Source organism: Synchiropus splendidus, chromosome 2, assembly GCF_027744825.2.
Source record: "Synchiropus splendidus isolate RoL2022-P1 chromosome 2, RoL_Sspl_1.0, whole genome shotgun sequence".
NCBI lineage: Eukaryota > Metazoa > Chordata > Actinopteri > Syngnathiformes > Callionymidae > Synchiropus > Synchiropus splendidus.
The window spans coordinates 17444619-17588014 of record NC_071335.1 but is presented as its reverse complement, the minus strand read 5'-3'; the positions used below and the strand labels follow the sequence as shown (position 1 = coordinate 17588014).

Sequence of the window (143396 nt, the reverse complement as noted above, 5' to 3'; positions counted from 1 at the left end):
ATCTGAAGTAAATCTGAAGCAAGTTTCCTCATCCTAAAATAAGTATTTTTCAAACATACTGCATGAAGATTTTCTGTCTATAATAGAAAAAAAAGACTAGGTTACGCTTAAGATAAGATGTTAGTGAAAATAGAAATAAGAAATTCAAGATCACAATAAAATAAATTATCTAACACTTGTATATCTACGTTTCTTTTATCTTGTTAAAAACCATATAATTTGCAGTTTACAATTTTTCATGATGCATTTTCAGAACTTCTCATTTTAAGCCTTGAATCATGGACTCCACAGCTGCTTCTTGCATTTAGTTTGGCTAGTATTCGTGTGTGCTCAATAGTCTGGAAATGCTGGTACTTTCTAAACCAATAAAACAATCTCTGTTATTGGCTCTGGTACTGAGGTCCATTCAACAATGCGTCTGGGTTGCAGAAGAAGACAGCAAGAGGCTTGCCACTCGCTTACATATCACTTGAAGTGTTCCCAGCATGCTGCAATGAAAGATCTCAGTGGGGACTAACAGCCGAGCAAGATTGAGATTTTATTTGCTTTGTAGACGACAATGTAAACATCTGTTCCTAGTCAACAATTGCTGAAAATTGCATCAAATTACAATCATCGCTTTTTCAGTATTCCAGCTAACAGGCAGACAAACAAGCGTGACACAAACAAAACCTACATGACGGACTTTTTAAATGCCAGTCCATGAATTGTTTGATTTCTTCTCTTTCTCTCGTCACGTCTATGAAATGTCAGCAGCGACTTTTAAAGACTGGCTGTTGGTAAAGTGCCGCCGCCGTTGACTTTGAGGTAATGACATAAACAGCGTTTTAAACGCAACGGCTCTCCCGCAGGGGGAGGGTGGTGTTTATGTAAATGAGGGGAAATGCAGTGTGAAACCAGTCAAGTTTTATGGTCTGGACGACTGATGCTGCAACATTGTCTGACAACAACAAGCGCACCCATCAGAACTCCTCCGATTAGCTGGTTTGTTCACGTTAAAGGGAGAAATCGGTGAGAGAAGAGACAACGCCCCAGTGTAATATAAGCAAAAAAACAAGAATTGTATATGTAGCAAATACAAGCGTACGGAGGAAAGCTTTGAATTTGACATTTTTAAAGCCTATGGCTTCAGGTTATGCATATGCTATGGCATAAAAATCACCCGCTTTACTATATTAGTTTGGTGGCACACTATATGTTGAATGCTATTGCTGTCAGTCAAGCTGTCTCCCCAGTCACATTAGAAAAAAAGAGGCAGTCTGCTGGGGGGGAGGGTCTAAAGTTGGGGGAGAGTCAACATGGCGGCATACCCCCCCCCCCGAATGGAAATTAAAAGCAAAAAAATCCCCAGGTTCTTTGTCTTGCTGATGAATTTTCCCTGAAGTTCTGAAGGCTGCCTTTTTTATCAGCACAGGACACAAAAGTCCACTTTCCCAACATGGGAGTGAGGATGGGTTGGTTATATTTAGACGTAAAAGGTAAATCAGTCGCTGTCGTCGCTGAAGTCGTGTTTGCCGTGAATGTAGTTATGAGTGAGAATGTGTTGGAGGCACACACATGCACACTGACACATTCAAGGCGCCACAATATCATGATAGATAAAGCAGTAAAAGACTGAACCTTAAATCCACTGGGATGCACATGTCAAAGGTGACGTATGTGCGGGATACACCCCTGGAGTCTGGGAAGGCTCTGACCAACAGCACATTGCACATTTGAGGCTGCAGTGCTGAATCTCAACCAGGGTCTTAAGAGGCACATGATCCCCAGCCCTACTTGGCCATCTCTTCCTCCTCTCTTGTCAGGAGGAAGCAGAGCCCTGGGCTACATGTGTTAAGCAGATGTTTGGGATTTGCAGGGAACATCAAGGTTAAGAGGAGCAAAACCGGAGGCAGATCCGCTACCTGTGTAAGTATTAATGTGCTAGTCTCAAGAGAGCAGCAGGTTATTTACATACAGTACATCGGTGAATAGGGAGAGCAAAGCAACGCCTTGACTGAGATACAAACCACCCTCCATGTTCTGGTCTTAACAACCTCAAGCGCTTTTTATATACCAGCAAGTCTTTCGGGAATGGTAAGTAATTAACACATGAAAAGCATGGGTGGAAAGTGGGCAGGTCTTTTATCCACATGTGGTGCATATCCCTTATCTATACATGAATATAGCACACAGAAAACTGCCTATGAAGATAAAACTTCAGTAGCACAGGCAGGTTTTCACTGACGTACACCTTTAAATGTACGACTCTGAACACAAATATGTACGCAACACTTTTCGCTCCCATTTTCCCCATGAACTCTTGTGAGGAGGAGTGGGCAATTACATTTCCACAGGGGCCACATTATGTACTGCGATTGTTGCAAAGGGCTGTTATTGCCACAAGAAAGACGGTGTGAAGAGAAAGAGCCTTGGTGTGATGAGGAAACGTATAACACTGGATTCTTGGCAGATATAGTGGCTGGTGTGAGGGACATGTGCCTCCTGCTGTGTCACACAACTATGATTCCAGAGTCGATTGTGACTTGCTGAACTTTGGCCCGAACTGGAAGGTGGTCATCTTACAGGGAGTGTGTACAGGTTCAAAATGTTATCAACAAATATGCCACTATCAAGGCATCAGAGTCAAGACTTTTGCCTTGGATGTTGAAACTGAAGTCATCCTTCCAAGTTGCATGGGCAGTCAGATGTTCCCCTCCTGTGTGTATACAGCACCTAATGTGGCTTTGGGCTTCATCTCCAAGAAGGTGGAGGTCAACTGTGCCAAAACGCATGATCTGTTGAGGTCCGCCCACCTGGTCGGGGATGTTGTGGAAGGCAATGCATTCTTCATTTGACAGCCTAATTCGTCAACATGACCTGAGTCCAGGAATCTCGACTTGTGAAGGGGCACTAGCAGACATCTTGGGAGTGAACATGTGTTGCCTTTTCATCTGCCTGTCTGCAACATCTGCACCCTGCTCACTCACATATGGCCATCAACGCTGTCTGTCACATGCACAGCAAACATTCAGAGCAATGAGTGAACAACGCCTCTGTCCAGTCAAATACAAGGACAAACTACGACCAGGTCGAGACCCCAAAGAGTACAACCAGCATGACTCAGTGGTCTCAGGAGATCCTAGAGGAGAAGGTGCTGAAGGTGAGACTCTGGAATTGTGCCATTCCAGTTGGTCTGCACTTCTTCAGTTGGATGCGCTGCCAAATCCAGAGTTCATGAGCCACAGCTCTGGTGGGTATTCCTGCAGTAAGCAAGCCAAGTACACACGCCCTCAAAACATGCAGCATCTGTGGCATCGTTGCATGATACAACTGCATAATTTATATTTTACTGCGGCCAGCCCCAGGAGGGTGAGATCTTTGGGTTCCACTCATAAAAACAAGAGGTTCATTGTTTAAAAATATTGCACCTATTTTCATGAAATGTTTCTGAATAATCCCACTCACATATATGTTTTGTTTCTGAACAAAAATATTCAATTTACTCTCAGCAGACCTTGCTCTGCAGATACTATATATCGCATCTTCAGAAATGTAATTGTAATCCTCGGGTGTTGGATTTCACATGAATGTTTTATTTCCCCATGCACACTCTGTGTGGTAGTATGTGAGCTTACAAGAGCATCTGCACCATCACCAGAGACACAACTCCCACCATGTGGAAACATGAAGAGAGCGCAGAGCTTAAGGAGGAACCTGAGCACCGACACCAGCTATGTTTTGCTAACAATGCGCATTGTTTACATTCAATCCCGATAATAAACAAAATAAAATCATTACTTGTCTGAGGTTGGGTGGCAGGAGAAGAGAGACCCAGATGTCCCTCTCCCCAGAAACCTTTTCTGTGTTCCCAAGACAACTGAAGACATAATCTCTCCAGCCTGGACCTGCTCCCAGACATGCCCAGGACACCTCACTAGGGGGAGGGCCAGGACTTGGTGTGGAGGGCCAGGACTTTTATTTTCAGCAGCTTGTGGATGGATAATCTTGTTTTTTTAATCGACCTGCACGGATTGGGCCATTTAAAGAGAACTCCAGGGGTCTGGTGGCCTGAAGATCCAATCGCTGCTCTGAAAATTTGGTTCTCGTGGCTTCATCACGCTGCAATGTTCAGCTTTCGCTAGATCTGTTTGCACTTAAGTGGGAAGTGGCTGGGATGAGGATTGCCACCTCTCAATCAGAGGCCATGGTTCTCCACCAGAAAAAGATGGATGGCCACTTGAGAGAAGGACCGAGTCCTTCTCTCAAGTGGAGAACTTTAAGTATCTTGGGCTCTTGTTCTCACGTGAGTGGGTTAGGGAGTGCTCTACCACTACAGTGTGTTAAAGAGAACTGAGCCAAAAGTCATAGCTCTCCGTCCACAGATCAGTCTCTGTCCCGACCCTCACCTATGGTCATGAACTGGGGGTCATGAGGGAAAGCATGAGATTTCGGACTGAAGCGGTTGAAATGAGTTTCCTCTGACTGGTGGCAGGCTTGTCCCTTAGAGATCGAGTGAGGAGTCCTGTCACTCGGGAGAGACTCGGAATAGAGTCGCTGCTTATGAGCTCATGAGACTGAGTGTGAAACAACATAAATTACAGTCATGTGTATGAAGAGGATTAGATGCACATGTATGGGCAATAATTCTCTCCTGCTAGCACTTTCACATCTCACCCAAACATTCAGAATCAATATGCAAACACAGTATGCATGAGTATAAACATCTCACTGGTTTTTCCCCTCTCTCTGCATAATCTGACTGAGGGCTCATAAATCTACCGATAGTACGCAAAACATTCTTCAAGTGCACCAGAATGAATTCTTGTATCACCGCAACAAGATGCTCATCTATTTCTCCTTCATTTTTTTTTTGGAAGGGGAATCAAAAAAACAATCAACCTATAAGAGAGTGCCGTTCGAATGCCAGACACATCGGGAATCAGGCACTTGTCCCAGCTGTTTGTCTGCACTCGTGTGAAACTGAGACAAACAAACAGTGAGAGCTGCTTGGTCTCCGAATGGAACACATCCATCACTATCCAGCACTTCCAGGAAAACAATCTGATGCGAGGTGAGCGCTCGCATGTGTGGGCCTGTGTATTCCGAGGTGCAGATAGCGGCGCACTGCGATAATGTGGTTTTCACCATGACAGAATATTTTATATATACATTGTACTTTATAATTAAGTGTGCATTATCATCACTAAGGCGACACCTACAACCCATTGGTCACATATGGTTTAGCCACTTCCCTGGAGGTTGAGGTTTGCAGCAAGAGGAAGCCACATGTTTTGACCTGAGTTACCAGGTCCCACTGTTGAAGCACAGCCAAACTCGGCGCTGATGATGTCAGTGCAAAAAATGAACAGTAAAGTCTCCGTAATTTAGAAAAAAAAACTTGCAGGGACAAAGCAGAAACTATTTGGACAAAAGTACAGCAGAAAAACAATGAGTACGATGTGAGAGTGCACTGCCAGGTGGAGCCCTAGCAGGGCTACATCAGTGATATGTTTCCATGCTGGTAGCATGTTTCAGTGCTCTAAGTGAGAGAGGGCACTCAGCAGAAGCAGCAGACTTCCACCACTGAGACAAGCTGGTCATGGAGCCCGGAGACATTATTTATTCATCAGGTTATTTGCTTACTTGTCTAACAGTCGCACTCATACGGGTGAGTGTTTCTCAGTGTAGGCTTTGTTAACTGCCGCCTGTCGGCTGCTTTTTATTTTCTGCCATAACCTTTGAAAACTCACTACACAGCCAAGTGCTTGTTCCTTCCAACGACATATTGGATTTGTTGTGTTGATGCCTTTTCTTTGAGTATTTTTTGAGGTTGTTGGACGCAAACTTCAGATCACACACCGATAGTTCCAGAGCAGTGAGGGGACACGACACCACACAAGGGGCGTCTTCAGACTCCAGTCATGCTCGGTGGTCACAGCCAAACACAAGTTTAACCCTTTTAATACAAAAGCCCATTTTCTCGAAGATGAACTTGAATCTCATTGAAATTCATTCGTCCCCTGCTGGTGTAGATTTAGGTTGTGACCAGCCTCAAACTAGAAACAGGAGCAGCCCCATCCTTGAGCACAACAATTGAGGAGGCCAGAGGTGGGTAGTAAAGAACCCACTAGGTTCAGGATCAGTAGCTGATTTTCCTTGAGATTCTCTGCACACCCTGAAGGATGGTTCAATGCTCGGCGAGCAACCTTGGAATGTCTTGTTTCCCTCAGTCTGTAAGCAGTCAGTAATCAATTGAAGGTGAGTGAATGAATGGATGATTGACAAAGATGGCAATTCTAACTGTTATTTATCGCCTAGCTGAAGCAAAGACATTGATGCATTACCTCCACGATGGTTTTCAGACGTGTCAGAACAACAACAATGTTCTGAACATACAGTTTCTGCGAGGACTAAAGGCATTTCTCCTCAAAAGATCCGCCTGTGACCACCAGCTTTAGCTCCCTCCTGCATTGACAGACGTGTTTTTTTTCCAACCACAAACACATTATCTGGGCCTCTAAGGTAAGAGTTTTGGGGAGACAGAGGAATACAGGTTTGAGGGGGATTGAGAATGAGTTATCATCATAAATATCAGCAGCCTTTGGGCAACAGGAAGCAGCAAGAGATTAAAAGAGAGCAAACAATAGAAGTAGGTGGTGCAGAGACTGGGAACAGTGGGATTAGAATTCCAGTGATAAATCCTTTCTTCCTTCCCAGGGGCTGACAAGACAACCTAACTCCCTGAGCCCTCTACACACCCCTCCACACGACTGTCTCCCCTCTCATCACCCTCTCCTGGATCCTGGGGAAAAGTTCAATCTTTGCATTTTCATTGCCTGCACCAACCGCGTCTCATGAAAGTTTCATCCACGCCTCTCTCACACCGTCTCATTCTTTCCTCTCTCTTTTAGCCTCTCCAGCATATGCATCCAACACCCCATCCAGGCCCCAGGTGAGGAATGATGATGAGAAAGCGCCAGGGAACCCACAGAGAGTTGCCACGTTTGTGTGGATGTGGCGGCGCTCCGGGCTGAATGATGGCGCATGGCGAAGCTTTCATATCTGAGCCACATAGCCCAGAGTGAAAAATACAATTCTTTTGCTTTGAGCCTTTTTTGTTTCGATAATGCAGAGATATCATAGGGAGAGCGCCTCTTCTAGGTCGATGCCACTGGCGTATTCTCTGGAGACGTTATGACAAATACGACCTTTCAGATGGAAGCAAGGCTTTCTATGTCACCTCCCTGTAAACATGGTAAACAACAAGCATTGATTGCTGTATTATCCTCAAACAATGCATGACAAACACACACACACGTTCAGGGCTCCTGCAGTCAAATTGCCTGGGTCAACACCACACGGTAGGAGACTGTCACGACGGAAGGCGCGTGTGTTGTTGTGTGGCTCGTGCGGGCTACAATAGCGGTGGAATGAAAAGCACAGAATTTAATTAATGTGAATGTAGCTCGGCAGTCGAGTGGTCGGTGGAGCCACCGCGCAGCAAGACAATTCGACATGAGGCTTCTTCACGTCTGTGTTTCGCTCTCCTCTTGCTTGCATGGGTCTGCTCCTTTCCACTGAGAGAACAGACAGTGTGGCAACATGTCTAAGGTGAACGAATAAATTGAATGCCAGTGAATAGCTCTGTCAACGCCTGAGGAGATTTAGGTCTTTATTTGGTAGGTGAACGCACAGTGTTCATTCGACTTTACTAAAGATCATGACTTTACCTCGGAGTGCAAAATGACTGTGATGCAATTTGATTCCGATTTTGAGAAGAGATGCTAACTAACGCTTAGCAGTAATTTTAGCTGTGGACAATGTGGCGGATTTACGTTACCGTGCACAAGGAACCCACACGCACAAAAACAGTTTTTCACCAGTGTCTAGACTACTGCTGATGTTAAGCCTCTACTTGTTGCAGAGCATCGTACAGGTAGTGTGCGTCAAAAAAGGCAAGAGGGCGGGGCTGCCTTTTTTTTTTCTTGACAATGTGCAACGAACGTCCAGGACTTCAAACAAATCAGATTTCGAACAAAAATCCAGAACTCTAACGCCCTTGAAAAAAGCCAGAAAAAACATAACGTGTGCGGACCAATCAGCTGACCCACGACGTGCTTTGTTATTGTGTATAACGCAGCCTCTGTATGCAGACGTGTCCCGTTAGCTACATTTACTGACTGTTTTTTCTTCATATTGAGGTGTAAAACCTTTCCTGTCTCCACACTGGACCGTGGTAGAGTGTCACAGGGGAGGTGCTCGCTCTCCACACCACTCCAGGGTTTGATGTCCTGTTGTGGGCTGGAGCTGGGACAGGGATGAGGCGAGTCTGGGACAGAGCGTGACTTGGTTTATGACTTTGTCACAGCCAAACTGCACAGAAGCGCACATTCAGAGCTGGACACGCACCGGGCACCTCTTCACTTCTGGAGAGACGTCACTCACTCGGCAACCCTTCCCACATGCAGCGGCCACACACATAGAGGAACAGCGCACCTGCAGCAGACACTCTACATTCACTCCTACTAAAGACTATTTTAAGGCTTGGAACGCATTATTTCTTTTTCCATTCATTGTCATGGGAAAAATCGATTCAGATTTCTAACAAATCGCTTCTCGAATGGCCGTCTGGAACGGATTGTGGTCGAGAACTGAGGTACTGCTGTATACATTTTTTTTAAAGTGGCCATGGAACTGTGTTCATTTGATCTACTGGGAACATTAGGGTGAATTACTTGAGGTATATATCGTAAAAAGAGTGACGATGTATGAATGGGTGAGCATGCATTTTGCCAATGGTAAGGCAGAGACCAGTTGTCTGTCAAACTATGTGAGAGGGCTGCCTTCAAAGACGATGAAATCGATCGATGAAAAAAGGTGCCCATTCCAACATCTGTGAATCGACAGAGGTTATCGTCAAATCCAGCAGTGGAACTGTAGACCACAGTTAGATTATCGGTTCTGACAACTGACCGCAGAACCACATGTTAGCGCTGAAAACGTTTATTACAGTTCACTTCTCTTGCCATTAACAGCTATTTCCGTGGCTGAAATGTGCACATATTTTTGATCACTTCGGCTGTTAAATAGGGTCTTTCAAACAAAAGCTTTCCAGCAACCAAGGAAGGAAAATAAAGAGAAGAGAAAAGGAAAAATGACAGCTATTGTACTGTACTTTATTGTATTTTATTTATTTAACTAAACAATTCTTTGAACAAAAATTCAGGAAACTAAACAGACGCAGGGCGACAAATAGGAATTAAGAGGTGATTATTAGACTCCATAGACTCGTCTACTTTCTTACAATCTTTCTCATTCCATTTCACCCATTGATAAATTCACAGGGCAAGAGTAAATATATTTGATTGATTCACGTTCTCCTTTTACAGCCTAGTAGCACAATCCCCCCTTATAATCCAAGGGCTGCGCTGCCTCCAGAGTCTTCCTCCGTTTCACCATCAGTCGCTGGTGTATTTTCAGCCACAGTTGACTGAAGCACTTTCTGATCTCACGCAAGGCGAGCAGCAGGAAGGGAGGGGGGGGGAATCAAAGCAGCTCCAATTCCCAATCATTTCAGCCCTCATTTAGAGCAGATATTGATAAGCAATGATGTGGATGCCAATTTCAGCTGAACTCCATCTCCTGCAGCCAGACCAAGAGGCACCCACAGAGAGCTTAGACGATGGCGGAAAACGGGGTTAGAGATGGCTCAAGATACAGAGAGAAATGCAGTAGCGGGGAATATGATGAGTACATAGATATGGAGGAAATGAAACGGCTCAAGACATCAAGGGTGAGAGAGGCGGCGAAAAGAAACAGAAAGGGTGAGGCCACTGGAGAGAGAGAGATAACTGGGATGAAATGAGTCCATCCAAAAATGATAGCGATGGATTAGTGTGTCTTAAGCTACCTGTGCTGGGGTCTGAAACTGTTAGGACTAAACACATTTTCAGTCACAGAATTCTGTGATCCAGGGCTGGGTGGTAAATTGAGAATAAATACATAAATAAATAAATAAATGAAACATTGCTGTGTCAGTTTCAACTAAATAAATAGGGTTTAACACAAACATAAGAGTGGACCTACAGTGACATAACATTGTGACAGTGACAGACATAGGCATTTTAAATTTTAGTGGGAGTTGTGACCATATCAAGTTTGTGAGCTGCTGTACTGAAGGGCACTTTTCTAGTGTCCTACAAGCACTATATAACAGGAGGCCCTTTCTCTTAAAACACAATGATTTATCATTTATAGACGACATGTTATGGTGCACTTTGAACTCTCAACCGATCTCTCAGTTTAGTCGGCTGGGAAAACACCAATTGCCACCATTTATGGTTGGTCTTTTTTGCGACCGTCTAAGCTGCAGAATCTTTTCCCTGTATTTTTCCTGACTCCTGATTCAGATCCCATATTTGTGCTTGAAGACCATCCTGTATTGAGATATTCACAGATGATTCCTTTAATTTCATGCTTGGTTCCTGCTCCAGCATGTGGCGTCAACTGTGGAACCATATTTCCACTATTTGTAATGACGTCGTGGGAGACCGTGGAAACATACCAAGGATGATCAGCGAAAGCACCTGAGCACAAAATTTGAGCTTCATGATAAAGACCATGTGCAGGACAGGAGACTTGGCTCCCTTTATGTATGAAGTTGGACCTGCCCGTTTCAAATGATGTTATGGTCACTGACTATATACTTCCTTTACGTTGGTATTGCTTTTCACAGTATACCCACCAGGGGGAGCAGTTCATTCAGAGTCAAAAGTCATTGACAATGACAAACTCCAAAACAAACATGGCGACTTTGGAAGCAGTATTGATTATGTACCTCTTACACAAAAGACGAAATGCAGGAAGCGTTAAATATATCGTGACTTTTTTTTTTTGTCTTCATCGTGTCGCAATAGAACCTCATATCAGGTAGTAAACAGCAACACTGCCCCCCATGGTTTCCTGTGGTACTGCTCTGTCGGGTCTATATCTGAGGGCTTTATAGAAATATGCAGAAATACAAACCAAATGAAGGCTGAGCACAGACAGAAGGCTCCATCCAAATGAGAATCCATCTCTGGAAACAATTCCTCTCAAATACTCTGGTCAGAGTGAAAACTCTGGAGGGAAAAACTGTAGTTGCCCGTTTGCATATACAGTAAACTGAGCAACACAGAGGACGGCAGGCAGTGGACGTCACATGCCACCAGAACTTTCACTTGTGTCAAAGGTGCGTCCGCCATTGATTCCTTCAGAGTCGCAACAGAATTACTGTTGACGCAAGCCCTATTTGTTTGTTTACATTTGCAAATATAGATGCTCCACTATATGGAGAAGCAGAGACGGGTTGCTGTTGTTGGTATTTTCGCTTCAGCTTCTTGTTACACTGCCACCTACAGTTTTGAAATGCCCTGGCAGCAGACACACATGGGTTGGTGTTAAATGCATTGTTTTCCGTACGTTCACACAATTATTTTTGACAACGGCAAGGGTGAAACGTCTGTTCCTGAAGATGGCCGACTGACCGAGTCAGCTGGAGACTAGCAGTGATCGGGAACAGGTGTGGAACTTAGAGACACTGGTCAAGTAACATGAGCAAACAGAATGAGACTATAAAACAAGAGCTGACAGGAAGTAACTGTGACAAGTTATGTAGTGATGTAAGTGTGATTTTTTTTGTCTGTTTTATTATAGGGCCTCTATTGTTTTCTTGTCTTCCTCCGGTGTTCTGAGTCAGAGTCCCTGGTGAAGAAAGGAATGTATTTCCATCTTTGGAAACCAGCTCCAGAAATACGCCTGACAATTAGCTACAAATAATTCAAATGGTGACAGACAATGGACTCAGTTGGATGCTCAATAATGTATATTTTGCTGGGTTATTATTCACCGTTTACTTTTATAGCATCATCTCGTCACCACGCAGCTAAAGAACGGATGGGATGTTTTGAATGGCGCTCACACACCGAGCCGTCCTGGGACAACTCTCCTTGTACTGGCTCCTCTGCAGGCTCCTGCGCCTGTTCTGACATTTGTTCCGAGGATGTGGATGCGAGGCAAGTGGGAGGTGCTGGAAGAGGAACGGCCGGGACTAGGATGTCTATAATTACATATTGATTTTCTCGGGGGCTGTTGTTCAGCCAGCAATGTGAAAGTGTAGAATAAATCACACGGCCTCTATGATAGCCAAGTATTTATTCTTTTTAATTCTGTTTATTGTGGTTTTGATTCATGCCCTACAACTCCAGCTATGCCTCAGCGCTCCTGACCCTGAATGTCTGTTGTGTGTGTGTTTACACAAACGGCAGAGAAATGTTCAGTGAACTCTATGACAACATTCTGGTGTAATAACAATGAAATGAAATGTGTCAGGTTGCATGCCAGATACAAAGTTCCATCCTAACATAAAAAATAAAATCTCAAAATCCCCCTTTTTTAGCCAACACAGACTACAGCCATTTTCAGCTAAATGTCAAGCACCTAAAACTTCACAGCACACCACCTGTCCACCCTTCCTCTGTTCATTCCAGCTACTTTGAGGTCACTTGGGCTTGTGCAAGCTACATCAGGCGCTTGAGACACTCCAGTCAATTTAAAGCTCCAATTGAAGCCCGCAGGAGCTCAGAGGGAAAAGAGCCATGGGGTTGGCTTAAGCTCAAATCACCACCACTGTACAGCTTTGCTTGCTATTTAGGATTTAAAAACACTGGTGCTTGCCAAACATCATCACACTTGATGCGGCTATTTTTCCAGTTGGGTGGCAACAAAATAATTATATCTGATTTGAGCTGAAAAATCACTTCACAATGCTGTGTATAGAGGAAACATTTGTTTAACTACTCATCAATAACAGAGAGTCTGGAGACAAATCAGTTATATATATAAAAAAGATTATCCAAAGAAAAGTGCTCTCATGAAGCCCCCAACAAAACTCAACAACTAGGAAGTATCAGGGTTTATGGCTCCTTGATGGGAGCAGGATCTTGAGGAGCACTTCCGTTCAAAATTTGTCAGACCCCTTGTAAACTGGTTCACTTGAAAGACCTGCTCAAAAGACCCAAACACACATCCCTAGTTTAGGAGCAATGTGTCGACGTAAAAATCTTTGCTGCGCCACATCAAGAGAAGCCTGTTGCAGTGATACTTGGACCTGGTAAAGAGAGATTGACTTGGTATCCCCCCCAATGAGCCGGAGGAGAGTGAAATCTGAACCTCAAACTTCAGCCGAGAACTACTTTAAATGTTTTGATAAATTAATGGGTGGATAAAATGACGAAACATTAGTGACCTGTCCAAGCCATTATTGCCTCTGGTGTCAGCGGGTTTGAAAGTTATAGAGCCACCATGAAACTGCAGACCCTCTGAATGATCATCTCTTATTCAGCTCGATTCTTGTATAAAAGAGCCAGAATACACACAGTTTATCAGGTGACAGTGTTTACTATAATCTGCCGCATGATGCAGGAGAGCTTTCCGGATGTTTCAGTGAAGATCTGCATTTTATTGCTCTTGTCTCTTTGAAGTGTAGAAATAGAGGATGAAGAAAACACGAAGAAATTTTTCTTTCGGCTGACTCCAGTCTGACATTTTCTCTTCTCTCCCTCACTCTCTTTCAACTCAAAGGCGGCTGTCTGCGGCACAAGCCGCCGCGATATCCGAACAGTAAGTAAATGTCAGTCCGAGCTTTAGCTGAGGGGGGATCTTGGCAGGTGGAAGTGACATTTCATTTAGATGAGTAAATGTTTTGTTATTGTAGATATGCGTGCCGTGCAATATTTAAATGTATGTTTGGAGTAATACTGAGTGCTGCTCGTATGAATTTAGGAGACTCTCTTCTGTGTCATCCTCCATGATGGAGAGGACTGAGGTGATGGTAAGCAGCTGGGGGTTACGGGATATTTTTACTCTCACGGTCAACCACAGGCCAACGTTACTTCACACCAGCACCGGAGTGTGTGGCAACATCGAGTGTGCGAGAGGAGGAGTCAGCTTGGATGACCTCAGTCAGCGAGACACATCTACAGGATGATGGCAGGCGGACACACAATCTCAGCTGCTTACAAGGTGTGCAAAGGTGATAAGGCGTATTAGGGTTCTATCAGACTAGAGTTGCAGATCAATATTCAGGTTGAAACTCCTGGTGCGGCTTGTGAGATCAGCTACCTTCCCTTATCACGCTCTAGTGGCACAGCTGGCAGCTGTTCTTGATGGTTCCTAGAGGACTTCAACCAATATTTTCAATCTCACTGCAGATCACTACATCATCAGCAAACATGATGGTTCACCTCATCTGTCAGTCCCTCCACAACCAAGGCAAACAAGAGGTGGCGCCGATAATAATAATAACAATAGTAATAATGCTGGGTTTTTTTTTCTCTTGCAGGGAAAAAGGGCTGTAGCTCAAGCACCACTAGGGGTCTACCTGCGCACGTCCCGACGTCCAAACCACTGTCTGTTCTCCTCATCTCTCTGCTTATTGCATAGTTTCTTTGCTTCCATCCTTTTCTTGATTCTCTCCTGGACCTCATCACTCCACCGCCAAGTCTCCTCATCATCCGTCCTCTTGTCAGAAGACACAGCTCAAGCTGCCTTTGCTGTTTCCCTCATCACTTCTGCTGTAGGTCCCCACTGCACTGGCAGCTCTTCCTGGCTACCCAGAGCCTCTCTGATCTCTGAACAACATTCTTCCTTCCACAACTTCCACCATTTAATCTTGGGTTCTGACTTCGCTTCTTCCTAGTCACTAGTGTCCTTCGACAGATCACTGGCCTATGCTGCCTGGCAACACTCTCTTCTTACCATGTCCCTCTCTCTCGCTCTCTCCTGGAAATATATGTTCACCACTCCCATCTTCATCCTCTCAGCAAAATCTATCACCATCTGTCCCTCAGTGTAACTTTCCCTGATTCCATACCTGCCCAAACAAGTCCTCCCCTCCCTTCAACCTGGCCATTGAAGCCGGCTTCTGACACCATTGGTTGCCTCCAGAGAACGCCCTCCATCACCTCTCCTCTAGTTTGCTATAGAATTCCTCCTTCTCCTCCTGCTCACGTTCTACCTAGGCACCAACTTTGCACAAATAGCTTACATTATAAGCTGCACTACAAGTCAATATCTCAATCCAAATTGACTTCTAGCAAGAAAATATACCTGGCTGTAGAAACTTTTCTACCTACTCAGAGCTTGCATTCCTTGTTGGCTGGATTTATAGCTCCCCCCATGGTATCTATGGTAACCTCACTCTCACCTGACAGCGGTCTGGATTTAGTTGTGTTTTTCCACTAATGCACGCTTGACAGCTCCAAATGCGCTCAAAGAATAAACTCAAAGTGGAAACAGTCACAGGATTGCTCACTAAAAGCACCCCAGCTCTCCTAAAGGCCAAGAAGCTTGTGTAACACACTTCAGTTGACACATTCACGCTGCAGCTTCAGCGACAAGCATTGCTCTCGAACGTGAAGTGAATTCATTTGCACAAAAATAATCCAATAATGCAGCTAAATGACTCTTGTTATTTCCAACTCACATGGCTTTTTGGTTCTGTGGGCAGAATGAGTTTGTCTAGAGGAATCAAAACAAATACCAGAGCCTTCAACAAACCAGAGGAAAGTAACCTCCAGTCATCTCTAAAAATTCCTGTTGTTCTTCAGCATCCATTGAGTTACAACATTTTGACAAGTCAGTTCATTGAAAAGAAGTGACACTTGGATGATTTAGAGGGGACATTGTTGGAAGATGAAAGGCAGCTTAAGTCACACACATCAAAGGTGTATTGATGGGAAGGTGTCGTGGAAACTTGGTATCATTAAGATTCAGATTTTTTTAAACTTTTTACTGAGTAAATGACACTTCAAATAGCGGGGGCACTTTCTGCCACAAACAGAGCATTTATCTCAGCTAAACTCAAACACAGGAAGGGAAAATGGCCTTTTGCAGACCTATAGGTGCTTTGCCTTAGCTGCAGCTGGGTCCTTCCCTGACAGCACAGCTGGGTTGTTTGGTTGGTTCTCAACTCCGTCCCCTGCTCCTGAGTAGAGTGTTCTTCCTGTGTTTGGATCGACTTCTGCATTGCGACCTGGACTCTGTTTTTGAGCTGTTACATTACTGAACATCTATATACCTTTGGGTTCCATTCTCACTTGGATTGTAAAGAAGTCTGAACAGTGCGTGATCATATCTATTTCACCACCAACCAAGAAAGAAATCACTTTCCCATCTTCCAGACTAACTTGACATTTGCAGTCTTCACCTGTCAGAAACAGCCTGTCAGTGGCAAAACATGAAACACTGCCCTCCTTAGGTTGATCTGGTTTTTGGTGCTTGTAAATGTAAAATGACTTGGCCAGCCAGAGTTCAGAACGACACGCAGAGATTCTTCACCGCCATTTGCAATATTTCATCACTCGAGATTAGTGCTCTCAAACCAGAAGCTCAGCCCAACATTTGTTGAATCTCCTGATAACATGGAGCCAATGAACACACCTGGTTATAATAATAGTCATGATGCGCCAATGAGGTTTCACGAAACAGTGTCCTGACTTTCAGAAGCCACCAGATGGCACTGTCCGCTGTAAAATGTTTGCACTTGAACAACTCATTCAATGAAACCTCACAGCATTTCCAAACCCAGGTGGCTTCTGAAAATTAGGACACTGTTTCATCAACCCTGCAACACTGTCTCATGATACCTCATGTACGTAACACAGACAGAAAATAACAAGACGACGATCAGAGCGAAATGTTCCCGAGCACATCCATGTCACGGAACAGCAACAAGACACAGAATGTGCTGAGACTTCCAGCAAGGTGATCAGCGGTCATGACTCTCCTCCAGCCCACAGTCCCCTCTCACAGCCGTGATATTGACTAGACTCCAATCTTCCGCGGAGCACCGCATTGATTTGTAATTGCAGAGGAATGAGCATGAGTAATATTGTTGCAGGTAATCAAACAAGAAATGTTGTATTGATTTAGCGATATTTTCTTCCCGGGCCGGTAACAGTAGTTATTCAAACATCACCGCCATCACGGAAGCCTGATAATCAGCCTCAGTTTACATTTGGCCTCACTGCATTCATTCAGCCTTGTGCTCACGCTTGCCCTTTCTACTTTGATGGAGGGATTCATTTGTCTTGTTTTGTCCAAAACGCTCAGCAGAGGGAGTAATATTCACCTCCCCAAAGTACATGTCACTGACAGCGAACACTGAATCAAATATCTCCGCTCGAAATCATCCACATCAGAAACAATGATCTCTTCGCTGAAGCAACTGTGATGACGAAAATAATTTGTTTTATTTAAGCAAACCTTCCTCTTATTCGGAGACCATGGTCCATCAAGTAGAGTGGCCATTCCAGTTTGGAAGAGCGATCCCTGTCAAGGTGGAAGAGTTTGAGCATCTTGGGCTCTTGCTCATGAGTGAGGAGAAGCTGGTGTGTAAGCAAAATAGACAGATATATTCTGTAGATATGATGCTCTGCCTCATTGAGAGAAGAAACTTGAGGTGACCTGGGACAACCCTGGAAGAAGCTTGCTGAACACCCCTCGGTTGAGATGCTCCTGGAAGGAGACTGTGTGCCTCTCAGTTGCCCTGGGAACCACTTTGTATCGCTGAGAAGAGCTGGGGGAAGTTTCCAGGGAGAGGAGAGAGTAGAGAGGGCAACACAAAGGACATTGGAGAGTGTTGTCCTGTCATGAATATCAGGATATGAGCTATAATGTCAGTGGGATCATCTCATGAAAGGTAAGTCATCTGCAGGGTTTCTGCTTTTGCTGTAATGATGTGGATGGCACAGGGATTTGAACGTGTTGCACTGCAGGTATTTGTACTTGTTAGGCAGCAGAGTGACATTTCCACCGTTACAGGTATGGGTGATCCATTTTATTTAAATGAGTCAATGGTAATGTGATGAATATTCACTGGCACGGGCCCCATGGGCTCCCATGACCCACCATTACTCTCCCTCTGGTCTCTGAGGAACCCTCATTGCTCTGTCTTCCACTCCTTCCTCTTCTATAGTGAAGCGCCACTCATGTGAATCTGGGACCTTGAGCTGTCCACATCCAGACGGTGCTGCTTGCATGTCAGTCTTTTGTGCAGAAGTGTTTTGTCATAGTTAGTCCTATGCTCTGGAGGTACTTCATTGACTCTGTCAGATGATGGGCTACAGCGTCGGTTGTGTTAGATGTCTCAGCAGAACTGTCACGACCCCAATTCAATCTGATATTTGTAAAATTCATTTTCAAACCGGACTTGACAACTTCGACAGAAGTCCACCGCGGGTTAGTCACACATTCATTTTGATGTAGTTATGACATTTCTCCAGATGCACCACGATTTACTCTTGGATGTGCTAACCAAAACACCTATGATGATGGATAACAAACACATTGTGGGCATGGATGGAAAATTATTTTAAAAAGCTCCACGGTAGAAGACCACAAATACACTTTGTCTTCATCAGCAGGTCGAGTCAGTTCAGTGCCAACACCCTTTTTTCTAGGTTGGAAATGGGTGGATTGTCTAGCACCGATGGCTACAGGGTTGTGATGGGTCGATAATGTTTCATGAAACAGTGTCCTGATTTTCAGAGGCCACCAGATGGCACTGTCTTCTGTTTGAACTTGAACAACTAATGTAATGAAACCTCACATCATTTCTAAATCAAGAGCGCCATCTAGTAGCCTCTGAAAATTAGTACACTGTTGGACAATACCGTTTCACGATGCCTCACTACTACAGGGTATGTCAGGTTTCTATAGCAACGAGTTGTGTGGATTAAAAAGACTCTCTCACTAGTGACAGAGAAGCTTGGTCATCCTGGAAAGACTCTGACCAGATTTCTTGCACCTTCTGAGACAGTGAAACTAGTAAATGGGAAGAAAAAAGAAAAAAAACACCAGAACGCATGATGGTTCTCACGTCACCAAACACAGAAATATAACTCAAAACGTCTTGCAGCGGTATCAGTTTGCTTAGGAGCAACGGGTTATGAGGGCACTTGGCCCGGCGATGAATCGGAGGAGCTGCTCATCCACTGCGTTCAGTGTATCGTCCTCGGCCGCGGCTAAAAATTGCTGCACAGAGGGAAATACTGGGGAAAAGAACAAAAACAGATTGTGTTTTAAAACTTCCTGTCTCCAACTGACATTTCAATTAAATTGCCATCAGACGTGCCAGAGAAATTGTTGGCTTCATGTCAAGCCATGACAGTTTGATTTTATAATTCCATGAAAGTTTTCTCTTGCTTTCTCATGCCGCAGTGAAACAAGAGAAGTTGCAGACAGGTTTCACTGACAGAAAAACAATGAGCATGAAACACAATGTCTTTAAACCGGTGTTAATGTGACCATCATGACAAAATGGAATTAAAGTGATTTCCAATGCAAGTGTCAATGCTATATATATATATATATATATATATATATACATTACTAAGATCAAAGTCTGTACGTCAGTTTTCTCAAGAAAAGACGTGAGAGTAATGGTGTGTGTTCATGTGACGCCTGTGTGCTAGAAGAGGACTTTATTTTCAGAGCCCACTGAAGTCAACTCAGTTCTGTGAGGCGAGCTGATGGCAGCCTTCCTATTCAGCACCGCAGCATGTGCCATCCCGGACTTCGACTGTGTGCCTTTGTTGCTCTCATAAAGACATGCATCTGATGTATCATTAGAACACAATCACTCAATGTGATGCCATGAACTGCCCAGAGTGTTGCCTTTTTTCTCGCCATTCGTCTTCATAACATCGAGCATTAAAGTGAGCAAACGCTGGCAATGTTCTTTCTGTCGAGCTATTAGCCTCTCCAACCTCCATTTTTTTTGTTGAACGTGCTTCACATTTCCTCCACTTTAATGGCGAGCTTTTTGTTAGCGGCACTGTTTCTGCCTACATTTGTCTGCTCCTTCCGCACTGCTGTCGTGATTCAAAAACATCATTTGACATGTTGATATATGCCGCTGATGTCCTTGAGAAACAAACAACGACGATCCAGGGGATGGTGTGAGACACATGGGCGTATCATTGATAGCGGCAGCCTGCTATCAATCTCCCAAACAGATGGCCTATCAGATGTTTGGCTTCGTCCTTGACACGTCTACTGGACTGTAGAGAGGTGACCTGCGCAGTAAAGATGATGGTCGGTATTTAACACTCTTCAAAGCTTTTGGACGTGAGAAAACTATCCTCCCTCCTCACACTTTTCAACTTCATCCTTGCTGAAAACTTGATATCAATCTCCTTGACCTATATCAGCGCACTACTGAGTCCAGTGGCTGCATTGGCTGCATCCAAAGATCTGAGCAACGTGGCAACTAATGGAACCCAGCATGAGATGTCAATGCACATGAAGCTTTAATCCCATTGTTCAAGTCTGTCTTTGCAGCCTGGTGTTGGAACTGTCCTGTCAGTCCACGTCACAGCTGAACATCTGCAATGGTGTCATTTCCTCCTTCATCAAATGGAAGTCACTTTTGCCTCCATTGGTGGCAGCCGTCTGATGTTTGTGTGGGCTCGGATGGAATAAACATCTCATTAATATTAATCCCTCCAGCCTCATGAAATGGCAGTTAAATTATTCCACCAATATATATTCAGACAGTGAGGTCCTTCTTTGTTCAGTTTGAAGGACTGTGGCTAAAATGGCTTGGGGGGATGAACCGTGTCCTTCAGAGAGGTGCAAGTGTTCCCCTCATTTACTATGTTGGACATCGATCCAGACTAAAGCATATTCTCTCAGGGGACATTGTTGTTTCTGGAAGACAAAAAAACAAGCAAAAACAAAACAAGTCAGGTGTTTTGAACAGCAGGACATATCGAGGCTGAAGATGCTAATGGGTCATGGTCCTTCACCTCTGACTCTGTCAGTCTTCCTGAGAGGTGATGGTCAAGCCAGTCGGGACAGAGGAGCACAGGCAGGGTCCATTTACATCAGGTTATGTTGAGAGAGAAAAAAAAATACACAGTATTATGCAGCATTGGGGAGATTAATGGAGGTGGAAAAAGAAGGGACCTTTTAGAAGGTCAGCTGGGTATTTGAGGTCTGGGAGCGGTAGAATGGAAAACAAGAGGACTGACGTGGTGGAAGTTGCGAGTCAGGTTTGAGCGATTTGTTTGAGGAAGTTGTTCTGGATGCAATGGTTCAGTGGATGACGGGTCTGACCAGTGGCGTTAGAGTCGGACATTGTTCAACAGTGAATGGTCATATAAAAATATTGATGAAGATCAAGTGGGTCTGATGTCGTCTCTAGATAAGGGACAACATTGCAAAATACGTAGTGGGTGTGGGTAAATTTGGGGACTTGTTTTTTCCAGGTGAATTCCACGACTGCTTTGTCTTTTTGATGGTACTTTCCTGTTTACATTTGAAAACAGTGGGAACACAGGAGCAAATGGGAAGCGAAATGATCCCTGCGGAGATGGTTGACACTTGTCCTTGGTTCATTTTCGTCATTTCAGCCATTTTTTTCAACACTCTTCATCTTTTGTGGAGGAGAACAGGCTTATATGCTTAGTGGCACCAGTTGAACATCCCGCTGCCAGACGACTGTTCAGCATCTCTGCAGCTGAAGACCTTGTTTACCAGCGCTTAGTAGCTGCACTAAACATGAGCAAAACTGAATTTGAATTCAGTTTTACACATATGTTGCGTTCCATTTCAACTAATATATGATCATTTTATACTGCATATTTATTCATAGTTCCTCAGCCTTGTCGCGACTCTATGAAATTTGAAATAACTAGCACAGATCCTCACATGGTTGTAACTGTGTGACGTCAAGCTCATAAAGCGATGCTAAAAAAATCACGTGTTCACTGCTTTTGGACCAATTGTAGACATAAAAAAGAGTGATGTTTGCGTGAGTGGAACTGTAAGAAACAGTGTGTCAAATGTTTCAGAGAAGTGAGCCATTGGATTCAAGTTTGGACGAGTGGTGACAACGATTTTGAATTTGGATAATAGTACGGTTAGCACTGTTGTTTTCCAACTGGAAACCTGAGTGATGGATCTTCATATGGAGTTCTCCACTGGTGACTCAGAATCCAATCGTTCCTGAACGTCAGAAATCCCATTACAATCTAATCATCCCTTAAAGGCACTCATGTCATGTAATCCCCTTGTCAGCCTCAAACACTTCCCTCCATGACAGCGTCACAGAATCACTTATGGGAAGACGACGATGAGCGTAATCCTGACGGCGGCGGAGCGCGGATTGATCCCAACACCGGGTGCGATGGACCTTGTTCTTACGCGACCATCATGTGTCATATCCGCTCTTCACAGTGGGTTGAGATAAACATAGATACCATCATTACGTCAATCTTTTTCTGAGGAATGTCTTCAGTGGTCGCCAGCTTTAGTATATAATCGGTGCTTGTGTCTGATCCTCTTGTCTTGCTTCCATCCGTAATACCTAGGTTCTGTATTATAATGTTGCAGTGCATAAATAGCAGCGTGTATTCCCTCAGTTTATTTTGTTGGAAATTACAGTGATTAAGCTTTAGCCTGCTGCTGGTTTCCAAATACTGTATTTGAGAAGCAATACTTTTCGGACAACCTTAAATTACGAAAGGACCCTGCAAATGGATGTTTTAAAGGCATTTAATAGTACACAAGAAACATTATTTTGGATAAATAAATGAACATTGTACATGAATATTGACTCGGAATTTGATGACCTCATGCTAAATACATAGATGTCAGTGCAGTGCAGATGCATTGTCTTTTTTAGTTGAACAGATTGTTGCAAAAAGTAGCTCAATAGGTGGCGCTAAGTTGGTTGTTTTCCTGTCACCAGGGAGATCGGTACAAATAGTTGCGATAGGTCCAGCATTCGGACGGCTGTTTGACTGTGTACATGTGTACTTATTAGGTGTGAAATGACTCATACAATGTGATGGTGACAGATAGAAATATGAATAGTGTTGCAGATGGAGGCACCAGGCGAAAGCAAAGGAAGACGATGACCAATGAGGTTTCATGGATACGGTGCATGAAGAGGATAGGTGTAACTAAGGACGATGAGGGTGCTGGACTTGCTGTGATAGCAAGCTGACAGTTTAGAGTCACTGTATCAATGAGCCGCTGTCTACCTGTGGACAGTGGAAAGAAATCAGAGTGCACTCAAAATTCCACCGGTGACTTTCATCCGCAGTTGGAAACAGGACTTCAAAGGCATTTTAGAAAAACAGATTTCAAGATGACTCTTCTTGATGGAACCAGAAGCCAGATGCGATGAGTAAACCAGCAACAGAGGGTGGCCACTGAGTCACAGTTCACACGTGCGGCTCATGACAAGCAGTTTTTGGTTGAGCTCCAGTTGAGCTGAGAAGAAACAATGGGCTAACAACGCTTCATGAAACAGTGTTGTTTTTGAGAGCTCAGCAGGTGGCGCTCTTAATGTGAGAAATCGAATGGGTTCCCAGTCATGGGAATTCTGTGTCGCGCCTCCAGTGTCACATTTCAAACTCAGAGTTACATCAGCAACACACACAGCGCAGCCAAATAAGCCGACGTGCGTCTAAGATGAGCGTATATTAGCCTGCACTTCTCCACCGTCATGAAATACGTCCTCGACAATTACTGTTGGGATAAATCAGGAGCACTCCCACCCAGAGATTTAATAAAGAATGAAGGAGCGGTGCATTGCTTACCCTACTGTGGCAGTTTTAATCTGATGCTCCTGATCATTTTTGCAGATGATAAATGGCTGGATATGATGAGACGTCTGGGTATTTGAATTTTCTTGAGTGAGCATCGGTGTAGCGACCAGCAAGAAATAATAAAAAAAGAGCATAAAGTGATTATAAAACAGCGAAATAAAATATAATATATAATGTATAGCAAGTCTGGGTAAAGTCTGTCTATCACAACACAACAAACTGGAAGCTTTGACTGTCACATGAGGGGAAGACATTAATGCTAATGCAGTTTATTGGATGTACAAAAAAAAAGAAATAGATTTTTAAATGTATTTACTTATTTAATTGTATGTGTTCTGATGTATCTTTATATACAGGCAGTGACTTGTAAACATTTTACATGCACAGCCACACATGCAGCAGCAGTTGAGTTTTCAAGGCGGCTCTTCCTCCTGTCTCCGTCTTAAGCACTTATTCCTTCTTGATCCTATTGAATCTCACCCCTCCTGCTTGTTCCTCCACCTCTCCAGCTTCTAGTCCTAATAGTTATAACTCGGTCCATCATATTCTCAAAGTACTAAGGAGTGATGAGACTTCATGAAACAGTGTCATTATTTCCAAAGGCCACCAGATGGCGCTGTCTGCTGTAAAATGTTTGGATTTGAACAAGTATTTCAATGAAACCACACATCTTTTCTAAGCCAAGAGCACCATCTAGAGGCCTCTGAAAACTAGGACACTGTTTCATGAACCCTGCAATGCTGTTTCATGATACCTCATCATAGCATTCAGAGCCACAGGAAAATATTTGCAGTACACACCCGGCAACTAGGCAGCTTCAACACGTCTCAGTGACTGTCAGTCACATGGGACCTGGCATGGCAAGCCTCTTGTGTTGCGTCATTAACTCAACATTTGTTTGTCTACAGTCACTTACCCACAAACAGATTCACCCATCACTTCATTATGTCGACAGGAAGTGCCTAATATGGTGTTGACACGCTGACAGGGAAATGGAAATGAGCAACGCTCAGACTCCCGGTGGCTGAAAACTAATAATAAGTTGTTGCTAATTAGTCAACGGGGGAGGAAAAAACCTCGCGTTTCACAAGCTGCGTCAGCGATGCTGCTTTCTAACTGACCATTTTTAGGCAAGTAATAAGGAGGAACGGAGGAAATGGATTGTGGATGTTTGTTGTTCTGGCTTGTCTTTTTAGCTGACGCCATGATTATAGTTATTACAATTACAGCAGCCTTTTTTTCCCCCTGGAGCCTCGGAATCTGTTTTCAGGAGCCTCTTTTGAGTTCGGCTCCCTCACCGTCCTTTAAGACTTGCCTTATTTCTACAGCTACAGCACATCTTACGATGAACGTGCCCACAGCGTATGGTGCCATGATCGACAGTCACTTGTGAAACTAAGGCCCAGTCCCATCTCTCACTCTTAACACTAGCACTTGGTTTGGAGAGTCCTCCACGAAGAAGTTTCCTCCGACGACAAAGTGAGAAGCTATTGCCGTTGGGACAGCACTTCTTGACGTTACGCCTTACTTGCATCACTGATCCGGATCCGTATCATTGTATCAGCGCTGATAATCGATTTCATTTTAATTTTTTTCTTATTTTGTTTGGTGAACCAACGGAGGAGAAATGGGCACAGCTGAAGCTTTGCCACTATTTTGCGGGGGTGAATCTGTTGGAGCAGACAAAATGCGGCCCTTTGACTGTATTTATGTGGCCCTCCTGGAGTCACAGTAAAACTATAAAACTGAGATTGTCTCTGACTTTTTTGAGCATTGTTTTTTTTGCTGCTGTTTTCTGCAACTGAAACATGGATCATTTTCTTGTTTGATTATTTTTTTTAATTGTTCTTTTCCGTCTGACTATTTTAGGAGTACGAGTAACATCCGACTTACGACCGGGATCAGCTCCGACCAACCGGTCGTAAGTCGGATCGGACATAAGTTGAATGCCGTTCATAATAGGTAACGCGAGGGTTATAGGTTCTACTGTAGTGATAGATGGCTGTGTGAGAGTGAGATGCTGGGATACTGCGCTGCCGTAACTGTCGTACGCATTGCCTGGCTGCTGCGTGCTGCAGTGACAGACATTGAATAAAAAAATAAAAAATGCATCTGCTGGCCGTGGTCGTAACTACGGGTGGACGTAAGTCAAGCAGGTCGTAAGTGGAGTCGGATGTTACTTGTATTTCTTGTCCCGTAAAATACATCAGAATTGATTGTAGATTTTGGAACGTATTAGACTCATCGAGAATCTTTAAATGGAATGTGGTTTAAATTAAATAAAACACAACAAACCAACATTTTCTGTGCATTTGTAATTCCATAAACACATGATGTCATCGCTTGATTTTTATATTCAAATTTCTTTGGGTTTGACGGTCCCTCAACAGTCGGAATCTATAACCTGGTCCCTTAGGAAATGGAATGGTCCACCTCTGTGTTAGAGGTATGTCGACGTTAACGCTAGCCTGAATATTGTTTGTTAAGAAGAAATAACAACATAGTCATCAATGTTGTACTGTGCATTGTGTCGAAGAGGCAGAACATGATACGAGGACATGTAATTGAGTGTTAGGGTGAGAACTGGGTCAGGCCCAACATGTTTGGTGGGGTAGTGGTTGATAGTGGTAGCATCTTCTGGCCGCCTCTTTGGTGTTTAAGGACCTAAAACTCTTCATAAATCATTGTTTTCAGGGAGGAAAACCTATGGTTTGGTGCGAGGACAGGCTGAAATCGATAGAAGTTTCTCTGAATCTCCGACTCCGTGTAAAGTTTGGTTACAGGTGTGAGCAAATAGCGGGTCAAGCTTTCAGGGACCGTCTACTGATCCAGACTGTCGGATCGGACTGTCCCTATTCTCTAGTTATGACTTCATTGTTATGACTTCATTTGAAGGCACTTAAGTTTGCTATAATGTCATACTTTCCCTTACACAACACCCACGAGTTATAAGGGAATACAGTAACAGACATCAATGTTCCTTAAGATTTACCCAAATGTAACCAAATAAAGAAAGCGTTAGGGGGTTAAAGTCTTACGGCGCATTATTTAAACACCTGTTTGGTCTGTAGAATAATGACAACTATTGCTCCTACACGTGGCTCCCATTTGGTCTCGGTCTTGTTTTTTTTGGGGGGGGGGGTGAGGTGTGGGTGGGGGGACTACTGACAGAGGCAAACAGCTGCAGCAGTGTTCGGTGGGCAGAGATATAAATACGTATAGGCAACCTGCTGTGCAGCAAGTGCCATGATGCGACAAGTGCATGAATATAGATGTGTGTGTGTGTGTGTGTGTGTGTGTGAGTTGGATTCAGCGAGCAGGCTGTGAGTGGGCTGTGTGAAGTCCCACCACAGAGGGGGGTTTGGGATGAGACAGGAAGAGCTGCTGATGGCAGCAAGCAACAGATTTGGACTGAATTTGTCTGTCAGAAATGCTCTGATGTGTCTTGACAGGGTTTTGGTAATTGAGAGAATTATTAATGACTTTGTGTGTCCGAGGTCCCTAAAGCAACAACCACACCGGCTGCAGCCATGCGACGCTGACTACTGACCGTCTGCAGTTTTTGTGTCCATCATCTCAAAGTTAGTGAAACTGAACCCATGCTCAACCTGTGGACAGTGACACGCTCCTCTGTGTCTCATGTCACGAGAAACATCTGCCTGGCTTCCCTGGTACAGAGCTACATCAAGGCTAGCATCAAGCATTGAACCATAAAAAAAAAAAAAAATTAAAAAATCGTTGAATGAAACCAAAAACCTATAGTGCCAAGAGCGACTGAGCTCTGAAAAATAGGACACTGTTTTATGAAACCTGATTGAACCACATTTTTTAGCTTGAGAAGGATTTAAATTTAACACTCACAATCTGTAAATCCACTTCTTAATGTTGCGCCCATTCATTTTTGACCGCTTAAATGTCTAAAAAATGTCTAAATAAAACCTTTTTGAAGTGCTATGCATAGTAATACCAATGCTATGCTACTGCTATGCTGCTGCGTAGCAATGATGTATACGCTACAGACACTCTTGTTTGTATTCCAATGAAGCCCAGGTGGTTAAGAGTTTGTTTGTCTGCTCCACAGTGGTGGTGTAGAAGGTGCTCCTCATTGGAAACACCAGAGAAAAGGTATGTGATCGTGAGGAGATAAAGCAAATGTTTTTAATTTGGTAAAACGTTTGCTTTTTGTTATGTTTTTTTTATGGGTGCAACTCCACAGCTGTGGATATTATTTTGGGTCAGAGTGTTTCTCCTTGGAAGTAAGCGTTGCTTCATGCTTAAAAATTCAATAAATTAAAATTAAGAAGGGACTTCAGGGTGTTTGTCAATAACAGCCACGTCATATCAGCCTGCTGGCGCTGTCCAAGGTGCTGAAGAGGGAAGCTGTTCCAGCAGCATCAGATGTTTTCACTTAAATCATCCCCAAACTCATGATAGATGGTAGGTTATATATTTATCTTTATTAAAATGAAACTCAGCTGTAATGAAACGTCATGAAGTCATGTTTCATGGTTACAAGACAGTGGGATGATTTTGCCATCCATGCTTCTTCACACAATCGGAGCTCCCTGAAGCCTCACTACCCCCTGCTTTATTGCTCTGTTCCAAAAATAAGATAGGAGGCATTGTGACATGTGCTCAGAGAGAAAACAAAACAGAGGCAAATCCATTTCATTTCAAAACCATTATGGCTTACCCTGGCTTTTCTTTGGCATGTTCTCGGTCTGAAAAAGTCCCTGTACACGCTCATGCTGGAACCTGGAGAAAAGAGTTCATTCTATGAAAAAAGAATGGATTATTTGGGTCCTTACCAAACTATTACAATGATTTTCTGAGCAAATCTTAACATCAATCTGAGATGTACCTGTCCACTGGTCAGTCAGTGACTTTGTATCCTTGTATATCTTCTTCACAGACACAGTTTGGCAAGTAAATGGTTTTGGGTTCAATTCCTACATTAAGCTGCCCAGTGTTTGAAGTGTCTGTGGAGTTTGTGTGCTATTTTAGTTTGCGTGTATTTTTTTCTTTTTTTAATGAGCAAAATATTCAGATGTTATCCACAGTTCAGCTTCACTAACCACAAGCGCCTCCTTTCTTCCCACAACTTCTGGCATTGTTCTCCTTGATTTGTAATAACTTTTGGAAGTCGATAAAATTCCGATGTTTTTCACGATCGGAACGATTCGTACAGCCCAAAACAAGATAGTAATTCACCATATATTCCAGGAAATGTACCGTTCTGTGTTGAGCAGTGAGTATCTCCAGCATGACAGCTTCCAGGTTTGATGACGCGCCATGAAAACCCTCTGTAGGTAGTGATTCTCTCAAAAAGTTTCCCTTCTCTTCCACCTCTATGAAGCTTTTGACTGCTGCTCAGAGATTCCCTGCTGTGGTCATGTGTCTTCAAAATCCTTAAAATCATTTAACTCTCCTGTGGATGTACCTTCTCGGCCAGAGCAGTGTCAGGTATCACACAACTAAGAATATCATAATGGTCAACTTGTTTACATTTGGTTTTGGAAGGCAGGTATGTTGGTAGCACTGCAATGTCTACATAAAAACTGGTGTTGTCTACACTGCTGTCGATATTTGTGACTGTCAGTAGCATCATGGTTCTGCCAGACTTGTTTCTCGTTCGCATCTTCTCTTCGCCGTCTCACAACAGACTCCACCCTTGTCAAAGGTCCATTCACTCTCAAACACTGAGCAGATGCAGTAAACACACACGTTCTGCACAGCTTGATTCAATTGGTGCAGCGCTAAACATGGCGTCACCCTCCAATTCTGAAGCAGCGACATGAGTACAAGGTCTGGTTTTTGCATTTAAAAGATTAAAACTCTGACCCCCGGGGCCTTTCAGGTCACAAGATTAAGCCCCTGACTATGTGTAATACTGTGGACTGACCAGTGTGTGTCCTTCCAGAACCTTCCAGAATTGAGGGTTTCATTTTTGTATTTTATTTTAAATAAGCCACATTTAATGTAAGACAGCTTCCATAGAGTTTGATGGGAAAGAGGAGTCAAATATATTCCTTTCTTATTTCCCCCTCGATCGGCAGAGAAATAATTGTTGTTTCATTGAAATCTTTTTTTTTTTTTTGCTGTGTTGGAGGAGGCAGAGCGATGCAGGTTTATCAGCAGGTAAATATTTTAAATGAGTCCAGTTTGCTTCAGACATGTTGCACCAAATTGTTTATCGACCCATAACACAGCAACGGAAGTGCCTGATTAATGATGTTATTAAGGAGGGAGGGGGAGGCGGCGAGAAGATGACAGTCCATTTCCGTGACTGACTGAAGACAAGTTTCGCTATACGTTGTAATATAGTTTCTCATTGAAATTTCCTCACAAGGTAACATGGTTGCTGGTGTGTTGGCCTGCAGATAGAGGCTTTGGTCGAGTTTGTTCATTGCTACTGTAGTAATACTTGAGAAAAAAGAGGATTCATGAGGCTTTTCTATTGGTGGATTTGTTTGGGAAAAGATGTTTTGGTCAAGGACACGGCTGGGAGGAAGCGGTTCACAAGAGTGTTCGCCTTGTTGCGGGGATATGACGCTAACAAAGACCAACAGTCCTGTCTAAAAACTAAAGATCGAAACTGTGGTCTGTCATCAACGAAAAACAAAGATTGCTCTCCATTAGAAGGATTACTTTCAGTTTCCTTTCCCCAGTAGTATTGCAAACAGTCACACGATAACAGCGCCATATGACGCTGTTATAGTGACTCAACAAAGGTGCCATCAAGTTGCACCGAGAAAACCTTGAGGATCAGAATGCTTCTCCTCATGGATTCAATAAGAAACTAGTCACAGAGGCAAGAATATCACACTCATTTGGGCCTCTTACCATCTTCTTTCTAGCACTAACCAGTGATAAGTGTGGAAGTCTATGGTAAATCTAGTGTAGCGTGGTTCTCCTTCTCTGCCATGGATACAGCTTCATCATGACAATACCTGTTGATCCAAAACATCCTCACTCCAATGGCGTAATATATGGACTTTAAGCGAGGATGGACTTTTGCGTCCCACTCTGACGCTAAAGGTAGTCATTGGAATGAAAACGTGTAGTGTCCCAGGCAGGGCGAGGGCGTCGCACACAAGGAACAGATGTTTGGACGCTCTCTTCACTGAATAACATTACATTTCAGTTGCAAACCATAGCCCCTTACGTGGCTCTCCTCCGTGACTGAAACGCCTGTCCATTGTGGGGGCTTTAAATTGCAAGTGACAAAAGGAGCTTCCTTTGGCCTCAGCATAGGACACAAAAGTCCACTTTCCCAGCCTGAAACACTCTTGTTGCCACATTTATTTGATCGCATGTTCATGACAGCGAAACTTTTTGTTGCATAATTGTGTCTTTTTTCTTTTTTTGTACTGAATGGATTAGAAGAGTGACAAGAATATATGTATTTTTTCCAAACTCTTTACAAAGTAAATTTTTGTTTTTGCACGTCCACAGGAAGACACTCAGCTATACCCATCGATTCCCCCATGACTGCTTAGTAGATACCGTAAGACGTGGACGCTCCGTCTGAGGAAAGCAATCTACACATCGAATTGAAGATTAGAAACGAAATCCCTGCGCTGCCCACGAGTTCCCGCCAGCCATCCGTCTCCCCTCCCTGGTCGGGAAGTTCCATCAGATCAGGGTAACCTTCAGACAAGAGGCTGCCAGCTGCCTGACACAATTGTCACTCACATCAGCCAGAGAACAAATGGCCTGGTTCCAGCGTGTGTCTGCTCTGGCTGTAAGTGAGACGGAGTGAAGAAGCTCAACAGATGATTTGCCATGCCTCAATACTCCCGCGACGGATCCAAGAGAAAAATGGACTAATCAGCGTCTCCAGTGGAGGAATCTCCCCCAATTTGTTTGGAGGCTAACAGGCATCAGTTAATGAGCTGAAGCAGCACGTCCTCCACTCGCTCTCCGCCTGCTGTTCCACTTGTGAAGAAACAACGTGCCCTCCTCCAGACAAACGGCCCTGGTCTGAGTGGCTTCACACATTGAATGAAGCCAACCATGTATCCATGATAAAGAATGTGACTCTGACATAGCATTATAACCTCAAGCATGTATGTCTGTCATGAGGAGCGCCTTCGCTCCTCCCACGCCACAGAGCACATCATACTTCCCTTCTGCCCGTCATCTCATGAGACACAGCTACGCCACTTTATGATCCGATCTCTTCAGTTTCTCTGTCTCCTCTCATGTTGGCTGGTTCACCCATTCCTATTGTGGACTCCTTCTGCTTCCTGGGAACCACCTTCACTGAGGACCTCAAATGGGAGCCAACCATCAGGTCCCTCATCAGGAAGGTCCAGCAGAGAATGTTCTTCCTGAGGCAGCTACGCAAACTCCGACTGCCGACGAAGTTGCTGGTGGAGTTCTACACGGCCATCATCCAGTCCATCCTCACCTCCTCCATCACTGTCTGGTACAACAGCGCCACCTCCAGGCACAAGAGCAGACTGCAGCACATTGTACGTTCTGCTGAGAAGGTGATTGGTTGCAGCCTGCCACCTCTTCAGGACCTGTATGTCTCCAGGACCCAGAGACGTGCAGGTCGGATCAGAGCCGACCCTTCTCACCCTGGTCATGGACTGTTTGTTCCTCTTCCCTCTGGCAGGAGGCTACGGTCCATCCAGACCAGAACCTCCCATCACAGGAACAACGTCTTCCCCTCGGCCTTCAGACTTTTCTTTTCTTTTCTTTTCTTTTTTGTCAGCACTTTATTCCAAAACACTTTCCTAGTTGGTGGGCTCCCCACTGACCATGGCAATAAATTTGATTCTGATTCTGATTCTGATTCATTCCACTGTCCGGTGTTCTTTACAGTGAACAATTTATTTAAAGGATTTTCCTAAGTCAATATAAGATGCTGGTTAACTGAACCAAGGTAGTAATGAGGGAAAGAAGCCTCAGGTAACAAAGTCAGGGGTGAAAATCTGTCCCACAGTGAAAGAAAGAACCTCTCTGTTAATGCCAGACAATGTCTGCGAGGAAACAGAAGCAGTCCTGCAGAAGAGGCTCTTCACTGTTTTGATCTCTGCGCCCACCTTTCCCAGAACAAATGGCCCATTCAAGTAATAGAACTGACTCATTACTCGTGATTTCATTTGTGTTCAATAACGACATTTAATCTACTTACACAGAAACAAACCAAAACCCTCTGAAATGACATGAAACCACGTGATCAACACAAAGATATTTATTTGTCATGGAAAAGTACAACCAGCTCCAAGTCATATTGATCAAATTAAAAAAAACACTTGACACAAACTGTTGACAAAAAATGTACGTCATGAATAAAATTCAAAACAAAATACATATAATAAAGGTATGTGTATATTTATGTACAATATATTTATTTTCAAAATAACAAGTAGAAGTAAAGTATGAAGAAAGTATTGCCATAAACTTTTGTAAATAATTTTAAGAACTGCTTCAGTTTTTACTGTTGGCTGAAGCATCACTTTCTCGTTTTTATTTTCAAGATCTTCTCCATAGTTGTTAACCATCACAGATTTGCAGCTGTCAAGTCAATTCAGTGACACACTACTGCCACCATACGTGGCTGATGTGTTAAAACTGAGCGTCTCGCGGCCCTCACGGCCCAGAAGTGTAAAACAAAAAAACTTTTAACTGCCCTCTAGGAGGCGCTCTCAGCCCAACCATGGACCCCGGCCCAATGATTAAGAGTCACTGCTGCAGAATACAAAACAGAGACCAAGGGGGGTGAAGAAGAGAGTGAAGGCATGAGGGCATCTCACACTCGGTGATTCCAGACTGTCCAGTATGTTTATACAATAGCCAGCCAGTCGTTCAGCCAGTCGTTCAATTTTGTGCGAAATAAAGACAGAATTTCGAGGCGCAAAAGCTTCATAGATCAACAAGCAGGTGGTGAGTCTGTTTGCGTTTTCACATTTTTTTTTTTGTAGGAGTTTGCATAAATCACTCCCTAAATGTTCCCTCCTTCAACTGATCATGTTTCATGAACAATTTCCACCTTATATTTTCTACTATCTGACCAAGCAGCATTGAAATCCAGACCCGAGTGCTAAGAAACTCACAGCTCATCAGGGTTCACCGAGGATCTTCTGCCTTCAACGCTTGTTTACACGTGTCATAGAGGGCTGCAGCACAGGGGGCCACAAGTTCAAGCCTGCAGGGAGCGACAGCCATCACATCATGAGGAGGACACCGCTTTGTTGCCGCCGCACACTGATGCTTAGCTAAGAGCCGGAGAAGAAGCTGGTAGAGAGAACATGAGTCGTTGCCACAGTCACAACTCTTCTCTGTTTATAGGACCGGTTTGTGTAGGACTGTGTCTAAGAGAAAGTAAGTCGAAAAAGAGGGCTGTTTAGAGGTGATGAAGTCCTCCAGAGGTTTTGGGCCATTAAAGCTCCAAATGAGGAAACGCCCATCCTCGTGTGACCGATTAGAGAAATCCGCTCTTCCCCATTCCCTAATGACCCGCATCTCTGCAGCCGCACCACCCAGCACCGCGAGTGTGGAAAAGCTCCGATGACTTTCAAACAAAAATCGCCAACAACCTATCAGCCTAAATCGTCTCAGCTCCATCTTTGCTAAAGACTACGATGGAGCTGGTTGAACCTCCATGTTGTTTCGGGTTTTACTGAACGCCCGGAAACACTGAGCTGGACGATAATAAATTAAATAAATGGAAAATAAATTGGGTATTAATGTATAGAAAATTATTCAAAAAAACAAAATAAACATGACACAAATGTAGAGAAAAGGAAACACGTCAGCACAACAAGACACAGAGACAACAACAAAAAAAAAGGAAGGGAACGTGATTCATGATAGAAATGACCACTGGGGAAGTCAGAGCAACTTGTTCAACCTGTGATATTCCTAACCCGCTCAGGTACCTGGACACACAGGCGCTCACTAACAACCACATCAGCCGTCACTTGGAGACTCATTAAGCTGACAGGCCTTGGCCTCAGAGGGCAGGACGAGACGTCGCTGCCCTCTCAGTCCTGTCACCGCGTGATGGATCTCTCCACCGCCGGCTGCCAGGCTGCCACTCAAGTCCGCCTTCCAGTGGGCATCCTTCAGCAGGGAACACTTACGAAGCAGATGCTGCATCAGCTTTATAAACATTCCTGTTCATGGTTCGACTCAATTATCCCTGCGACGCTGTCAGAATACCGAGACACAAACTGGTCATCCATTAACCTCCGTCCGTTTTGTGGGTGGACACCGGCGCGTCACCTGCGCAGCCGATCCCGGACCAGGATGCTTGAAGCTAGTGGGCGCAATCCAACAACGGATGGATGAAATCTATAGCTTGCTGACCTCAGCTCAACATCCCCGCGGGCAACACGGTGGGTGGTGCGCGCTGCAGGACATGGACGTCGCAGCGTGAGACGTGACGAGAGTGACAGCACAGACACACCACCTCTGGTGAAGAAGAGATGGTGTGATGGGAAGTGGAGCCATGCTGGCTGGAGGAGGGTCAGCTGGAGAGAGGGTGAGATGTCTGAAGTGATGAGAGCACTCTGCAGGAGCAGCTTGCCAGTGGAGTAACAAGCATGAGCCAATGATCTATGAGTACGTTCAGGGCACGTGAGGTGGTGAGCAAACTCGTGGTCTGCAGAGCCAGAATGGAGCCTGGTCCCACTGCCTTGCTTCTTCTGTCTTGAGGTGGAAATAGACATCTCATTTAAGGCATGACTGGGGGGCGGCCGAGGCTAAACGCTTGGTGAGCGATGGTGGGATCAAGTCATTTAAAAGTGAAAAAGACAACATTGCTCTGGGTTCCATTGTCACCTAGGTGACCCTCATTCACAAAGTAGGAGTGGCTGCTCAAGGGCTTGGAATAGAGACCAGTAGTGTTGCGTTTGTCAAGAAGAATTGTGAAATAGTGTTGTTAACAAACCATTATCGTGAGGAAAGGCAACGTAAATGCTGTAAGAATAAATCTAACTTGTGTAATAATGCAATATTGCTGGGGGACATAAGCAAGGCACACAAAAATAAAAACTGTGATAAAATATGAACCAAAATTAGGTAAGACATGCATTTCATCACAGGTTACCACTTTCCACTTGCGTTATTATGAATTAGAAAACACACCTGTGGCGCCAGCATCAGCAACTTCTATAACAGATAGAAAACCAGCAGCCTGACGCAAAGATAAGGACGGTGGATGGTGTTATGCTGGGTGATCCTGCTTCCCTGCCGAGTCCCTCCTGGGTGCGTGCACACCTCACTGGTCTGGATGTCTCTTCTGAACGGTTCTTTGACAGGAACGGCTCCATGAATCCCGTCCGTAGATGATCGTGGCCAGTAGGGCACCAACTTAGGAGATGCTTGTCTGTGATGTAAGTGCTGTCTGTGGTCCTTTTTGTTATTTTCTGAAATCCAAACATTTATATATGCTTTCCTCTGCTGCGTCCCTGTGCATGACGTCATGTACGGGGCACCTCAGGTTCACCACTGAAGCTGCTAGCGACACGGACGTAAGCAACGGTGGAGTGAGGAGAGAGGTGCGTGTTTCTACCTGAAGATACGGTACATGCTTTGAATAGGTGTCTGCTGCCGAAGACAGTTTGAACCCTACATGGCCCTTGGATGCGCAGGAATGATTGTTTAGAGAAGGAAAAAACAGGTGTTGAAAGGACGGACTCAAAACCATATAAGACACCAGAGTCGCTGCAGCGATCATTTGAGTGCAGCTACTGCCTGCAGGTGGCCAACGGGGGACGTGATACACATACAGCAAGCTTTGTACACCCGTGTCTTACAGTGGACAGGGGCTTCTTCAGAAACACGCGGGACACTTCCTGCTTTTTTTTTTAGATAAATTGTTATTTATCACTTGCATGCATGTTTCTATTAATAACAAGTTACATAATTTATTCATTTTGTAGCCGAGCTGTTCTGAGAGGCGGAATATTTAGAAGAACTCAAGATAGCTTCGTGGTACACCGGCATAGAACGCTGCCGCTCGCTTTATTGACCGTCCCCTTGAGAGCCCCATGTTTCCGTTACACCTTCAAAATAAAACAGAGCCACACAGTCACAGGAACGAATATCAAATATAACTTCTTACAATTGGTTCATCTGTAGAATATGAGCTATACATTCATGCAGCTGAGAATGTGCTGGAAAAAAAACCTTTTTTTTTTTTACCTTAGATATCAAAACAACATCAAAATTACCACAGAAGTTGTGTTTAGGCAGCTGCTAAATGTAACTTGCAAAATAACTCATTTTTAAGTCACTTTTTAAAGGGAGTACTCGGTAGTCAGATTACTTTTTCAATGTAACATGAAGAGGCTTCCGGAGCTCTCAGTTGAACATGGTGGCCAACAGAGATCAGAGGTGGAGCTCATGTTGGGGCACCTTTCGTAGCACGGACGACCAAGTAACCAGCGTGAACAAATGCAGAGTTGGAATGTGAATGACCTCTTGGCGTGACTGAGGATTTATTAGAGCAAAGACGGAGTGAGTGTTTGTCCTCGGATGTACAGGATGCTAATTGATGACACACCCGGAGGCCATTCTTCTGTCGGACAGAAACGCTGTGAGCAGCTGTTTTCTGGTCGAACAACAGTTTCTGTATTTTCGTTGTAAATTAAAACACCCACAGAGGAGAGTGCGTGTGCTGTGGGAAGATAAACGGTTGCACGTGGTTGTGTATTCCGCTCTCACTCTCAGCTCACGGCCAGAATTGCAACGCCGTGTTTGTTCACTCACTTCAGTGACCCGGCAGGTAAAGTTGAAAATAGACGTATTCCGAGGGATTGTTGGGTATTCTTCTCTGCAGAGGCTCCGATGGGGTGAAGGCGGGGGGTGGGGGGTCCCGGGAGTTGAGCAGACAGTAGCCGGGTTATTTGGTTCTCCGCTCCCCTCCGGCTCCCCGGAGCTGAGAGAGACTTATTTACAGTGGAGAAGAGGAGCAGCACGGGAGCAGAAATAAATAAACCAGATGATGATGTCAGGACACGGCGTCGCCGAAGGTTTGACGTCGCTGATGAGCCTGACCCGAGTTTGCAAGGGAACTAATCTGTGATATCACCTGCTGTTGTGTTTGTCTGGAATCAAAACCCAGAGAAAACACAGATTGCATTTCACGTGGACGAGGCTAAACGCAAAAATATCATGAAGATCCAAAGTGGTGATGTCTCACTTGCAGCTCAGCTGTTGAACACCCAGCTTCAGTCACCGACGTCCTGACCGAAAGTTCCTTTTATCTGGGAGCTCATTCGCATGTTACATTTTTCATGATCACCGTCTGTGTGTTAGATGGGAACTCTGCTGTACCTGTGCTTCCCCCTGTGTTCCACCAGAGGCGTCTTTCACTGGCCAGCACTGTCATGCGGTGCCTTCTATTTATCCTCCGGCAGCAGACACTCACAACATTCACTTGTCAGAGTATTAAAATCGTAGCCCTCATCTGCTCCGTTCACACATTAACCTTGCCGATCAATCCGAACTCCGTGTGGCGAATGGTTGGATGGAGGGAATCCAGAGCCAGGTTCGGTACCTTGTTTTAATCTGTGTTTTGGGTTTAATGTCTCTTGGGTTTAAGCTGCAGTATTCTTTCCACAAAAGCGATCTTGTTTGCTTTTGTTCAGGGATGTTTTTTGCTACACAATGGCCAGAGTTCCCACCACTCTGAATTTGAAGTTCTATCACACCACACACCTCTAGCGATGCCTGAACACATAAACAGTTTTCTACAAAGTTACACATTGTTGCTTTAAGGCTGGCGACGCACCGGCTCAAGTACCATTTCGGCTAGTTTTGGGCCGCAACTTTCTTGGCCGTGGATTTTGCTTTACTGTGTAAACTGTTGTACCCTACGCTGGAATAGCTTCCTCCCGTCACACTGCACCTGTAGCTGAAGTGAAACCACATCCTTTCACCGAGCTGCCTTGTGATTGGTTAAAATTTCCAACCAGGAGATGCACTGAGGTTTATTTATTTTGAATAGATCACTGAAAGCATTAAATAATTTCATTTTAGAATGGAATTATCAAAATATTTTCCACCAAATGCAGCTTAACCGTTTTACAAAAAGATAGTTCAACCAACAAAAGTGGTCATTTATTTTGTCATGTATTGTCATCACAGGTGACTTGGTGGTTCTCACATTGGTTGACAGACAAGGCCGAGTCATGTGGTCTGAAGGACGTTTAGAACTGACATATCAACACAACTAAATGTCTCAAAAAATGAGCAAAAATGAGCAGAGCAGTGAAAACCCAGATGAACGAGGAAATGTTTTCCGACCCTAATATATAGTCCTCCTTCATCCATCCTCCGTGGGCCGTTAAATATTCATAAATACCACTTATCACAGCAAAATGTCATTACAGCAGAGTGCGTGAATGAAGTTTAGTCAGGCCTGTACTTGGCTTTAATGACTAGTTGTGCATTAATCGATACTGGAGCCCTGCAGGTCCAGTGCTTAGCATTCAAGGCTCATCTTATCACTGTTCCATTGAAAAGGTCTTGGCATATAAAAGGCTCTTGGCTGAGTCTTCTTCTCGGATGTCAGCACTCACGCCGCTGTCTGTGGGCCTCCTCCACCGTGACTTTGCTCAAGGACTCTGACAACTTCAGTGAGCAACTTCTCCAACTCATCCGCGCGCAAGTCACCGCTCTGATGGTCTCTGCTTCACGTGTGTCACTCCTCCTCCTCCTCCTCCGCTGGTCAGGCTCCGCTGGCTGTACAGATGACACTGTGTATAGACTACGGCGGCAGTGGATCGGAACCTAGATGATGGATGTGAGCGGAGATATGAGACAAAGCCGGATGGATAGAGAAAGCGAAGGTCTCAAAGCCTGTCGGCCTTTTCATTACCGTCGTGTCTGTGCTTTTATCTGCCGACGACAATCTCTTTAAGCCAACAGGACAGACCTCAGTGAACGGTGTGTGAGCATGACAGGCCGAGCAAGTCAAGAATGGCGGGGTCATACAAGACTCTGACACGAATGATGGCAGAAGCCATTGTCAAAGCCCAGTAGACATCGTACTGGAAACATTTATCGGTTCTGAACTGTGCCGTTAAATGCTCAAGTACTAAGATAGCACAGACCACCTCAGACCTAAAGCAGCTGTGTGTCAGATGAGAGTATTTGCTTTTGGCGGCACCACAGGTAAATGAGTGTAATAGCAGGGTGTCGTAAAGCTGGGTCTCCGGTCCCGCCCCCAACCCCACGTTTGTGTTAGAACGTGAGCAAGTCATTTTCACTGGCAATCTATTCATTGAAAAACTATTTTCACCATACACGAAGTATATCAATACCGTTTTAGCACTGCAGTTCATCTGTTTCGCTGCAAACATATACCACACTTATATACAAACAACAAGCATAGAAACATTTGTTCAATGATTTGGCAACACAACAGAGACAGCAGTGAACACAAAAGTGACTGACAAGTCGAGTAGAAACATCGCCACTTCAGGATAAGATGAAAAGAATTTTGTAGCTCTCACTTATTGCCAGGCTGTAAATGCATCTCCTACATTGACACTTGTCCGGGATCTTCCTCTGTCATTCCATTCTTCTGCCATGATGTGAACAAAGGAACTCAGCTTGCTGCATAGGGCGCGGTGGGGGTGGAGTTGGGGCTGTGATGAGAGAGCTGGAGAGTCTGACTCCGGGATTTTGGACTGTTCAAAATGAAACCTGTCATCTCAGAAAATATGAAAACGATCTATTTATGTGTCACTGTTACGCATTGTTGCTTTAAGGCTGGAGCGGGTGGTGACACACTGGTCAAGTTTGTCAAGTTTGTTTGGAACACCGACGCATGCTCTTCCACGCTGTTCGTGTGTTTGTTCATGGTGCAAACATGCGCCAACACCACACTCAGGATGCTTCAGAGATTGCGCCAGGCGGGGAGTGGGTGGGTGTGCGAAGAGACTTCGGATGCTCTCTTCACCGAATCATATTGGGTGTCATCCGTTGCTATTTATAACCCTTTATGTGGCTCACCTCCGTGACTGAAACACACGACTGTTTGATGGGCTTTAAATAGCCGCTGACACGTTGTTAAATATTGAACGAAAGGAGCTTTTTTTGTCTTTTTTGTGTGTGTCGTAGTTCAATTGAAAACCTAATGCGTCAACAAGTAGCGCTGGAGGCTGCCTTTCTTGTCAGTATAGGACGCAGAACTCCACTTTCCCAACGTCAACGGGTTACGGCACGAGTGAGGATGGGCTGCTGTTCGATGCAGGAGTGTAACTGGACAGTAGAGGTCTAGAACTTGCTTGCATAGATGGCACAGAAGTTCTGCTCAGGAGCTTGACTCACCTCCGCCACTATGTTGCAAGCTTTCTGGCTTCTCCTGTGTCGCTGGAATATGACGTCACACTGCATTGCTGCTCTCTGAGAGTTGAACCGCATTGAAATCAAATAAAAAACAAGGCGCGATAATTGCGCTCAAGAAGCAGCTTGAATGAGATTCTGCGCTCTCCGTTCACACAATGGTCAATATGGATATGAAACAGCGCGAAAGGAAGAGAAATAACTGTATGAGCGTTGTCCATGTAGTTTAACATGATGGATTAAAACGCTGCTTTGGAAACTCACTAGAGAAATTGTCTTCAAAGCTGCTCACTTTTGCATCTCAAGAGGACCTTTGCATTCGTACTTGTAGAGAAGGAAGCGACACTTTTAAGTCTGTTCCTTCCCGTACTGCAGTTGAACTTGAGCAGGAAAATAAAAACGCTGTCATTCAGAAGAGACTCAGAGTAGAACCCGTCCTCTGCTTTAAGGGAGCAGGGAACATCTCAGTCTGTACTTACCAATGAAACTGAAGCAGTAGATGGAGAAAGTAAACGGCCATCTTGTTTTTGTAATTTAAAACAGAATCTATTCCGGCTACTTGAAAACACTGTGTGTAACATGACGTGTACGGGAACCTCATGGTTACAGCGCCGCCGCTCCAAACCGCAGGGATGATATTCAACGTGGTGACCGAATCCGTCTCCTGATGAATCTGTCAGAGGTGAAACTTTAAGCACCGTGACTCTCTCTTATTACATCGGCGAGGGCAGCTTCACCTCATCCTCAAACGTGGACAGCAAGTCTGGTTTCATAACAGGGTGACATGACACACCTCTAAAACCTCTCCTCAGTCTGCGTGCTGTCACCACACATGCAGGTTTTGACAGCTGCTGTGAGCTGCTGGTGGATTTGGTTACGCACCCCTCCGGCCTCCGTCCATTTCCCTCTCATTACTGATGAATATTTAATTCAGAAGCGCGTCTGCGCTTTCTCTTTCTGGCTCCGGAACTGCTCCTCCATGACTCGTGAGTCTGCCTGGTGCGCGGCTCCCTGAAAATCCCATAAAAAGTGTGGCTACTGCTGTGAGACTGAGTGAATACCAGAGGTGAGGAGAGCTGGCTGCAGTCTAGCAGTTTAATATCAGGCTGCTGTTGGCTCACAAAAACAACATCCACAGATGCACGATAAACAACCTTTTAAAATTCATTCATACGGAACACGTTTCTGCTCACAATTTACAATGTAAACATCATCAGGAACAGCGATTTTGGTCAGAGCTACTGAGACCTAGAGACTTTTCTCATGGAGGTTCAGGGTTTTTCACACTGTGATAAATACAGCGATGGTGGTGGAGTCAGGCCTGCAGACTCTTCATCTCCTCTCCAGTCTGTGGCCAGGATCGGGTTTGAGTTAGGGCTGTGTATTGGCTGGTATTTGGCGATGCGATATACGTCCCGATACAGGAGTGACGATATATCGCGAGACATTGCAATATGCCACGTGGTGACAAAAGCCATTATCGCATGGGGAAAATGCCTTCATACAGCTGAGAAGCAGAAACATTCATAAATTTTATCTTTAAAAATGGATCTGGCGTGCTTAAAACATTGATATATTGCATGGTCAGGCATCATAATAGTTGGATCTATCCATATTTTCTAACACCCCAAGAGTGGATAAACATGAACCTCCTTTTCTTCACCTCCGAACTGTTCCTTTGTGTTAGGTGGCGTGTTTTTTTGGAAATTTTGTCACTCTGGAGAATGCCTTATTTGAATAGCTAAAATCCATTTCTGGTTTGAATGGCTGGAGAAAGAGGGGTCTGACAGTCATGAGGAGAAAAACAAAAAGCAATTCAGGCTTCAGTTATGTTAAACTTCATATAGCATCATCGTGATTGTGTAGCCACAGTTCAAAGCCGATGCATTGAAGTCTGCTTCTGCTTCTTTTGACTTGAGGAACTAAAATTCAAGTTTAGTGCTACACTGCCCCCTATAGGCTTTTCTTATGACATGAAAAACTTGTGACTGATACTCTCCCACTTCAGCATTAGAGTCCATATATGTTGCATATTAAATCACAGATTTGTGGCAAAGGCAGTAACACATTATCATTTTATTTATGTTGTTCAATAAAATCAATCTCACCGTGATTTATTAAAAAAAACAGAAATTCAATCCCAATATTCACATCTATAGCTCATTGTTACGAATAAATTAGTTGGTATCAGTTCCACCTCACCACACTCCCTGAAGGCGTCAGATCAGTCCGACTCACACACCATCATCTCAGGCAGAGACGCGCGGCTCTGATGTCCCGATTCTCCACCATGGTTGTGTGTGGTTAAAACATGTGGGGTGCATTTAAATGTCTAAACTAGAGACTCACTTCTACTTTAATATTTAAACTTGTGGCAAAAAAAAGAAATATACTTTTTCTTTCCAAAATCAAAGCAAAACCTTCAGTAGATAAATTACAAAGGTAGAAAAATGGCTCATCTCAACACAGACAATGACAATGTGTCCGTGGGACAACACAGAAAATGTCCATCGCTCATTGTTAGTCTTGTGGGGCCGAACAGTTTGTCAGCACCTTCAAACCCGAATGGGTCAAGTCGGTTTAAGTGCAGGGCGTCGCTGTTCTTCAGGTGCGTCTGGCCTTTGGTCGCTTCGCCTGACGTTTGGCTTCATCTGCTGTGGCGTTGTCGGCGGTGGCTTGACTCATGCTCCTCACACCCTGGACACGACTCACCAGCTGCAGCACCAACGGGAGGACCTGTGGGACCACATGCGGTCGACATCGATCAGCTTCCCATTTTCCCACGGGTCAATAAAAAGCAAACTTCTCCAACACTCCAACCTTTTCATGGTTGTACGCTGCCAGCAGCAGCAGTAGAGTGAGAGGTAGAGCCACATAAGAACCCTGGGCCACATCCTGGTCAGGCACTTTGCGCTGAGAGGACACACACAAGGAATGTTGAGCTTCAAATCCAACCACTGTGGCGTTTGACATGTGCCCTTACTGTGGGGTTGAAGGTCAAGGTAACGTGCTTGTGGTAGCCAGAGGAGGTGAAGGAGACCTGAGGCAGCGTGAAGTCGTACTGGGAGCGGGACAGTGAGGAGTGGAGCATCAACACGTAGCTCTGCAGAGCAGAAGGAGATGGTCAGGCTTCGGTGACTATTATTATGACAGACACCATCCACAGGTGGGAACAGGAAACATGAGCTTTAGGACACACAGGCGCACAGCACCAATACACATGCTGTCAGTGACCATCAGAATACACATTTGATTTCAAGCTTGGGCAGTTTAAACAGCGTCAACTGTGTTGCTGTGCAGTATGGCACCCATGTCTGAAATAAGAGAATGTTTTTATTAGCAGTGGACCAAGAAACTCTAGAAAAAAATATTGTGAGTCAGGTAGAATCATGGACCGGATGTGGTTTGAGTTTGAAAAGGACGACATTTATACAGCGCTCCCACGTGAGACCTGTGTGTGTGTGTGTGTGTGTGTGTGTGTGTGTGTGTGTGTGTGTGTGTGTGTGTGTGTGTGTGTGTGTGTGTGTGTGTGTGTGTGTGTGTCAACAACCAGCGGGTGAAACTCCCATCAAAACTGATCCACATCATGAGCCATTACTTCAAATTACATCAGCGCTGATCGTATACAAAAAAAACTAAAATAAAAACGCACCAAGAGACGCTGAGTTACGTAAAAATGATGGCAATTTTTCATCCAATCCAAATGCAGCATGAAGTGTTGTAGTTCAGACCATCTAACCAAAGTCGAGAGCAGGACCGAAGCATAAAGAGACAAAGTGTAATAGCCACACTTTGAGTGCCAGTGATCGAGTTTAGACTGAGACCAGTGAGGGGGTGAAACCGAGACACCCAAAGTGAATACTGTACATAACAAACTACAAGTTTGTTCCAACAATAGCATTTCAGTTGTTGAAAAAAATGACTAGTATTTCTTTTGCAGTTGGAAATAAATGTGTGTGTTTGCATGAATATTAGACCTACCACAGGTTTTAATGCATCTATCACATTGAGACACACGGTTTTCTCTCTTGCAAAGGTGAGGCTTGACTGTGCTTTACATCACTAGGCTGGGATTTGTTTACCCTCGTCTCCATCCTCCTCTGCAGGAGTCCCTCTGGAGAGAACAACGCTTCTTCCCATGTAGTGCAACACAACATCTGGAATGTTTGAAACAATTGCTATGACTTGTGGTAGACAATACCACATTGTGCTGCAGTTCACTATGGCCAGTGATACCATATGGTTTGGTGATCCGTGAGATTTTTTTTGTCCCAGGTTACACCAGGGGGCTTTTAGTTTGTCAGTGATACATCAGGAAGCTGTGTGGCACCCACTCACAGGAGGAGACAGTGAGTGAAAGGATCGACCACTGACACCACATCAGGGACCCCAAAGTCGCTCTATAAAAACTAACCCAATAGGAACAGAGCTTCAGAGGAACGCAGGAGTGGTTTAGACGCTCACACTCTCTATGGAAGGCTGTGTATAAGGTTGGTCGTGGCTTCACGTCCGTGCGACTTCAATCGGCTGGTGAGTCACCTACCTCTCCATCTCTGTCCAGCGGAGGGAAATGGAAGAAGAGAGACTGGCCGAGTGAAACGCTGTTGATGGGGTTGTCCAGGTTGTCACTCTTGTACAGCTTCACCTGAATACAGAGAAGACAGTTGACGTCAGAAAGCATCAGTCAATGACATCATTGGAAAGAGTTTTGAATGTGTATTGCTGGAACACGAGGACGCGATCGGTACCGAAATTGTTGGAAGATGTTCCGGGGAGGTCACGACGTTCCCGCTGAGGTCAAACTGGTTGATTTGTCGGAAGGCGATGATGTTGACGCCGTCGATGTCACTGTGGTCCACCTGAGCAGAAAGCAAGTCAAAAGTCATGAGTGAAGAAACATTAAAAAAAATCCCAGAACGCTTCACATGATGAAATAAAAGGATTAAAGGGGATGAAGTCTGAGATTAGGGTGGTGCTCTTTCACAATAGTAGAGAAACTCAGACAATGGAAGGAAAAGGCTCTTTTTTTGGGGAGAAGGAAAGTCTCAGGCGATGCAGCAGCTGATAAATCACAATCACACGGTTCCCACAGTTATTTCTGCCGCTCAATTATAAAAGGTTTTTCATGTAGCTGCCGAGTTGAGACATCAAGATAACTTAAATAAACCCCGTCATCAAAAGTTTTAATGCTTGAAAGTAGTTTGGTGTCAAATTCCCTCTTGAACCTGCCAGCAAATCTGACTGAGATCCATTAGCAGGAGATCTGAGGGGGAATTCACCTTTCATCCGTTTCATTTAATCCAATATGCAATGCATAAAGTCGGAGGAAAAAAAAAAGTCCTTACGATCAAGGGATAAGAACTATTGTTAGCAAGTGTGTGTGAAGCTCTGACTAATTTGTTGTTGGCAGTGAGGAGTGCAAGAACAGGAAGTAGCAGCTCATGTTTCACAGATACAGAGAAAGGAGGCGATGAAATAATCTGTTCTTCAAACAGAGGCAGACAACTGAGATCACGTTCACACCTCGATAGCTTTTTGCTGTGGAAGCGCCCGCTCTATGTGGTCGTTGCCCTCGGCCCGCAGCTGGATCAGATACTTGCAGCCGGGCTGTCAAGGAGAAAGAGGTGAAAAAATAAACCTGTGGGTTTCGATCGATGCAAAGACAGCGAACCACTTTTTAATCGAGCCAATGACCCAGCACAAAAAGTAAACATCCCTCCATGTTGTACTGGACGCATCACACTCTGGGCAGCGATAAGTTTGACACACCTTTCGTTGCATTCCAACAGGTCCAAAACTTATGCTTTAACAGCTACTTTCTCTCATTCTCACCAGCAAACCACGCAGGCGGAATCTGCCTTCTTCATCGGTGACAGTGTCCTCGCTGTAGATGCTACACTCCGCCTGACCCACCGCCTCCACAGCCACATCTCTCTCCGCATCCCCGCTCAGAGACTGCACCATTCCGTAGCAGCTTGAGACCAGATGAACATTCAGACACAAGTACAAACAACAGGGTGGAGAAGGTGGCATCGACAGGAAAAACCTTTACCTGTATGCTGTTTTGATACCAGTAATATCGATGCTCAGATTCTGACCCTCTTCGACGGAGATCATCTGAGACGGCGGGTCGAAGCGGAACTCCTTCATCATTGGTTTGAAGTAGTACTGACCAGGACTCTGGAAAATGAAAGCAGTGATTAATGTGAGGGAAAAACAAAGAGGCAACAGAGAGACTCTTCCATACCAGGTTATTGAAGGTCAGAAGGCCGGTGTCCTGAGTCAGCAGGTTGGAGCGAAAGCGGCCACCACTTAGAGACAACAGCACGCCAGACAGGGGGAGACCATCCTCTGATTTTATCTGCACAGGATCGGACAAAACAGATACGGTTGTTTGGGAAGGAAGAGAGGACAAAGGGTAGAAACATCTACATGCTGAAATACAGAACATTCAATAACAACTTGAAATAGTATCACAGACAACAGTCAATGGTTGTTGTTTACAATACACTTGACTGTTTTTTGTGTTTGTTTTTTTTTTTGCTGTATGAAGTGATGTATCCAAGATGAATCCAAGTTGGATACTTCTTTAAGACTCTCAAATGATCATTACACTTTCCATCTCTTATTTTTGTACAGCCAAATGTATCATTTGACAATTCTCCAAAATCACACTGATGTACAGGTATTGTACTTACAATCCCTTTGTATATAAGAACAGTAGAATTTGAATCACATTAAAGAGCCTCATTGCCTTTCAATTGACAGTGAAAGTCTGTGTTTTGGTGAAGTGGGGAAAAATGAGCCCCCTCGGTGCAATAAAAACAAATCTACACCAGACTCAGCAGGAGGTGTATAGTGGAGTACAGGGTAATAACAAGTCAACAGTGTTTTTATTCCTTCCAAGTGCACCAACTTCTGAATCACCCAGGGCCTTCAGCCTGGTGCTACACTACACTACAACGTCTCACAACAGTGACCATAAAGAAATCCAAAAATCAAATGTGACAGCAGACGGCGGCAGCGGTGCTGCAGTCACACATTCGCTAATGGCCTGAATCCCATTTAAAGCTGAGGGAAAAATAATCCCATTCCCAAAGGGCTTTAGAAAAAGCTGCACGTCAGTTGTTAAGCATTTCAGAAGGGACTTGGTGAATTTAAAGACCAAAATGGCATGAGATTTAAAACAAAGCACTCAACTTCAGGTTCTTTCCAGACAGCATACTGGATAATTTAAGTCCCTTAAAACCATCAAGGAATTGTGTGTTGCGTTTAGCAAAAAGATTAAACTTTTAAGAGCATAGATGATGCAAACAAACACAAGTTAAAGAGACAGTGTCTTGTGTACCTTAAAGGTGACACCTGCCAAAGCAAATGCCTTAAAGTCGCCCTCAGATCCCTCCACAGGACTGAGAACGAAGCCTTCTTTGTTGGCACTGATGTCATACTGCCTGTCACTGTGGAGGGGACCAACACTAGGAAATTTGGAGGAAAAAAAAGATCAGGGGTTACATTGAATTCAGTCAAAAACTGGCAACAGCCAATCAGAAACCATACCTGTAAGCGCCCTGCTCATTGGTGACCACTGTGACAAGAGTCTCTGCAGCACCTTTCTCTGAGATGGAGATCTCCACACCCTGGAGCTGTGGGGACACTATGCCCTCGAGAAAGAGACCGGCGCGACCCACGATGTCCACCACACGGCCTGGACATGACTCTGTTGAGAGTAAGAGAGCGGAAATGTTGAGAACAACCCTGCTTCATGTCAGGGACGACTGAGTGTTCACGGCTGGACCTCCAGTTATTGTAGCTTCGACCTCAGGAGGGTAGAACAGGAGCTCTTTGGAGGACGGAGTCACTGTTATCTTCTCTCCAGCTCTGAGAAATCAACACATATTTACAACATTTCATCTCACTGTAATCCAATAGTAACAAAAAACTGACACTAGAGCTGTGAAATATTGATACAATTCAAAACATTATTTTCTAAACTCTTGTTTTTATCCAGACATAACAAACAAATACGTTTTATGTATTTAACAATATATCCAATAACTTCAGAAGTAATGACTCCAGAAGTCTTTAGATCAATGCAGTTTGGTAAGATAAATATAAGCAATGATACTCAGCAGTCCTGCCACTACTTAACTTTATATCAACAAAATAAAACGGTCAGCACATTAGTCTACCAGTTAGAGCTTATGTCTGTTAACAAGTGCTTGCATTGCATCTCGATCTGTCCCACTCCCACAGTACTTCAGTTTAGCAAGTACGATGAACATGAGAAAAGCTGACCTGGCCCAGTAGGAGAACTCGTAGTGAAAGGGCCCAACCAGTTCATCCGGCTTCTCAAAAACCAGCGTGCTGTCGTCTCTTGTGCCGCCATCTTCTTCAGCAGCTCTCCGCTCTCGTTCTTTGCGCCGCAGTTCGATCTCCGCCAGCTGCTGCTCGTTTCTTTGCTCTTCCTGGCTCCGTAGAGGTCCGAGAACCAGCGCCGGCTCGCTCTCGATTGACGACCTGAACCGGAGGAAACACTCTTTGTTCGACATCAAAAGATAAGGAGACGACTGCCGGGATATTTAACCACAAAAACATCCCTTTCAGTAATCCTGGATTGTTGTTCTATTAATCTTTAAAAAGCTACACTTCTTGAAAATACTTTACATACATGATTTTGTGTGCAAATTTCAGGTGGTTTTTCAAGCGTATACGTCCTTCAACCTATTCACTTCAATAGGTCTGTGGTTGACCGGTCGTGAGATTCATTTTTAGCTTGTCCACACATAAATTACTTTAGTGCACTGCAGCCATGAAACATCATGATCACAGAATCATGGTGAAGCTGACTTCACTTCACAAGAGTTCACTCTGGTTATGTTTCCGGGCTGAAACACACCACAGTTGTGTATCTCCACTCCAGTGTCTTACTTAATGGTGACAGTGACGTCCATGATTTTATCGGTGGTGATGAGGCCAGTCATGCGATGCCGTACGGCAGTGAGAGTGAGGATGCTTGGCGCCGAGCTGTAACACATCATTGAAAACATCACTTGACTGAGTGTGCACAAGGAAGCACTGAACAGAAAGGTTTTTGTTCTGCTTACGTGTCGTAGATGTAGAAATCCTGTTCAAACTGGTGGCAGGAGCGCGGTGTGACTTTGTAGAAACCTGCACAAGCCATTCAGCAGCTCATACCAATATTGTATTAAATCCATGCAAACCTGACATGTTGCACCCACCACTGCTTCTTTTTTTAATACAAAAACCAGTCATCTATAAGCATGGAAATCATCTCACCAGGCTTCGAGAGGCAAAAGCGGTTCACTCCCTTTGAGAGATTGTAGACGCCCACGTTTTCAGGTTTGCTGCCATCTTGGAAAAACTCCTGCATGAAAACCAAACTTGGAATCAAACATCTTCGAAAATTCGCTTCAAGGCTGTACATGGGTTGTTACTGACCAGTGTGATGGCATGTGATAGGGAGCAACGCAGGATATAGCCAATCTGTCTCAACTCCAATCCCAAAACATCAGAGTCCACAACCTCCACCTCCATGGATTTATGCTTCCAGCACCACTCATCGTGTGAGATGCTCACTAGTGACAAAAAAAGCAAGTTATAAAAACATACAAAGCCAAGCAAACAAACGGTGCTTGCAAACAACAAAGCATACAGTGTAAATGTATGAAAATATTTTACAGGAAGCAACACATGTAAAGGAAGTGGAATATCAAAATACCAGAGAACATTTCCATGCAATTGATTATAGGTCACTGAAAACGTAATCTTCAAAAACCTGCCAATTGAATTTTTTACAACGTGGCAGCACCTTTGTATTTTCCAGGCAGAACATTGTCGAAGGAGAAGTTGAGAATGTCTCCATTGCTGGACAGACTGACTGTCCTCCGCTCTCCCTGGCGACTCACTGGTTGCAGCACAACTGAGAGGTCATCACACGACGCTAGGATTTAATAAGAGAACAAGTTAGTCAAAAGCCACATTCATGTGTTAATATAATCATGTCAATATTGAACCCGTATTTCTCAGAGTTTGTGAGTTAGAACTTAAAAAAGTACCGAGGCAGAAGACTTTCCCGGAAACAGAAGCCATGAATTGTGTGAACAGCAGGTCAGTCAGGGGTCGTTCCACCACTGAGATGTCCAAGGTCTCAGGAAGCAAGGCCAGTCCAGCTTTCACGTCCACATCCGGCAGAGACACCTAGAGACACACAGGTCCATTAGTTTCTTCTTCACACCCAGAATCTCACACTGCATTCTCAAGAAGTGTTCAGATCTATTAATCTTACATGCACAGTATAGTCCCCAGGTTTTGTCTGGAAGCAGAAGGCCCCCTGTGGGTCTGACTCAATCGTGCGTCCTGAGTTCTTGTCCTTTCCCTGGTGGGTCAGAGTCACTTTGTAGCGACCCTGCTGCTTCATGCCCTCAGGGAGGTGGCTGATGGAGATTTGTCCACACACACTGAACCTGTTTGAAAACAATAACATGAACAGCTTCAGTTCCACTGACAAATAGACACAGAAAAGAAAGAAAAATAAGAAGCCCCAGTCACCCTGCTGTGATGATGTCAGGAAGCTGTGGGGTGTTTGGGGCAATTTTCACTGTGACTGGCTCAAAGAACATGAGGTCCTTGTTGACGCGGATGGTGTAGGCACCTGCCGTCATGTTCTCCAAGCGAAAGGATCCATCATCTTTGCTGATCACTGGAGAGTAGGACACAAGCATGAGATGTGTTACACAAGAGTACTACAGAACCATGGGGTTTAACAACTTAACAAGCCAAATCTCATAATGTGTAGTTTCCTGGAGTCACACAGGAGAAATAGTGAAGGCTTTAGTCTTGTCCAACTGGCATCAATGTGTGCTGCTCAAAAGAAAACCTTTCAATGACATTAAAGATGGAGTGGCAAAATGTTGATGTACATCTCAGAAATGTCTCGGTTATAGAGCTAAGACAGCCATATGTTTCACAGCAACCAACAGCAGTTTCAATCCTATAAAATGAATAGGTTTATGTCATGGAGGCTGAATTACCTTTGATCTGATTGTTAATCGAAACAGTGGCATCAGAGACGCCTTCCCCATCCACAGTGTTGAGAACTCGACCAGTCACAGAGAAGCCCATGACCCGAAAGATGGGCTTGGGATAAAGTCAACAGAGGAAAAGTCAACTGTGTGTACAGTATAGCAGACAGAAGGTAAAAGGGTGATTCACTACCTGCAAGTTCAGACTATTGTGCTCCACCTTGAAATCCAACTTGGCAGGAGCAACATCAAACGTGATTCTCTCACCCCGGTAGAAAGGCACCTGACAATAAAGCATGTCAGTTTCTCTCCTTTGGAAATATTTTTTATATGGGAGAAAAAGGGAACATACAACAGTGTACTCGCCACTGGCCAGTGAGGGAAAGACAAAGGTGCCATCTTCTCCTGAGAGTGAGCTGCACAGGTAGTGTAAGGAACTGTCCCCAGGGTCGGCCCCTTCCACAGGGGACGTGTTACAGCCACTGACAAACTGTAGTGGGGAAAAAAAAAGCACCACACATTTTTTAGACTTACAAATTGGCAAAGTTAGAAATGCAGTTTGCAACTTCAATCCTGTGTCCAGGTACGTTGGCCGCACTTTAATTACCTCTCTCTTCACAGAGGCTGAATACAGCAGGAAGGTGACCTCTTTCATGGGCTCTCCGTCACTGCTGACTTCCCCGTATACATCATAGCCCCCAATCAGCAGTTGGTCAGCAGCTGCAGCGTTAGTATTGGATACATGCACCGAGGTTTTGCTCTGTGAATACAAAGCACAGTGAAGGTCACAATGATCGTTCAACATGGAAATAAGGTAGAACATTCCTTCTTTCCTTTTGTTTGAAATTTAGCATAAGACTGTCCTGCAACTATTGATCAGCAACTTAGCCTCGGTTTGGATTTATATTTCAAAGGAGCGATGTTCTGAATTTAGAAACTGGTCATACATTTAAAACGTGGAAAATTGCATTGAATTGGACGTACAAATAAGCGCCTCAGATAAATCATTTTAACACACGATAAGAGTAAGTTATTAATCACATTGTACTATAACCATCCAGTCAATCGACTGCTGAGCACAGGCTAGAATTGTGATACGTGACTTTAAACTTTATTTTTTTTTATCCAGTAAAGGTGATAAGAAAAATGCCAGAAAACAATAAATAACTACCTTGTCCAGGGTCCAGGAAGGATGAGAAGCTATGATGTCATAGATACCAGGAAGGACTTTGGAGAATGTGAATCTGTTGGGATAAAACAACACAAATATTTTCAGAAAAGGGTCACTCAAAAACATCTGACAAACAAATCAGCTCCTTTTCGAAGACTATAATTTAGGAGCCGCACACGAGGGTCATAGACTTAGACTAGACTTTATTGGCCCCTTTGGGATGACTCCCTCCAGGAAATTTACATTTCCAACAGCAATAGAGGCAACAAAGGGCATGCAGTCAGGAAGAGCATCACACAGAGAATAAAAAATAAATAAATAAAATAATCATAATAACATAAAATTAAATTAAAATCCAGGCAAGAATGCATGTAACATTTGTGTGCATTGTAATAACAATATATAACAAGCAGGTACAAAACAAACCAATGCTGCTGGGGACACAAACTGAGTAAAATGAAGGCAAAATGAAAGTGAGAACCTACAGGAGGCAGTACACGATACTGTAACATCAACTTACTTTCCCCCAGGGTGAGTTGAGACACTCTGAATTGCATCGCCTGTTCCTTTGGGGCTCAGTTTGACCTCAACTCCCGCTGGCCCAAGAAGGTGGCCCTTGCTAAGAACCTGCATCACATAAAATATGAATAGTTTTACAATAAAAACAATAGGTTTAACATGTTCTTCTCAATCATTTCATAAATACACACAGACTGCACAAACTACGCTTGTTTCGGAGAAACACTCTCCGGTTTGAGTTTGAACCATCCAGACATAAGAGTGTTGACACATATATATTTGACACTTACCGTTCCAGACACTGAGAACCCAGTGAAAACAAAGTTGATGTCTTTTTCTTTGGTACAGATGTCAGTGATACCATCGATGTGCACATCAACACTAGTGGGTTCTGAAAAATGTAAAAAAAAAAAGAGATTTAATGAGGTATTCATGTCTGATGCAACAAGAATCTGTCGCCATTTTGTTCTTACCAAAGCTCCAACCAACAGGAGGTTCAATCTTGACCACGAAATCACCCTGAACAGTAGAAAAGTAGTAGTAGTTTAAAAAAAAAAATATATATATATTTTTTAGATGATCATGACATACTACACATACCTTATCATATAGAGGGATCATAAAGTAGCCGTTGATTGGGGCACATTCCGTCTGATATTTTAAGGATCCTTGCTTTGTGTACAATTTGATCTGTGAAGAGAAGAACAAATTAACAAGTCAAACATTTTCCAAATATTTACCGGTGTATATGAACAATAATTTAAGTATCCATTATGATATGGATTAAGGAAACAGCACTTCAAAAAAGAGCTCTATAAGTGGGAGGATTCGGCCCTTAACAGATAATAGAATGTAGTAATAGAAAGTTGGATACGACATAAAAGAACCTTGGTTTACATGACTGCCTTGTTCTTGAGTTTCAAAACTCACAACGTTTATGATGTGCTATCTCCAAACACCATTCGACCCTGTGCCCGATGCTGTCTCTGCCATACAATTCAAAAAAGCACCAATAGCTGAGACTTGAAATTAGCAACGTATAACCTTATTATTAATGGGGAGGACGTAAGCTAAAACCCGATTATAACAAGTGCCGTTGAGTAAGTAAAACCCTTACTAATTCCTGTCAAACTAACACCGCCGTTTATAATCGTATTTCGCGGAACAAGCTCGCCGCTAGCTCGACAGCTAAAAAGCTAACTCACCTCGATCAATGAGTAGTTTATTTCCACGTCAGATTTCACAAATCCTCCACACGCCACCACTATGTCATCGGACGACGCAGTCAGAAACTGAGAGTAAATGATACAGAAGAGAAACCACAGAGAACCGGCGTCTGCTCGAATAGTAAGGCTCGGCATTTTGGATGACAGTCGGATCCTTGGCTGAGCCGAGCAACTGCACGCTGCTTCCGCTCCCTGCCGATTTCCTGACAGAAAAGCTATTGATGGCGAGGAGCAGCGACCTCTGCCGATCGGGAGTGGCAGAAAAAAATTGACATGAATAAAACGCTTCCTCAAAACCCTTCTTCACCTTCTTCTGCCGCTTATCCGGAGTCGGGACGCGGACTCACTCGAGAACAAGACCCCGAGATACTTAAACTCCACCACTTGGGGCAAGAACTCTCCACCGACCCGGAGAGAGCAAACCACCTTATACCGGTCGAGAACCATGGCCTCAGACTTGGAGGTGCTGATCCTCATCCCGACCACTTCACACTCGGCTGCAAACCGCCATAGCGCATGCTGAAGGTCCCGGTTCGATGAGGCCAGCAGAACAACATCATCCACAAATAGCAGAGATGAAATTCTGTGGTTCCCTAAAAACCCATCAACAGTAATTCAGTGTTGTGAGGTTGTTATTAAAAAAAAAAAAAAAGTTAAATAAAAAGATGAGCGCAGTGAGATTCATTTAGAAGACCAATGAACTTCAAAGACTTTTCCTCTAGAGCACTCAGGACGACAGCCATGGTCAGGAATGGATATGGTTAAAAGGCTTAGGTTTAAAGAATGGAGTTTGAAGAACAATGCCTTTTACTCTTCACTGGATCAATTAAAGAAGTGAGAAACTAGAGGGAGCTCAGACTAATCAATAAAGGAGAACTTTTAAATTACACAGCCAACAAGAGAATTTATTTTTCTTTTCAGAACAACAGAATACGAAAACATTAAGTATATTACATAAAGCATGATCCATCCCCTGAACCTATTTAGTCATAGACAGTAATAGAAGTTAAAAACCCATAGGAAACACGAGAGCGGACAACTGAAAAAAAAAAGGCATTTAAAGTGCATATATGTCAGAAAGTACAGTACAGTGTGGATAAAAGAGTAAGTCCTTCTCAGAAGGAAATAATGATAGCCATTGAAAGTAAACGTTTTGGTCCTTAAACCCTGCAACAACACTATCAGTGATTGTCTAAAAAGTAATGGAATCTGTCGTAATTTTTCTGCAGCCTTCTTGTCCAAACCAGTGTCAGTTCTTCGGTGTGAAACGCGTCAGACGTGAGTGGAGGAGTCTGGCGGTGGGTGAGCAAGGAACACTGAATCATCAGTGAAGTTGTTGGCGAAGCTGGTGTGGTAGCTGGGGCTGCTTCTGCTGGTGCGGACCTGAGGCTTGAAACCAGGGGACCGGACCGGTGACAACCGCTGAGCTTGGCACAACTTCTGGATCAGGAAATGCTTGTCCTTGCCCTCCTAGATATGAAAATAAACAGACAGAGGAGACCATTATTGATGGAATTGGGCAGAAGGATTGAGGGACACATGCCAACAAACCATCGCTAGTTGTTCTCTCAGTTGGTTTATAACTTTCTTGTGAGCACCAGCCAGGGCTATCATGTAGAACATGGCTAAACTGTGGGGAGCAGGGATGGAGATCAGACCATTACCTTTGCTCTTGTTAAGACTTGCAAAACAGCCAGCTTTACCAAGTGACAACAAAGAGGGACACCGCAAAAGCCTCCGAGGAGAGTGCATAGAGGAAACCCTGGACTCCACTGGGTAACTCTTCAATGGTCCTTGGCAGAACCTCCCACGAGGTCGTGTAGTTAACAAAAGGTCCGCAGGCCTGAGAGCAGTTGATTCTGTTTGAAAACAAAAGTCAGCAAACATGTGTCTTGCTTCAAACCAACAGTAAGGCAAGAGTTGTCACTTACTGTGCGATGCTGACTATAACCGGCACGCTGGCGAGAATCAGGCCGATCAGCAGCACTCCCAGGAAGAAGAAGTTGGAGCTGGAGGCCCTGAAAGGACGAGTGGCTGGACGACAGTTGTTCACCAGTGAAACCTGGAGCACAAGAATAGAAATCACTTCAGGGGCTGCTGGTTTGTTGTGGTGTCAGGGTTTGAAGTGAAGGATGAAGTGAAAGCAATTGGAAAACATCAACCGTGACACTGTAGAGCCTCAAAAAACATAATGGAAACTATAGAGTACAATTTCAGTGGCATATTTTTCTTCCTAACATTATTGCAGAGCTCTCACTCATGATGTTTTAACATTATGACTAGGGTTGGGATTCGATTAAAAAACAATTAATCTAGTTTATTCGTTTTTATATCACCTTATTTAAACTAAAGCTCTTTTAATGTCTTGAAAATATTTGCATAAGAATTTCATTGAGAGTAGTGGAAACCTTGGCCATTGTGTAGCGAAAAAAATCCCTGAACAAAAGCAAACAGATGCTTTTGTTTGCTTTTGTTCAGGGATTCCTCCATGTTTGTTGTTGTTGTTATCATCCGAGTTGCCATGTGTCTTGTGCATCAGTGGGCCAGGAATTCCTGCACTTATAAAGGTTCCCTGTTGTCTGGAGAGCAAACTGTTAATTTATTTTTATTTTGTTAATGATAACATAAACACTGACGCATAACTATCAATTTTATCCAAGCCGTAACCCATGTTTGCAATTCAAGGTCATGACTCAGGAGGTCCACGGTTGGGAGATATTTCCGTCGTTTTTATATATACAAATCACACCTTAGTATACGACGCAGGACCAGTGAAATTTTGAAAAAATAACTGTGTCTAATAATCCTGAAAATATGTTATCAATTACGCTCATGAAACAGAAACACAACTGGATGTGTTGTGTGCAACAACATTATGAAGTACGGTGCAGCACTGTGCAGGAAAACATGCAAGTGAATGGTCACGTTCACCTTTTTGATGTAGAAGACAAAGAAGTACTTGATGGTGCAGATAGCTGGCAGCATTGGTGAGTAGAAGGTGCCTATCCAGCAGATGGTCTGACCGTAGACGATCTCGAGAACATTCTGAGGAATGGCAAACTCCTGCTGACCCCACCACTTGGCCAGGCCACAGTCGCAGTACTTCACTATCAACCTGAGGAATCAACATTTCCGCTGCGTCATCCTCCGCCGTGAGACATGACGTGATCTTGACACTCACTTGCGCGGAAATTCCACAAATATGGTCGTGGCGACGACGATGATGAAATCAAAGATGGTGAGTTTGTACATTTCCTGGCCGACGCGTGTTTCCCAACACTGGAGAGGAGAAGACAGAGGGCTTCTGGTGATGACGCAGGTCACAACCACTGCTGCAGCTGAGTCAGTTGTAGTGCCACTTACTGAGTAGAGCAGGTGGTTGTAGCCACAGACGCACGGCTCTGTTTTGCATTTGGTGATCTGAGACCAGAGAGACAAGAGCAACACCGCAATACTGCTCAGTCGCATGAAGACACACCTGGGAAAATGGATGGAAGAAACAAGAACAAATGACTATTATAACAAACGTTTTCACCATCCATCCATCCATTTTAGAGGCTTCCAGGGACTTAATATTCGTCCGTTTCCCACAAGATCAAATGTGAGCGAGTAAGTTACATATTAAAGTCAATGTGTCTCCTCATTCAAAGGTGACACTTCATGAAAACAGTTGAGCAGGAGTCATCTGAATTGTAATAAACCACAGTTAAAAAAAGAAAAAAACATTCATGAGTACATCTTACCTGATCAGAGTGAAACGGATCTCGAAGACGGGCGAGTAGTCTTCGTAGTTGATGATAACAGAGACGAACAGAGGTGTGACAAAGTTGGCCAGCGTGATCACAATCGACGGCAGATATTCGCAGATGAGGTCAACAATGAAATTCACCTGAGGACAAAGAAAAGATGCAGAGATTTGTGCTCATAGTGGTCATCGATACAACTTTAAAATGGAAAACTGAGAGCAGGTTGTTTTCTACCTTGGCATTTTTCAGCTGAGCTTCCTGGGAGAAGATAGTGGCCAAATAGATGGCGTAAAAACATCCAGCCAAGAGGCCGATGACAAAAATATTAAGGAAGAATCGGATCAGGTAAATGCGACACTTCTCTTTGCGAGTGCGATCTGCAATCTTCTGCTTGATCCTTTCCTCCTCCAAATCCGTCTAGGGATGACAAAGCCACAGGAAGCGCACTCAAGTTAAACATGCAGAGTGAGTTCAAATCACATCTCTAAAATGCTGCATTTGTCCCACTGACCCGGAGCTCGTAGAGGAGGCTACTTCTCTTCAGCCGGGCAGCGTTCGGGTTGGTGATGCAGAAGTCCCAGCCAGCAAAGATCTTGTTGCAAAAGCTCTGAAAGCGGTCTTCATCCTGGATTAAGTTGCGTTTAAATCCGGAGGCAGACCTTGAATTGAGTGTTTTTAATCAACGAGTGTTCAAATGACCACTTTTATGAACTTCATTTCAATACCTTTTGACAATCCAGAAGAGACTGAGGAACAGATATGCTACCGTCACCAGCAGGTAGGCCAGTGGTAAGTTGTAGGACATGTTTGGGAAGTGGACTTTGTGAGCCCTATAGTAGCCATAAAATAAATATGTCTGCTCCAAAAAGCCCTGTAGATAAACAAAGGGAAAGTGGGTGTGAGACTCAAACGTTCAATGATGAAGATGTGGTTAATTCGAAAGGTACATACTCCACCAGAGAGAAGATCTGTGATGTGTTCATGAAAGAGGACAAGACCTCGACGAGCGCTGCCTGAGTACACGCTACAAATGCCACCTGAGAACAAAAGATTTAAAAAGCTTTGTAAAGGCATCACATACTGGTTTCACATCTGCTAAATATTCAGACTGCATTTTTGCTTTATTGTTAACTGAATCATCAGCATGTGCATGGTGTTGGTTGTCTGGACTGGTGACCTGACCAGGGTGTCCCCTGCCTCTCACCCCAAGTAGCAGGAACAGGCTTCAAGCCCCTAGTCCACTTTTAGTATCTTAAATTCCTTATAGAAAATAATATTTGTGAGTGAAATTAAAACATTTTCAGTAGTCTTTCATAGACACAAATCCATTTCCAGAAGAATGTTTAATAATGTAGGTTTGAAAACGTACACACATATTTTGAAACAGAGAGCCCTGGTGTCTTGCACCAAAAAGGTTTTTAGGAATGTCCTCTTTAATTGAAAATGTAACTAGATTTTTTGTTATCTTTACGTGGGTGAGCATTGGAAAGAAATTCACAATACATCACCGATCATGACATTCGGCTCATTGATGACACAATAGTGTCACGGTTCAATAATATTACAAAACAATGCCTTACACAGAAGAGGATGAAGGAATGAAATGCTTTTAACTACTGAGAGCACAAAAATGATTTGTTCCAAATCGGCTAAAATAAAAACAAATTAATTAAAAAAAAGAAAGACGAAATATGGATATTATACTAGAGGTCAATGTATAACTATATATTGATTATTTTTTCACATATCTAATATTTTTTGGGGAAACCTATACACTGGCTGCTGTGCTCATACTGCTGTGTTATGGCTTCACAGATTAGGAAACTTCAAGTTCAACTTATAATGGAATCTGTCTTTGAAGGAGCCGGCCCCAAGATAGGATTGAAATTGAGTGGATTGTAGATCTCACCATCATTTATGTTATATGTGATGTTCCCCGAAGCATGGGGGGCGATGATGATGGGCAGCATGACAAAGCCAAACATCAAAGTGAAGATGATCAAATTAAGCATGACCAGGAAACGCAGGAATGAAAAATAAGACAGAATTCCCGTTCCAAACATCCCTGTAGAAACAAAAAGCATCGTCAGTTCAAAGCAAAAATGAAGAAACCTGCTGGTTCAGACCTTCAATGAGATGGATATCTCCTCTCCAGAGCTCGATCGAGCTCACCCACTCCTGAGCATCATCCTTGAGTCTTCGGAGATACCTGCGAGAGTTCCTTCTCCACTGTCTCCAACTGCTTAGCTCTTTAGCTTCTTCCTGACGCTGTGTCCTACAGACAGTAAGAGATCTCTAAATATCCCTTTCGAAAATGAAAACCACCAACATTTCAGAATCAGCAAAGCGTTTCCTACTTGTTCCTCCTTTTCTGAGCCATGGTCTTGGCAAGTTCCCTGATCGGACGCTCGCCGTCCATCGGTTTCTCGGCATGTCTGTTTGTGAAGGTGCTCACAGTCCATTTGCCACTACCGTGGGAGCTTAGCCGAGCCCTGGAGCTGCTTCTTCTCTTCGAGGCACCTGATGATGACTTCCTACGGTACAGCAGAGACTGGTAGCTGGGCAGCTGGTCCAGCAGCGGGTTACTGGTGACCCTTCCGCTACGGTCAGTGTAGAACACTACAAAGCATGTATGAAAAATTAAAGCACATTGTCATTGCATTCTAAGGTTAATCAATTCTTTTTTTTTTCCACGTCAATTTACAGAATATAAATAAATAAATATGGAGACACAGGACAACAAGGAAAAATGGTATGCTAACTAATATTATATTGTAGAAAAATAGAGCAACTTTATTTGTTTATCCGAAGTTGTTGTCGTTTTATCAGATACACCACAACTTAAAATTGGACCTTTAAACATGTTTTAATTCCAAGAAACTACTCCTCGTCATGAATTAAATGAAAAAAAAGAACCTATTAAAATTGAAGTTTTGGAGCTCAAGTTTGTCTTTGGACAAAAGACGCAACATCTACACTCATAAGGAGCACTTCCATGTAACACTGCAGAAATGTTTTACGTTGTTATGCTGGTGGAATAATCGCTCATCACGTCAGTTTTGTCGTGAATTGTCAGGTGTGGCAACAAAAAAGTCGCGATGTATAAGTTTGTGTTAGCATTAGCCGGATAGCAGCGGTCTGCGGGTTGTCAACCGTCTACCATTGAATTCTCTTCAGAGACTAAGCAATGCCGGGGATATTGAATAAACTCGGGCTCACCTGAGTCGACCTCCATTATTTCCGTTCCGTCAGCAACGACACCTTTGTATGTTTTGTTCTGTAAAGACAGTTTGCGAAATAGTTGCGCTGCTGCCAGTTGTCAGGAAAGGGCGCACCGCACTTCCTGTTTGAGGAGCGAGTCCCGTCGTTTTTCACGCATTCTTTCAGTCGTTCTCGAAGTGAAGTGAAATATTACGTCGCTTTTATAAAGAGTTTATTACAGGGAGGGAGTTGTCACACTGTTCAAAATTGTGATGGATTAATTTCTACTGCGGTCATTTAATTTTGTTTTGCATAAAAACATCACATGAAAACATCATTCCAGTGAAATAATAATAATAATAATAATCATTATTATTATATACAATCAGAATATTATGGTAGTGGTAGTAGTAGGACTAGTATTGTAAATATTAGTTGTATTATTTCATGCCATTTCATGCATATGCCAAGTCATTTCCAGCGTTGATAGAATATTACAATTATAACACAATATTGCTTGCATTGAAAAAAAAAAAATAATTGTTGAATTGAAGAGCCTGACTCACCTTAAAGTAAATAATGATAAGTAAACACATAAAAATTGGATTCGCATTTCTAAATGGCCTACATTATTATCAGTTTTACTGACAAGTGGACTTTTACCTCTGTGACTTAGGCACGTTCACTTCCTGGTAACGGGCAGTTTCTCATCTGACCTGAGTGATGGTTGAGCTCCGACTGACTCTGGAGAAGGGACAGTAGCTCTTGAATAGTTCTTTGACTACTCGCTTTTTCTCTTTCTTTTTCTCCAGGTAAGAAGGCATCCAATTCTTCAGTCTATTTGAATTTTATCATATCAGTTATCTGATTTATACAAGCATATTTATGTGTCATTGTAGCTGAAGTAGATGATCGTATCTTATTTTGTGGGTCGTGTGGTAGAAACCAAATACACATCAGGAATTATTGATGAATAAGATGGGGGCACCAGGTAGAATTACCTATTGAAGACAACATGGGTCAGAGCACAACACACAACGTTGAATTTGTCAACAATTTGTCTTCAGTTTTAGGTTGCTACTGATGTTGGGAGTGTTGAGAAACATTGACCATCAACTGTTTTTGCTATGAACAGCTGCGAACAGTTGCCAGGATCTCCATAGAAATAATTGACACGACTGAAGACGCTCATGTCAAGATACAGCAACGGAGGGGTTTTTAATCCAGCCTACCATGACAGCGAAACTTTGGAGCTTGACAGGTCAGTGCAGTACTGTTATTCAACTGGCTCTGCTGTGAAAGATACTTGAATTATCTCGCAGTTCTGAGAAGTTGGGATGTGACCGAATTATAGCACAGTCATTGTAGAGGAAGGATGTTGCACACTGCAAAACTATAACACAAAAACAGTAATAATAATAGTGTTGTTATTATTATTGTTTTTGTGTTGTTATTAATAATGATTTTCTATTTGACTGTCGATAAATTATGCAAATGTATTCAAAGCTTGTCAGTTTGGATGAAAATTTCAACAAGAGTTAGACTGAAATGAGTCATTTTCTTCTTCAAATCTCTGTGGGAACAGCTGTGTATTGAAGCTGGATTGAGGGCTAGTTGATCCACTGTACATTTCAATACCTCAAAGTATGCCAACCTTCAACACAGCTGCACAGCTTGTTTTCCTTCTCCTCCTCTCAGTCTGAGGCCGTGGTTAATAAGCTTTGTGGGCTCTCCAGGTCCAACAGAGGACGGCATCACACGAACCCATATGCTGGAGAAGATCCAGCCAGGTGGAATCATGGTGCCGCAGCTCATCACTACCCGACTGGTCAAAGCACCAACGATGGGTCAGCTCGGGTCCCGTGGGGTGGATGGCAAGAGGAGAGCTGGCGGGGCAGGGAGAGCATCCCCATGGGGCTCCTCTCTACACGCCCCGAGAGCCCGGGATTTCAGCATGACTTCAGTGAGACAACGTCAACTTTGGGATTTCACAAGCAGGAACACTCCAGCATACATGTGTCTCTCCCATCGCTCCTCAGGCCACAGCACATTCCAGATCAACTCCAGCAGCCAGTATGATGGATTCTCATCCACTCGACTTCCTTTGGCATCGACAGGTAATGACTTTATTGCAGTAACCTGGGGTTTCCTTCAGTCATTTGAAATCTGAAATGCTGCACCAGAGTTTTTTTTTTTTTGACCAAGGTGACCTGGTTTTATGGATCAAATATTGCCGCTAGCAAACATTGTAAATTGTGCGGGAAACAACCAGTAAGTTCACTTAATATGGAAGGAGTCACTGATTAACAAAGAACACATTGAAGATAAGACACTTTAAAGAGACAAGATGGCTGTTTTGTGGATTGTTTTCATTACTTGTTATGATCCTGATTCAAACAGCAACACATGGTTTGACAACTTCGGAATCAGATTCTGAATTTGCTTTTCAGATTGTTCCAAATGAGTTTGAAATAGTTTAGTGAAATGAATGTCTAAATATTATGGAAAATATGGAACAAATGTGGGAATGTTGTAGTCTTTGGCCTATCAGAATTGGGGTGCTACTGTATGCGACAAGCAAGGTCCTTGTTGTTGTTGTTGTTGTTGCGGATGCGGAGCTGAGATGAGTGACAGGATGAATCTCAGAACAGGTTTGGTTGCATACAGTGAAGGGCAGGCGGAAGGTTTAATAACTTATTCAGCTTCTTAATGCACCAGCAGGACACATGACGATGAGATGGCGGGGCGCTGGAATGCGAAGGATGGGCATGTTTCCTGACGCAGATCCTGCTCACGCGGCGTTCACAGAGGAAGCCATCAGAAGCGAGATGGAAAACGGTAACAAGGTTAGAGTGACTTCTGTAACGGCAGCTGATAAAAGACTGTTGTGTCATTGCGACAGAGGAGCAGGACCTGGTTAAAGAACTTGTCGGCCTGTCAACAAGCGAGAGAGTCAGTGCCATTCGGAACCTCCCCATGACCTTCGAGGAGAAGAAACACATACGGTGGGTTTCGGCTGAGAGTTCTTCCTCTTCGTCGCCCTAGTTAAATATTGTTGAGAGCAATAAAGAGAGAGGGAGTATGTGGTGATGCAATCTGTCACCTGTGTAGCGTCCAGGGGTGGGCAATTCAATTTCATATATATATATATATATATATATATATATATATATAAAACATAACTAAAAAAAACATGTAAATATAAGAAATAAATTCACTTTTTTAGTATGTTAAATAGCTTTTCATTAGCTATCGATTTCTTTGGTTGTTGAGCACTGATCTCATGGGGCCACATTGTGGCCCCCGTGCCACGCTTTTCCCACCTCTGGTCTAGACCATGTCGAACGTCTCTTCCTTTAAACAGGCACCAGGTGTTGGCTTTCAAGTCCTCCAAGCGGGAATTCACGTGTTTCTCTGACTGCACAGAAAACATATCACTAGTAAGCCTCCTCCCCCTCCTTCACCTCATATTAATGTCCCGTCTAAAACCTCACGTTTGGTCCCTGCAGTCTCTCCGCAGGTGTGATTACTCTCTGAGGTCAGCCAGACAGAGCATGGAGCTGTGGCAGGGAACGTTTAAGGAAATCGGAGGCCGATTTGGGACAAGCGTCCTCTCCTACTTCCTTTTCCTCAAGTGGTTGCTGTTGCTCAACATTATCTCCTTCCTGGTCAACTTTGGCTTCATCACCATCCCACTGCTTGTTTATGATCACACGCCCAATGTACCTTCAAACCTCAACTTCAGAGGACTGGAGATCCTCACTGGAGCTGTAAGAGAAGTTCTCAATCCAAGACCTTTGTGTCATCAACAAAATAACTCCCACTGAGGAATAGATTTCAAAGATTTTTTTAGGATTTTCACCCTAACTTTCAGACTTTTACTGCATGAAAATCTTGTGATCGTATTGGCAGGGTTACTTCAACTACACCGTGATGTACTACGGTGGCTACAGCAATGAAACACTTTCTGGTACGGTGGAATACGACATGCAGCTGGCTTATTTTTTCACCATCTGTGTGTACATGGTGCTGTGTGGGATCACGCTCATCTACAGGTCAGTTTGCTTAGGAATTAATACAGGCAGACATTGTGCTCATATTAATAGTAATAATAATAAAAACAACACATTATAATAATAATCAGTATTGTGTTGTTTTTCCAAAAAGCATGGCGAGCTCTTTCAAGACGAACTACGTTCTAGTGGGCACCGTTTCAAACAGCGCCTGGCAGCTTCTGTGCAGCTGGGATTTCAGCTTGACCAATGAGAGAGCAGTAAGACTGCGGAGGAGCAACCTTCGTGTCCAGCTAAAGGTGAGTCTTTTTCAGTCATCAAATATATTGAAAGGATTTCATTTAGATAGTTGCACCTTGCTGAATTACTTTCACCAGCGACGCAAACAGCGTCTGAACAAGAGGATACACGACCTAACAGATACACGGTATGGAAGGTATTTAAAGCTGCAGATACAATTCCAGATTATTGTCAGCTGAGCGTGTTTTTCAACTTCTGACATTCCTTTCAATCTACTGGTCCTGTTCACATGCCCCGTCCTGAGGTTTACAACTTGGTGACCTCAGGATCCCGCTCCAAATCTTTTTACTAGGGGAGATCGATTCTGACTGTGGATGTTAGCAGTCAAATCTGAAGCCAAACGGGTGAGGATCAGCTTGTTTAAATCGGAAGCCACGATTCCGATGTCGAGTCCTGTCCTAGAGGTGGCATCCTTCACCAGGTGTTAAAGTATCTTGGGGTCGCAGAAGAGGGAAGGATGGAGGGAAGGAATTGAGAGATCTTCAGACTGTATCATTCTGTGACGCTGAAAACAGAGCTAAGCTAGAAGGACAAGATCTCAATGAGGTGAGGAATTCCCTCAGATGATGGAGGAGGCTACTGGGGAGAGGAAAGTCTGGGCATCTTTGCTTCTGCTGCTGTGCCCTTCAAGAAGCTAAAGACAATGGATGGATGGAAAATCTTTTAGAGTAGGCTTATTACAGTATATAGCATATACTGTAATAATGACTGCCGTGAGAGACGAGTCACCTTAATGTGATGGGAAAACTATGAAATATATATACATATACATATATGTGGTTGGACTGTAATGAGTTCCTGGTCCACTGATCCCATTGACACTTGGCAGCTAGGATGGTAACAACAACAACAAACATGGAGGAATCCCTGAACAAAAGCAAATAAAAGCATCTGTTTGCTTTTGTTCAGGGATGTTTTTCACTACAATATATATATTAAAAAATAATGTCGTCCTCCATCCCCTCAGGAATCTTTGTCAGAAAAAGCCCAGCGGAATCAGTTGACCAACAAAGAGAAGCTCAAACACTACGGGATTCATCTGGGCTCGTGGCTCCTCTCCACGGGTCTGGCGGTGGGCTGCGCTGCCAGTGTCTACTTCCTGTGCCAATTTGAAGGCGGGGTGAGCAGACGTTCCAGTACTCCTCTAAACAACCTTTTGTTTGAATGTGTTGCAGTAATGCTGTACGTCACATTTCTGCATACCACGTGTTGGTATCTTTATGGTGGAGTCGATAAATGCTGTTACGTATCTACTTCTTTTATGTTCCAGTAACTATATAACTATATATGGCCCTTATCTTTACGCTTTATATGACTGCATTTTCATTATTCATTAATTTTCAGCGGACCACTGACGACGAAAACTGGACCCTGATTCAGGAGGCAGAGACTCTTCTTGTTCCCTTTGTGGTGTCACTGATCAACCTGGTCATCCCACTCTTCTACTCCCTCTTCAACAAGTTCGAGTGCTACTCCAGCCAGAGGCGTCAGATCTACGCCCTGGTGCTCAGGTATGACGATGACTCAATCTTTTTTTTATGCATCGCTTGAGCGTTCTAGAGCCAGGGTCTAAAATTCAAGACTTCAGTTCTCCACTGACGTCTCACAGACCCACAGTTGATGCACACCTTTCTAATCTATAAGCCATAAGTCATAAAACTAACCCTTTACTCCTGGTCCAGGAACGTCATACTCAAGATGTTCGTCCTGGGCATTCTATGCCACTATTGGATGCATGTGGTTGCACAGAATTTCTCAGTAAGTTTGCTTGCGCCATTCTCATGACCAGCTGAGACTGATCCTTGTTTCTCACTCCACAGTGTTGGGAGTCCATGGTGGGACAAGCTTTGTACCGTCTGGTCATATTCGACTTTTTGTTTCTAATGTTGGGCTCCTTCTTTGGAGAGTTTCTCAGCAAGTGAGTCACAAACACTCATTGCCATGAACTTGCCTGTAGCCATGAACTCATATTCAACGTTTATACACTGCAGTGTGATCGGGACCAGAGTCTTCCCTCGTCTGGGGGTTCCCGAATTTGACGTGGCGAGAAACGTTCTAGAGCTCACCTATTCCCAAACTCTTGCCTGGTAAGATAATCCACTCAGATATGGATAGCAATAGGCTTTTGGTATCTAGTAGAATCCAGCCTAGAAAAAAAGTTTGCATATCGGGATTGCCCCACCTGGGGAAGCTTCTTAAGTCCAGCCTGGTCTGGAAATTCTTTTTTTTATTTCCGACGCTTCGATGCTTAGCTGTGGACCATTTCAGGGATCATTCAAAGATGATGAAACATCACCGCGTCATCTCCAAAAAGCAAAGATCAGAGGAGCAGCAGACCGAAAACCCTTGCTGTAACAAGTTATTCGGACCCATTGCAGTATTGTGAAACGAAAATATTATTATTCAATAATGGAATGCTTTGTCTATGAAATTTGAAAATAAGTAACAGCTTCACAAATCCGTCAAAAGATTTGTGGATCCAGAAGTCAGTCTGGACAAACACCAAAATTTAAGCATCAATGTGTTCCTTCCTCGACGTGTTTACTTCCTGTATATATCGGTCAGTAGTTTCTTGTGGACCACTTTTCCAAGATCAGGAAATACTCTTTAAAAAATTACAGCTTTATTGGTCTACGTTTTCATGGAAATAATAAAAATAATTGACTTTACAAAATCTGCAAAATAAAAACGTAACAAAAATGATTTGTAAAAACTTCAAAGTAATTTTTTTAATATGTTACATTATTCAAAAACAAAGTCACAATTTATTTACTCTGAAAATAACTTGATATTCCTACTGCATTTGTATACGTGAATATTCAGATCAGAAACGTCATTATTGACATTCCTGTAATTGTTTTTCCAGGATTGGAATTTATTTCTCTCCACTGCTTCCTGCCATCCAGATCCTTAAGTACTTCCTCCTGTTCTACCTGAAGAAGGTAAAAGGTCACTCAGCCCTGGTCAGAGTTCTGTTTGACAGTAAACCATCGATCCATTGTGTGGACACAGCGCCATCAGCAGATACAAAGCTACCAGTGTGTGACCTCGCCTCATTCTCTCGGCTCGGGTTCCCTTATTTGTGCTGCTGGCTCAATAATTAAAATCCATTCATCACACTGACCCGGGGCTTTCTTTAGTCTTATGGAAAATACAGGAGCAGGATTATGTGCTGAGCTCTTCGGTTGCATCGCAGCAGGCACGACCTGTCACTCACAGAGAAATGAATTCATTGAATGAATGAATGGATTTATCAAGTTGCTTGTGTCCATACGTTGTGTGCAGGTCAGTCTGACACGCAACTGTCAACCTCCGCGGCGTTCAGGCAGGGCAGCTCAGATGAAGACCATCTTCATCGCCCTGCTCTTCTTCCCTTTCTTTGTGGGAGCACTGTCTGTGGTGGGCTACACTTCCTGGAGGTGAGACGGAGACACTGCACGTACGAGCGCCTCACAACTGTCACGCATTGTCAGACTCAGGTTTGATACCACTTACTTGTAGGCTACTTGTCATAGGAGACCCCTCATAGTATGATATGATAGGAGCTCTGTACTTTGACAGTAGGAAAAAATGGAAATTTAAAAGTTTAATAATAAGAAATAAACAATGAGTGAAAATATAGGGGAAATAAACTGAAATAAAATGTACACATGTCTAAATTAAACGTTAAAATCGTTTAATTTTTTCACATTTATTCCCAAATTTCTATCCTTCCACACACTAAAGAGACAGGAGTGCCATAATTCATATACCTGTATATATATATTTATATATCTTAATGTATTTCTGTTGCTATTAGTCATTAGAATCATGAACTCTAGGAGCAACAGCGCCATCTGTTGACATAAAATTGAATAAGTGTTTTGAATCAAAATAAACTTCACTTATTAAGTGTAATTTTTTTTATGCGCATGACATACATACAATAGGTATTTCAGCTCCGAGTAGCATTAGGAATAGTATTAAATAATCCTACTTAATACTTAATAATTTATTGGAAACACACCTCCTTGTGGGATCATTTTTCTCTGTGAGACATTTTTTTCCAGTCCCCAGGAGGTCAAGCCTTAATGTGAGGATGAAGACTTTAAGATAACTGGGTCATGATACTTCGATTTAAGTTTGGTTGAGAGTGCTGGTTAAGGTTAGCCGATTGTTTTGGATGGTTAGGTTTATGGGGAGAGGCTGCGGTTGTTGGTCACTGAAGAGTGTGACCTCTGATGGAAACTTCCTTTCCACACCTTTCCTCGCAGTTTGATCCCGTCCCAACAGTGCGGTCCGTTCCGTGGCCTCAACAACACCTTCAGCGTGGTGGGTCACTGGATCGACGATCTGGAGGGCGTTATTGAGTCGGAGTGGGTGGTGTGGATTTACAAGAACGTCATCAAAAGCGAAATCTTCTATTTCCTGTGTACACTCATTATATTGTAAGTGGCCGGTCTCCTCAATTATGTTTCTTTTTCTTTATTTTTTTTTTATATTTTTAGGGCAACATTTTAAAAATACACCACTTCTTGAACATTTTTTTTTTAAACTTTACAACTATATTCAGTATTCAGTATTCAGAGTTATGTAATGGTACTAGCATGTCGTAACTTTCTCTTTCCTTCCTGTGACTAATTTCACATGATGTTCCAAAATATTTTGTTTATTTTTATCATATTACAAAGCTTCCGTCATTTTATTTTCATCTCATATTTAACTACTCACCATCCCTTGGGCTGAAAATCTGACGTCCAAAACATCAACAAAATTCTGATGACAAAGCAAAAAAAAAAAAAAAAAAGCATTTTTAATAGCAAATATGATGTTGATGGCGCAGCAATGCTCGGCTGAAATTCCCAAAGCTATAAAAGCAAAATCACAAAAGGGCTCAAGTTGCATAATTGGGTGGAAGAAAATCCGCTTGCATCATTGTTATATCTGTGTTTACGTGTTTCCCTGGCTGTGTTTCCTGTCATGTTCTCTTCCCCCAGGGTGGTCATTTATATCTTCTGGCAGGTCACTCAGGGCCGTAAGCAGCTTATCAGCCTCCTGAGACAACAGATTGTTAACGTGAGTGTGGATAAATACCCCACGTGTGTTATTTTATGCTTATTTAAGCCCCGGTGGATTCTAATGTTGGAACACATCTGCTTTTGTATTTCTCATTTTGGACTCAGGAGGGGAAGGACAAGTCGTTCTTACTGGAGAAGTTGAGAAACATGCAACAATCTCAACCAGACCCCAAGCCCAAACAGAAGAAACAGAGGGTCGGTTGCTCTCAAATCCTTAATCTGAATGGTGAACGCTCATGTTTCCTCTCACTTCAGCATCATAAACGTCAAGACGATCCCTCATCGAGCGGACAGTCGAACTCCAACGCTGTGGTCCAAGGTTTATTTGCCCGCCAACAGCTCGAGGAAGAGGAGAGGAGCAGCCACGGAGGCGTGCCGGTTCCTTCAGACCTGAGCCCATCCAGTGCCCTGGCACAAGCCTTGGCAGCCAGACAGAGAGCCACGAGCCAAAACCAGTTTGCAGATCCTGAGATGGCTTTGGGTTCAGCAGGGTACACAGTCACGCAGGTCAGACACAGAGAGGAGGACGTCTCTGGATCCTCGGTGTCCAGCGTGATGATGCAGGTGATGCAGGCCAGGCAGAGAGTGGAGGAAGAGGACGGGATGCAGTGGGTGTCTGACCCGGCCCACACAAGCTCCAGCGCTCTCATACAGGCCATGCTCGCCCGGCAGCAGGCCCAGAACGAGTTCGATGATGGATATTAAACTGGCTGGAATGTGAAAACACAAACTTCCATACAACGCCACCTTGTTTCCTCCATATTTTTTGGACCTAAAATTGTGTCTTATAACAGCCGTCTGGTCATTTGATGTGTTTTGATTCATTCAACTGTGTTTATTTATGAACTTGGTAAGTGAGACTTTCGTGGCAATTTAGGGATCAGGACCACTGAAGCCATCTTTTTGGAAGGTCTCCAGGACGCCTCCGAGAATCTTTGTGTCATACGTGGCCTGGGAGCTGCTCCGTTTGGATGGATACCTCAATGAAACAGCACTCAAAAAAAGGAAGATAACGTTGAAAAACATTGCAGTGGAAAATGTGCCAACATGTGTGTCATGCAAGACTGTCATGTTTTCTTTCCTTCTTATTAAAAACGCTGTTATGTAATTCACTCTCACGACAGTCCGTTTCTCATGAGGGATTAGACAGTCCCTAAAGCAGAAGCACTGCCCTCCTCTGGTGAAAACATACACCTCATTTTTAATGCCTGACTTTTTTTATGTTTAATAATTCCTACATATGTCTCAGTTTGTTTGGTGTTATGATACTGTGGATACATATATTTATTCAACCTCATAAACGCTTCATTCAATACATTGAATTATTTCTGAGAAAATAAATAGATACTTGGGCGGATATATTTATGTGGATAAACATTGCTGAAGTAAAGTTGTCAGTTTTCAGTAAATTATTTTTCCCTCCACAACTTCTCCTACTTATAAATCACCTCAGCTCACCCTGGTCCAGCCTCTTGCACTATCCCACTCTTATGCTATCGCAATCTAGAATCCAATTTTGGATTTCCTCCGCTTCCTCTGATGCTCTCTCCCCCGGCATATTGGGATGATGACGTCATCAGGGGCTGCTTCTGCCAGTCTGACCCACAAACCTTTTTGCATTAGCTCGTAACTTCAGCTCACATCTTCCTCATGAGTAAAGCCTTCACCTCTTCCTGAAACTATTGCCAACCATCTCCTGGCCGCCATCCTTTCCTTCCTAAGAACGGCCATCACCACCAACGTTACACACCTTTTTATTTGTGTGTACTTTCACTGTCATTCTGGTTTGTTTGGAGACTGAATAATAACACCTCAGGTCAGGCGACTAAGAGAGTGAAGACAGGGTTGAAGGAGCCAAGATGACTGGCTTCACGGTAACATCATTAAAGATGGTGGCACTTGAGGATCTTCCACAAACAATCTCTTTTATACAGCAAAAAAGATGGGCCAGAATGAAGGATTCAAGCACAGCCAGCATCAGTGCCAAGTGCCTGTGTGTTAAGAACACTCCAGAGAGAAACCGTCTCTGAGCGTTCAGCCTGGAACTAAACCAATAAATTCTGAATTTAAAGAGTTCATGGACTTGAAAGTAAAATGTACTGAAAGAAGAGAGCGTGGTAAATTGTTGTCATGAGGCGAGAGAGACACCAAAACCTGAGAGTATAAAATAAATCCAAATGATAATGAAGCTTAACTAGATTTTAAAGTTTTTAATGTTGCTACGACAACAGAAATTTGCAGGATGCCGGAGTTTGTTCTCGGGAAGAAAAACAACAAGATTTTCTGCAAAAACTTTCCACCTTCTCCAAACCTCCATTAACTTTCATTAAATTAATGCTGCAGGCTTAAGATCAGTTTCCTCTTAAGGCAGTTGGCTGTTTCCTTTCTCACAAGTCGGGTTAGCGCTTCAGTGCCAGAGCAAAATATTTTGGTTTTTGTCTCGAATTGTTTAAGTGCCAGTCTTCGTTGGTTCATTGGTTCAATCCGGCTGCTGTCAGACCCTTACATCTTAAAAAGCATATGGTTGACAATATTCAGATTTATTTTCACATTTTAAACAGTTGAAATCAATCTTCTCTCCGCTGATGTTGTGTAAACTGAAGTAAGGCAGCGTTTAAGTTCTCACATGGCTCAAACATTGTGCCCTGACGTTACATCTTAAGTTAAACTCCCACCAGTTTGGATGGGGAACTACTCTAACATTTGTCCCAGAGAGGAGAGTGAACAAACAGCCTCTCTCAGCATTGCTCCTCCCCCAAAGACTCACGAATGTCATTTAAGTCCATGGAGTCGCCTGGTATCGGAGTCCTCCTTCCGCTTTTCAGGGACTGACTGGAATAGACCTCCACCGCTTTAGAAATGGAGTGCACCGAATGGTCCCTGAAGTATCCGAAAGCCTCGCGGGCACGCTCCTCTCGGATGCTTTGCTCAAAAGTCTTGCGTTTGTGCCGGAATTCAATGACAGTCTTGGTGTAGGAGTTGAGGGTGGTGACCGATGCGCCCATGCAGCAGGTGAAGGAAGCCCAGGCCATGCTGAGGATGGACCGAAAGTTCAGGTGAGTCCTTGAAATGCATGTATCTGTATTCATTGTGAGGATTTTCATTTGTCACCTAAGGGGCCTTCTCATGTGACACCCCACACACAGGTACACATCAGCTCAGACAAATCTTTGGCATGTTGAAACTATCAAGCTGAGCAACACCTTCCCTGCAAACTTTTCTTTTAGGACAGACAATGAGTCTTGCAAGAGAAAGAGGACCACAAAGGATTATTCCAACAAATAGTTGCAGGAAGATTCTAAAATCCCTTTCATTTCAACATAATTGCAGTTTGTCTATCTTTCCATCCATCCCTATAGCCATCCATCCATCCATGCATCCATTCCATTCAACCATCTATCATTCATGTATCCATCTATTAAGCTATCCCTCATCCATCCTTCATCCATCTATCTATCCATCATCTGTCATTTATATAGTTATCATCCATCCATCCATCCATCATCCAGAGTCCCGCAGAACTCTTCTCCGAGTCTTAGATGGCAATAGACGTATCCCCAGGCTAAACTAAAGACCAAACTCTGGGACTGCCCCAGGGCCACCACCCAGCTAGATGTGCACAGAGTCCCTCATTCAGGAGGCGTCCTAAAAACGTGTCAGTGCTACCTCCACTTCCCAGGTGACACAGCTTCTCACCTTATCGCTTATGGAGAGCCACAGCCACAGAGAAAACCCAGTTACCTGCAGTCAGCCTCAACCCAATGTTTGTGACCATAGATGAGAGAAGGAACGCAGATCAACCCATACATTTGGTTTGTGGCTCAGCTCTTTCTACAAAACCACAGATGTATTATTAATATATTATTATACATTTGCCAGGAATTGTTTTAGAAGTCAGTTCATGTCACTGAAAGATATCATTCCTGCATTTTTTCAGTCTTGGAGCCTTGAGGGTTTGGTTGCATTTATTTTAAGGTGGTCAAAACAAGAGTGCTTGGAAACATACAAAGCTTTCCTTGGGAGTCACTTAGCTTGGTTTATTGATGTCTAAGAGCCAACACTTTGAACATCAACAGGACACAAGTGCATCCTGGGAGTCGCAGGTGGCCTGTGTTTGGTTCAATGACAATGATGACGGCAATGTAATTTTATTGCCATCAATATTCATGACCATATTAATTCATATTTGTTCAGTTTTGCCACCACTAAGATGTGTAAGATGTTTATTACATGTGTTTTGTGCTTAATATGTAATTACATTTTGTACTTTTAGCAAGTGAGTCTTCAAAAAATTTTGTGAAAAATAAAATAAAATAATCATAGTTAGTTGCTCTGATCTACCGGTAAATGAAAGCCATTGCTTTTATGCATATTTCAGAACAGTGAGATGAAGATTTAAAAGAGGAGGGAGGAAGGTTAAAGTGAGTCAAATCCACACAGCCTCAAGAGACGGTCGACACCCTTTAGCCTTGTTTGAACGACCTGTGACATTTGATTCCCTTGTTTCCATTACAAAAAACTGACCATGAATTGACTACAATAAAGTACTTTTTGACACTTCTTTGCTCAAATTTGTGCCACTTGTCTTTGAGCGTCTAGTGAGGTCAGAAAATCTAATCATCCTCTCGTGTTCTCGCCGCGTCACCAACGCACCCAAAAGGTCAAGAAATGTTTAACCTGGGAGATGAATTTTCCATGTTCTGCGCATATTGTAAGAATGAAATATTATCCGGTTATGCAATCCCAATCACGCCTGTATTGAGGATTTGAACATTAAAGCCTAATCCTGCCTGACATGAAAGCTTTGGCTTTTTTCATTAGTGGGACGGTGACGCTGGACCGAGGTGAGAGGAACACCGCACAAGCTGTGTGGACATGAATCACCATGATCCAGGAAATCGCTTCTGATAGCTGATACGATGACGCACCAGAAGGACCAGCCGTAGTCCCAGTTGTACGGCCTCCAGTCAGGCGGACCCAGACTGACGGTGACCTGGAAGACCTGCGTGTACATCACATGAGCCACCATGCCGAGGAGACCTGCAAAACAGAAGCCTGGAAACTTAGCAACTACTGACTAGTTCGAGCAACAGGAAAATGCCATTTATATATTCTATTGTAATGCACCTTCCGAAACAAACTGAAATAAAGGACAAATATTCGATCAGGCTCTTGATCCACTGGAGAAGATAAATATGAATACATACGACTGAAATACCATGATCCCACTGGGACCTCTGATAATCTGAATGACTAGAAGTTGCTCTCTGACCTGTAATTCACATAACATACCTGACCCGTAACCCTATTCCAAATCCATCTGCTCATACATGGGGTCATCACAGCCTGCTGTACTTCTACTACTGGCTTATATGCATGGATGATAACTACGACTCAGTGGGTGGATGATGTTACGGCAAAACAAATTTAATAAAAGACATTCATTCAGTTCTCTATGTTTTTCAGCAGTGGGAGGAAACCAGAGTGAGAGGAGAAATTGTTTTCACCGGGAATCAAACCGGCAACCTCACAAGTTCGATTTACTCTCTGCCACTATCATGATGTTTGAAATCTAAAATACAAGTCTACTACAAAGTACAAACAACAAACTGCAACTCATTATTAGGTTGGGAGCTGGTCCGGCCAAACACACCTGAGAGGACAGTGAACACCGCGGCGAAGGCATTGAGCTTGAGTCCATCGATGACGTTGCTGGAGTGGACCAGCTCCAGACACATGAGGCTGAAGCCCACCACCAGGAGAACGATGTAGAGCATCTCTGACACCAGCGAGAGCCACAGCATCCCTGCACACATGAATGCTTCCTGGTTAGTTTGTGCCCATAAAGCAACTCATAAAGCAGCGCATCAATTTTCCACACTATTCCACCATCAGCACAGACTACTCCAAAGATTTGCTGTGGCTGTTTTGTTTTGTTCACACCTGGATACCTTACATATGGAGAGCTAGTAACTGAGAATGAGAAATGATGTGGTTTTGGATTCATTGTTATACCATGATTTACACACCTTTCTCTGAAGCTGGCGCCAAATCGATGAAGCTTCTGCATCTCTCACCTGGGAAAAAAAAACATCAAAATGAAAAATCAAACAATGTATATACACTTCACAGAAATGCATGGCCAAATAGTGAGAATTATTAATTTCATAAAGTACACTATACTTTTGTAGTTAATTATTCAACATTACAGCATCATAGTCAAACTTTTTTTATTCTTCTTATTGTCAATGCTAATGCTAATAATCGGGTTAGCATGGGGGCGGAACTTGAAAACACAGTCAAAGTTGCTGGAAGTGGCACTTATTTAGCTGGAAATATAAACGTCAACAGAGGGCGGTTTAGACCTGTTTTAGGAGTAAACCTTTCTCCGAGCACACACTGTATCTCTGTGTTAGCGATATGCAGGGTTAGCGCTTGAGCTCATATTTTCCCTCCAGGTTTTGAGTTTGATGTACATGGTTATGAGTAACACAGTTATGTATTTACAGTTATGACTGATGTCCCATTGATTTCACAATAAAAGTGAAGGTAGGAAACATAATGGTGTAGCCAACTCCAGGAGGGGGCGCTCCGATTGACCAAGGCAGAGCGTGATTCTGAATCCGACCAAACAATATCTGAAGCTCGAGCCAGGTGGTCACTCATTGTTGTGAGACGCAAAACATATTTATCGACGTTTCCTGGACCAGACAGGATAGTAACCCTCTGGCCTCTGCACGCACTCAGGAATTCCCAGCATTCCCGTTTCTAAATCCGAACGAACAGGATGTCAAATCTGAAACATTTGACCTGAGGAGGCAGCTTTTTTTGGACCCCGGACATGAAAATCAACAGATGGTCTCAGCAATATCGCGCAACATCTGGTTTAATCCCATTGAATGAGGTACTTTTTACAGAAGCTCAATCCCTCGGCTACATATTTCTCCTCGGATGTCAAACCCGCGCTGGCGTCTTGTGGAATTGTGTACGTTGGCTATTGCACTCCGGGGTGTTGCAGATCGATATTGCCCTGCTCTGGGGTCCAGCCGGGTGCAGCCACTGGTTTGTTGTAAGCGAAGCGTGTTAATAAGGTGGAGCATGGCAACAGCTGCTTTGAGGAAAAACTCATCAAGGCTGCTGTTGCGTAATCCTTATTAACACAAGCTGCCTGCATCACTTGATGAGAACGGCGTGTGCGAGCAATTTCTTCAGCTGTAATCTCAATGACATTTCTATTCTCCATCAGCACAACATTCTATATCGTCTTATAGGAATAAATAGCAGCTGGCATGATCCACATTCCACCGCCAAAATAATACACCCATCTACGTCGACACTGTCCCGGCAGCAACAGTGACCTTGACCTGACCCCGCGGAATTGAGCGTCTCCATTAAGTCTCGGGCTTGACTTGGACCCCCTCTTGACCTCAGGGCACTAAAGCGCCACCCTGGATGGATTCCTTCCTCATGCACGTTTGTGATCTGACAAATCTCCGCGGCTGTTTTCATTCCTCTTAAGCTGTGAAGCAATCACGCACTGACACGGTCCGGTCCAGGGCTGAGATGTCCCGACCTGATCCTGGCAGTTTCATTATTTTAGACAACTTTTCAAACACTCTGAGCGCTACAGTCAAATACAATAGAACACGTTCAGCTGCAGGATCAGAACACATGGATGAAAAGCAACCGGTCTGTATCTTCTACTGCACTGCACATTATATGTACTGCATAGTGGGAAAGTAATGCCTGGTATATAAGTGTAGAGACGTGCACAACTGATGACTTTAAAGGGTCAATTCATCAACAGGAATTTAGATCTTGAGACCAGAGCTGGTGTCTCTACTAACAAACATGTAAAGCAATAGATCATGACAGATTAGTATTTATTTTAGGGATTCAAGTACCATAGAATGTTGTCCTTAATGCTGACATTGATACACACTATTTGAATTACTGCATTTCAAATAAATGTACAATATTTGACATTCATATTTTATATTGTTTGGATTTTTAAGGATGCAATATAGTTATTTGTTAACAGTTACATACATACATATGTACTGTATATATATAAATATATATATATATATAATCTGCTCACATAAATGGGATGAGGCTGTCGTCAAACTGTATATACACAACAATAACGCATTTCTGTGTGACTGTTAAAAAGCATCACATCTTCATGTCAACAGTAATCTAACTCACGTCCGTTTTACTCTTCCTTGTTGCATGTGATGGGAGTTTGCTGCAGCGTATTGCAAAAAGCTTAACTGCGACTTCCAGTATTAGAGTCGACTGGTGAAGATTAATGATCCCAAAATATTTCCTTTTGCCTGGCCAATGCCGAGAAATGGGTCATCGCAGGACTCCAGTGGACTTTTGGATTCTTCAAGTTGCAGTCAGATACGATGGCTTGTTCTTGAATTATGAGTATGTTTCATAATCCTTTTTCATTTTATTTTTGTGTATCATTTATTTTTGGAGTGGAGTGGAGAATTAATTTTTTTTTTGCCTCTTCTTGTTCATTTTTCTGTAAATTGGTTCAAGTTTTCATTTGATTAATTTATAAAAAGAAGAATTGTTTTTTTGGCATGTTATGCTCTGAATGATTTTTTTTTCTTCTCTGAAACATCACAATGAAAAAAAAAAAATCCCTCAAACGCTGAAAAGAAAACAGTATGCACAAATAATTTATAATTATATTTAATATATGAATTGAAATATTTCACCCATTTGTATAATGTATGGTTAGTCCATGAAGTATTCTCTTCTTTTTCAGAACAGAAATTGAAAAAATTTAATCATATTTTTGTCCTGTAAACGCACCGAAAATCACACAAAACATTCCATTTTATCTGCCTTTTTTTCGTTTTAAATTGATTTATTTCAGTTACTTCAATTATTTTGCGGTAGTTAGCAAAAGCTGATTAGAAAATACAGATAATATTTATGCCTATGAATTTAAATGGAATTATTTTCACAGATCTTTTCTCCCACGGTCCATAAGTTTTTGTATCATGACCCAAAATGTGACTGAGGACCAGAGGTTTGTTGACATAGCTAAAACAATAAATAAAGAAGAAAAAAAAAGTAATAGCTCAAAAGGTCCGTCTCACTTTCATCGTGGATGTTTTCCTCACAGGAGAACCAGATCCCCGTGTGGAACTGTCTGAAGAGGAAGCGGTCGTCCCCGGTCTCCCAGCTGTAGACCACCTTGTTGGGGTCCGTCTCGTTGACCCCGTAGTCGATGCACTGATGCGTCCTCAGCTTGCTGCATTTTGGTTTGGGGACCCTCTGCGTACCTACACACCAGTAGGTGGTGATGAACGCGGTGACGGAAAATATCAGAGCGAAGAAGTTCAAACCCACCGACAGGAGGGTCCTGCATCGGCGGGATGTGTTCATGGTCCGCGGAAAAGAAGAACGAAAAAGTTCATCAGAAGTCAAGTCCCAAACGCATCAGGTGGAAGGAAGTGTTCCATTTGGCGCAGCGCGCTCTCCAAAACCGTCCACTGAGGCGCATCATCATCTCAGCGCGGACACATCTGTCTGCCAACGCGTCACATTTGCATCATTAGAGCCTTTTGACACGCAGGCACGGGAGGGTGCAGCCCAGCGCCTGTCACGTTGTCTGAGGATTTGACGCTGCTGGCACCAAGTGTCTTGTGACGCACGGGATGATTCCGCTCGTGAGACGAGGGCGATGCTGCCACTACGGTGACCGAGGCCAGTGCGCGTCTGATCGGACGCGTTAGGTTGTCAAAAACACACGCACACGAACTGACACGCGCACGCAACGCACCTTCTGATGGTCACGGTCATTTTTAGTACATCGACATTTATGTGGTCGACTGTAGTAATACCGTTTTCTATATCAATTCTATTTTGCTAAAAGAAATAAAAACAGACTGACAGTTAAAAATAGGCTCGATACCTGTGTGTTTTTAACTCTGGGAGGAAACTGGAGTGCCTAGAGAGGCAAGCCTCACAAGCACGGGGAACACGGAGAAGTCGTTGTGTGATGGTTTGGTTAATAATAATAATAATAATAATAATAATAATAGTAATTATTATTATTATTATTATTATTATTGTTGTTGTTGTTGTTATTATTATAATATTCTGTCCAGGTCAGTGGAGAGTTCTTGCCCCAAGTGGTGGAGTTTAAGTATCTCGGGGTCTTGTTCTCGAGTGAGGGAAAAGGGGAGTGTGAGATTGATAGACGGGTTGGTGCTGTATCGGACCGTCGTGGTGAAGAGGGAGCTGAGTCACAAGACGAAGCTCTCGATTTACTGATCGATCTACGTTCCCATCCTCACCTATGGTCACGAGCTTTGGGTGATGACCGAAAGGATGAGATCGCGGATACAAGCGGCTGAGATGAGTTTCCTCCGCAGGGTGGCTGGGCGCACCCTTAGAGATGAGGTGAGGAGTTCGGTCATCCAGGAGGAGCTCGGGGTGGAGCCGCTGCTCCTCCACACAGAGAGGAACCAGCCTAGGTGGCTCGGGCATCTGATCCGGATGCCCCCTGGACGCCTCCCTGGGGAGGTGTTCCGGGCATGTCCTACCGGGAGGAGACTCCAGGGGAGACCCAGGACTCGCTGAAGAGATGATGTCTCCGGTCTGGCCTGGGAACGCCTCGGGATCCCCCGGGAAGAGCTGGAGGAGGTTTGATCGGGAAGTTTGGGCTTCCTTGCTCCGAATGCTGCCTCTGCGACCCGACCCCAGATAAGCAGCAGAAGAAGGAAGGATATGGATACATTGAATTTCAAAAGTTGCTGAAAACTTGCAACTGACATTAACATAGTTGAGATGAAACAACATTTAAAATCAATATTCAGTTGTCAGTAAGTTTTGCTTGAGTGACAGGTGGAACCGCTGCAGAGGAAGAGATGACTTTTACTTTCGGTCTAATTCCTGCCGATTGCGTCATCGCAGTGTTTGTTGTTTTAATTATTTTTAAACTTTTTAAGCTTCCAGGAAGCCACAGATCATTAGACAAAAGTCACAGAGCCGACCTTCAAATGCAATCAGTTTAATTAAACGTCTGATGTAATGTCTCTTCTCTGTGTGTGTGAGTGAGTCTGTGTGTGTTCGGTCACACACATGGCCTCGCACACACACACACACACAGATCCAAGATCCAAGACCACCTTTAAGATGACTGTGAAAAGCTTAGTAGCAGATTATAAAATGAGCTTATGAACATCCAGCATCAGCTCAAGTTCAACAGTGAAGGTCGAGGTTTAAAGGTCGAAGGTTGAAGTCAGTCAGCGACACTGATTCTGATGACATTTACATGCTGGATACAGGGTTTTACTGTCATGCAAGTTGCCGTGCACGGAGGACAAGACAGGATTTTCTCTGCAGCTGCGTTCACGATGGAAGATTGTCCTCTGTTTTTTTGCCTTTCCTGAGCAGCAGCAAAATGACCCACACAGTTACCGTGTTTTGGCTCGGTGAATTCATGTTATTTTGACCCTCTGTGAAGGACGGTTCCACCTGGTGCTTCAGTCGTGCCACAATCTTATTGAGCAGCGCGTCAGAGCAGATGGTCACGGTTACTACTTATGACGTGCATCGTGATGCTGACGCTGGCGGTCCTCCTCAATAACAACAAACATACTCAGTCTATTGCTGAGATTAGTTCTTCCTCTCTGAAAGGCTCTGGTGATGGAGAAATATGCTCTGATCCAGCTCTTGTAGTTTCAGCAGAGAGGAACTCTCAGCACAAAGATTCTCAGCTGCAGGAAGGAAACACTTGGTGCAAGAACCTCGGTCACCATTTCGCTTGTGTCCAGCCCTGGACAGACCCAGAACCTTTGGATTAGCTGACTCAGTCTTTTCCCACTTAGCTTTTGTGATGCTGTTACTTTAGCTGTTTGTCTCTCACATGAGTCTGAACTTCTCCTCATGCCATGATAACATATCACAATATCACGGTCTTACTTGTGGCTGAAAAAGTCCATTCAGGAGTCAAGGAAATATGAATAGAAATGGAATCTGATATCACTTTCTGTTTCAATTCTTAGGGCTAAATTCAGCTTAGCTTACATTAGCATTCAGCGTGAAGCCATACAAGAGGTAACTAATCTTGAAGACAAACAAAAGACAAGTTGAACACTACCTCCAACACACTTGGGGTCCACCTCCAACCCAGCTAGCCCACACAGGCCCTCTTATAAGCCCACCAAGCCCAAGGTTAAGCAATATGGGTCCCACAATTCATTGGCGACCGGTTGTTAATTGTCCACCTCCAGCCCTCTCCCAGCCAGCCCACCTTCATCCCACCCCCAGCCCTGTCCCAGCCAGCCCACCTTCATACCAACTTCATCCCACCTCCAGCCCTCTTCCAGCCAGCCCACCTTCATCCCACCCCCAGCCCTCTCCCAGCCAGCCCACCTTCATCCCACCCCCAGCCCTGTCCCAGCCAGCCCACCTTCATACCAACTTCATCCCACCTCCAGCCCTCTTCCAGCCAGCCCACCTTCATACCAACTTCATCCCACCTCCAGCCAGCCTACCTTCATCCCACCTCCAGCCCTCTTCCAGGCAGCGTACCTTCATCCCAACTTTATCCCACCTCCAGCCGTCTCCCAGCCAGCCCACCTTCATCCCAACTTCATCCCACCTCCAGCCGTCTCCCAGCCAGCCCACCTTCATGCCAACTTCATCCCACCTCCAGCCCTCTCCCAGCCAGCCCACCTTCATCCCACCTCCAGCCATCTTCCAGCCAGTCCACCTTCATCCCAACTCCAGCCATCTTCCAGCCAGTCCACCTTCATACCAACTTCATCCCAATTCCAGCCCACTTCCAGCCAGCCCACCTTCATACCAACTTCATCCCACCTCCAGCCATCTCCCAGCCAGCCCACCTTCATCCCACCTTCATCCCACCTCCAGCCCACTTCCAGCCAGTCCACCTTCATACCAACTTCATCCCAACTCCAGCCCACTTCCAGCCAGCCCACCTTCATCCCACCTCCAGCCATCTTCCAGCCAGTCCACCTTCATACCAACTTCATCCCAACTCCAGCCCACTTCCAGCCAGCCCACCTTCATCCCACCTCCAGCCCACCTCCAGCCATCTTCCAGCCAGCCCACCTTCATCCCACCTTCATCCCACCTCCAGCCCACTTCCAGCCAGCCCACCTTCATACCAACTTCATCCCAACTCCAGCCCACTTCCAGCCAGCCCACCTTCATCCCACCTCCAGCCATCTTCCAGCCAGTCCACCTTCATACCAACTTCATCCCAACTCCAGCCCACTTCCAGCCAGCCCACCTTCATCCCACCTCCAGCCCACCTCCAGCCATCTTCCAGCCAGCCCACCTTCATCCCACCTCCAGCCCACTTCCAGCCAACCCACCTTCATCCCAACTTCATCCCACCTCCAGCCATCTTCCAGCCAGCCCACCTTCATCCCACCTCCAGCCATCTTCCAGCCAGCCCACCTTCATACCAACTTCATCCCACTTCCTGCCAGCCCACCTTCATACCAACTTCATCCCAACTCCAGCCCACTTCCAGCCAGCCCACCTTCATCCCAACTTCATCCCACCTCCAGCCATCTTCCAGCCAGTCCACCTTCATACCAACTTCATCCCACCTCCAGCCATCTTCCAGCCAGTCCACCTTCATACCAACTTCATCCCACCTCCAGCCATCTTCCAGCCAGCCAACCTTCATACCAACTTCATCCCACCTCTAGCCCACCGCCAGTCCACCTTCATCCAAAATTCAGAACACCAACATCCCACCTCCAGCCCTCTTCCAGCCCACATTAAGACCACCAACAGCCCACCAGCATCCCACCTCCATCCATTTATTAAAGCAGATTCATAAAAAATACACATAGGATGGTGGGAGGACATTCCCAGCATGCATCTGAACAGAGAGTACATCCGTCTCTTTAGTTTGCTGAACTGCTGCATTAAAGCATTGTCTTGCTATAGTGACCTTCCGAAGATAGTTTTTATCAACATCCGCTTCACACTAGAAGTTGAACTGTTGGCTGACCAAGTCATTTTCAGATCATGCGACCATGGATTCTGGGTAGATGTGGGATGGCTGGGAGCCCATGTTTGGTCTCATGATCCACAGCTCCCCTGCTGTTCTGAATAAAGTTTGGTGATATGCATTCTGTTGTGATCTCAGTATGGCCCTCAGAAACTGTCACTGGTTATAGATGTTAAACAGATTAAGACAAACTTCAGCATGGTCCTTCTGTTGCCGTTCTGCCTGGCTGTCCATTCACCAGCTCCAGAGTAGGGCTAATCTCTCCATACATTAAACATATCCCGTCATTCACAAAAATAAATTCACAACTTCAGTCCCTCACACTGTTGACTTCTCTTGTCCTACACCACGAATACAACGCTGAACGCTGAAAACGAGTGGGTTACGTAAACAAGCCAAGACATATTCAGCATGGCAATCTTACATAAGTTTCCCGGGACAAGAGCCAGCATGGATTTCACTGACAGACAGAGGAGACCTGATCCTCTGAGATAAGACAACACATTTCCTGACAGCTATGCCAAAGCCAAGCCTCACACGATCACCATGACTGACATGTATATAGAATTGTAATGTTCTTTTGTTCAGCAGCAACATGAGGTATAGTGGCGGGGATTAAAACACAGCCTGGGATTAGGATGCTGTGCTTTATTAACATGTTGTGAGGCAACATAGCAAAAATGCATCCCAGTATTGTATAAGGATCATTTTTGAAGCGATTACCGGCCATGTATTTTCTTATTTACTACCTTTTTCCTTGCTGGCATATGTGGATTAAGTGCAACGCTGGACAGCTAAGCTTTTGATAGCCGCGGGCTTCATTTTTGCCGGAGTGACGACTTCCACTTAAGAGTAGAATTCTCTGCAAAACGGATAGCTCCGAAGGATTAGTCCCTATAATCGTTGCTTCACTGATCCTCGAAATCATACTGTCTGGGTGTTTGGAAATCTGCTTACAGTGACAGGAGATGGTGTGTGAGTGGTTTTTCGATTGTGTGTAGAGTGTGGTGTGGGGGTAAGGGGGTGGGGGGCGGTCACTGAAAGTGCGTCAGTCACCACTTTTCTGGGAGCACAGTTCAGGGCGTTTGACCCTCTAGGGGCCACTTCAGAAGACACAACGTTGCCATGAAAAATGCCACATCACGATGTCAACTCTTCAATGACCTGGACTGCATTTAACTTTAGCTGTGTTCCATACATTACTGCATGCAGTATTCAAGTACTTTCTCATGATGTTTGAACCTGCAAAATTTGACTTAAAAATAAACAAAAGCCAGACACATCCAGCCATATTAAAAGGGTTTCCTACGGTACTTTCCACATTATATGAAACGTCACGTTAGAACGATCAAACCACGCACAAAATGTTCCTTTTCAACGAAACTGCGCATCATGGGGTCGATGATACGACAACTTTTTAATCGAGATAAATAAGCATGGTTTTGGAGATATATATATATAAATAAAAATATATTATTAATATATAAAAAAATTGTTTTCTTCTGTAAAATGTTTTTATATATTAATAATATATTTTATATATATATAATTTAAAAAATATATATATATATTTTTTCTTCTCTAAAAGAAATTTTAACATTCGATATGACTTGATAAATCCCCAAATTTCATTTCGATGCAAGCAACAAATGGTGAAGCTGAGGTGTTGACAATAAAAGCCCACAAACAAGCTTAAGAACTGAGCCTGCCTGATGAGACTTTTAATACAGTGGCGGGAAATGAAGGCCAGTGACCCAAATAATGACCGTGTCGTACAGCAGAACCAAACCAAATCTGGTCAACACAAACCATGTGTGAGGATGAGGAACAGCTGTGGGTGCCTGATCTTGCTCGTGTTTGAAGGAGACAGACCTGTTTTTTTTTTCTCCAGCAGGCAGTTGGATGACGTGTGACTTGTACATATGTCAGTCTTCCAATATTCCACACACATATGGGGTCAAGCTATTGTCACTTGAGGACACAGATGCCCTCTCTATATGCACAGAACCTAAAGACACTGCTTTTTCCGACATTAAAAGTTCGATTCCCCGAGGTCAAGTCTGGTGCAGAGACAACACCCAGATGGCACCCAACAGCAGGAAGATGACTAAATCTGTGAAGTGAAAACATTCCGCCACACTGATTGAATTTGCATCCTTTTTCTAAGAATTTTCTAGGAACCAATTGTACTCCAGTTGCTTGGATGTTGCCAAGTTCAATGTCCAGAAGCATGAATGGAGACCCACAGTCAGAAGGTGTGTGTTTGCGTGATACCATGGCTATTTATTAAAGAGAAACTCTTCCACTTTAGACAAAGTTAACATTCGTATTCATCTTATTTAACAGCAACTGTTGCAGTTGATCCACACTTCAGGACAAACACAATCGACTTTGTTAATCTTACTGCATGTCAGAGGGTCGTGTCGTGGGAACCATTTTGTATAAATAATAAGTTACGAACTGAGCTGAAATGTCACTTGATTTCACTGATTGTTAAAAGGTGTTTTTTTTGTTGTCTAGTTCCAATGAGATGTTTGATGACGGAGCGGTAAAATCAAGCACATCGAAAAGACACGCTGGGTTTGACTTGATTACAAAAACAAGGGAAATGTTGTTGGATCCCAGTGGCAGGAGAGGAATGTCACGAGACTTGTGGTGGAATCTATCCGTCTACGCAGAACTGGACACGGCCAGTTTCTTCAGGTGGTCCATGAAGACCTGCAGGCTGACGTCGTCTGTGAGGATGGGGGCTCCCGTCTCCTGCGGATTTCGCAGAGAAAGAAGAAACCATAAAAGCCAAGTTCACTTTAAATTCAACTGCAGGTCAGAGTTTGGTTCAAATCAGACAAGAGATTTCCTTTTCCTAATCCTATGCATTTCCTTTGTACTCAAATACTGTGTGGGATTTTGGGGATTTGGGGATAATCTGACAACTTTCATCTTCTATTTAGTTCACTAATCTGAAAACAAATTGATTATCAGGATTCCCAGAAAACATTCAATTGTCCTTCAGTAACAAAATATCAGTGTTGTTTACTTTTCCACTTGAAAAAACTGAACATTCTACAGAGAGTGTACATCCATCCATCAGCCTTGTCCTCATCCCAGCAGAGGCAGCAACATAACAGAGACCCAGACCTCCCTCTGTTCCACTTCCTCTCCTCCTCCAACTTTTAAGTGGATTCGGGAGCATCGGCAGGCCAACTGTAATCCCTCCAGTGTGTCTTGATTCTGCCCCAGGGCTTCCATCCAATAGGAGATGCTCGGCACACTGCACTAGGGAGATGAGGTGCCAAAGTTGCCTCAAATGGCTTCTCTCGCGACACACAAGCTGGGGGTTTACTCTCAGTCACTCCCAACTAGTCCTAGTGGACCTTGTGGAGGAGACTTGCCTCCGCCATCTTTATTTTGGTCACCAGTGTCAAGATGATAGCAGGGTGTTGGAATATAAGCCAGTCTGTCGGTTACTTTTGAAGCAACTATCCTGTCAGGATCTGTCCTTACAACATTCATGAAATACCTCAGATGTTTCTTATGTATAGCAGTTCAGTTTTGTAGTTTACCGAATGGACACCAAGTCAAGAGTCAAGTTACTGGGTCAGTTTAATAGAGGTGAACGATTGGCGTTCCACTTTTTTTTTTTTATTTTATGTCACGAGACCGACACAAACTCCCTTTGACTAGTGATGGGTAGATGAGGTATCATGAAACAGTATTGCAGGGTTGAGGTAACAGTGCCACCAGATGGCACTCTTGGTTAAGAAATGATGTGAGGTACCATTGAACTTGTTGTTCTAATGTAAACGTTATTCAGCAGACAGTGCCATCTGGTGGCCTCTTAAAATCAGGACATGTCTCATGAAACCTCAGAAACCCTTCAATACTGTTTCATCTACCCATCATTACCTCTGACCACCCTCTGGTTCTCGAGCACTGAAAACCATGCAGACCACAACATCTAAAAAAAAAAGACACCGTCCAGGTGACCAAGCCTAAAATTCTCCTGACTGAGGGTGTAAACAAACTGTCCATTAATGGAACAGACAGCTGTACAACTCCTCCTGGTAAAGGGGAGAGTTACACATGGATCCCGGCCTTCAGGGCCTTTTATTTCAATAATTTACTACCACAATTGTTTTTCCTACTACTGTACCATACCTGACCAAGTAATGCTTATAACAGTTCATTCGATTGTACTAAACACCCATTAGGATTCAACAAAACAATATTAAAATGACTCCAAATGGAACAAAGGGCGTACCTGTCCCCATGCATAGAGGTTGTTGTGGGTCTGCGAGGGGTTGACCTTTGAGAGGAGGAACCGGGCCTGGGAGCCTCCGTGCTCCGTGTCGATGTAGCGCGGCATGGGGAAGCGAGTCTGCAGGATTTCTTGGGCATCATCCAGAGGAGCCTGCAGCAGCTGTTTAAAGTTCTCGTACTCGGCCATTTCCTGGTAGCCTGCTTTCCTCCACTGGGCAATGGTCTGGAGTTTTACACATACAGGCATAAGTTAATAAAGAATGACCCACATGGCCTTTTTAAGTAGAACACAGGCTCAGTTTGCTCGCAATAAAGCACATTAATTTAGGCACGTGTCTCACCTCTCCATGGTAAATGACCAGCTGGAAGAACGTGTCCATCAGAAGGATTCGGTCCGGCAAGATGCTGCTGCTGTCCAGGAGGACGGGCTACGTGGAGAAGGACACAATGAATGAAAAGAATCAAAAGCACTTTCCAAACACAAAGTACTAATTTTGCCTCCTTCATAAAAGTTTGGTGTCGGCGCATTAGCGCCCCCTGCTGGCGTAATCTTGTACGGTTGGCGAATTTGGTCCTCAAGTTGTCGACCGGATGTGGATTTGATACGAGTCAATCGACAGGCTGTTATGGGTGAGATACTGACCTCTGGTGGCCCATAGAAGGAGTATGAGTAGAGGATGGGCTGGATCATGATGAGGGACTGGGTCAGATCCTGTCGGACAAAGTGGTGCCTGTAGTAGGACGACTCATCGGGACTGTTGTTAAACACCTGCAGGAAGGGCGACCGCCGCAGGTGGAACATGAACTGAAGAAGAGGAGAAACCCAGAGTGAGGGGCATTTATCAATGTATACACCACAATTGTTTGAACAGGTGTATGTACGTACTTGAGGGTAGAGTGACAGAGACTCTGACAGCTTGAATGAAGTCGGATCATCTTTGTTGAACTGGCCAAACTTCTGACACTGCAGAGCAAGCAGTCAAATGAAAACATAGATGTCACTTGCGTATCCAGAACAGATGGCTTGAATTCCAAATGACATTTCAACTATTCATAGAATCAGACAGCAAATACCGCAACATATTGTTCTTCACATTACAAAGAGCGATGACGTAGGAAGACTGGCTGCGTGTGTGTGTGTGTGTGTGTGCGTCACTAACCAGGCGAATGAGCTGCCTGTCCAGCCAGCGCAGAACATCTGGCCCCTCCTCTGACTCAGCTCTGAACACTCCCAGGCGAGCCATCAGCACTGCAGCGGCTTCCTGGTCGAACGAAGACTCAATGTGCTGAATTTGAGACTGTGCATCTGCCCAGCTAGGATGGTGGAAAACATGGAGGGAGGTGAAAAAAAGGTGTGGTGTCAATGACAAACAGAGTTGTGTTCTCAGCAGGAATGCAAACATCCTTTCTATCAGGCTATTTAGTTCTGGCAGCCAATTCCAACATGAACATTCATCATGTACTGAACAGATGAGTGCATGTGCAATTAAATAATAATGACTGGAAGGAGAAATCTCAATATTGAAAAGCTCAGTACTCACTTCCTTGCAACAGTTGTGACCCGTATCCTCCTCTGAGTGCTCGAGTGCTGGTATTGGGTGACAAACTGAATCGCTCCTCGGCCACCTTGAGGGACTGGTGCACTGTGCTGCGGACAAAAAGTATCGGCACCGTAAGACTCACTTTAGAGCCGATGATGTCAGCCAGAAGAAATGAAGTATATTGGTTATTAACTACTTGCAGAGTAGATGTAATATTTTGTTTTACCTGATTGACCACTTCAAAATAAATACCCAACGTGGTTGAAGGGTTGAGGCTGCACACCTTCCACTGGTTGGTGCCACCGACTCCCAACTCCTGTATAAAGCAGCGTTCATGTCAGTTATATCAGACCCATAATGTTCATGATGTGACAATGAATATGGGCAGTAGCTTACATTTTCTGACACAGAGGGACCTTTGGAATTCAGAGAAACACAAGGTCCAATGGATCCACAGACCTTCAGCTCTCTTGATGTCTACAAAGAAAAGGGACATTTATTAAAACATTCCCATATATTATTTAGAACTATAAATCCATTTACCTTAACTTCCAGGACGCCACCAAAAGCCATGCGGAAATCTCCATTGTAGTCTTTGCTGAAGACCCTCTGGAAGGTTTGTTTGAAAAGGGAGGTGTTGAAAGAGTCACCCATCACAATGTGGCCCCTGTGAGTGGTACACAGTGGTATAGAGGTTGGTGCAACTCCATCAATGACCGAACTACAGACAGAGTTATTGAGTTCTTACATACCCGGTGAGATTAGATAAACACTTCATCTCCAACAGCCCAGTCTGGTCCAGGGCACAAGCGTAAATGTCGATACTGTGGCCGTTTACTGCAGAGCGGTTGGCCAAGGCTTCATAGTACTACAAGAGCCAGGATGAGCAAATAACTTTCAGTTCACATATTAAATATGAAAACCCTAGATACATTTCAGGAAACTCAAAACTTTGATTTTGCAGACAAAAACAAGCACCTTAGTGGCTTTCTTCAAGTGTCGCGCGTTATCCTTCTGGATGTCATGCCATGAGCGGATGGGTGTTTTCAACTCATCGCCGACCACCATGCCAGGGCCCTGGGTTGGAGGTCCACCAATGAACAGCATGACCCGAGCGCCTGTGTTGGGGAATGTTCCCTAAGAACCAGATAAGGAGAGGGATTTTAGTTTTTAGTTTAGTTGTCTTTTTCTTTGGGTGATAGGATGATATGAATGTAGGGATTGCTTTAGGAAGTTCCATCTTTTAATCCACATCAGAAATAAATAAGATCAACCTGTCATCTGATCATATTTACACTAGTTGGTTGGTGCAACATCTGAGCCAGGATGGACAATATTAACCCTGAAAGTCCACTGTGTTCCTGATTAAATATTTGGGTAGCACTTCAAGGAATTTCAATATATTTGGGGGGGAATGTCTACAAACTTGTTACGTAATCCATGTACAAAACCAATAATAAACAGCATGATTCAGCCACCAGTTTTCAGGAGCTCTGAATCAGCAATGGAAAGAGCAAAGGTACCTATCAATTCGTACAAAAACCATAGGAAATAGTTTGTTTTGGGAAAAAGGCATTTTAAAAATCTCCTTTTCCACAAAAAAGCACATGTCTAAAGTATGTTCACACAGTGAGTCATTTTGAATAATCACTCACAAACTAATCCGACTGAGATAACGGATGTCGTTGTTTTTTTCCACAGCATCACATTGATTAAAGTAAACAAGTCAAGTCATCAGAATTTAAAGTCACCCAGAGGGCCAAATGTGTTCCAATCAGGCACCATGTCTGCTCTGGTGACGGAGCACAGCAGTGGGTTGATTTGTGGCTGTTTGGTGTTACATAACCTCAGAGATTAGAGGACAGTGCAAGGAGGCAACCAGGACTCTGGAGCCTTTTGAGCCAACAAAGCAGCGGTGTGTTCTAGATAATTATCAGCCAGACTGCACTATTCTGATCAGTTACACGTGGAGGCACAGTCCAGCAAAGGTGCTACGTCTAACCTTGGTATCAGTAACCTTCAATCAGTTGACTGACTGAAACACTAACTAGTTTTTGTTGTTGTTGGTGTTAAAAATCCATTCCTTTTAGATGTGTTTTGACTGGGCCATGCAGATTAAAGTCACCTAAGGTATGAATAAAATATTGGTGTGGTGTATAACATGATTTTTCCCCTATGGAAACAGGACAAAATACAACTTGTCTCACTACAATGATGAATATGAAAGCATGAACGGGTTGGCTATACCTCGAGCAGACCAACAGCCACGGAAAGTGCAACACCAGTTGAACGGAGTGGACGTTTTCCCTGTGGAACTGGCCAGGGGTCTCGCTGAAGCTCACCCAGCAGGTCTGTCAGATTCATATCAACTTTGTGAACTGACTGGAGGAACCTACAAATGGTGGGGGACAGGTAGGTAAGGAACATGAACATGCAATCTGCACATTTTAACATAGTTAACATTCCATACCTGCAAGTGGGTGCGACATTCTGTGGTGCCGCCGGGCGTCCTTGTGGTCCAGGTCCCGCGGGTTTCGACAGACCCAGCATCTCCTGAAACAACAAACGTTCTACAGTGAATACGCATTCAAACATTGTATCCCATGCCATAAATGCTGCTTTTACCAACCTGGATCTGCTTAGATGACAGATCCTTGGTGCCTCTGAACACGTAGCTCTTTGCAATGCCCTCGCAGCCAAGTTCATGCACTTGGACCATGCGCCCAAAAGTTATAAGACCAACAAGAGCATTGGGAGGCAGAAGACTTAGGGACATCTGAAGTGACTCTTTTAGGGCCTGCAGGTCTTCTTCTTCCAAACATGTGTCCACAACATAGAGGAAAATGAGTGGAGCTGTGGGTCCACGCTGTTGGAAGAAAAGGGTTCCATTTGAAATCGTGTTTATGTATTACTAAATGCAAGGTTCTCCCAAGAGTCAGATTTCATGTCAACAAAAACAACAGAAAACATTGGACTGCTACAGCACTCAGGAGAACCATGAAGTGATGTATAGTCATCAGCAAGCAAAAATTCCATACATTCTAAGAAGCTCTCTGTCCTGTAAGCTCACTTTAAATATAGAACACTTGTTTGAGCCAGTTTGCACAGGCCAGGTGAACTAGTATTTGTAGTGTGCATACACCATATGTCATCTACCGGCCCAGAAACTGTCTATTGTCGCTAAAAAAAAGGGTAAATAATTTGGCAACTGGAGACCAATCTAGTCTAGTGTAGTGTAGTGCAAATACATGACAAGTCCTTCACTTCTACTTCTAACACCTTCCCATTTCATTTTCTTGTACTACGAAGTTCAGAGTGTAGTCAATAGCTGTATTCATACCTGTACAATGTACTCAATGGTTGAAAACTGAGGCATGAGTTCAGCCGGTTGATTGACCTCTGATATGCCTGCATAAGAGGGAGGGAACTGCAAAGCACACAGATAGAACATGAGCCCAGGGACATGTAATAACACCAAATTCAACTCTTAAGTGAACAACATTTGTTAATTTGTAACTCATTAAATAAAAAAAAATACTCACCGGGTTTCTCTGGAAGCAGAAGTTACATGCCCAAATTTTGGCCCTAAAGTCCACTTGACTGTTAACAAAAACAACAAATGCTTTTACTCCTTGAGAAGACACACTTTACGAAAGGTTAATGTAACTGTTTTTCATATAAACGGAATTACAGGATTTTATTATCACTATCAAAGTATTTTATGGGACTCACCACAGCGGGTTGAGCACAGCCTTGCAGTTTGCCCGGCTGCACATGACAGGCTCATATTGGACAGGTGGCAGGTCGGGTCGCTCTTTCAGTGGCGTGAAGAGGCAAGAGACTGGCACCACAAGCCGAGTAGCTTCCAGTCGGCTGGATGGCCAGAGGTTCCAGCTGAATCGTACCCCATCCCTGTCTTCATTTTGTTGGATGAACTCCTGGTAGGTTGCCATCACCAATCTTGAGGCAGAAGTCCAATAAATAACAAATTTGTTTTTGTTCACTAAAAACTCTCAATGGCTGTCAAATAAAAACAAAACACAAAACAACAAAATGAAATGCTAAATAAATAAAAAGCACAATAGCGCCTTATTAGATCTTTCTCTCAGGAGTAGTGAAGTCTGAAATAAACTCACTCCCTTTATACCTGCACCTATACACCTGCATTCTATATAAAGAAACACACATGTCTACGTGACGCACTTGAAATATGTCAGAGGAACCAGTCCAACATGTTTTATTAAGTCAATTTGCGCGCAAAGAAATCCTTGCCACCCAATTGAGATGGAGCTGACAGGAGTATGAGTCAGAGCATTAGTGTGGCAGTGCAAAGCTCACAGTGACACGTCTATCCCTAACATCAGGAGTATGACGTAATAACAATAATAAAAAAAACAACAACAAAGAAACAAATTGACAAACCTAGAAACACCATAAACAACCACCACCAAAAAAAAACAACTTTTGCTCCTTCACAATTTAACAATTCACCATGTACTTGAGTGACTTATTTGAATTAAATGCTTTCAAGTGCTTTCAACACAAAACTTAGCAAGGCAGAAATACTTATAATTAAACTATTTCAACATACGTCAAGCATACAATACAGCAGTGTACATGGAATAACAAATGAATGCTGATAATGATAACAACAATAATAATACTTTTTTAATAAATAATAATAATCCATACATGCATGCATACGAGAAAAATAACTCAGCTTATTACATTTGAAGGTGACATTTACAGAAACCTTTTAGTCTTGTGTTGTTAACCTATTCCTTTCTTTTCACTAAAAAAATATAACGATAAACCGGGATCATCCCAACTTAATAACAGTTGCTCCGGGCTAAAGCTAACGGTGTGCAAGATGACAGCAGAACTAACACTACAACACTTAATGATAATCACCACAAAGATACATTAGTAAAGAGGTTAACACTGACGCTTCTCAAACTTAAAAATCAGCTAAAACGATGACCTACAAACAGGAAGCAGGATAAAACCAACGAACAGTTCGGCTAACGACATTTAGCAACAACCCACTTCCTGCCGAATCCTGAACGGGGCCAGACCACAAGCGGCCTAGTTGTTTCTTAAACGCCTCGAATTACTGACCTTGTAGTCCCGCGGTTGTAGAGCGACGTAAAAGACGAGAGCTTGTCTTGAACAAATTACAACATTTAAATTTAAAACCGACCAATGGACCGAAGAAAAAGGGGACGTCGGGAAGGGTCGATCCCTCGCAGCCGGCTTCTGCTACCCGAAAGGAATGACGTGTTACTCCAAGTTAAGTCGCTTCCTATTGGCTCTTCCGTTCGTGAGGTCATCGACGGGAGGCGACGGAGTGCTTATGGGAAATGGAGTTCAAAAGACGTTTCGCACACACACACACACACACACACACACACACACACACACACACACACACACACACACACACACACACACACACACACACACATATATATATATGAGGATCAGCCACTTATGAGTGAGTGAGACTCATAAGTGGCCGGGATGAGGATCAGCACCTCCAAGTCTGAGGCCATGGCTATATATATATATATATATATATATATATATATATATATATATATATATATATATATATATATATATATATATATATATATATATGGGATCACAGTCCTCAGCCTCCCTGGAAAGGTCTATTCCAGGGTACTAGAGAGGAGACTTCGGCCAATAGTCGAACCTCGGATCCAGGACGAACAGTGTGGTTTTTGGCCCGGTCGTGGAACACTGGACCAGCTCAATACCCCCCATCAGGTTCATGGGAGTTCACCCAACCAGTCCACATGTGCTTTGTGGATTTGGAGAAGGCGTTCGGCCGTGTTCCTCGCGGTGTCATGTGGGGGGGTGCTCCGGGAATATGGGATGTGGGGCCCTCTGCTAGGGGCTGTCCGTGCCCTGTATGACCGGAGCAGGAGCATGGTTCGCATCGCCGGCAGTAAATCAGACTTGTTCCCGGTGCATGTTGGATTCCGCCAGGGCTGCCCTTTGTCACCGGTTCTGTTCATTACTTTTATGGACAGAATTTCAAGGCGCAGCCAGGGGTCGGACGGGATCCGGTTCGGGAACCACAGAATTTCATCCCTGCTATTTGCGGACAATGTTGTTCTGCTGGCCTCATCGGACCGGGTCCTTCAGCATGGCCGGGATGAGGATCAGTACCTCCAAGTCTGAGGCCATGGTTCTCGACCGGTATAAGGTGGTTTGCTCTCTCCGGGTCGGTGGAGAGTTCTTGCCCCAGGTGGTGGAGTTTAAGTATCTCGGGGTCTTGTTCTCGAGTGAGGGAAAAGGGGAGCGTGAGATTGATAGACGGGTTGGTGCTGCGGCAGCAGTGATGCGGTCGCTGTATCGAACCGTCGTGGTGAAGAGGGAGCTGAGTCACAAGACGAAGCTCTCGATTTACTGATCGATCTACGTTCCCATCCTCACCAATGGTCACAAGCTTTGGGTCATGACCGAAAGGATGAGATCGCGGATACAAGCGGCTGAGATGAGTTTCCTCCGCAGGGTGGCTGGGCGCACCCTTAGATATGAGGTGAGGAGTTCGGTCATCCAGGAGGAGCTCGGGGTGGAGCCGCTGCTCCTCCACACAGAGAGGAGCCAGCTGAGGTGGCTCGGGCATCTGATCCGGATGCCCCCTGGACGCCTCCCTGGGGAGGTGTTCCGGGCATGTCCTACCGGGAGGAGACCCCGGGGAAGTCCCCGGACTCGCTGGAGAGATGATGTCTCGGTCTGGCCTCCAGGTCTGGCCTGGGAACGCCTCGGGATCCCCGGGAAGAGCTGGAGGAGGTTTGTGCGGATCAGGAAGTTTGGGCTTCCCTGCTCCGAATGCTGCCTCCGCGACCCTACCCCGGATAAGCAGCAGAAGAAGGTGAAGGTGATATATATAATCGTGATGTCATTTTAATTTTAATTCGATTAATTAATTACGCCGCAATTTAATGCGTTAAAAAATGTAACACAATAAATTGTGAGTATCAACGGTTCTTCATTTTGCCTCATTTAGAGGCGGGTCATACTTCTATTATTCATTTTTGAATTGCTATATATATACATATATATAATACTAATACTGTAAAATACTGCATTTGGGCGCATTCGTTTATGCTAATTCTATAATTTTATCTCTGCTAATCGGCATTTAAGCAATCCATCCCTTTTCTAAGGTTCAAGACAATAACTGTCTGCGCACGTGATCACCACTAGGTGGCGATGCATCCACGTTACATCACTAGTTCAGAGCCAAAGCCCCAATGGGTGGGAGAGCTCTTCACCAGCAGCATGTGAGAAACAAGCTCCCCCTCTCTTTCGGTTTCCTCCGTCGTACAAAGCAGGCTCCTCTCTGCTCGATCTCGCTGAAGCTTCGCACGTGGATACGAGCTTGGATAACGCGTTTGGACCTCGGACCGGGGAGGCCACCCACCCATCCCTGCTCCACACGCCGTCTGCTGCGAGGAGGATGTTGCAGTGAGACGGACAGAGAGAATCGCCCCCTCCCTTCTTCTCTCAGCCGGCATCCTCAGCTGTTGCTCCTCTCCCAGCACAGGAAGTACCGGAAGAAAAGCCCAAACGATGCACGTGTGCCGTCACCCTTGACCGTGACGAAGAGGCGGCAAGGGGAGCGGATGCGAGCAGAAGTGGTCGGCGGGCTTCCCAGTGTTTTCTCTGCTTTGTCGGTGCCGGAGGAGCTGAGCCAATGGAGAAGGCGACACCTTCGCCACAGCCCCAGCTCCAGCTGTCGATCACCAAGAGCGAAAGTCCGGCGGAGGACATATCCGGGCTGAGCGACGAGGATCTGCTCCGATGGACCAAAGAGGATCTGGTGCGGCGGCTGCGGAGGTCCGAGGCTGACAAGATGAGCGTGATTCTGGACCACGGGAATCTCATCAGGGAGGTCAATCGCAGCCTTCAGTTGCACTTGAACGAGATCAGGGGGCTGAAGGTGAGGGGACGCGCGCATGCTGGAGGATGAGATCATAGGTTTGGAGCGCACCTGAGAACGCGCACGGCTGGAAGGAGGGAGGCTGTGTTAGTGATCGGTGAAGTTGAGTGTGTGTGTGTGCTTCTGTCTGCAGGCCTGTGACTAGATTCCCTGCAGTGAACACACCTTGATATTTAATAACCCACACCATTTTTGGGTTTTGCATTCTGGATCTATTTATAACAGGAGGCCAGAGATGGAGCTGATACCTGGGGCCTGGTCCTCGGAAAGTTCCTTGATATCTCTTCTACCCGTGTTATGCTGCTCTGTGTTTTTCGTCCCACATGCAGTTGATGTCTTCCTAACTGTTTATTTGATGTATAAATGACCTGAAACTGCATCGGAGAGTGATGCAGAAAGGAAAACCATTTTGTGGTCAGGGCCCATTGAGTCATGAAGACCCCAAAAGGAACATAATGTTTTGCAACCGGAGCTGCTCTCAGATAACCTGCGGATGGGGGCATGACCGTGACTAAGCATGGGATCTGAAGCCAAAGATGCGTTGCATATTCAGCATATACAGCCAAGTGATGATGGCCACGTGAATGAAGCGCAGATAGGGAGACATTGTTCGTTTTTTCTCTAATGTTCTGAGCTCCGTGTGAGATGGAACCCAAGCCTACTTGGGACCCATTTTCCTATCCTGGAGGGCCTGTCACCTTCCCACCCATATAAACTACCTACTTACACTGAAAAGTACTGGAGAATTCAATTGACAGTGAGGGAGGGAAGGAGACGGGATGTGGGAGAGCTGGATTGTTTCAGAATGATAGAGGAGAAGAAAGGAGAGGACACTCATTTACTGCAATAAAGGGTGTTTTTAAGGGTGTAGAATTACCATTTAAGTGTGCACACTTTGTAATTCCGCTGCCTCACAACGTGTTTATTTCTGTGTGTGGCCTCTTCACTTCTCTGTAACAGTCACCTGCGTCTCTTTGCAGACGGCTAAAGATTTCAGTTCAAAATGAATGCATTTGCCAGCTATCTTAATATGAACAATGGTTTCTGGAAATGCAATTATTGTCAGCCAAACTAATTTGTTTGGTATTAAATTAACCACATTTGCTTCTCCGATTTGCATAATCATAATTCACAATGTTGCTGTTGCTCCGAGCTCATGCTCAGTCTGACTAATCTCTCCTCCCTTTTGTTTTTTTTTTTAATTCCCCCTCTGATTCTGTCTGTCAGGACATCAATCAGAAGCTACAGGAGGACAACCGCGAGCTGAGGGACCTGTGCTGCTTTCTGGATGACGACCGTCAGAAAGGCAAGCGTGTATCCAGGGAATGGCAACGCTTGGGCCGCTACAGTGCCAGCATCATGCGCAAAGAGGTCACGCTCTATCTGCAAAAACTTAAGGAACTGGAGCTGAGACAAGAGGAGGTCGTTCGTGAGAACCTGGAGTTGAAGGAGCTCTGCCTCCTCCTGGATGAGGAGAAAGGAGGTGGCGGCGGCGGCGGCGGTGGAGGGGTTGGTGGTAGTGTTGGAGTGGGAGGTTGCCGCAACTCCATCGACAGTCAGAACAGTATGCTTCTTGTTCCTGGCCAGGGGCTTCTGATGAGGGATGTGGGAGACGGGAGCAGCACCTCCAGTGCTGGAAGTGCCGATAGCTCTGATCATACTCATCACAAGCACCCTCACTTGGCTGTGAGTGGAGGAGGAGAAAAGGGCAGCCCTGAGCTGGTGCACAAACCCAGATGTAGCAGCATAAGTGGCATAGTCAGTGGATTGGACAGGGAGGTGTCCAGCCCCGAGCACCCAGCTGGACGCCACCGGAGTACGAGTCTGGAGTATCCATACACACTGCCTCATCACTGCCGACCCCGCTGTGGCTCCATATCTGTGCCTGACCATAGTCAATCAATGAGGGGTCTCAGCCCAGAGAAGTACTCGAGGAATCGTCGCAGCCCTGAGCAGCAACCCAAGCACCACAGCTCTGACCTGGTTCTGGGCCAGAGGCAGCACTCGCTGGGCCAGACGGGTAGTGGAGAGCTTTTCCAAAGGCACCACCGAAGCAGCATCAGCAGCAGCGGCTGTGGGAGTCCTGAGTCTCGCCACGCACATTTGGGAAGTGGCGATCATCACGATAAGAGCTGCCTCGGGCAGGGGGGCAGCCCGGAACCTCCCAGGCACCAATACAGCGTGAGCCCAGACCACGTGAAGTTTGGAAGCCCGGTGAGAGACGGGCAAAGACGGACAGGAGGGGATGAGTTATCGCCACATCATCGAAGTATCTATAACGGCATGAACGGTAAGTACAAGGTCACACAAGTAATGAGATGGGGGAGTTTTACGACAACACCACTTTTCTTATTGCCACGGTAACGCTGGAGCGTAGCTCTTTCTCAGTGTTTATTTCTGACATACTGATGTGTAGGCGGTGTGAACAGTAGTGGGGGGAGTGGTCATTTCAACTGGAATATCAAGAGGGTTTGTTTCAAGAAAAACATGGCGGACCACACAGTCAGACAGTGCCCATGCAGCAGGTAGACAGTTCTCTCAAGAAAAGAAAAACATCCAAGTGGCAATGAAAGGAAAGCTTTGTAGGACAGAAGTGATGAATGGTTTTAGAGAAGTGAAGACAGGAAACAGAGATAAACATGGCTGACTTGAAGATACTCATTGGGAGTGACTTGAAAGGACAAGATCGGAAATGAGTAAATCGGAGGGACAGTTCATGTGAAGATGTTTGGAGATAAAGTTAGGGAGCCTGGACTCAGATGACTGGTGGGATGAAGAACATTAACTGACAACCCATGTTCATGGACTTGGTGAATGAGGACATGAAGAGGCCGGGTGTGACTAGGCAGGATGCTGTGGCAACTGGAAAATGATCTAAGAAGTTTTATAAAGAAAAATGGGTTCTTATTCTAGTCAGGGTTTCTTATAGCTCACTCACCAACCCAATGTGTCAGCTCAGTGTGATGTCGCTGGAAACAATGAGTTAAGTTGGATTCCTAGTAAAAAAAAAAGTTCAGGTCAAGAGTGGGTTTTGTTGGGAGAATTAGCCCATGATTCCTGACCAGTCACATAGGAGTGGGTGTGGCCAGATAAACCGAAATTTCAGCTGCCGCTAATGTTCATTTTGTAACGTACATATTTTATTATTATTATTATATATAGAGAGAAAGCCACTGTGGTGCGTGGAGACATGTAGAGACATGAGACATTCACTGTGATCATTGACAACAGTGTCCTCCAGCATCCAACTCCTTCATGGTTGCTTCCCGCAAGTTGAGAGCAGGCACCACGACATGGCAGCAGAGTCGATTGAGAGTTCCCCTTTTGGAATAATAGAGCTGTTGCAAAAAGCAAACAATCTGGGTGATGTCGCTGCCATTCTAAGTCCCTTTGAGGAAATTCTGCCTTTTGAAATTCCACATCAGCGTTGATTTATTGTAGTGTCTCTCTGGGAATGTGGGCCAGCACGGCAGAGAAGACAGAAAATGAGGGCGTTTAGAAATGTTTATTTTGCATGCACTGCCTGAGCAGCTACGGCGTTGCCTTGTACCATAGTGAATGCCTGTCTCACAACAGCAGCTCATCATGCTACAGCTTGCAGTCTGTAGGAGTAGTGCTGAGTGGCTGGAACTGGCAGAAGTCAAAGGAAGGAAGGGTTCCTCAAGGTGATTCGATCCAGCTAGCCCAAGCTGAAATCAGACAGCCCACACAGTCCAAACAGAAGGAAGCAATGCTTATGCAATTTATTTCTGCGGCATGGGACTGATGCACAATTTACAAACCTTTTTTTTTTTTATCTGACAGAGACAATACTCTAGATTGGCTACATTCCATTCCACATCACAGTTCAAGTCGGGTGCGATCGGCTGTCTCTGCACACCTTAAGATTTTTGGTTGATAATATTGAACATGCTTCACGTTTACATTTGTGGGCCCCAACTGTTTGGCGAGCCGATTATCGGGCCAAATTCACTCTTAAACTCACCCTAACACTAGCACTTGGTTTTGAATGTCCTCCATAATGATGAGTGATTGACGTCCCAAAGAATTGGGACAACACTTCATGACGTCACATGTAAAGACAATGTGTCATTGCCTGCCGTGCTGTGTTTTGTTTCCTGCATATCGAGTGTTGGAGACGTTTTTGAGATGCTAGCTAACGTTTTTGCAACCTCTTGCATCGGCGCTGATAATCTCACTTGGTTTGGTGAACCAACGGAGAAGAAACGGGCGGAGCCGAAGCAGCTTCACCGCTGAGGTGACAGATCTGTTAGAGGTAGGACGATGTTAACGTTAGCATGGATGCCAGTCGACTGTTGTTTGTTAAGAAGAACTAAAAATACACTGTTATATATACATGTTGTCGGACACGGTCGTCCATTTGGGGTGCTAACGTGTGATACGAGAGAAAGTAAACCAACAGAGGAGTAGTCCTTGTAACTAAAATGTCCCTGGTGTCCTATCCAACATAGTTTTAAAATAAAGTACTGTGGTATCCTGGAAATCTATCCACACTTCATATTCCCACGTAATTTCAAGTCAGCTCCGGAGCTCCCTCGGTTTGAAGGGATCATTTCAAGTGGTGAAAAGCGAGTCCCCTCGGTCTTAGGAGTATTGGGACACACTACACTTTCACATGAACTCACAAAACCCAGTGTTGGGTGAGAAATGGGACACAGCCAAAAACTCTTTGATAGGCCAATGGTATAGGACTTATGATAATCGGGCGTTTACCATCCTTCGTCGTGAGAGCGCAAAGTCAGGACCAAAACAATGTGATGTGTGTGTCCTCCCCATCAGATGACCTGAGAAACCGATGCAGAATGAAATGGTTCACGCAACATTTGGAGGTGGATCCAATCTGTTCTTAGTGGGTTGCTTCACGTGTTGCCTCTGAAAATATTACAAAAAGTAATGATGGAGGCACATCTTCATTCCTACCAAGTTAGAACCTATATATATATATATATATATAAAATCATGACTTTAGCTTCACTGGATGCTCCTTTGCTGCTATCATGCAACCCTCCTTTCATGGCCTGACGTAATCTTGGGAACTACTCTGGAAAGATAGAAATCACCGCAAGAGCTCAGTCATCCGGAAGCAATTTGGAGTTTTAGTAATCTGTCTCTGGAGAGCTTACTAATATCATTCATGACATCAAAACCCTTTTGAGCTCACCAACCATCAGACGACTAATAAAGGGAAAGGAAAAGAAAAGAAAAGAAAATCCAGCACTTTGAAGACATTTTGAAATCTCTATGGCTTCCAGTGTGTTGTTTTGCATCCACAACGTAATTTGAAACATATTTATTCGCGCTCCGTTCGCTTGATATGAAGTTGCAGTCTTGTCGTCTGAAACAAATATGAGTCCTGCAAAAAGGTCAGGCCACATTAATGCCTGACAAATCCGTAATTGGAAAATGTTGAGTGCGCCGGCTGGCCCATCTAGACTGGGTGTTTGCCAAGTGCAGTATAACTGTCGGTAACACAGCTCCGAGTGAAACATGGACAGAATTACCTTTCCCAGATCCATTAAGACCCAATGTACCATGTCTTTGTTAGTGGATAGATGCAGGGCCAGTTACGAGGCAATTACAGTGACATATATATATAGACATATATATATATATATATATATATATATATATATATATATATATATATATATATATATATATATATATATATATATATATATATATATATATATATATATAAATAAATAATGTTGTCTTTAAATTTGATTCAGTATCTGTCAAGTCTTTTCAGTTTAAAGAAACTGAGTAAGTTATATGTATTATATATGTTTATATTTGTTTTGAAAATCACATCAACAAATATCTTCAAAACAATTGTTTCCTCAGCACATGCACTGCTTTGCGGGACAAATTTTCCTTTTACATATGAACAATAAATTCTAAGTAGCTTCCTCTGTTTCTTTTTTTTTCCTGCACTGACCTCTTGAACACTGTCCTACAGGCTTTTGTCTTGGCTCTTGATAAAACCGTTGTGCTGAACATTTCACTAATATAATAAGGCATATGCCACACACCGCTTCTGATATGTGCCATTATTGTTTTCAAAAACACCAATCACATTGCTCCATGTCGTATTCCTTGTCAAGGCATTGTTTGTGACTACTGAGCTATGTCTGGCTTTTAGGCCGGAGAAGTAAAGAGAGCAGTTGGTGTGTCATCCACTGACCCGTCTTTTCTGTTATGTCCTCTTTTGGACAGAGAGAGAATTTAATTCCAGTGACGATGTAGTACACTCCACTCACATGGATTATCTTCTAAGCCCCTTTGCGCAGTATTATTTCAATTTATGTATGTGTATACGGGTGTGCTCCTATCTATGTGTGTGTGTGTGTGTGTGTGTGTGGTTAGGGAGGATGTGTCAAACTTTCACCATCCCGAACCCGCGGGCCGGTGTTAGGTTTTCCCTTTTTCGGGCCGAGTGAAAGTCTCGTGTTCACATGCCACTTAGCTGGGCCGAGGCTCAGCTGTTTTAAAATTCCTGACAAAATCCAAAATGAAGGCAACATAATACCCTGACCTCAGCAGGCTTGAGCCGCTGTTGTGTAACATTTGGGACGCTTATCACACACAATCATACGCCGGTCTGTTAGGTCTGACTGCAGACAATTTCTTTTCCGCTCTGCAAGATGAAAACACTGTGTTTTTGTATCCCCACTTATGTGTAATCCTCCCCGCTTTATTCATGCTATACATCTAATCTCAGCATTTTGACTTTAGTATTGAAAATACGCTGATATAGCATCAGAAATTATATGGTGAAGTCATCGTTTTGACTCCACCCGCCTCTTAAAACTGTCAACTGAATTGCCTCCACAGACTCTCGACTCCCTTTCTAGCGCATCTGTGAAGTGTTTTTTTATCGGGCTGGGACCATTACAGATTGATTTAGATGAATTAATTTCAGCCCAAAATAACAATTAGATCCAGATAATAGAAAATGAATCCCATATAAATTCTCATAGGGAACGTTTTCAGTCACCAGTTCCAGATGCAGCACATCATACAATGTGATGTCATCACCAAAGCATCCATGAAGAAGGAGACTAAATAAGATTGTGTTGATGGTCTGAAAATTCAAGTTTAAAAACTTAAAGCACATTAACATTTGTTTAAACTAATGTGGCAGAATCATGATTTTATTATTATTATTATTTATATATATTTTTTTATTAAAGGTGTTTTATCTCATAAATGTACTTTTACATAAAAAAAACAAAAAAAAAAAAACTATATTACATGCAACCACGTGTCTTAGAGAGTCCATGTGTCTTATGTGTTTGTGGGCCTGTGTTTTTATTGGCCTGACTCTGTCTCCTCATCCCAAGAAAGATCAACAGCATTGAAAATGAAGTCCTGGGTGAAAGTAACTAAAGTTTTTCTCTCTTCCCAATTGTTCCATATTACTTCCCCCTACCATTCTGCCCTGAATCAGTCTATGCTATCATCAGTATTGCTTTAAATTTCCTTTGCAATATAATATTGCACCATTTAGAACAAGTGTAAAGAGGGAGGTTGGCGAACTTGTGCTTCCTTGTGTTCTAAAGCCACTAATTCAGACAGTTTCTGGGAGCTTTGTAGAGGCTCACAGAGGTTTGAGCATCCTCACCCAGATAGAAGTCAAATGTAAAAACCTACTTCAAGATGGGCACCACCTAGATAAGCTCAACATTTTAAACATATAATGGAGCCAAAAGAGGCTAGAGCGAAATCATCAACCTGTGTGTGTTGTTCCATCGCGTCTGGAAGCTTCTCTGCAGTTGTCTGTTCTTATTTCGTCTTCCGACATGTCCCCCTCAGCAAGTAGTTACTCAGCAGCTGTGAACACACATTAGGAAATAAAGAAAACAACCCTCATGAATCTCCTTAAGTGATATTATATATAATTTGGAGTATCTTTTTTTTCCCTGCTGAAGTCTCGCTCACCATTCAGCTCTAATATTTGTATTTATCCACTTTTATTTGAATTCACTTGCCACGCCACAAAGAGTGTCCCTAATGGACCAGGAGGCATTTACTTCAATATAGTATTATAAATAAAATAAAATGGACTATTCTGGGATACTTTGTGTTCCATTAATCCACCGCAAATTTAAAGCATCACCGAGATTAATGTTTCAAAATATGGATTGCCAAAACTGAACTAAGGGTTTTGTAATAAATACTTGAACTGATACACCTGTCACAAACAACCTCTTGGACACGCGGTTTTTACTCCAGAACACAAAACTGCTTGACACCCCCTCGTGAGTGAGGTCAAGAATACATTTTTCTTTATTCATGTTGAGGATAAGCACCATCATTTATGGGCCATCCCTGCAATTTAAACAGCGATGCAGCTATTATATGAAACGTTTTTCGACTGGTCACGTCAGACCAATGAAATCATACAATCCATTTATAAATGCAGAAAGAAGCGACATAGAAGAAATGATTAATAAGTCTGGGTCTGTGCATGTAAATTTAATAACTGTATTTAAAGTCTGTTTGACATTATGCAAATAATTGACTCAGAGTCTGTGACCCAGATTTAGAAAAAAAAAATCATGTATTTATACTGCAGATATACCCTTTGGTGAAAGATAATAAGACGGCGTGCTCTCCTGACCCAGACTGAAGGGGTGACTGTTCGCTAAGCCCTTGGCATATCAGCAATGCAGTGGGTCCCTTTCCAAAGAGGAGCGACTTAATCATGTTTTCTGCCTTAGCAATCATAAGTTCTGCATATTAGCTTAATCCTCTCAGATGACAGAGAGGGGAGGGGGAATGGGATAAGAAAGCCACTTCTGTCTGTGGCAGAAACGCCATACCTTGTGATGCCACGCTGCTGCATGACCACAGGGTGATCAACGCAAATGCATTTACTGCAGTGGTGTCGCCAGAACTCTGATTTAAACAAAATATCTTTATGTTTATGACAGCGTGTTTCATATTTCTGATAAACAGTCGCAGTTTTCTAAACCCCCCATGTTACATTTACATTTAAACAGTGACTAAAACTTGATCAATAACAACAAACAGACAACCACTCATATTTGCTGAATATGGATTCTTTTCTTTACAAGGGGAAGATCAGATTTGACTTAAAGTGGTGAAATGTGTGGGCAGGCCAAGGATATAGTGAGCAGATACACTTTCAGTTGAAGGCAATTTTCAGATTGAGTCTGATGCGTGAGCTTCTTAATAATATTCCAAAGGCTTGAAAATGTGCAGGTGACATCTGCTATGACTGCGTTCTTTTATGTTTGACTTTGACTTCCAACAGAAGATTACATGAAGAAAAGAAAGTACCACTCGCCATCAGTAACTGAAATAAGTCTGCTTCTTCTTCGGACTGTAGCATTCTTAAGATACATTGTTCGGAAAATATTGATAAACTAAAACATCGCGATAATTGTATGCGTGATATTGTATGGATATTATTGCTGATCCAAATACTTGATTGTGTGATATTGTATGATTTTGATTTTTTTAAGCTGGCTAGATCAATATTTGATACCTAGATACTTGCATATGCTGTTGCATTTGTGACGTGTTTCATTCTAATGTTGTCTTTGTGTGCACTGGAGGTACCTGAAAGTCCAACTGGACGTCATGTCAAACGCACATCACATAGTACTGCGTTATCCGATTTCTCGCCTTCAAACAATGCCTCTTATTACGATGTATTGTTGAAACAGTATCACAGTATATCACAACGTATCGCGTCGCCACTCCTGTATCTGATACGATACGTATCCCGATTCAATACACAGTCCTATTCTATAATGGAATATTGTGTTCCAGTTACGTGGGAAGACTCAGCTGGGAATTATGCCACAGCCGATTTCAGTGTGTTGGTTATCGATGTTGGAAAACAAAATAGGAATGTCCACAAAAGCTATTCTCAAGCATTGGGTGGATACAGTATTAAAAAAATGAACTTTGTCTTTTGCTTTAGGGCACATCACTGATGAGTATAACCAGGATGATCAGGTTGGAAAGGTTGATATTGAGCCACATTTTGCGCTACTATTGAATAAGTGTATCTTCCGTGGTGAGTAAGAAGTTGATGCTGATTTTGGAGCGATGACAAATAAAAGCCTGTAAAACACATCAGCCTATCAGGATGCCAGGAAGTAGCTGAGACACATAGTTGGCCTGCTTGATAAATCTCATCTCGCTAAATCTCTGTCGCTAATATATTTAGTGTGCGGTATCAACTGCCTTTGAATCCATCATTTGAAGTTTAATTTATTCATGAAATTGTTTCAAAAACTGATTCTAACTGCTGAATGTGATGTCAGCACCTGACACATTGTACGAACGGATGGATTTGGCACCTACACCGGATATGAGTTCACCCCCCATTTGCTACCCGAAAACCCGCCAAATCTAGAGGAGACAAATACCCAGAATGTGTTGTGTTTCTTTTGCTGTATTTCATTGATTTGAAACTTCTCCTTCCTGTTTACGTTCAGTGGAAGCCATCTTGGATTGGTACTCAAGGTGGTGGTGAGGCTTCTCTGACTTTCCTGACAGACCAGCAGCTGTCATGTAGTTTGTATTCACAACCTTCACTGCTGTGTATCAAATAGCTGGCCCTGATCTCCTCCAGAGTAGTCACCCCCATCAAGAGAGCCCACTGTAGAAAAGGCCAGAATATAAATACTAGAGACTTGTGTCAGATAGTGGTTAATGGTAAGAGTCAATTGATTCGACTTTTTTGCCCCTATAATCACCAATACATGTTCTCATACATTAATCCTGACAGGAGGTTGTTACTGTCAATCCCACTCGAGTGGTCAGACCTGTCAAGAAAGACCATATCTGTCCCGTCGGCTGTTCACTGTGCTCATGTCTGAGCCGGTTGTCTTCATGGCAAATAAAATTGTACATTTAACTGACATAGACATTTGTCTTTTTCAATCATGTTTCAGAGTAAAAAAAAATGCACTGATGCACTGAGAACTACACGGGAGAGAGTATATGAAATGTTGAGGTATACTGCATATAGTGTAAGGGAACAACCGTGGCAGAGTCCACTCGGACATGGAGGCGAAGGCTGGGAAGATGACTGACTCAGTTCACCTGCAGTCCTGCCCTCACTCATGCGTGGTGGTAAAACCTGAGGCATCCGCTGTCCTCTTTTCAAATGGGAACACCAGTGTGGTGCCAGAATAAATGGGTCAGTGTCTGAAGTTTCTCCCCCTGCTGGTCTGCGCATGAGTTTGGCTACGATGATTTTAATCATAAGGCGGGCTAGGGGCCAACATTGTAAACACAGTCCAAGTTGCTGACCGAACAAAACGTCTTGTTTGTAAGAGGAAACCAGAGTCTGCAACTTGTTAGTCTTTGTTTTATTATTCAGAAAGTTATTTTTGTCTGCTGTTTACAACCAATTTCCCAGTGCAATTACAGCCTTTTTTTTCTTGAAACACTTTCCCGTCTTTCCTTGAATTCCCTCGCATCAGAATCTATAACTTGGAACAGACCATGAGTTTGGCATCGTCTGTGTGGATGGGCGATCATCCTATGATGGATCTTGATGTGGACTACTATACAGTATATTTTTTGTCTTAGCACCAATGATTTCATACAACCGGTGACCTTCGGCTTGTTGCAAATCCTCCCACATGGAGAGAAAAGACTGGGCTTGTTAGACAAGGGTAGATGCCCGAAGGCCATATCAAGATGGCTCCATGTGTCATGGCTTGTTGGAGAAGTTCTCGATCCAACCTCAGGCTAGTTGTATGTGCTGATGCCTGTCGTAACAGAGAATCTCGCCATAAGCATTGGCCTCAGCTAATGTCTTCCCCTCCACTGATTTCCTGGAAATCTATCTCTCTCATCCTCCGTCCGTCCTGTCCACTCCCTTCTTACTAATTGGCTGCCAGTCCAATTAAAAAAAAAAGAAAAAGAAAATAACAGCTGTCAGACCGAGAGATAACTCAGATTACAAAACCGTCTTCCTGGAGGATGTTGGATTTGCCAAACTCTGTTGAGGATGGAGCGTTGAGGAAGTGTTTGAGTGGATTACTGGCTCTTCCCTCCCTTTTCTCTCTTTCTCTCCCGCCGCACTCTTCCTCCAGCCTCTTCCTCTCCGACGTTTGTTTGCCAAGGCAATGGATGGAAAGCCTCCCCTTGACAAATTATAGTCTGACATGCAAAGCGACGTTAAAAGATCCAAAAGTTTGTCACAGCTGCAAGGCATAAAAGGATTTGGTGGAGAATTAGGACGCTGTAACTCAAGTGGATTAGTGTTATTACCAGTCAGCTTCATCTTCACCAGTGAGTTACCTTCTATTGCTCCTCATAGTTTGGAACAAACAGTGATTTTCCAGTGAATCGACGGTGGAGTTTAACATAACATCCCCAATAGTAGAACGGGTAAACATCGGAAGTTATGATTCAACTGTGTAGCTTTGAAGAGGTTCAATGAAAGCGCTCCATGACTTTTTATTGGCCAAATCTAGATATTTCAACAATCCAAAGTTATCCAGGCAACCTAAGCAAAGATACCCAGACTTCCCCTAGAAGCCTTCTCCAGCTTCTTTGGAGGGAATTTCAAGGTGTTCCCAGGTCAGCTGAGAGACAGACATTCCAGCATGTCCTGGGTCTGCCTTCTACCAGTTGAACATGCCCTGAACACTTCAATGGGCAGGCGTCCTGACCGCATGTCTGAGTCACTTGAACTTGCTTCTCCTGATGTGAAAAGTGTGAAAACTCCTTTCTCAATCTGGAGACTAGAGTACAGCCGCCTGCCTGAGAAAACATTTGGGCCTAGAGGTCCTTGCCCAAAGTCTGTGGCCACAGGTATGTTGAGGAAAGAGCTTTGCATTTTGGCTCTCTGCATAACAGACTGGTACAGGGTCCAATACCTGGGGAAGGAGCTCATCTCCCGCCTGGACTGGACATTCAAGAGCCATGGCCTCGGATTTATAGGTATTTTAGCAAATGTTGCATTGAAATAGAATCATATTGTGATGTGCTTAAAGGGCATTGAACCATAGAGCAATTTGTGAATATTTAAAATGCTAATTTAAATCTCAATTATCGCAGTTGTTGTACAACATGAGGCTGATTAACCCTGACATACTTTTCTTCAGGGCATCACAACATTGTCACTGTATCAACTGCTGAACACTTCATGCGCCTCCCTGTATATGAAACCAAGCCCTATGATTGAGAAATGTATCATCAGCATCAGCAACAGCCATTAAATTTGAAGTGGTTTGTTTCCAGCCTCGTGTGTAGCGACCTTGATGCTAAAAACATATAATGCCTTCATAAACATGTTAAGAGGCAGATCACCAGATGTCGAAACGTTGACCCTCCTCAGTCTCTAAGTGGGTGTGTGAGTTATGATGCAGGCTGCTTGTTGTCTTATGTCTCCATCCCAAAGCCCAGAGGTGTGTGACAAATATTCCTCAGTAGCCCCACTCATCCGGTAGACACGGAAAGCCAGTGGAACGGAGTCAAGTCTTTGTCCTTTTAAGCAGCGCCAATGGAGGAACGGCCCAGTGAGCTGAGAGAAAATTAGCTTGCAATGCCAGGTAATTAACTGGAAGTGGAGTCGCTGCCATGGAAGAGTCAGGGCCAAGCCTGAGGGAACTTGGTCGCTCCCAAAGTCACCAGCAATAGCCATGTTTGAACCGTGGCTATGCAACATTTACTTCAGCTGGCGCTCTGAGCCTTGCTGCGAGCTGGCAGGCGGAGCAGATCAGGTGATGAGGTTAGTCGGCCCAGACAGCTGGAGCTCAGTGGGTCGTGTGCAGTATCGACAGCTGCGAAACACTGAATCTGTGTTCAATGGTAGTACGGTTGGCCTCGTCCCTTATAGAGATGAAAAGGTGAATCACCAAATACATTGATGTGATTGTCATCCAATAACAAATAGTTCTGCGATTCTCCGTCAAGAGCAACCCAACAACCTGCTAGTCCTTCAGTGCACACAGGCATTATTTATTTACAACATTTAGTCGCTAAAAATGAGTCATAAACTTGTCAAAAAGGATCATGTGACACTTTCACCCTAGTTGTTTGACTAGTCACTAGTCTTGAGGTGAAATATCAACTCAAAGTATTGGCCGAGTAGTAAACGTTTAGATTGACACAGTGCATTTGTAATGTTGTCACAACGTATTGCCAACTACCATGTGGATATACCTAGTTTGAAATGTACTGTATTTCCTTGATCTTTCATTGACGTTCTAGTTTCCCCCGTTTCAGACTCCCTTATGCAAAAAAAGGGATTTAGCCTTTACTTTTTCATCACTAGATTCTACCTTAAACCTTGAGTGATGGATCCCAAACTCACCGGCCTCAGGATGATATCTGAATTGATGGCGCCGGCTCAGCAGGGAACATGTCCACAGGTTTTTTTTTGGGTGAGTGAAGAAGATGCAGATGGTGCCCCTCCCCTGAGCTGCTCTGGGGGTTTGTGTTTTGATTTATTTCTGGAACAGTACAATTCAAATTTCTATTCCTTTCAATGGGAAACGTCACCTCGGTTTACAATCAGTTTGTGAAACAAATATATCAATTGAAGTGTCTAACAGAAACAACATCTCTGTATGTTCTCCTCACCGACTTCTTCTTGTTCTGCTTTCTAAGTAGACAGTTCTGTATCAGCACTCATCTCGACCCCATAACACCTGGCCTCTTTCTGCTCCATATTTCTGTTGCAACTAACCATAACCACAGCGACATTTAGTGCACACTGTTGCCACCCAAGCTATTTGTGATTCACTTTCTATTGCGTGTGTGTGTGGAATAGAACAGTAAAATTCTGTTCTCCAATGTGCAGCATGTGATGCGAGTTATTTAAAATCGGGACGGCACTAACTGCTCCTTCATCCCTGACTGATGTGAGTAAAATGAAGGTGCTGCGAGAGCGGTCTAATGACTTGTAAGAAATGTGCACAGAACTAATTTCACTCCAGCAGGGCGCCTTAAATCTCCCACCATCAGCTTGTAAAACTGCCGATACCACATCTCACCCTGGCCATTGTGAGGCCCACATATCCACACACCACCGCCGCCCCACAGCGGGGCCAGCTACTTGGATAATTCATTAGCACTGAGGAAAGATGGGTGGCGACATGTTAAAATAGGACAACAGTAGTTTATCTTACAAATGCCCACTTTAATATTTCATTGGCCTCGGAGAGTCCAAGAGGAATGCTTGCTAATGGGACTGAGAGCACAAGCTTGTGCTGCTGCTGAGCTCCAGTCATCAGCAACAACACCGCGATGTATAGACTTTCAAACAGGGCGATGCTGCAGCGAGCGGTGGAGAAACAAAGCCGCTGTGGAGCTTTGTTTTCTACCTTGAATCACACAGAGGCGTCCAGCTAATGGGCGAGTTAAATGGGACGGTGAAGACAGAGTGCATTCATTAGGAGTCATCAGAGTTTTGACAGAACACCCATATGTTCATCTCTCTCAAGGAATAATGGTGCGCTGTTATGAACGTGGCAATTTGCGGAGGAAAACATCAGGATAATTGATGTAATCAGGGGTTGATGGGATGGCGATGTCAATCAGTGTTTGTCTTTTAGCAGGGGGTGAGTGGTGCTGGTTTACTGTCCTGTGCCTCTAAGGTGGAGCGGAAAAGCTTTCTGCCAGGGTATGTGCTTCAAAAGTGAACATTTCAAACGCTTTCTTTACGCTTCTCACTCAGTCCCAGGGTTCTTCACAGTGTTTTAGGAGCATAGCAGCTCAGATTTTAACCCCCTACTCTGGGACTTTTCCAGCATAGGGGGTGAAATCTCAGCATTTTCAGCTGTTTTTTGTGGACATGAAGTGAAGCGTGTCAGCGTCTGTCAGGGCGCCTTTTAAGGTAGACCATTAAGGAGGACCATGTCAGATCTTCTGTCGTCCATCCATCCACCCCCTCAAACTCTAAAAGATCTTCTCCAGCAAACTCCCCATGGAGACAACCTCTATGCTTGGAGGAAGTCCTGGGGAGAAGCCTGAGTGCCTTTTCAAGTTACACACACTGCAGCGTCCGTCCGGCTGAGACCTGTCAATCATCGGGGAAGGCTGAGGGGGAAATGCATATAAATATATGGCTCACAAATTCCCAAACCCACCTGCACTACAAAAGCAACATATCATTGATCAAAGTAATTGTGGTTATGATCTTGGCCTTAATTGTGCAGTAGTTCTGTGGCTCTTTCACAGGTGCAGAAATGACACCTTCATCATTAAGCTTTTTTTTTTTTTTTATTAACATCACGACTCTTTTTTATGGACTAGGAAATACACACATGAATGCAAAAAAGTATGCCACATTATTAAATAACCCCTGATCTTTGTCATATTTAGGGCAACTGTTGAAGTTATTGCTCTTGCTGCTTTGCACTGCACTCTGTAGTGTCTGTCAGAAGAAGGGAAGCAGCATCATCTGATAGAAAAATGGTGATTTTAGGTGCATTTTAGCGGCGCAGCAAATGACTGGAAACGTGCCAGTTCAAATCTGAGGTGAAGAGCTCCAAAAACAGCATCATTTATCAGGAAAACATCATAAATGAAACAGAAAAAGCTTGCGGATTCTTTTTCATGACAGCAGAGTTTGACTCCCGACACTGATTTAGTATAGTTTGACAGGGCAGGGTTGAGAACAGCTGGCCCCTTTTTCTGTGCAGGCATCAGCCATCCATCCATCCATCCATCCATCCCCACTGTAACGTTTGTCACTCTGACATAAACCCCGGCGCAGAGAGAGTTGAAATGCTTCATCATGGATGTCAGCAGACCTCAAGTCGGTAGCATCTCTGTATGTTCTTGTTCTGAAGTGATGAGGCGCTCTGCTGATATAGATATTGAGGTGGGATTCGATTTAAAAAAAAATTCTAGTTAATTCGATAATTTGTGATGAATTAATCTCAATTAATCGCAGTTTAATGGTATTAATATTTGCCACATTTTTCAATTGGAATGAATTTGGTATATTACTGAATCAAATGATGGACCCATACATACATTTATTTTCCATCAGTTTGACAATAGCACAATAAATCACGATGGTGGCTATATTCAAGTTTTTATATCACCTTATTTAAACTAAAGCTCTTTTCATGTCTTCATGTCAATATTTCTATAAGAATTTCAAGTACATTCAGAGTAGTGGAAACCTTGGCCATTGTGTAGTGAAAAACATCCCTGAACAAAAGCAAACAGATGCTTTTGTTTGCTTTTGTTCAGGGATTCCTCCATGTTTGTTGTTGTTGTTATCATCCTAGCTGCCACGTGTCTTGTGCATCAGTGTGATCAGTGGAACTCCTGCACTTACGTGCAAAGACTTGATCAGTCTGATAATAGATGGTGGAAAATGCTATATATAAATTGAACAATTGCGTGTACTCACCCCAAACTGTATAGTCATTGCCACAGAAGTACTAGCAGGGGCACACACTATGCCGCTTTGGAAGACTTTGTAAAACATAGTTGTAGCGTGGAAAGTTAATTCAGAGATGGATGGAATGTGCATGGTCTCATTTGGATGTGCAATGAAAGTATTGTTTTTATTTTGGTGCCCTTGTAATGTGTATAGTGACAAGTACTACGCTTTTATTGTTGTTGTGGATGCATCTGACCTTCCTTCTAATTATTCTGAAACCTCTTTTCACAATAGCTTAGTCGTCCTATCGAACCAAAATTGCTTGTCATACGCGTCTCTAGCATTTCAACATGGCAAGCTTGATTTAAAATAATAATAATAATAGTAGTAAATCAATGGTGAGACTGTCTTTTGTGACACCGTTTATTGCTCTGACCTTTTGTTTAATTCCATTACCTTTCTGTCAGTGGGGAATACGCTTCATTCTGTCGTAAGTATCCAGCACTAGTATTTCCGATATTCCTCCCGCACCTGAATGCATCATCATGTTCAGGTTCAACCATAGATTTATCAAGTGCAGATCTGCAAGCATTTGTCTGAGGTAAGATGTCTTTAGAGGTGAAAATGGAGGCAGAAGAAAAGGTTTGAATCTTTAGCGAAACGACTGCTCTAATGTATCAGGAAAGGAGGGGCAGCTGCTGGCGTGCGATTAGCCTTTTCAGTGACTGGACATCCACCTGAGCCATTGCCTTCCATGGGAAAACACATCCTGCGACATTCATTATAAGATTTATGGCAGAACACTCAACAAACTGTGAGGAAGAGTCCAGGTGCTGTGTGTCTCAGACCTCACACTGGAAGCACAAAGGCACAAACACGCTCTCTTGTCAGGCTACAACGCTCCAATTATTCAGCTCTACTTGAGTGAATTTCATCTCTCCAAAGTCGATTTCAGCCTCCGAGTGGAACACAACGCGCACATCAGAGCTGCGAGTTATTTGCCGTTCCTACCTGCTGCCATCACTCACCTTTTGACAACTCTTATGCAGCAAGAAAGACACTTACCTTTTAGCAATGCAGCACGGTGGCCTTTATAGTGAGCTGCTCACACTGCGTGAACACAGAGAGAGAGGTAGCCGTGAATGTCATTTATGCCCAATACAAAAAGAAAAATCAGGTTTAGCAATGAGAATGAAGCCATTTATTGAGGAGACATAAAAAAGAAAGTCGGATGAGTCAGCAGTTAAGTCAGCGGTGACTTTTCTCGTGCGAGGTGTTGCTAAGAAACTGATCTTTACTTAAACTTGCTTCAGTTTTTTCCTGCCCGTTTGTCAGAAGCAGATATTCAGTCTGTGAGTTTGGATTGTGATGCATCGTAGCTCAGTTGCTTATTACAGTTCATATCATGAGAAGCACATCAGCTTAGCAAGGGCACTTCAAAGCGGAGTGCGTAACAGACTCATTCAGAGTCAAGTCAAGCACTTGCACGGGCAGGTGGTAATTCACTACTAGTCGTGTACTTGTCTGTATGAGGTCAGTACTTGAGAAAATCCACTCATTGACCCTGTCACTTATATGTGTAATCAGTTGTGTTTCATCATTTCTGCTGCGACAACCAAAGCTCCAGGCTTCATTGTAGCCCTGCTGCTCCACACCGGTACCTCAACCATTCATTAGGTGTGGCCAGCTCTCTGCTAACTGCAGAGTGGAGGAGAATGAATCACAGTATTTAAGAGAAAAAGACATGGCTGAAATATTATTACCTCCACTGGAGATAGGTAGATGTTTATCTCTCTGCCTGATCACAAAACAACCCAGAATCAGGAGCTGTTGATGATGGGGCGAGGAAGTGATGGAGGTGTTCTGGACCACCGTCTGGCTCCACAAGTCTTTTAAAGGTTTTGTAACTCTCTGTAGTGATGAGCTGCAGCAGGAGCTCCGACAACTGTGTTGTCTGGTTCCGTAGCGCTACTTCCAACCTGCGTTCCCACTGAGCTCATTGCTATCAATGATATTTCAAATGCAAAAAGCTAATTGTACAGATAAACAAAAGTAGGGTAGGCGATATGACAAACAATATTACATCTCAGTGCTTTGTACTATTTCATGGTGACAATATTTCTGATATTATATTTATATTATATATTTTTTTCTTCTTTTTCTTTCTTTTTCTTTCTATCAATTTGAATTAAAACTCTTGTTTGCAGTACATTTATAGACATTTTGTAGGACCACTGGACATTCTTTTCTTTTGATTATTATTATTATGTATTTATTATTCTGTTATTATTATTATTGTTGTCCTTATTTTTACAATATTAATTTAAGTTTTATATTACAGTTCAGTTAGTCTAATGGTGGAATATGTGGCTGCTTTATGTAGAATGTTACTTTATGAAATCTTTCATTTTGTGAATATTTGCTGCTATGTGGAAGAATGAAGTCTATTTAACTCTTTTGCTACTCTTTTGTTTTCTATAAATTTGAACATTGATGTATATACCTACATGTATATACAACAAGTGTAAGCTGCGAGGTAAATTGTCCATATTTAAGAAAATACCGTAATTTGAACTACATCATCTCAGTGGCTGAGGGTTGTTTTGGCGATTTACAAACTGTCAAATGCAAGTCACTTCATTACCAGCGACTTGGGCACATGTCAGTCTTGCCACTCAACACGAAAATATTAATATCGCACGAAAATATTATAGATGATATATGCCTCTAAAGTTAGCCGATAATCTTAGGCAAAAAAAAAAAAAATAGCTGTCATTTTCTCTGTGTGATCTTATTCACGCTGTGTGTGGTTTGTTAGCCGATTAGAAGTTCACCAAAGGGATAAATTCAAGACGCTGTACTCTTTGAGCTCATTCGGACCCTATAGCTTTGAGTTTCACCTTTGCACCTGAAAGCAGATTATGAGCCAGAAGAGTGAAGAGAACTATAAATAAATGCGTATCGCTGAATAAAACATGGATGGCAGTGCTCCATCCTTTGCCACTCGGGACTGGCACCGATCATCTAAAACAGTTTTTAAATTCTGAAGGAATATGTGTGGACCTCTGTTGTTAAACACACTATTTCGAGCATGATTTATGTTAAGTTATTGTGTTTGTGAAGGAAGAGTGTGACTGAGTGAATGTGGCGTCCTAAAAACATGTACATGCACGTGGAAGTGGCTCCCTAAAAGGTCTTGGAGTAACATATTCTGAGTGTTCTCTTTTGAACTGCATGTATCAGCACCGACAGCCTCTGCCTGGGGGATGAGGAGCTCAGTCCGACCACGTAGCCACCGACAGACAGCCTTACTGAATGTCTGACCGACTGCACGTTAAATGGAAGGTCACTGATCCACCCCGCATCTCCGCAGGCTGTGCTGCTCAGTTGGCCTGAATTATTTATGTGGCAGATTTTGTGGAGGATCAGAGGGAACGGCCATGTGAAATTACCTTTCATTGATCCTGTAAGTTGAGAAAGGAGCGTGGATCAGAAGGCAGCTGAACAAGAATCTGTAGTGGTTATTGTTTAGTTTTGATATCGATTAAAACTTGAATACTTGAACACAGTTACTTAAAATCCAATGATGGTCTCCTATGAAAGACATAAAAAACGTCACTAGAAATTTGTTTTATGCCTCCTTTTTCAATGAAGTGATAAACTGGCAAAAACCACAAGTTCAGCTGCTGCAAAAATATTGTTTTATGGTGATCATTCCTGGAAAGGTGACCTATTTCTGTATTTCATTATTGTTGTTAGTGCACACAACTTTCTTTAGACATTCATGTTGAATTTAGTTATTTTGCCAGTGATGTAAAAATGTTATTAAAATGCCTGCTTTTTGGTGCTTCCAGAATTTAAACTGTCATTTAAACAGTTTACTGATATTAAACAAACTACAAAGTAAACTAAATATTAAAAAATATGTTGTTAACAATAAAAAACATAAAAAAAACATAAGCACAATAAGCATAACTCAGTGTAGAACTATGAAGGAAAATGTGGCTGCAAAACAAAGCTCTCGATTCTGCACACTACGATATACAGTTTGTTCCAGAAGTCGGAGATTGGCAGGCAAGCGACAGCCATAGTTGGCATAGTCTGCGTTGTTGTTCGCATGTAAAGCATCAACAATGAGTATTACGCAATAAAAATATTTGTATATATATATATATATATATATATATATATATATATATATATATATATATATATATATATATATATATGCGCTGAACTATACTAAGCATTCGACCGATTTTGTGAGAAAAAAAGCTAATCGCGTAATGTACAATAATAATGTAAACTTACAACAATGTACACAATATTGCTGGCAGCCTACTCACTGTTTACCCTGGGAGCAGCCATCTTGGATGGCATACTTGCGACTGGGAAATTCTACGTTGGGTGACATCATCGGTGGGTGGAGCTTTCCCAGTTTCCAGGACAACTGGAACACACCACGAGTCACAGGAGCAGACATCATGCCTGTTTGAACGGATTAGCTTGGTTTCTAATGCTGCAACTAAAAACACCAATAACAGTCAAACAGATTGTATTACCCAATATTCTTTTCTTATCAGGACGACTTATTTACGAACATCCTGCATTTCTGAGCAACTGTTTGCTTTGTGAAGTTCAGTCAATGTCTTTTTTTTGTTCAATAAGTTCGACACTACGATTTCAATATAGCTAATATACATTCAATATGTCAGATGATGCTAACTTTGAAAGATGGTAGTGAACCAAAATCTATGTATATGACGTGGCATTTAGCTCTCATGTTGGATCAGTACATACTGTATGTCGGATGAGTAGAAAGTGCACGACCCAGCGGCAAAAGGTATAAAACAGCTTTTTGTTCCCCAAAACCGTGATTCTTGGTCGATGGTTTATTGTTTGCCTCTTGTATTGCTGCTTGAGTCTTGGTCCCTGTGGCCTCCTAACAAAGCTCTTTGATGCCACTAATTGCCCCACAGTGGACTCATATGAAAACAATACTTTACCCCTCTGCAATGTCAGGGCTCTCTGGCAAGCGCAGACTCTGCCCTTTGTGATGGAGGATTTTTAGCTATTGAGTTATAACCTTCAGTGACCAATGCCGTCTGCTATAACTCCTTCGAAACCGTCCTCTCAGGCCTTGGTTTTCAGAGGTGAAGTTTAAGTGAGCTTAAGCTCCATATTATTCCAGTAATGGTGTTATCTTTATGCTCTCGTCTGACCCCCTCCCGTCATTCACAACCAGCGAAATCCAATAAAGGTGTTAACACCTCGCCCATAACTGAATCCACAAACAGCGTGCAAGTGTGTGTTTTGACTGTGGGCCTCACCTTGAGGAGGTCACTGATGCTCTAGTTTCATGAGAATTTGATCATGTCTAAAGTAAAGGGGATTGTGCGCTGGTGTGGGATCGTCGCTCTGCTCCATCACAAGGCAGCAGTTTGTAATCTTGTGATCTTTGTATCTGCTGACTTTCAGACTGCAAATCCATTTAAGCTAATTGCTCTGGTGCTTGGGTGGTCATGGTTTGAGTCTGGAGACTCAGAACAGTGTGAGAGAGGAGGAACAGGAAGAGTATCAGGCATTTTGTTCTTCTGCTTCGAATCTTCACGGCGGATCGATTCCTTCTGTGTTCGCCAACGTTAGCAGTGTAAATGTTGACTGTAGAGGAATTGCCATCGAACACACAAGGCTGGTCGCCGACTGGAATTTTAAACGGTGATATGGAATATCAAACCGTGTCTGATGTCTGGAAAGTCCAGACTTAGTAATAGGATCAAGAAGCCGGGGGCGGCTACCTCCACACAGCAGCGGGTTTGCAAGGCTTCCCAGATGTGTGTTTATTATGAAAGTCACCTGGACAGCATCTGGATCTAATATTGCCTTTCTGGGTCCAGCTATTCACCCTGCACAGAATGTAACAAAAACAAGCATCTGCTATCTGTTTCATCCAACCATCAGCGCTGCCAGAAGGAGAGAACTTGCTGTACTGACTGGGGCTAAAATAAATAACTATTATTTTCAGTAGTAGACAAGACTGCGCAAATTATTGTTTATGACTGAGCTAGAATTATGCATTACACTAATATATATCGTCCAGCAGCTAGGTGATAAAATACTCGCTAGCAAAGAAATATTTCTGTATTTCATTCAACTTTCTTTAGACGTTCATGTTGAATTCAGTTATTTGGAAAGGTCTTACCAGTGTTGTAAAAATGTTATTAAAATGCCTGCTTTTTGATGATTCCGGGATTAAAACTGTCATTTAAACAGTTTACTGATATTAAACAAACTACAAAGTAAACTAAATGTTAAAAAATATGTTGTTAACAATAAAAAAACATAAGCACAATAAGCATAAATCAATGTAGAGCTATGAAGGAAAATTTTGACTGCAAAACAAAGCTCTCGATTCTGCACACTGCGATATACGGTTTGTTACAGATGTCGGAAATTGGCAGGCAAGCGACAGCCATAGTTGGCACAGTCTGCGTTGTTATTCGCATATAAAGCATCAACAATGAGTATTACGCAATAAAAATATTTGTATATATATGCGCCGAACTATACTAAGCAGTAGAAAGTGCACGGTCCAGCCATTAAAATACAAGCAGCACGGCAAAAGGCATAAAACAGATTTTTGTTCCCCAAAACCGTTGATTCTTTACCTCTTGCATTGCTCCTTGAGTCTTGTTAGATTAGATTTACTTTTTTTTGGTCCCATTTTTGCAACAATATTTGTTGTTTAAGTAAGCTGTTTCGTGGGAAGAAGCTAATTTACGGTCCTGTTGTGAAGAACATTATATATATATGGGTAAACTGTCTAACTAGAAGCATTACAGCTCCATGCTGTGCTCACAGCAGTTTTTTTTAATCCAACACCTTCGGGTTGTGAAAATGGGTGGTGTAATACAGAAAAAAAGCTGATGAGTGAAAGAAATTGAAAAAACACAAGTACACGTGCAGAGATCTTGCCCGACACAGCTGTAGGGTGAGCGACACCATTTCCCACTGACAGAAATGATAGAATCCTTACCTCCTTGTCAAATGCAGCATTCACTCATAGCGATGGCGGCGGGATGTTTTGAACAGGGTCCAGAGGTGGTAATAGCGAATTCCTCCCAGTGTAAATACCCCACGAGACTCGGTGTAGGACAAGAGAGTGCACATTGACAGTAACTCCAAATGACTTCAGAAGAACTTGTGGAAAGAAGCATCTGATGTGACTTTAAAATTACAGCGGGCAGTCAAGAGACCATCTCACTTTCATCTTTGCTCAAGACACAACTGCTCCACTTCCTGATTTCCATACTACAGGATGGTTATTCAAAACATGCACACGGCAAGCCGATGGTCAAACACCTTATCCAATGTCAAAAATAGCATTTAGCAGCATTTAGATTGACTTTATTTAATGCACTTTTAGCGTGTTAATTTAAACAGCCTGACTGTGGCTTCCCATTTATTCGTACCTAATGTGTTCATTTCACAGTCACAGCTTCCGGAAATGGTTGGGGCGGGGAAATCAATGTGAACTCCATTTTAAATGAAGCACTTGTCCGCACTATTATGAAGCATCTACAGGCGACCGGGCATGGGTCTGCTGCTGACTCAGCATTTCACTGACAGAAGAACTGAGTCATCGCTGCACACACGCTGTCACTCTTGTTACAGCATCTTGGTGGAAGTTAACACGGCCCAAATGTCCATTCCCACAATCCACCAGCACCAAGGGTTGGTGTCTGAAATTAGACGGCTTGTCCTGGCGTGACATTTGTCCCTAATGTTCGTTCAGTTAAAAAAATCTGTGCACGACCATGTGGAACAATCCAGTTCAAGCGACAACGCAGTCACCTCAGTCCACGCCATGTTGATCTGAATTTGTATCTGTGGATCGGTCCACGCAGTGAAGCACATTTGCAGACGAATGTTCTGTTTTTCATCAAGTTCCGCTGCGTAATGCTCCCTTGTTTATATGAGGGTGTTAAGCGTACGTGCTGTCAGACAGACCCACACGCAGAAACTGCTGGACGGCATCAGCTGCTGGAGAAACTGCACTCAGTGGAACATTTAGCAAATGACTCAATTGTCTTCTGGTGTTCACACCCTCCAAAACAATATCCACCACAACCCCTCTGCTAACCACGAACATCTGTCTCTGTCTCCATGTGTGGAAGTTAAATATATATATCCCTGACACTGCAGATGAGATCTAGAGCCCAGGAATGGCATGAATGTGTTTGTTATGAAAACGAATGGGGCTCCCATCTGGACTGAATCACCTCGCATCAATGGCATTCGGACTAATATTGCACGGTCATTGCCGAAATTCGAGGGTGATTTATGGGCCAAGTTTCATTCCCAGCACAAATGAATGTTGAATTAAAGTCGATGTCATTGGAAAGTGCTGGGTTGTCATTGAGCTGCAACTGGGTTTGTATTGATCGATCAGACAGAACTTTTGTTCTCTCAGCAGACAAACTTTCTTTAGATCCAGGAAAGCAAATTCGCACCTTGCATCTGCTGAGAAGCCTCTGCTTCCGCTATGATATTAATTCCTTTGCACTGACCTCCAAATAAAAATACCCTCTAGCCCACTCACCTCCCAACAACCCTCAACAACAGGAGTTTTTCATAGCTCTCCGTGGCTCCGTGCGTCATCTTCTCCCTCTGATAGTAAACAGATGGAGGGCAAAGGCAGAGGATCTACTGACGGTGGCTCCTGGAACCTTTGGCTGAAATGTGGTCACATGAGAATCATGAATCTTTAATGTGGGATGCTAGTGTGCCGAGGAGAGGGGGAGTAGAAATGTGCTGAAAAGATGATTATGGACTCCCGGGCAGGCTGGAAGAGGAAGAAGGGAAATGGGCGGGGTGTAATTGGAGGAATGCTTAATGAAGTGCTAAGAATGTAATCGCTAGTGTCTACAGTGCAAGTCCAAAGGTGCCAGCTGTCTTAGTTACCTTCTTAGCACAGAGACGCATTTGAACCTTGTCTTTTTGGATCATGGCTGAAGCAAAATATGTTTGCTTAACAATCCTGTAACACCTATTCTGCTCCGTTTCCTCCTGCCGTTGGCTGCGCTATGGAAAAGAAAGTGTTTGGGTTCAAGCCATGTGGTAGTCATCCGTGTCTTGGTATGTACTTGGTATTTATGCGGCCCCAAACATTTGACGCCACTGAAACACCTATGCGGAAGGTTGACTTCCGGATCAGGAATGTCCATCCATCAACACTGGACTCGAAAGTACACTTGTAAAGAGTCACTGTTTGACTCCTTGAGAGTGAGGTCCGGAGTGCTCCCTGCCTCTTGGTCTAGGTGGCAAGGATTGGCTCCAGTAGAAGTGGTAAAGCTCTGGGAACTGGCTTTTACACTATGTATGGACTCAAACCTGGGTCAAAGTCTGCATTGTGCCAAAATCAAATGTGAGCACAAACAAGGCAAACTAAAAGACGACAATTGGCCACAGGACAACATGCTCTCACTTCTAAGGTGTCTCATATTGACGGTTGTCAAGTGGACTTTTTGTTGCATGGTACCATGTTAGGCTTTCATTTTGATCAAATGTTTCCCCTCCTGCAGTACGTGTTTATAACACGTTGATAAACAAAGGTTAGGGTAAGACCACTGCATGATGTCACTTGGGATAAATATCGTACCTCCTTTACCACCTCCATATGTACCAAGTAACATCACGTGTTAGGTCGCTTATTATCGCCACCCTCTGGCCCCGAATAACAAGAACCATCCTTTTCCAACGTCAGGAAATGCCCTAGGAAGGCAAACATTTCATTCAATTGAAAACCAATTGAAAGCGTCAACGTGCGACACAGAAGGCGAAAAAGTCCACTTGACAGCTGTTGTTATGTGATGCTTTGGGAGTGAGAATGTGTATTTGTTGTACAGTTAGTGTTTGGTTGTTAATACAAATGGTTTTAGTACAAAATGTTTTTTTTTTTTCACAAACTATTCTGCGGCAAGCCAAATATTAGTGGAATGAAATGTATCATTTGCTTAGGTTTTGCCATGAGGTTTCGCTGTGAAGTCAGTTCCTAACATAAAATATTGTTTAAATAATGTTAACATTAAATATATATATATACATATATATATATACATCTGCAGTTCCCTGCAGTGTTGCCGTCTGATATGACAGACATACCAAACATTATTCTGCTGTCTCACACGACAGTTGGACGCGCTGGTGGCATCCCAGATGGTTCTGTGTAACAAATTATGTGCCTTTCTCCGCTGTGGGATTTTGAAATTCCCATGTGGCCGCTTGAACACACCACAGGTCATCAAAATGTCACACGACTATCCTCACACAAGCTGGTCCTCACTTTAATGAGTTGATAGATGGTGTTGAAATCATGGGCTCCAGTTTTCTTGCTGACTTTCACCAGTTTGACCAGCCAGAATCGTATTCAAAAATACAACAGATTTATTTCAGGTTGGTGCTCACATTCATGATATATTGTGTTAAAAATCCCAAATATTTGACTTTTTCTACTTTAACATCATGTACTTGAACTTTCTATTGATGCACAATTGAGTTGCTTTCATGAAAGACCACGCTCATCGAAGTATATTAATAGTGAAGGTTTTCTCTAGTTCCTCTAAGTTCACAATAGTACTGTGTTAAATTGATGATCTACTTTTAGTATAGCAGACCCATGATGGGCTATCGATGAGTTAGCATGGGGGAGCAGTAGTCAGAGGTCAGCAGGTGTCCCTCAACCTTTTGTCTGTTGCAGCGTCATACCCGTGCGACCCATGGTAATTACCATATAATTATACTTCCTTCTGCAAGATCCTTGTTGAGTTTTGTATTTTTTGGGGCGGGGGGCTGGGTCACCCATGTTGGAGCAAGATCAGATACCTTGCGCAGGTAGACACCAAAGGAGGACAAGCCGCTTATCTAAACTGATAAGTTTAAAAAACTGTCATGGCTGTCTATGGAATCAGACCCAGTTGCTGAATTGTTACAGGCTGACAGAAGACTCGGGACATCGAGGGTAGATTTAACAAGGTTTATTAAGAATTACACAAGAACTCAGAAGACAAACGAATGGAGAACCAAGGGCACCGATACCAGAACACAGAATGGGAAATACACTCAAGGGCAGGGGAAAAACTGTGAGGACGCAAAGCAACCGTCTGGCAGTGGAACCCAGGTGGAGAAATCAGTGGAGTCTGATCAGAGGAATGGGTTCCAGCTGTGCTGCTGTGAAGCTGAAGAAAGAGAAGGAAAAGGACACGACAGGAACACAGGAAATAACTAAATAAAAACACTAGAGAAACGAAACATGACAAAAACCATGTTCCAGATTTTTTAAAAAATCACCATACTCTTGACAAGAAACCCTTAAAGCGGCAGAGCACAGTGACACTAAATACATATACATTCAGTTATGGTGAATTCTACTTCATGACAAAATGCTATTTTGGTAGTGACTATTGCTGTTGAGCTCAATGCCAAATTGGACCGTATCAGTCGTGTATAAATGAAAGAATCAGTCTCTCATATTAAAAATGATTCTTGTGTGTGTGTCTATATTCGATTGTGCGTTATTGTGCAGATTTATATTTTTAGTCTGGCAGATGGATGGCTCCGTGTCTGGCAAAGACTGCCCGTGTAAATGGGCCCGTAACGTTGCTCAAGTCGATGAACGCACGTGTGTGCGCGGGATTTCACACCCAGCCTCTCGGTGAAGGTTGTCGCTGCTCTGCTTGCTGACACCCGCACCACTGCAGCACAGATTGAAACAGATGATGGGAGTGTGCAAAAGTTGCAGGTGCTTCTTTACACTGCAGAAGACAAAGAGCTGGCTGTTCGCCCAAAAATGAATCTAAAGTAGCAGCATGCTACACCTTGTGCATTTCACACACAGTGAAAAAAAATCTGGATTTGAGTTCACGTTGCCGTTTTTTGATGCATCTTCTGTAATCAAAATACTACTCCGCTCTTTTTCATAATAGTTTCTTCTGGACTAAATTGTGAGTATTTGTCACCTCCAGGGTTGTTTATTAAAATAGTGATGGGGCCATCTGTCTCCTCTATGAAGCGTAATTGGACCATCCCTAATGAGAACCTCAGGAAACAAAACACTAACTCTATGAAGTGTCTCGCATGTGCAGCTGATTCACATTGTCACGTCACACCTTCCCGACACTAATGCAGGGCTTTTTTTAACGGAACAATAATGCGCTTAAGTTGTAGTGATTTCCCGAGTACTTTGCTGTGTCAACACCACAAAAGAGAAAAGCCCTTTCAATCTCTCTGTGTTGTGCAGATTTTCACCTCACGGCCTCGAAGGAGAAAAGCAGTTCAAACGGCCTTTGAAATATTTGCAGGAAAAACAGAAATCCAATATATATCGTGCTGTCCATGCACTCACCAATAAATTATCATAATTACTGGGAGCATGTTTACCATGAGATTATTATGCTGCCAACTGTGAAAAGCTCTGTTGGTCAAGAACGAGTTACATAAGGCGCTTAGGTTTTCATGTTTCCCTCAGAATACACATCAAATAATGAGCCCGGCTCTTTCAAAGCGGATGGATGCGGCTCCTGCCTTCAATTTTTTTTTTTTTTTGTTTAAACTCATCAGCTGTCACTTATGGTCACGTGACACATAAAAGTGCCCGTCTTCCTATTCAGGCAAATGAGGGTGGAAAAAAAAGAGCTCATGAATGTTCATGTTCGACAACAAAGAGTTCCCATGCATTTCAATGGAGCAAATCGATTGTGTTCTACTTTTGTTTATGAGGCGTTTTAGTTGCACATGAATCGTTTGTTGAATGAGACTCTATTCTCTTGTCAAAACAAGCTGTTAAATTCTCTTCCTCTGTCACTTTCTTCCTCTCCCTTGCTCCCTCTTTGTTGCAGCTTTGATATCCGCCGGCTGCTGCACCAACAACTGTAGAAACGTCAAGCTATGGGACAGGTAAGCTTTCTGCTTGACAAACACCATCCATACGTAGAGAAGCACGTTAAGCAGTGTCAACGGGGGCTTTGCAGTTTCCCTTTTTGCTTGAGCTGAGGGATGTAGAGGTGCTTCATCATCCACTGCCACCAGCACCGGCAATAAGGTGAAGCACACTCAGACTTTTAAATAGAAAAGAGCTAGTTATGGTGCATGTAATTCCTTCCTAAAAATGTTTATTTGTGGAGTTTTTAACAAATGGTAAGTGTCATTTCATTAGCGCCGCGTGATATTGACGTGATTCCACACCAGAACATTTCCAAACAAATAGATTGAGCCAACTGTGGACCGTTGTTTTACTTGGTCCAGATGGATTCCGACATACTGTTAGGCCTAAATAATTTCAATCCAATAAAATAACTAGTGGAATATGATTTGAAGTGCAGGGTACTAGTGAATGTTTAAGAGGAAGCAGGGGATTTGGTATAGAGTGACCCGAAACACCCGCCTCCCGGCATCTGGTGTGGGGGTGAGACGGTCGGCTACCGTGCTATGTGCTGGCTCAGAGGGGTAAAGGTTGTGGAGGGGTGGTGGAAGAAAGGATATTCGGGCCTCAGCGGAAAAGATAAAGTGCTGAACTATTATGGGCTATTTGCATCCAAATACCACCCATGGATGATGAACTGAAAATCTACATGTATACATGTTACCACATTTAGACTGTTGTAATTCCATTAGTTGAGACATAAAGTACGCTTGTTTATGGACATGAACCAACAACAACAGGCCATGCTGTCAGCCATGGAGTAAGCACTGTCACCAAACAGGAGGCAGAGGAGGAACCGCCTGGACCATACGAATGGATGACATGTAGCTAAGTTTCTTTCTCCTTTGTTGAAGTCCAGATTGTTGTTTCTGCTTGTCCCTTTGGTTTATATGCTACTAGTAAAAAGTCAGTACCTCCTGTTCTTTCTAGCAAAGTAATCTTTACGGAGCGAAAATGCACTTCCATAAAATGTCTTCCAGGCCTCACGGAATTCTTCCTAATCTCACCTTGGTTAGTATAGCAGTTGCCTTACGAGAAGCTCACAAGTTCAAGTGCATTTTCAGGCAGAAATGGTTGTTAGTGACATAATGTTTTTGCCGGGTGATTGACTGGTGGCTTGCTCTTCCCCGTCCAACACCATCACAAGAATATTTGGAAGTAAACAAGGTGGTGACATCACATATGGATGACATCCAGTAGCGGGTTAAGGCCCAAAAAAATAGCTGTACCATAATTTCAAAAAGTAAATCCTCTTGGCTCAGTCGTGGTCCCCCTACTGGAAAAGCCCTTGAAACAGTTCAGGGAAAAAAAGGTTGAATAGGAAGCTAAATATCACAGACCATTGCAGGACATTTAGAAAATTCAATTGTTACTCACATGGTTTACTCCCACTTTTCTATTCTTGCATCTACTTTCCCAGAAATCCGATATTATATCCTGATATCCAGAGGACACCATCTTGCCTTTTAGAAAGGTTATTTGGATGTGTCGCTGAGCATGACCGGTGTCTTCTCATGCTCAGGTGAGATCTGGGTGGGTTTACAGCAGGACAGCTGAGCTAGAGGTGACCCCGTCCTGCATGCCACGTCTTACTACTTCAATCATCCCTCAGTGGGAGGGCGAGATGCCCAAGTCAATATTTAATGATGAAGACGACCCTTGGAGGATATTCACGTCCTTGTGGCCACGCATCAAAAAAAAAGCACACGCTGTTATTCGCAGAAATGTCCCGTCCTTATCTCTGACTGATGACGGAAACTCTCTCGACGTTCAGTGTACACATGCAGGTCGAGTTTCAAAGAACGTCGTCTATCAAAGAGGAAGCAGAAAGGAAGGTGTTTCCCTGGAGAACACACTCAGATTATTTCAAAGACGTAGTAGCTTCTTTATCACTGCTTGATTTATGCCACATCCAAAAATCTGGACTACTATACTCAGACTTTGTAGTCTTTCCCTTGGCAAAAAATGTGTCCATTTGTTCTTTTCCAAAAAGAGAACTTGTCAGTAAACAAACAATCTCATGAGCTCTCATCTTAACTGAAACAGCAGGCTGCTGCACACATCCTGTCTCACGTCGAGGAAGAGAGGGCTTCTCATGAACCAATCTGCCCGTGGGACCTGCACCTGAGGGTCACTATGAACCATGGTGGAAAAGTACACACAACAGCAAAAAGCACAGACAGTATTCACACTAGACATTTAGAAACACGCTGCCTTTCTCTGTCCCTTAATATTCAATTTGTTATTTTGAATTTTCCGGTGACACCATGACGGTGAAATTCATTCCACTGCTCAGCATATGAACGACTCACAATCCAATATAACAATGACACAATACATCTCTTAAAGCTCAAGCAACAATGATGCCACACCTGGCAGCGGTGGAAGGTGGATTTTGGCATTAGGCTTGGATGCCATTTCCATTAGGTAGGATACCATTTCCCACACCACAGGCAATGTACCTGAACATTGAACGCATCATTGAACAATTTTTCATATTTTGGGCAAACATGAGGTGAACGTCCTGTATTATTGTCTGACTAACAACAAACTATGAATGCATTCATTCTGGTCTCTGTTTCACTTCGTTCAGTCAGGTGCCAAATTTCTACATTGTTCCAAGCGAAAACACATTGTAAACAGCCCTTAATATTGAGTGGAATAGCATTTAGTCCGGCCAAGATGTGTGAGTTTGACTTCACCCAATGGAGCTGAGTGACACAGAGTCGAACAATGTGATTCTGGTCAATGCACTGCGCACCGGTAGGTGCTGTGCCTGCCTGCCTCATCTGGAACACACTCAACACTGGCCACTAGCCACATCACCTCCTGCAACAAAGAAAGAAAACGAAAAAGCAGTGTTGAGGTGACTGGAGAAGGTGGTGTCGCAACACAAATTTGTTCTAAAGAGGATGGGAATAACCACACATATATGTGCAAACATTGCCGCTGGCTCTTATTTCCTACCTCAGCCTGGTTCCTACCTCCATTTGTGTCAGTAAAATGTTCTATATACCACTGTAATGTTTTTCTTTAATAATTAAAAAAGACCATTCCAGTTGCAATTGTATTCCTCATGTTGTGGCTCGCAGCAGCTACCAGTCTGACCAAGAGGACAATGGGAAATGCTGCTCCCCATGGATATGGATATGGATTGAAAATTTGGTATTCAGATGAATTTAAACACATAGTAATATCCTACAAATATTCGCTGTCTGTATTTCTGTATGAGCTTTGGTAGTGATATTAAAAGATAATCTTTCTTTCTATGATCTATCTATCGACCTATAAATGAAGAAAACGTGTGTGTGGCTGTTGGCCACTGCTAGTAGGTAAAAACAGAACAACCTACATTCTATAAGCAGCAAGCTAAACGCTGCTAGTGTGGACTACAATTGTGCGCTTATTACAGTAAAGTAAATGATGAATTGGAGCTTTACTAACCTAATCGGAATTCACACCAATGACACAGCAAATAAGTCAATATGGTAGATATGGCGTTTTGTCAATAAAGTCAGATGTTTATCAGCCTAATAAAGGAGAAAACACACATTTTCCTGCAGCTCCCAGCTGCTCACCTCAGTGTTCTGGGAGTCTGAGAAGTTGTTTTCTGAACGATGTTGTGTTTTTACTGGCCGGCATTTATCATGTTTGTGTGGAGTCGAGATGTACATGTAGTTTCCGGCATCTAGCGCCGAGTCGCCCGAGGCGAGAAGCTCACTGAGAGTTTCCCGAGACAAAGTGCAGGTCACCAGCAGGGAACAAGTCCGCGGCCAAAACCCGACTCGCTTGTGTTCACATCGCCGACTTCTGAGCCGAAAGAGCTTCGTCTTGAGACAGAACCCGCAGTGTGAAAGCGCCCTAAAGTACTTTCCGCCATTATCATCATTTTTAACTTTATGTAATATCCACTTCTTACATTACTGACATCACTGTGGGTCGACATTAATTACATCATTATTACAATTAGTTAATTACAACAAAAATGTAATTTAACTTAATTTAATATTATAACATTTTATTTCTTATACAAATATTTTGAAGAGTTTAAATATGGTAATATAAAATATAGCCACCATTGTGATTTATTGTGCTGTTGTCAAAGTGATGTAAAATAAACAATATTTTGTTGTTGAAATGTATGTATGCAGTAATATACCAAATTCATTCAAATTGAAAAATGTGGCTTCTTGTTGCAAATATTCTTATTCCATTCAACTGTGATTAATTGAGATTAAATTCTCTAATTTACTAGATATATTTTCTCCATTTCCTTGTTTTCGGTCTGCTAATCCTTCTCATAATACATTTCTTCTTGGTGGTTTGCTGGTAGTCATTGCAATTCCTGCCCTGTAAATAGTGAGCTGTTGTTGTGACTTGGTTCTTCCTTTTGCTTGTCTAGTGAGAGCAAGACCGTTCCACTGGAGCAGCTCTACACTGGCGACAGGAAACAAATCTTGTTATTCAACGCTTTGCAAGCTCGGCATCCCAGAATGACTCGATACCATCTGAATTCAATTTAGATTAAATATGAATGATGTGGTGGCAAGTCAACCAGGGCAACAAATGTGCCCTGCCACGGCTGTGACACTGAAACTGGTCAGCTGACCGGCATTATTTGTGTGACCCATTTTTGAGCTGAAGAGCTTTGACTTTCATTTCTCACCAACCAACAGGCCAAAGGACACTCATCCAAAAATAATCCAGTGGCACTGAATATTTGCGCTCACTCATTTTTAAAATGTATCTTATTACTTGTGTGTTATTGTGTATTGGAGCCGCTCGTTCCTATTAAATAAATGCATGGGAACACGGAAGTAGCACCTTAGTTGTCAAAAGCACCTCATTATTTCATCTTTTCATCTCCACCTCCTTGGCATTCTCTCGCTCGCCTGGCTCAGAATTGACTGCACGCTGGGAAGAAAAAGTAAATATCGCTCAATAGATGATTTGTGAGTGGAGAGCAGCAGCGAGGTTGTGCGAAGGCTGCAGAGTGAAGTGTCCCTGAGCTCATGACGTGCTGGAGATCTGACGCAGCCCAAAACAAAAGGACTTGTCATTGATAGGCAAAACATTGTGCCTCGCTGATTTATGCCTTGCCTCCTCGTCCCGTGTTTATTTCATTTGCATGCATCGATCCATGTGTCCCGAGATTCGTCGCCGGTGACAAACGAGGCGTTTAACAAATAGCCCTGTTAACAGTTAATGCGTCCGAGTTAACAGGCAAGATCGAGGAAAATCCAATAGGCTTCATTGTTTCTGAGTGGAATGTAAAAACACAGTTCAATTATGTTTTGACTCACCCTTTAGCCATCAAGTATGAAGATACAGACACTGGATTATGTGGACTCAAAGCATCCATTTGGTCAATAAAACCCCAGTGTCTACGATGGAGAGTGCATGTTTGAATCCTCTGTTTATTGGAGTAGATTCAAAAAACTGAGTACTAACTGTGGCGTTTGCCTGGCCAGTAATGCATGTTTAAATTGTCAAACTCAAGACCAAGAAAAGTCCCACAGTGCACTGCAACATTTTATGCTCTTTACATGTTCAGTCATTTTGCATTTTACGTATCCAAATAAACGTATCCATATCAGATTTTATTTTTTAAGTGTCATTGTTGACTGTTGCGTACATGGATTTATGGAGTATGAATGTGAGTGCTGCCAACAGCGTCAGCAGAAGATGAAGACCTTCTTTAGCTTCAATGAAGTGTTTGTACTCCGGAGGTATTGATGCCAATGATAGACTTGGGAAAGATGGCTGAAATATTTAAATCCAAGAAGAATACAACATTTAGGATCAAGATAAGAGAGACACCAGCGATGTGCTCTTACTTCAAGATGAGACCTTCGAAACTAATGATGTGTTTGGAAATACATATCTGAGCAAGAGAGAAATCCAGGGAGGCTGTGACAGGATGAACAAACATCTTCTTTCTTGTTCTTTGTGCTGTGATTGTTCTGAATATACTTAAAGCGCAACGAATATACTGACTTAAGAGTCTTTTAAGTAGGGATGTCCTGATACGAGTAGTGACATATTTGCTGATATACAATACCGATACAAATACTTAGTAGCCATTTTAATGACAGCCATTTTAAATGATGCTCAATGTACTGTACGTGCTGGCGTTTCATATCTAAGATCCTGGTACTGACCACTGTTTTACGTATTCAGTGCTCCCTCATTTCTTTTCATTCCGCAATAGTTGAAGGACCATAATGGGAGGGATTAGCAGCACCATGATGTAACAGCAGGTTAGCGCACTGTAACGCAGATCATCAGAGAACATCAGAGTCTCTGTAACTACTACTCATTGGATGGAAACCTAACTTACAGTACTGAGGGTTTTCTTGAATTAAGCCCACATCTGAGTCATTTCTCTTGCAGCGGAGCTGGACCAGGTGGTAAATCAGATGGTTAGAAACAGTGCGTCTGCAGTCTTGTCGGGGCAGATGCACGGGTGCATCTCTTCTACAGTAAAATGTAAATAACGTCTGATTCATGTCACCTTTCATGGCACGATTTTATGTCCGTGCAGATTACAAGCATATACAGGAGTTACCGAGATTTGTCATATGAGAGACGGCGAGTGTGCCAACAGAACCGGCGACCACCCGAATTTGTGGGAGAGTAGACAGCTGGGTAAAAACCTGCAATGTACTGAATCCGTGAAATGTAGCGAGGTCAGTAGTAGGTATCAGGTGCTGTCTTGTGCCAGTACTTACGAGTATGAGTACAGTGAAGTAGCCAAGTATCGAAGCGAGTACCGTTACTGGTGTCAGTATCGGGACGTCCCTATTTTAAAGTGATGTTGGACACCTATTGAACACGTCAGTATGTGTTTGATTTTTTTTGGAATTCATGCTTTAAATTTCCGAAATAATCTCAGTTGGATAAGATCGGCAGGTAATTTTGCAGTGTGGTACTCATCGTTTCACAGGATTTAATATTCATAAGCACCGGTTGAATAGTTAATATGGATCATCGAAGTAAAAGTTGGCCAACGTACATTGGAGCTGGACTCTCTGCTGTTAAGAAAGGTGACACAAGATCTGAAGAGAATACTGTACACACTGTATGGATGTACACTTGACCATGAGCTCCTTCCCACAGCACCAAAAATAAGAAAAAAAAGAGCCACAAAATCTTCAGCCCCTCTTTCTTCAACTGACACATTGCTACAGTACAAACATCTTGGAGCACTGGGGCACACTCTCTCTCACTGACCATCTCACATTCAACTGACTGAACAGTTTGTACGAGCACTTCTCACCACCTTGAGGAGGGTTTTCAGATTATTTTGGACTTTTCTAAATAAAGTGGTCGATATTCTCATTGAACACTTTTCTCTCTGTGGCCCGCAATATCAACATGCGTAAGGGATGTTCGTTTTGGGCCACACCATTTGACCTACTGGGCCAGATCTGGCCCCGGGGCCTTGAGTTGGACTCTGGAATCTTGTTTGTTTACAGTCTGATAAATGTCCTGTAACGATGATTATAGACAAATCATGCAAAACTATGATCCACACACATTTAACGCTGTGTCTTTTCTCTTCTTTACGCTCAGCTTTGATGCCTCGTCCTGACCCAAGCACAGTCAGAAGGACTCGCCAAAAGTGAGACGCTGCAGTGACGCAGATCTCCTGCCTCACTAGCCTTGATAGTCACGGAGGCCCCTGGATGCTGCGCTCCATGGCTCAATCCATGGATTGGATCATATCCACAGCCCTGACACACACCCCGCCGCCCAACCCCCCCTCCATCTTTTCATTCCCACACAAGAAGAGGTCGAGGTGGAGCTGGGGTCGGTGTGTAAAACAAGACTGCTGCGAATGAACGGATTGATCTCTCCCTGCCAACTGTGACACGGCTACCTCCCGGAGAGTGACCTGGAGGAAACCAAGGGGACTAGTATGTGTTGCAACCCTCTGTTTACAGTGCAAACGTTGCTGGAGAGGCACACGAGACGAACTATTAAAACTCATATTCCTTTCCTTCCTATTTATCTCTGGATATTCCTCACGTTTAAATTACGGACTGGTGTAATCTGTAATTCTTTCTCCTTCTATTGCTCCCCTTTCATTCCTTCTTGTTAAATTTGAATTGAAATTGTTAAGCGTTTCAGCGGAACTTCAAGACTATAACATAACATGCTAGTCGAAATGTTTTTCGTGAAGACAAAAAAACTCTTTAAATCTGTGTCTTAAACCGAGATAATGGACATTAATAGCTGCTGACAGATGTTGTAGTTCTATAAGATGCAACGTTCAGGTGTTATTTTTTTCTATTGACCTCCTTGACACCCCCCGTGAAGCGCCTGTATTCAAGCTGCGGGACAATTATACATTTCTTCCTGTCCTTTTTTTTACAAAAGGAAAAAAAATCTAGTTAAAAAGTAGATCAATGGATTAGTTTTCTATATATCTAAATATATATATGATATTATTATTTTTGACGTAATTGTATTAGCACTATTATATGAAGATGCATACAATATACAGTATATATATGAATAATAAACACAATCTTTTATGTACAAGTGGCTGTCTTTTTTGTTTGCATTTTGCTGCAATCCACAACTCATACGCACAATATGTATTTTCAAAATTGCATAGTTGGATAGGATCATTATTGACGTCCGTTTCATTTCCTTGTTGACTCTACAACATTTTGTTGGGAAAAAGGTAACATTTTAGATTGGGGAACATGTATTAACTATTAATAAACAAAGGACTTGCTTATAAATGGTAAATATTAAGTAATTATGATGCTCATATCAGTGAACTTTTGGTGACCATTTGTGTGTTAAATGTAGTCAGACTTCACAAGACACGAATAAGTACTTTATAATGATTTAGTACAGGCAAATTTACTGCTAATACAGGTATAAATAAGTCTTTTATTTTTGGGAATATACAGTATGTTCCCTAATAAAAAAATTAAATTAAAATGAAGATGTCTGATCTGAGCCCAGCATTAAGAAACCCAGGGTTTGGGTCAAATTTAGGTTCCCAGTGAGTACTCTGATTTCCTCCCTCGGTCTAAAAACATACAGAGGTTACTGCCCATGGGTTTGGCTGTCTGTGTAAGTGCATATGAGCCCTGAGATAAACTGAAGGTCTGTTGAGCTTCTCCAGTCTTTCACCCGGAGTAGCTGGGACAGACTCCACCACCATGTGACCCAGGAGCTCCTCAAAAAAATCATTCTTCCATGACAATCAGAGTGAAAACAAAGTCTCAAAAGGTAATAATTGCGTAACCAATTCCACAGAAAGGAAGGAAAACAAAGCACTTCTCACCATGTTTCCTGCCGGAGTGAAGACAATGGCAGTGCTGAATGAGATTTCCTGCAGAGCTGTGTAGCATCCACTTCCTCTTCCTTTGTGATCAACACCTTTCTTCTGCTTCTGTGAGTTTCTCACAGGCTGTAGATTTTTATGAGCGTCCAGTTGGTCTGATCACACTGCACATGCTGCATAAAATACTATTCAATACAAAATACTATCATCAAGTGTCATCTCTTTTAATAACTGACATTTAATGTACATGAGCTTGAGGTTTTATGAGTCACTGCAGAAAGTGATATGATTTTGGTGTTCTGTTTCATCTGGATTGAGCAACAGTTTTCTCATTCATTTCCATGGCTTGGTTGAGTGTTGTAGCACCTCCATAACACGGGTGCCACCTGCTGTGTTATTTAGCCCAATGTGTTTCGTGGAAAAGGTGCAACAATATTTATTATCATGGCAGTGAATGAGCTCTAAAAGTAAACAACATGGAGAAAACCCAGCAAGTATTAAACAGGGTTTTCGTTCGCAGCATAGGGGCCCCTTACCCTTACCCTGATATTTTGGCCCCTTATGTTGAGCTTTCACTCTCTACAGCAGGAGGTTTTGTTTTCAGCATTTCCTCACTGTCGAGGGGGACTCCGCCTTTTAAGGTAGCCAGTTAAGGTGGACTGTAAAAACATATACAATATGTGACGTCCATCTTTTACCCCCCGCTGCCCAGACACACCCGATATTATTTTTTTATTACAGTGGTACCTCGGTTCTCGACCACGGTCCGTTCCAGACGGCCGTTCGAGAAGCGATTTGTTCAAAATCTGAATCGATTTTTCCCATTACAACGAATGGAAAAAGAAATAATGTGTTCCAAGCCTTAAAATAGTCTTTTGTGGGAGTGAATGTAGAGTGTCTGCTGCAGGTGCGCTGTTCCTCTATGTGTGTGGCCGCTGCATGTGGGAGGGGTTGCCGAGTGAGTGAGGTCTCTCCAGAAGTGAAGAGGTGCCCGGTGCGTGTCCAGCTCTGAATGTGCGCTTCTGTGCAGTTTGGCTGTGACAAAGTCATAAACCAAGTCACGCTCTGTCCCAGACTCGCCTCATCCCTGTCCCAGCTCCAGCCCACAACAGGACATCAAACCCTGGAGTGGAGGTGTGGAGAGCGAGCACCTCCCCTGTGACACTCTACCACGGTCCAGTGTGGAGACAGGAAAGGTTTTACACCTCAATATGAAGAAAAAACAGTCAGTAAATGTAGCTAACGGGACACGTCTGCATACAGAGGCTGCGTTATACACAATAACAAAGCACGTCGTGGGTCAGCTGACCGGTCCGCGCAGGTTATGTTTTTCCGTTTTTTTCGGGGGCGTTCGGGTTCTGGATTTTCGCTTGAAATCCGAACCAAAAAAATCTCGAAATTTTTGTTCGAACTCCAATTTGTTCGAATTCCGGGACGTTTGAAAATCGAGGTACCACTGTATTTCATTATTAAAAATACTAAAATATGTATTTTTATATTTCATATTTTTTTGTTTATTTATAGATTAATTTTAGTCCAATGACATGAAAAAAATCTTCATCTTTATTGAGCCAGCTCGAACCAAATCTACTCACCACAGTGATGCAAAAAACATAAATAAGGACTGCACCGATAACATGAGTCTATTTACTTCAAAATATATGCCTCACTAGTTTTTAATTCTTTTGTAGTTGTACATCCCCATCTGCTTTCAACCATTAATAAAGCCACGTGTTTTTAGTATCACGCTTGTCTCAACCTTCCAGAGGCTCCTGACTGTGTGTTCACTACTAACATTAGAGTTGGACATTAAAAGCTTTGCCAACCAGCCTCGCTCCAACTGTTTTTTACCCATTTATGTATATCAGAAAGGAATATATCAGTCGCCATTTTGCTTTTGCTCACCAGTTTGTTCACTAGTTTACAGTAATCCCACTGAGATCAACCCGATCTGATTCGCTCTGCTTGCAGCAAGTGATTAGGGTTTTACTCATGTGACCCACTAAATGAGTCTCTTTAATGAGGGTCTGGTGCTGAAATCCAATGTGCTGCTCCACATTATATTCCTGTGGGGACTCTTGGTCACTGATGAGGTTTCGCCATTGCAATTTTCAGTTTGCCATTTTATTGACTTAAAGTCGAGGTAATTGTTTGTTTTCTAATCTGATCTGCAGCATTTCTCCAGTGTTTTCCAATAAAGATAAAAGCACTATCAAAAGCAGTGAGTCACAGTCATTCAAGGAGGATTAGCAACGGAGCCACTCTTGACAGTAAGACAGAAATGCTTTCATGTTTGAGCTCTGTGTTCACCTCCTTCACTTTATGTTAAATTCATTTTAATAAACGGTCACATTAATTTCTATAGCAAGAAAATGTGACAACCCAAATGAATGGTTGAAGGTGGTGACGGGTAATCATTTTATATTGCGTGAAAAGAAATAGTATTACAATAGCTGAGTGATCAATAGTATAGACGGCATTATCGACCATGAGCATTGTCTGACACAGCTCACCCAGAACACCATTATTCTGCATAAACTCCTCAGAAGCTTTGGCTGTTGTATACAGTGGATGTGTATCAGATGATCGGATTTATGCTGACCAACCTCTGGTGGGTGTGTTTGTGACCAGAGTCAGAAGGTCGGCGAGTGCCCCCTGCAGTGGTTTAACCAAGAAACCCTTCACACATCTAAAGAAGAGGGTCTTTTTATTCCTTTCTTTCTGTCATCTTAACTGCGTCACTTTGCCTGTTTAATTACCGCTCCAGTGATTCTACTTGAACTGTGTGTTTGTTGCGTGTGTGTGTGTGTGTGTGTGTGTGTGTGTGTGTGTGCAGCGAGCATCACTGATCCGCTCTGCTGCATTGCAGCAAGTCCTGCTCCTCCTGAGGTGGCCGGCGTCCTCCAGCAGGGCAGGTCAATCCTCCCCATCTGCATATGCAGCGGCCCGACTGAGACCAGAGCAGCTCGTGAGACAGAAGCGCGGAAGGATGAACATCGCTGGGCTTTGTCCCACATGTATTCTGACCAGATGACCAGCTGATGCAGACAGCCACACATAAGCCTCTGCTGTCTCACACCATGTGAAAGTGTGAGCACAAAAGCAGATTGTTCAAACAACACTAGGAGCTAAAATCATTCATCGTTCCATCTTTAACTGAGCCCGATCCTGACTCCCCTCGGAGGGATGCTGGTTCTGGACTAACATTGATAGTAGCGGTGCTCACTGTGAGCAGACACAATGAAATGATTCACCTTGCTTATAAGAGTTTCAGATTGTGGGACACCTTTTCAAAATGGCAAGCCTTTGAGAGCCAGACACGGTGGCTCTCTTCACCCTCTCCACTCGACCCTGTCTAGTTCAATTGCTTCGGAAATGAAGGAAATACAAGTCAGTCTATTGCTGTGAAGACAGAGGAGAAATGTTATCTTATAAACACCACAGTAATGAGATTATATTGTGATTTAACTAGGCATTACAACAACCAGGTACCACCACGGCAACTGCTGTCATGAGCTGCAATTACACCGCAGTAAATGCACCACTCTAAGTGCTGAGAAAAGTTTGTATTTGAGAGTAAATCAATGCTAATTTCTCACACGAGTGAGATTGTTCCACATTTCAGCTGGTGGAGGCAGATTTAATATAATATTAGTTAGCAGTTATATCATCTTTTATTGCATCTGAGCTCACCGACTCCTTCTCGGGAGACTGTGGGGACTCGGGACTCGCCATGTGTCCAGGTGTTTGATAACTTTCGGCTTTGTCAGGCTGATAAACACCTGATTTTACTGGCGGACAGATTTGCTTCAATGACTAATGCTGTGCTCTTCAGTAACTGTTTTCACCGCTGTGATGTGGCTGCAGCGCAACTGTCTGCATGAGGACAGCGAGGGGGAAAGACACTGAAGTTACTGAATCTCACCAGACTATTCATTGATCATTTCTGACGTCTGGATCTGTGCTTCACTGACTAAAATCTTCTCGATCGTCAGTAATCTCGCTCACTTTGTTCAGCGTGTTGTGAGAGCAGTGTGGATCCATCAAAATGCTCTGTATTACGTAGCTTGTTTCCAGTATTTCCTTGAAAAATAAACATGACACCACTCTTTTATGTTTAGTTTATGTTGAGACTTGCTTCGTCATGGGTCACAAACCCGCTATATTGCGCAGAGCGCCGCCAGCTGAAAAGAAAAAAAGGACATGGCCTGAGGCGCAAAGGTGCGAGGCTGCACGGCAGGGGGCGAATCGAACCCAGGCCACCAGAGACAGTGTGAAACCGCCCTTAAATAAAGGTGATTCATTCCTGAGAACACTCTTCTTTTTTGTTAAAACTGACTTGAAGAGTTTTTCTGGACTAAACCAGTCATTGAGGCAGAGATCAAGTCAATCAGATGAACCAGAAAAACTCAATTTATGAAGAAATATTATTCAAAATATCACATTATATATTAAGGTATTCATTCGATGACACTTATTTTCAGGTGCAACAGGGAATAGATTCAAGGGCAGCCATTTACAGAAGGCTTCATCTTTTTCTGTCATGGCTGTGACTTCACAACCTTCCCATAATCCACCAATGTTAGTTCTTGAAGTGGGGAAAAAAGCCCTCTTCCCTATGTAGGTCAGCGTCTTGGGATAAAATCCACGTCATTGCTCCATTCTCTTTAACTCCAGTATAATAGTTCATTACTTCTTCAAATGACTTCACACTCT

The 143396-nt window shown here is 43.5% G+C and overlaps 7 protein-coding genes across 15 annotated transcripts; 3 read left to right on the top strand and 4 right to left on the bottom strand.

Annotated features, from left to right (window-relative positions):
• Positions 1–42161: 42161 nt before the first annotated feature.
• LOC128753474 (nodal modulator 1-like) lies at positions 42162–55074 on the bottom strand. The gene is made up of 31 exons (XM_053855206.1): positions 54893–55074; positions 54288–54377; positions 54161–54206; positions 53978–54078; positions 53689–53795; positions 53169–53241; positions 52605–52757; positions 52350–52487; positions 52191–52280; positions 52007–52112; positions 51525–51675; positions 51262–51439; positions 51032–51173; positions 50785–50916; positions 50415–50551; positions 50253–50340; positions 50060–50123; positions 49884–49979; positions 49251–49472; positions 48751–48833; positions 48513–48672; positions 48304–48430; positions 47203–47316; positions 47008–47135; positions 46788–46929; positions 46479–46562; positions 45704–45814; positions 45499–45600; positions 43939–44058; positions 43776–43868; positions 42162–43691 (listed from the first exon to the last, which is right to left on the bottom strand). The coding sequence occupies exons 1-31, from the start codon at positions 55046–55048 to the stop codon at positions 43560–43562; spliced, it is 3666 nt and encodes a 1221-aa protein (XP_053711181.1). The 5' UTR covers positions 55049–55074; the 3' UTR covers positions 42162–43559.
• Positions 55075–55790: 716 nt separating this feature from the next.
• On the bottom strand, positions 55791–62152 carry LOC128753476 (transmembrane channel-like protein 7). Its single transcript, XM_053855211.1, has 16 exons — positions 61879–62152; positions 61017–61278; positions 60786–60934; positions 60569–60724; positions 59611–59696; positions 59385–59530; positions 59171–59318; positions 58894–59076; positions 58657–58802; positions 58277–58391; positions 58095–58192; positions 57845–58028; positions 56845–56975; positions 56617–56772; positions 56465–56543; positions 55791–56383 (listed from the first exon to the last, which is right to left on the bottom strand). The coding sequence occupies exons 1-16, from the start codon at positions 61892–61894 to the stop codon at positions 56186–56188; spliced, it is 2253 nt and encodes a 750-aa protein (XP_053711186.1). The 5' UTR covers positions 61895–62152; the 3' UTR covers positions 55791–56185.
• Positions 60738–72320, top strand: LOC128753475 (transmembrane channel-like protein 5). 4 transcript variants are annotated; one of them, XM_053855210.1, is made up of 23 exons: positions 60738–61264; positions 61366–61411; positions 62537–62672; positions 62996–63121; positions 63597–63823; positions 63900–63977; positions 64582–64698; positions 64763–64865; positions 65225–65300; positions 65370–65630; positions 65773–65915; positions 66028–66172; positions 67141–67293; positions 67518–67684; positions 67856–67931; positions 67994–68091; positions 68165–68260; positions 69040–69115; positions 69459–69592; positions 70427–70600; positions 71150–71228; positions 71336–71425; positions 71486–72319. In XM_053855210.1, exons 4-23 carry the CDS (start codon positions 63051–63053, stop codon positions 71933–71935), a joined length of 2814 nt encoding a protein of 937 aa, XP_053711185.1. In that variant the 5' UTR covers positions 60738–61264; positions 61366–61411; positions 62537–62672; positions 62996–63050; the 3' UTR covers positions 71936–72319. The 4 variants fall into 4 exon arrangements, with proteins under 4 accessions (XP_053711185.1, XP_053711182.1, XP_053711184.1 ...); XM_053855207.1 differs by having other exon boundaries at positions 64579–64698; XM_053855209.1 differs by having other exon boundaries at positions 62537–63121; positions 64579–64698; positions 71486–72320.
• LOC128753477 (germ cell-specific gene 1-like protein) lies at positions 71702–80791 on the bottom strand. Of its 3 annotated transcripts, XM_053855214.1 has the most exons (6): positions 80603–80787; positions 80350–80535; positions 77260–77307; positions 76884–77036; positions 76159–76270; positions 71702–74263 (listed from the first exon to the last, which is right to left on the bottom strand). In XM_053855214.1, exons 1-6 carry the CDS (start codon positions 80619–80621, stop codon positions 73969–73971), a joined length of 813 nt encoding a protein of 270 aa, XP_053711189.1. In that variant the 5' UTR covers positions 80622–80787; the 3' UTR covers positions 71702–73968. The 3 variants fall into 3 exon arrangements, with proteins under 3 accessions (XP_053711189.1, XP_053711188.1, XP_053711187.1); XM_053855213.1 differs by having other exon boundaries at positions 76115–76270; positions 80350–80791; XM_053855212.1 differs by having other exon boundaries at positions 80350–80791.
• Positions 80792–83444: 2653 nt separating this feature from the next.
• On the top strand, positions 83445–85079 carry LOC128753357 (uncharacterized). The gene has a single exon (XM_053854966.1). The coding sequence runs from the start codon at positions 83445–83447 to the stop codon at positions 85077–85079; it is 1635 nt and encodes a 544-aa protein (XP_053710941.1).
• Positions 85080–86970: 1891 nt separating this feature from the next.
• LOC128753665 (protein transport protein Sec23B) lies at positions 86971–96328 on the bottom strand. Of its 3 annotated transcripts, XM_053855577.1 has the most exons (19): positions 96173–96328; positions 94787–95014; positions 94597–94654; positions 94395–94481; positions 93684–93920; positions 93525–93607; positions 93302–93446; positions 92033–92191; positions 91807–91922; positions 91598–91721; positions 91451–91531; positions 91281–91370; positions 91055–91161; positions 90674–90827; positions 90400–90477; positions 90157–90318; positions 89855–89941; positions 89515–89736; positions 86975–88013 (listed from the first exon to the last, which is right to left on the bottom strand). In XM_053855577.1, exons 2-19 carry the CDS (start codon positions 95005–95007, stop codon positions 87924–87926), a joined length of 2301 nt encoding a protein of 766 aa, XP_053711552.1. In that variant the 5' UTR covers positions 95008–95014; positions 96173–96328; the 3' UTR covers positions 86975–87923. The 3 variants fall into 3 exon arrangements, with proteins under 3 accessions (XP_053711551.1, XP_053711550.1, XP_053711552.1); XM_053855576.1 differs by having other exon boundaries at positions 86971–88013; positions 93302–93607; positions 94787–95074; XM_053855575.1 differs by having other exon boundaries at positions 86972–88013; positions 93302–93607.
• Positions 96329–98405: 2077 nt separating this feature from the next.
• Positions 98406–137847, top strand: LOC128754280 (coiled-coil domain-containing protein 85A-like). Of its 2 annotated transcripts, XM_053856782.1 has the most exons (4): positions 98406–99029; positions 100257–101319; positions 129291–129348; positions 136949–137847. In XM_053856782.1, the coding sequence occupies exons 1-4, from the start codon at positions 98784–98786 to the stop codon at positions 136965–136967; spliced, it is 1386 nt and encodes a 461-aa protein (XP_053712757.1). In that variant the 5' UTR covers positions 98406–98783; the 3' UTR covers positions 136968–137847. The 2 variants fall into 2 exon arrangements, with proteins under 2 accessions (XP_053712757.1, XP_053712758.1); XM_053856783.1 differs by lacking the exon at positions 129291–129348.
• Positions 137848–143396: the final 5549 nt, after the last annotated feature.

What these genes read in the sequence shown, in the direction of transcription:
- LOC128753474 (XM_053855206.1), bottom strand. Translation starts at nt 55,048, where the DNA reads ATGCCGAGCCTTACTATTCGAGCAGACGCCGGTTCTCTGTGGTTTCTC. An exon ending in TGGCAGGTGTCACCTTTAAG is followed by an intron (nt 47,317 to 48,303) that starts GTACACAAGACA and finishes GATCCTGTGCAG; the next exon opens with ATAAAATCAGAGGATGGTCT. An exon ending in TTCTGACCTTCAATAACCTG is followed by an intron (nt 47,136 to 47,202) that starts GTATGGAAGAGT and finishes TTCATTTTCCAG; the next exon opens with AGTCCTGGTCAGTACTACTT.
- LOC128753476 (XM_053855211.1), bottom strand. An exon ending in CTCTTCTGGATTGTCAAAAG is followed by an intron (nt 59,319 to 59,384) that starts GTATTGAAATGA and finishes ACTCAATTCAAG; the next exon opens with GTCTGCCTCCGGATTTAAAC. An exon ending in TTGTCTTCTACATCAAAAAG is followed by an intron (nt 56,976 to 57,844) that starts GTGAACGTGACC and finishes CTTGTGCTCCAG; the next exon opens with GTTTCACTGGTGAACAACTG.
- LOC128753475 (XM_053855209.1), top strand. Translation starts at nt 63,051, where the DNA reads ATGTCAAGATACAGCAACGGAGGGGTTTTTAATCCAGCCTACCATGAC. An exon ending in GAAACTTTGGAGCTTGACAG is followed by an intron (nt 63,122 to 63,596) that starts GTCAGTGCAGTA and finishes TGGGCTCTCCAG; the next exon opens with GTCCAACAGAGGACGGCATC. An exon ending in GAGGAGAAGAAACACATACG is followed by an intron (nt 64,866 to 65,224) that starts GTGGGTTTCGGC and finishes TCCTTTAAACAG; the next exon opens with GCACCAGGTGTTGGCTTTCA.
- LOC128753477 (XM_053855212.1), bottom strand. Translation starts at nt 80,638, where the DNA reads ATGAACACATCCCGCCGATGCAGGACCCTCCTGTCGGTGGGTTTGAAC. An exon ending in GGAAAACATCCACGATGAAA is followed by an intron (nt 77,308 to 80,349) that starts GTGAGACGGACC and finishes TTTTTTTCCCAG; the next exon opens with GTGAGAGATGCAGAAGCTTC. An exon ending in GGCGCCAGCTTCAGAGAAAG is followed by an intron (nt 77,037 to 77,259) that starts GTGTGTAAATCA and finishes TCATGTGTGCAG; the next exon opens with GGATGCTGTGGCTCTCGCTG.
- LOC128753357 (XM_053854966.1), top strand. Translation starts at nt 83,445, where the DNA reads ATGGGTCCCACAATTCATTGGCGACCGGTTGTTAATTGTCCACCTCCA.
- LOC128753665 (XM_053855576.1), bottom strand. Translation starts at nt 95,007, where the DNA reads ATGGCAACCTACCAGGAGTTCATCCAACAAAATGAAGACAGGGATGGG. An exon ending in CCTTCTATGGGCCACCAGAG is followed by an intron (nt 89,942 to 90,156) that starts GTCAGTATCTCA and finishes TTCTCCACGTAG; the next exon opens with CCCGTCCTCCTGGACAGCAG. An exon ending in TGGTCATTTACCATGGAGAG is followed by an intron (nt 89,737 to 89,854) that starts GTGAGACACGTG and finishes GTAAAACTCCAG; the next exon opens with ACCATTGCCCAGTGGAGGAA.
- LOC128754280 (XM_053856782.1), top strand. Translation starts at nt 98,784, where the DNA reads ATGGAGAAGGCGACACCTTCGCCACAGCCCCAGCTCCAGCTGTCGATC. An exon ending in ACGAGATCAGGGGGCTGAAG is followed by an intron (nt 99,030 to 100,256) that starts GTGAGGGGACGC and finishes TCTGTCTGTCAG; the next exon opens with GACATCAATCAGAAGCTACA. An exon ending in TATCTATAACGGCATGAACG is followed by an intron (nt 101,320 to 129,290) that starts GTAAGTACAAGG and finishes TCTTTGTTGCAG; the next exon opens with CTTTGATATCCGCCGGCTGC.